The 141,266-nt window shown below is 40.3% G+C and overlaps 7 protein-coding genes across 9 annotated transcripts in view; 4 read left to right on the top strand and 3 right to left on the bottom strand.

The window, feature by feature from the left end:
• Nucleotides 1-4,122: 4,122 nt before the first annotated feature.
• Nucleotides 4,123-13,549, top strand: LOC137193502 (multidrug and toxin extrusion protein 1-like). Its single transcript, XM_067604719.1, has 16 exons — nt 4,123-4,314; nt 6,125-6,226; nt 6,390-6,458; nt 9,243-9,391; nt 9,489-9,531; nt 9,631-9,675; nt 9,766-9,863; nt 9,961-10,058; nt 10,283-10,464; nt 11,043-11,151; nt 11,705-11,780; nt 11,962-12,031; nt 12,112-12,244; nt 12,332-12,426; nt 13,128-13,191; nt 13,293-13,549. Exons 1-16 carry the CDS (start codon nt 4,123-4,125, stop codon nt 13,547-13,549), a joined length of 1,782 nt encoding a protein of 593 aa, XP_067460820.1.
• A 6,211-nt stretch (nt 13,550-19,760) lies between these two features.
• LOC137193501 (multidrug and toxin extrusion protein 1-like) lies at nt 19,761-29,566 on the top strand. Its single transcript, XM_067604717.1, has 16 exons — nt 19,761-19,952; nt 21,659-21,760; nt 21,919-21,987; nt 24,788-24,936; nt 25,030-25,072; nt 25,172-25,216; nt 25,307-25,404; nt 25,502-25,599; nt 25,834-26,015; nt 26,553-26,661; nt 27,214-27,289; nt 27,471-27,540; nt 27,621-27,753; nt 27,841-27,935; nt 28,633-28,696; nt 28,798-29,566. Exons 1-16 carry the CDS (start codon nt 19,761-19,763, stop codon nt 29,052-29,054), a joined length of 1,782 nt encoding a protein of 593 aa, XP_067460818.1. The 3' UTR covers nt 29,055-29,566.
• Nucleotides 29,567-30,406: 840 nt separating this feature from the next.
• On the top strand, nt 30,407-108,365 carry ece2a (endothelin converting enzyme 2a). The gene is made up of 4 exons (XM_067605685.1): nt 30,407-30,734; nt 32,639-32,801; nt 69,266-69,549; nt 107,144-108,365. The coding sequence occupies exons 2-4, from the start codon at nt 32,642-32,644 to the stop codon at nt 107,432-107,434; spliced, it is 735 nt and encodes a 244-aa protein (XP_067461786.1). The 5' UTR covers nt 30,407-30,734; nt 32,639-32,641; the 3' UTR covers nt 107,435-108,365.
• A 7,112-nt stretch (nt 108,366-115,477) lies between these two features.
• On the bottom strand, nt 115,478-118,585 carry camk2n1a (calcium/calmodulin-dependent protein kinase II inhibitor 1a). Its single transcript, XM_067605684.1, has 2 exons — nt 118,051-118,585; nt 115,478-117,328 (listed from the first exon to the last, which is right to left on the bottom strand). The coding sequence occupies exons 1-2, from the start codon at nt 118,217-118,219 to the stop codon at nt 117,258-117,260; spliced, it is 240 nt and encodes a 79-aa protein (XP_067461785.1). The 5' UTR covers nt 118,220-118,585; the 3' UTR covers nt 115,478-117,257.
• Nucleotides 118,586-126,623: 8,038 nt separating this feature from the next.
• mul2 (mitochondrial E3 ubiquitin protein ligase 2) lies at nt 126,624-131,448 on the bottom strand. The gene is made up of 6 exons (XM_067605682.1): nt 131,355-131,448; nt 129,406-129,559; nt 129,164-129,251; nt 128,918-129,038; nt 127,847-128,078; nt 126,624-127,702 (listed from the first exon to the last, which is right to left on the bottom strand). Exons 2-6 carry the CDS (start codon nt 129,520-129,522, stop codon nt 127,187-127,189), a joined length of 1,074 nt encoding a protein of 357 aa, XP_067461783.1. The 5' UTR covers nt 129,523-129,559; nt 131,355-131,448; the 3' UTR covers nt 126,624-127,186.
• Nucleotides 131,444-136,416, top strand: alg3 (ALG3 alpha-1,3- mannosyltransferase). The gene is made up of 9 exons (XM_067605683.1): nt 131,444-131,688; nt 132,785-132,884; nt 132,989-133,136; nt 133,683-133,843; nt 133,971-134,091; nt 134,211-134,416; nt 134,912-134,988; nt 135,163-135,307; nt 135,411-136,416. Exons 1-9 carry the CDS (start codon nt 131,463-131,465, stop codon nt 135,589-135,591), a joined length of 1,365 nt encoding a protein of 454 aa, XP_067461784.1. The 5' UTR covers nt 131,444-131,462; the 3' UTR covers nt 135,592-136,416.
• Nucleotides 136,417-136,432: 16 nt separating this feature from the next.
• The window catches only part of vwa5b2 (von Willebrand factor A domain containing 5B2), a 12,957-nt gene continuing 8,123 nt past the window's right edge, over nt 136,433-141,266 (bottom strand). For all 3 annotated transcript variants that reach the window (XM_067605679.1, XM_067605680.1, XM_067605677.1), the window contains exons 13-22: nt 141,106-141,266; nt 140,681-141,018; nt 139,958-140,195; nt 139,521-139,865; nt 139,275-139,412; nt 138,980-139,108; nt 138,852-138,902; nt 138,294-138,405; nt 137,785-137,908; nt 136,433-137,700 (exon numbers count right to left, since the gene is read on the bottom strand). The exon at nt 141,106-141,266 is cut by the window's right edge and continues 50 nt beyond it. In XM_067605679.1, the coding sequence (XP_067461780.1) occupies nt 136,948-137,700; nt 137,785-137,908; nt 138,294-138,405; nt 138,852-138,902; nt 138,980-139,108; nt 139,275-139,412; nt 139,521-139,865; nt 139,958-140,195; nt 140,681-141,018; nt 141,106-141,266 (2,389 nt within the window). In that variant the 3' untranslated portion in view covers nt 136,433-136,947. The remainder of the gene's footprint in view (nt 137,701-137,784; nt 137,909-138,293; nt 138,406-138,851; nt 138,903-138,979; nt 139,109-139,274; nt 139,413-139,520; nt 139,866-139,957; nt 140,196-140,680; nt 141,019-141,105) is intronic.

Raw genomic sequence — 141,266 nt, 5'->3', positions numbered from 1 at the left:
GCCTGGTCAACAGCAACCTGACAGAAAAGTAGAATATGAATATTAGACTCCTATAAGCATATTGTATCACTGAGCCACCAAGTGATCCTCAACATCATAGTGGTGTCTGTCTTTCAAGTGGAATTAGAAGTGGATAAAGAGACTCAGAAGTGCTCCGGTCCTTCTAAGATAACTGCTTGTTTGTCAATAAAAGCCTTACAAAGACTGCAATGGAGAAAAGCTCTTGGTGGCAAAATTACAGAGAATTATGGTTGATTACAGTTCAGTGAGTGTGAAATGAAGGGATATATTGTACATTAAGTTGACGTAGTGGCATTTGATGCACTGAAGGCATAAGAACTCTCCTCTGTGAGACGTTCTCAGAGAAGGAGGCAAGCTTAGCCTCTCACAGGGAAGCTGCAACACCACTTAGGAGGGTTTGACAGAAAAAGCAACTCTTGTTGATAAAGATGAACGAGGGCCTGCTGCCTGAAAATCCTTTTAACCAAAAGTTCAGGTTCTCTCTGCTGTTGTTCACACCAGAAGTTACTTCATCACTGTACTTCCAGTGATAGATAGTGAAGGCTTTGTAGTGTGAGCCAAACGGCGAGCTGCAGTTGACTTTTCAACAACAGAAAACGAAATAGGATAACCGTGGTTAGGTTATCAGTGAATTTGTGGTAGCAGGTTATGAGCATTTGCCAGGAAGTGAAAACCTTTGAAAATAATAATGTGACACTACCATCTGCTGGAGAGACATGACACTACTCTCCTGCACAGTGGAGTGTATATTTTAATGTAAATAAACTGTGGTTGTGTTTATTTCTTTTGCATTATGCATTATCTCCCAAAAAACAGAAATGTTTATGATTTTGCAGTGTGATTTCATTTGTACAACAACTAAGACCAACACTTTCTCTTCCTATACCCTTTAAAACCCCAACAGATAACTGCTACATTTCATCCCAGATCAAATGGAAGAGCAATACAGGAAATAACCAAAGTACAGTTGCTGAGAATTGTGTGTTGACATCAAGGATGGAGCAGCAATTTTAAAAGTATTGGGGCTCTAGGGGTGGGACATGAGCACTGCTACCCCCCGCCTTTGGCCCTCGTTCCAGTGAACAGACCCAAAGCTAATATCCAACTTTGTCTTTTCCTTTTATGATAATTTGTATACGTCTGAATTCAATTACTGTTCCTGTGAAATTTTTATCAGTAAGGTAAAGAAACATATCTCTGCTATTCTGCTACCCTAAAATACTTTGTGATTCTGATCTGACAATTAATTAATTTAAAACAGCTCTTTTCTCAATGAAAAGGGGAAAATTGCCAGGTATTGATGGTCTTTCAGATGAATTTTATATTAATTTTTGGGTCCTTATTCAGAACCCTGTATTTTGTATGTACAGAGAATGTATCGGTCGGAGAGAGATGATCACAACTATGAAACAAGGTATTATTTCCCTTATCCCAAAACTGGATAAAGATACTTAATTAATAAATAATTGGTGGCCTATTACTCCTCTAACTATTGATTATAAAATTTTGGCCATGACTTATGTGAACAGACTAAAGACAGGACTTAATCATATTGTTGCTGAAACACAGTCAGGTTTTATTAAAGGCTGGCATATTAGCAATAATATCAGATTTATCTAAGATTTGTTGGACTATGCAGACTCAGTACATTCAAAAGCTTCTTATTTTAGATTTTTACAAAGCCTTCGATACCATTGAACATAAGTTTCTTATAGAATGTCTTAAGTCATGTCATTTCTATATTAAAAAGGAAATAAGAATTTCACAACTAGCTGATGACACAACTCTTTTCTTAAAAGATACAGATCATTTGCTGAAAGATATTGATCTAGTTGTACAGTTTTCACTATCTTCAGGTTTGAAGCTCAGTGTATCTAAATGTGAGTTATTGCCCATATATGATTGTGAAGATACATTATTGGAAAATGTTCCTGTAAAGAACGCTGTTAAGTGTTTGGGCATTTATATAACTAAAAACCTTGTAGTCAGACAGCAACTGAACTTTGTTGCTAAATGTCTTTAACATCTGGCTTCAAAGAGACTTAATATACGGCAGGGTTCTTTTATCTAAGGCTGAGGGCCTCTCTCCCTTCGTTTATCCTTCCTTTTCTCTTTTTGTTAATGACCCCACGGCTAATGAAATGAACAATTTATTCTTTGACTTCATTTGGAAAAATAAAACTCACCAACTGGCAGTACTTTCTAACAGTAGGATGGAGAGAGGTCTTGATTGTCTTGTTCATTTCATCGATACTGTAAGCACTTTTGAAATTAAATGGCTAAAGAGTTGCCTGGCAAAGCCAAATTCTTTTTGTTTCTTCATCCCCAGCCATATTTTTGATAAAATTTTGTTTTAACATGTAATTACTCACCTAACAAACTCCCTGTTTCTTTATCTAAGTTTCATCAGCAATCACCTCTTGCCTGGAAGTTATGCTTCATCCACCGTTTTTCTCCTCATAAAACTTTCTCATGGAACAATGATAATATAACTATTAGGAATAAATCTCTTTTTTATCCCACGTGGTTCCAAAGAAATATTATCAACATTTTGTCTATTTTTGATTAACATGGCCTTATACTGCCCTACAATTAAACACAACTTTCCAATTCCTATTAAAGAATACAACTCAGTAATCAAAGTCATTCCTTCTCGATTAATCCATGTTATTAAGAGTCACTTATGTTTCGGAGGAGGGAGCATCCCAGATGCTCCATCTACATTGCTTTTGAATGGTATCAACATATATGACAGGAAATGTAATAATAAACATTTTTATCAAATTCTCAAAGTGAAAACAAAATCACTCCAAGAAGAAAATTTGATTGGAACTCACTTTTGGTAGAAATAAACTGGAAGAAACATTGCTTTAACCTAATAAATTTTGTATTCCTAACAAAGTCAGAGAGGCTCATTTCAAAATTTTGTGTTGTTTATTTGTTTGTGCCTGATATAATATGTACTTTTTTTGTTGAATAAAGTTTTATATAAAAAAACAACAACTTTTCCCTGGCCTGGCGGGTTGGTCAAATGGCTGTAATTGGCTGGATGGCTGTTAAATCAATCTAATTTGACTAACGGGTTTTCGTGTATGGGGAGCTCGTTTCATTTCATCAATGACCACCTCAGGAAAAAGTGGGGGGATGGAATTTCTGTGAAAGTGCAGCTGTCACAATACCTGATTGACATGGTCCTTTCTGACCAAAGAGTTGCCTTACAAGCTGGACAAGTCTTTTTAGTTTTGCAGTGTGATTAGCCAGCATGATGGGAACAGTATATTTGCAATAAAGTAAAAGATGTTGCTGTAGGTGAATAGGAACTGACATCTTTTTCAAACATGTAGAGCTGAAATACATTGAGGTACATTATCTTAAATTGTGCAGAGTACTGAAGAGAGTCATATAACAGCACAGGTATAGAAAAAGTACACCTCATTCATACAACTCACAACTCATTCATCAACCCATCAACATGAGTTTTGTCAATATTAAACATGTACTAAGTGTGAAAACCCTCTCAGTAAATTGGCAGCCATGATGATGATAATATGGTAAACAGAATATTGTTTTTGCATTAAGTTTGTTTTAGTTATATATTTATTTTTGTTCATTTCGGTTCTTGCATGAGGCCCATTGTTTTATCAATCACTTCCAGTTGAAAGTTTTGGTACTCTGATCACTGTTGATTGTACTGACTGACTGCACCCTGAAGTACAGCAATACATCACTACGGCAAGTTGAGAACTTCACCGAAGCTCAGCAAAACCACAGCAGTATCAGCATAAGTAGGACCTCAGTCAGAGAATACAATTAGATGAGATGTTGGACTAAAATATAACATGAGGAAGAACAGGTTATTTCATAAGTGTAGCCTACTACATGCACAATAATTTGGCTTCAGGTTTTTCATTGGATCAACTGAATTCTAAATAGGTTTCGGTAAAACTTTAGTGTGGCTGCAAGAGGGGGAGGAGAGCTCAGCTGGGCCGTCCCAGGTGAGAAGGCTGTTCAATTCAAAAGGTCACTAGAGAACTCAGCTGAGGAGATCTGAAGTGCAAAAAAAAAGGATTTCACCTCTCCTGTGTAAAAACCTTTTTAGATATGGAGGATTTAGGTCTAAAGTTTGTCCGTCAACATGGAATAAACAGACAGAGTCAAGCAGACCATGTGTCTGTTATTTACAAAGATACTTTATATACTTATGGTGCAAAGTGTCTGAAGCGCATCAAGGACTGGCTCCCAGTGGATTACAAGAATGAAATGATTCAACTTTTCAAACTAGCAGGACCTGTGGTAAGTAGATATTTAGACACACCTCATGAAAAATGCAGGGTTTATTTCTTCCTAGTCCTTATTATTCCACCTTTTTGTGTTGGTATGGTGTATCTTCCACTTACACTGGCAACTTACGACTGGTTTCTAATGAGCTTTTACGGCCTCTATTTACTGGAAAGGAGATATTGCATGTTTGAACTTTGTGTTGTCCCAAATCGGGACAACACAAAGTTTTTTTTGTCTTTTTGAGAAGTTGTCTAAACGAAATAGCTGATTTGAAGTGTTTAGTGAGGTTTTGCTGTGGCAGTTCATTCTCAAGTATGCAAATGTAAATGTACAGGAGACCGGGTATGGTTGTAACACTTTTTGCTTCAGCACCCAATTTTTGAGCTATAGGTCTCAAACTTTTATACAAAGTACCGACATCTGTTTACTACAAATGACATCAATTCAAACCTCTGCAAGAATATCACAGACCTTGTGAGTTGATGTCAAATACATGGTGTTCCTTTGTTACAACCTACCCCACTACCAGGTTATGTTGTAACACATGCTGGGGTAAGTTGGAACAATTAGACAAAAGAAGCAAAAAACAGAGGCCACACCATATGATATGCTTCAAAAAGAAGTTTATTGAAATAACAGAACAATCCAGAACAACGTCTCTCTCTCTCTGTGACTGACCATAACACAAATCCACTTTCTGTTTGACTACTAAACTAAACTTCCTTAACAGTATGTATGCTTAATGAACACTCTACTACACTGTTTCCACTCCCGCTGAAGTTGTTTCTGTCAATGACCTTTCCAAGGCTGTTGAAGAAATGTTCCACATTTGAGTGGTTAAAACTAGCTCATTGACAGGCTGGGGTTCTGCTTCATAAAGGCCCTGCCATCTGCTTCTCATCCCATGTTTGTGAGTGTTTGATGTTATATATTACTGCAAGTTGATATGCAAACTTTCTGACCTTAAAGAAAGTGGAAACCTGAGTGCATAGACACAACACGTTTTTAAATTTGTCTGGCAACTACACTAATATTCAATTCTACTCTGGTCTATAGGTCTGGTGCTTAAGTCAAATAGTCAGCCAACATTTCCTCCTGCACCTCATTGCTACTCCGGACCCTCGGTTTCTTAGCTTCTGCAGTGTCTTGCAGTATCTGCTCGGTGTTACATGGCAGATCCCATGTGCCTTCACAACTGATCTGACTTACTTGCGCTTTTTTGTGACCCCATCAGATGCTTTTTTGAAACATTGGCAGGCACACCCCTGTCAGTCTTTCTTTTCCAAAATGATTTAAATCAAGAACGTGTTCTTAGTTGTTGGGGATGGTTGTAACACTTTTTAAGGATGTGTTACAACCCAACCCCACCCCAGCTAGCCATTGTTTAGCTAGCTGTGTTAGCATAGTGGTTTGAAATTAGCAGGGGAAAGATGCACATTTTGCCTGAGAAACTGCAATTTAATCTGATATAAGACATATGATTTTATCTGCAATAGTATAAATACTAAACAAAACATAGTCTTGGTCAAAAATTTTTTTACTTTATTACCTCAAAATCATTTTTTTCTCTATAAAATCTGCATGCACCTGTTTCCAGCTTTGACAACCACCATGTGGGATTGGGGGGGAAGTAGGTAAACACTGATATGATAATATGACTCCTATCTTATCCCTAATTGGTAGAATTGGTGGCGTTACAACTCTCCTCATGTTACAACCATACCCGATCTCCCCTACATGTTTGTGTACCTACACAAACTCAGTTTCACTGTGATTTAATTCTCATTTATTAAGTTGAAGAGTTTTTTTTCTTGTATTCCAGTTCATTTCGCTGCTGATGATCTCTCTCATCGGTTTTGTCAGCACAGTGTTCAGTGGTCATCTGGGGGAAACTGAGCTTGCAGGCGTGGCATTAGCAGTAGCGGTGAGAAGACACAAACTGTTAGGAGTTGCAGCTACTTTTTAGCCCTTTTCTGTCACTTTTTGCTTCAACCCTGAACTCATGCACCTATCTGTGTTTTGTAATTCATCTGTCTATCTATTACAGCTTGAATCACAGTGACTTTGTGTTTTGTTTTTGGATGCAGGTTATTAACGTAACTGGTATTTCAGTTGGCACTGGATTGGCATCGGCCTGTGATACACTCATATCTCAGGTACAATCTTGGTCAGGGCTCATTTTTCAATCCAAGTCCAATCTATTATTGTTCTGTGCAGACAATATTCTTTTGTATTGTGTTTGTGCATGATCTCTAGGTGTGGTAGCTATTTAATTACAGTGATCATGTGCACACATCTCATCTGATAGCACAATATTTTCACTCTCAGTGATGCGATGTCAAGTTCATGCCTTGTCCTTTCCTCATCCGGACACATGAGAGATGTAAGATTTAATTCTTTCAGATTTAATTCAGCTCTATGTGCAGTGCACAGCAAACTTCAATATTAAGTAGAAAATAATCACAACATGACATAACACAATGTGCTGTCAACATAAAAATATATAGGCTACAGTATATGCCTACTTGTCAGACTAAGAAAACTGTCAGTGCTTTCCTGTGGAGGGGTCATCCCCAGCGTATTGCCCTTCTTTTATCCTCATCTCTGTTGCACAGCGGTCTGACAAACGGAGCTTTAACTGCATGGCAACTGACCAGGCACTGGAGCAAATGATCAACCGTGAGGGTGAGAGTGAAGATGGAATTGTTGGTCTCATGCTTAAGAAAGGGGCTCTCACAATATGGTTGATGACACGACATATGACAACAGAATATGTGGATGCCATGAAAGAGCTTTGTGGCTAAAATGTCCATGGCCCACAAACCCACCAAGAGCATGGATCCTCCAGAACCAGCCAGGATGAGACAGTCGTACAAAAGACCATGGAAATTGTGGAGGAAAACCAAAACCCCTTTGATCTGGATACACCTGTAGTGTTCCTGAAGAGCTTGTTAACATTGTCACTGGTTAAGTTGCCTCTGAAAAGGTGGCAAAATGTTTGTCCTGTTTCTTTGAAGATGCTCAACACCAGAGAAACCAGAGAAAAGAAAATGCTCAGTCACTTTGAAGAAAGTACCTGTATTGCAAAACAAGTCTGGACAGCATCAGATGTTCTTTTCAAGAGACTTCCAGCAGTGTCCATGTAGAACGTGTTGTCTCATGAGTTAGTTGCTCTACCACCTGCTTTGTTCTATGATGATGGCAGGATGAGAAGGTACCACTCACCTTATGTAATAGGACCATGTGCACACATCATAGATGACATGGTATTACTTCAGAGTGAATGAATTGGGGTTTCAAACTTTCAATGACCTTATGGAACGCGTTCTCAAAATAATCTTTTCACTGCTATTGGAAGAGGAAAAAATCAATTGTGTTGCCATGGTTTTTGACTGATATGACCACTCAAACTCCATCAAGCAACAAGACAAACAAAAACTTGGAGCAGTTGGAGATGCAGGACCAACACGTGAAATTACAGGAGGTATTTGACAAGCAGTGACAACAAGGCTAGCTTTCTGCTTTTGTTTGCAATTACATAACCAGCTCAGGTCCATGTAGACTCACTGAGGAACAGACGATCATCTTGGCCAGAAGTTTTAAAGATGTGGAAGAAACCAAAACCATTTGATATTTGATATTTGATCATGACAGCCTGGAGAGCCTAGTCGATTAATGAGTCATCAAGAAGAGGCCGACACCACATACCATCCACATCAAGAAGAGGCCGACACCACATACCATCCACCTTGCCAAGATATACACAGGAGTCATCATCAAGTGTGATGACACTGATGTTCTTGTGTTGCTCTTGCATTATGCAAGTTGCAGCATGTTTGGCTCAGCTTTGGTCCTAATGCACAAAGCCCATACAGGCAAAGAGAGGTTTGTGCCAATTAATACAATTTTTAAAAAGTTGTGGAAAACCTTGTGCCAATACCTTCCAGTTTGCCATGCATTGACGGTCTGTGATATGACGAGCAGTTTTTTCAAAATAGGAAAAACAACTGCTTTCACAAAACTTCAGAAGCACTTGGATGAGCTGAAAGGCCTAAGTCACTTTGGTTTGACAACAAATCTTGAGAAGTCATTGCCTATAGCCAGACGTTACGCACTCATCTTGTATGGCCACAAGAAGAAAGAGAGAGGGGATCAGTGTACCACTCTAGATGAGATGAGATATGTGCTGGCATCCACCTCAGACCTGCCTGCTTCTCATATGCCCCCAGCTGAAGATTCATTTAGGCAGCATCTACTAAGAGCCATGTACCAAACTGCCATTTGGTGCCACTGTCATCACAAAAAAACAGTGCTTTGGAGTCCTGTGGGGAAAGGCTGGAGGTTTACGGAAGGAGTCATGGAAACAACGATGTATGAAAAGGCAGCAGCACCACAAGGAGTGCGAGATCTAACACATCTCTGCTGCAAGGACAAACAATGCAGTCAACAGAAGAAATGTCCTTGTTTTTGCAGCTGGCTTGCCATGCACTGAATTCTGTGCCTGCGACTTTCTAGAGTGTCCGAACAGAATAGTGGATGAAGACATAGTTGTGCCCTAGAACTTAAAATGTTGGGTCACATGGTATATCTATACTGTATATAATTGATTATTCATTTGGTATCCATTCAATGAGAAATTTATTGAACCTGTTACAACACAGAATAACACATCTAAAAATATGTTCCAACATTTTCAAATAAAACTATTAAAAAAACAACAACAGCAAAATAGATGTTTATTTTTCACCTATGACAACATGTTGCATACAAATATTAAAATTAACAATTTTTAAAAAAATAAAAAACAAGTCGCTATATGAGGCAGACAGTCTGAGACGAGAGACAATGATCAATAATAATATCTATCTATCTATCTATCTATCTATCTATCTATCTATCTATCTATCTATCTATCTAAATCTGAATTATCTACTGTGTAGACGTATGGGAGTGGAAACCTCAAGCGTGTGGGAATCATTCTCCAAAGAGGTGTTTTGATTCTGCTCCTGGGCTGCTTTCCCTGCTGGGCAATCCTCATCAACACGGAGCCTATCCTACTCGCTGTCAAACAAAGCCCAGATGTCGCACGGTCAGCATCCTTTTCACTGACAGCAGTTTCACATGCTACCACACACACACACAGTGTACTAACACATACTTCTGCACTCCATGTTTGCTGTCCACAGAGTTTCGCAGCAGTATGTGAAGATCTTCATTCCTGCTCTGCCAGTAAGTTTAGTCTGCTCTGCATACTTTAACACACAACTATAATTTGTATTTTTTTAATTTTTTAATTTGCTTTACTCGTATTCACCTCCCTGTCTGCAGGCTGTCTTCATGTATCAGTTGCAGGGGAGGTATCTACAGAATCAGGTACAGTGCACATCTACAGAAACACAATGATAGCTGAAGAATTGTTCAATTACGCTGAACACTGAGTCCATGTTGTGCTTGAACTGGCAGGGTATTATCTGGCCTCAGGTGATAACTGGAGTCATTGGGAATGTTCTCAATGTAATTATCAACTACATCCTCCTCCACACGCTGGATCTGGGTGTTGTGTAAGTGTACCCACCACTATATGAGACTAAATTTTAGAAATGGAAACAGTCAGGTGCACCTGTGTCTTTTTTTATTCTGTTGTCTATTGACCCACAGTGGATCTGCAGCAGCGAATGCTATCTCACAGTCATCTCTGGCTGTCATCCTGTACATTTACATTCGCTGGACGGGGTTACACAAAGCGACATGGTATGGTGAGTTCTAACTTTTTCAGAAATGTCATCTGCTTGGATGATTAACTTTTAATCCTGTGCTGGGATAGCAGAACTGAAAACACTCCTTCCACAACATTTCAGCATCTTTGGAAAATGTTAAGTTACTGTATTTCTAGTACAGTCATAAATAGCTCTGGACTGTAGAGTTCAGAGTTAATTAGAAAACTAAATTTAGTCTTTGCTTGTTTAACTCTGTCTACTAGGTTGGTCGCTGGACTGTCTGCAGGAATGGGGTCTGTTCACACAGGTGGCCATTCCCAGCATGCTTATGATCTGTCTCGAGTGGTGGATGTTTGAAATGGGAGGATTCCTGGCTGGTGTGATCAGTGAGGTTGAGCTGGGAGCTCAGTCGGTTGTTTATCAGATAGTCTCTGTTACATTTACGGTAATGATGCAACATTTTTTATGTAATTTAGGCTCCATTTTTTGGTAGTTACGTGTTTATTGCTACATATGTTTTCAAACATTTCCTACTTTTTCTTTCATTTCTAAACTGTAGAACATCTTGAGTAGTGGTCATACAGCACTGTAAGTTTTGTGCTTCTACTACATGGATAACTAGATATTATAATGTGAAGTGTTGAGGAACTGCGCTGCAACTAATGATTATTTATATAAAACATCTGAAAACAGAGAAAAAAGTCTGTCACAGTTTCCTACAATCCAAGGTGGTGTCTTCAAATTTCCTGGTTTGTTAGACCAACTGTCCAAAACCCAAAGATACTCAATTTACTATCACTAAGAAAATCTGCAGATCCTCACAATGACTAGCTGGAACTGTGGGGAATGTTTGACATTTTTGCTTAAAAAATGAATGAAACAATTAATCGATTATCAAAATAGTTGCAGATTATTTTTCAGTTGATTGATTAATTTACTATTTGTTGCAGATGTAATCATGAACCATTGCCACATTTGTGGTTTGAAATTGTTAAAATGTCACACAATATTTTGTATCCACAGTTCCCAATGGGATTTTCAGTAGCTGCCAGTGTGCACGTTGGGAATGCTCTTGGTGCTGGAAATGTAGATCAGGCTGTTGCGTCTGGAAAGATCGCCATCATCTGTGCATGTAAGAACAAATGCGTCCATGCAGGCCACCTTCCACCCACAGAAAAACTACTTATTGCACAGTTAATGATTTTACTTGTCATGACAAGCACCACTCAGCTTGTATATTATCTTCTGTGGTGCTGGAGGAAGTGCTCCAATGTCTGAAAAAATAACCCAGATGAGGTCATCAGGGTAATTTCAGGGTAGTACAATTTGTTTTTAACACTGCTTTACAAACTGGAGGAGTGGAGGGAGGGTCTGATGAAAGACACATTATTGGTAGTGTAGAACCAAGTGTTTTTGAATATCTATTGTTATGATTTTGACCTTTAAATCTGTCTCTACCACTTCAGATTACATAGATGATATTAGATTAAACTTTGTTGTCATTGCAAAAAAAAGAAAGAATGTGAATTGAATATGCATAAAGAGGAGCAGATAAAACTGCAGGAAAGGATTCTATGTCCTCTTTAACAGATTAAAATCATCCATGTAAATGATGTATTTTTAAAATACATTTTGCTCAGATTTGTTAACAGCTGCTGTCTGTGTTCTTCCAACATTTGATCCAGTTGCAGTCTCGTGCTTTGTTGGAATTATTCTTGGATTATGTAAGGATGTGATTGGTTACATCTTTATAACTGAAAAGTGAGTATATTTGTGAATTCATAAAATCTTTTTCCAAGTCTCTGATGTAACTCGCAAATCAGTTTTAATGGCCAGTCAAATTGGGAGGAAATCAGCACATCAAACTTACAGTTCATAATCCTGTCCTACAATTCAAAATGTATTGTGGCAAAAAAAGTTAATCTTTGTTTGCATCTTTTAGAGAAATTGTTCAGCGGGTTGCTGATGTCATGATCATATATGTGTTCTTCAATCCCGCAGAAGCGATTGCGGTAAGTCATCTGTAGAATTATTATTATGTGGAAGCTAAGTACAGCAGACAGAGACTGATAGCTGTATTTGTTGTGTGCAGGGTGTCACAGGGGGCATTGTACGAGGAGCAGGGAAACCAAAAATTGGGGCCATCTGTAACGTGTTGGGATATTACTGCATCGGCTTTCCTGTTGGACTGTCCCTGATGTTTGCTGGCAAAATGGGCATCGTAGGTGAGGACAGACAAGCTAGTGACAATGCCATATAACTTTAAGGTCTTTTTTGAAGTAAGTTTGAGAGATTTTTCTTCTCTGTTGCAGGACTGTGGTTGGGGCTTTTCATTTGTGTCACTCTACAATCCATATTCTTTATCATTTTCCTGTGTAAACTAAATTGGAGAAAGGCCTCAGAAGAGGTGAGTGAGCACGCATTGAAATTTCATGAAAAATGAAAAATTTGCTACCATTTTACAGAGAGGGTAAGCATTAAAAAAAAACTATACCGTTGTCTTAGCGTTGACTCATATTTGACAGGAGTGCTATCACATTTTGTACCAAGTGCAATTCTTCCTAACCCTCATGATGTCATAAGGTTTATCTCAGCTTGGGTTTGGAGACACCAATTTCTTAACATGAAGCCTGCGTTACAAACTGCAGTGATGGAGTTTGAAAGATTTGGGCAACAACTTGCTTACGGTAAAAGTAGGATCCAGTGTTTTTTGGAGACTGACCCACAATCTACACTAAAAGTCTATGCCAACTGTGAGAAAATGTGAGGAATGTATGTTGTGTTTTCTAGAGGATAAAAAAAATCCCATATTGTCCATTTGTATTTGTTTTAATGACAAAGGTGCATGTCTACAATTTATACTTTGGAAATGGTTTGCAGCCAATAAAATAAACACAATTTGTAGTTAATGAGGCTAAAACTTGCAAAACCACCAGTATGAGAAACCTTGTACACAAACTTCCTGATCTTTTCTGCCCTCTACAGTCACAAGTGGGAAATGACACAATCATGTGTGCATTCATTTCAGTATATTAGTTCATGTCCCTTTAGCTGAACAGAATGTAATTGGTTTGATGTGCATTACAAGCACCTGTCATTATTTAACAGGCGCTGGTGAGAGCAGGAGTCCAGGCTGCAGAAAAGAAAGAAGTTTTAGAAATGAGAAACATGGGTAAATAAGTTCTCCCTTCATTTTTTTTTCTTTTCTTTGCATCCAGGAACTTCTCTGTGCTCAGTTTAGACACCTAACCCGTCTCTCCCCTCTCTGATCAGGACATGCCCTTTCTGCTTGGAGAGAGTCCCAAATAAACATCATTTCATCTAATCTGAGTTTTGAAGAGGGAAACTCAAACCTGCAGGTGCTCGGTCCAGGCCATGATGGGACAGCCAGTGCTCCAGTACCACAGCCTCTGTTGGTCAGGCAGCTGGTGTTGCGTCGTGGTCTGACGTTGCTGTTCATGGTTCTCATCCTTGTTGGTGGGATCTGCACCAGCGAGCTGCTCATCAAACTACTGAAAAAACCAATATAATATATATGATATACTACTGACTCCTGGCTGCAGTGTATCTGCAAGTGTCTGGTTACATAACGTGCGACATCATTTTGGCAACATAGCAGACAAAGTAGTAGGCCTGTGCTGAAAATAGACTGTATTAAAGTCTAACTTTGGATTTTTCTATTTAGAAAGTCATATTTTGTTTCTTTCTACAATAAAAATCTGCTTGAAATCTCGATCTACAGCTGCTCTTGTAGATTGAAGTTTACAATAACATTTCACTGTATGTTGTTTCCCTTAAATCCATCCTTAATATAAAAATCTATTCCAATTTTGGATCATAAACTATAATGGGACGACTATTTCCGTTGTCAACTGTTTTTCTGATTATTTTTTCCTCATTTTCACTTAATCTGTAAAATGTCAAACAGTCCAAAGGCCAAAGAAATTCAGTCCGTAATCCTTAATCAGTGAATCAACTAATTAATTCTAGGAATGCACCGATATGACTTTTTCAGTCCTGATACGATACCTGGGCTTTGGGTATCGGCTGATACCGAGTACCAATCCAATACCAATGTTTAATTAATAAGCTGTATGCCTCACTGTGTGGAAGAGACTGGGATCGTTCTTTTATGTGTAAGGCAACATCAGGCTTGACTTTGCTTTCCTAACTTTGTAAAACAAAATGTAAAAAATAAATACATAGAGATAAATGTACTGAATTATTATTTATTAAAACAATTCTATCTGATACCAGATCATCCTGTTGTCATTGATACCCAATCCAGCTATTTGACTTAGTATCCGACCGATATCCAATATCAGTATTGGTATTGGTGCATCTCTAATTAATTCAGCACTAAAATATGATTCCCAATACATTTTGTGCTCTTTATTTAGTAGCTCATGGTTGTAGCAGGAAATTTAAAGTGGATAGGCAAATACACCTGCCTAAAATGATAAAACAAGGTTTCCTGAATCTTTGAAATTGTTTTTAAAAAAACAAAACAAAACCAAAAAAAAAACAAAAAGGTGTAAGAAACTGTTTTGTTGCAGCTATTGGATCTAATTTAAAGTCTCCCTCTACTCAAAATTATCCTTTTGAATGATGTCTGTGCAGAGTTTCACAGTAATCTGTTAAAAGTGGAAATTTTCTCTGTGCTCATTAAAAATCAGATTTTTAGGGGTGGACCTATGAGCAGGATTTGTGACATCACATCCAGGTTGGACGTCAATCCTGGTCCAATATGCAACAAGTGTGATAAGAAAACTTGAAGCCTCCAGTGCACAAACACTGAGAATGGACTTCACGTGAAATAGGAGACATGTTGTGTCCAGCAGGAAAACTTTTGAAATGAAATATATTTGCATATTCACAGATTCTGAATGAGTGAGAAGGAGTAGATTTGATAATTATACTTTTTTTTGTGGAAAACCATATCAGACACATGTTATTGTTGCCCTTAGGTCCTCCTCTCCTCTCGGTGTATTGCAGATGATGTGTGCAGGGACAAACTCACAGTAATCCCACGTGTGCCTGTTCTGTTTGATCTGTTTGCTCATATAAGACCCTCCATGACATTCCTCGTTAGGGCCTCCAATATGTTTTCAGGCAGGATTGCGTGCTAATTTGCCCTGTGGAGAGGGGTACAAAGTGTTTGGCTTTGACAAATAGTCAAGTCTTTGTGACTGAGGTTTGCATTCAGTGACTTATGGCAGTCAAAATTGGTTTCATCAAACTATGACAGCAATCTCAAACTTAACCAAGTTTTAGTTGCATAAAATTAACAATTAGGCTATACCGTTCAAGACGATCAAGGTGGCACAACATAAATCTTAAGGATTGTTTTAGAACGCACTGGCAGTAGTGCTCCAACCTATTTTGCCGTCAAGATATAAGGACTTTTGATTTTCACTTCTGGCTCCAGGCACAGTCTCTGTTGGTAGCCAACACTTGGCTTACCCCAGTTAACCTTTCTGGCCCCCCCGTGTCTCAGCCCACTCTGTGCCTGGTCAACAGCAACCTGACACAAAAGTAGAATATGAATATTAGACTCCTATAAGCATATTGTATCACTGAGCCACCAAGTGATCCTCAACATCATAGTGGTGTCTGTCTTTCAAGTGGAATTAGAAGTGGATAAAGAGACTCAGAAGTGCTCCGGTCCTTCTAAGATAACTGCTTGTTTGTCAATAAAAGCCTTACAAAGACTGCAATGGAGAAAAGCTCTTGGTGGCAAAATTACAGAGAATTATGGTTGATTACAGTTCAGTGAGTGAGAAATGAAGGGATATATTGTACATTAAGTTGACGTAGTGGCATTTGATGCACTGAAGGCATAAGAACTCTCCTCTGTGAGACGTTCTCAGAGAAGGAGGCAAGCTTAGCCTCTCACAGGGAAGCTGCAACACCACTTAGGAGGGTTTGACAGAAAAAGCAACTCTTGTTGATAAAGATGAACGAGGGCCTGCTGCCTGAAAATCCTTTTAACCAAAAGTTCAGGTTCTCTCTGCTGTTGTTCACACCAGAAGTTACTTCATCACTGTACTTCCAGTGATAGATAGTGAAGGCTTTGTAGTGTGAGCCAAACGGCGAGCTGCAGTTGACTTTTCAACAACAGAAAACGAAATAGGATGACCGTGGTTAGGTTATCAGTGAATTTGTGGTAGCAGGTTATGAGCATTTGCCAGGAAGTGAAAACCTTTTAAAATAATAATGTGACACTACCATCTGCTGGAGAGACATGACACTACTCTCCTGCACAGTGGAGTGTATATTTTAATGTAAATAAACTGTGGTTGTGTTTATTTCTTTTGCATTATGCATTATCTCCCATAAAACAGAAATGTTTATGATTTTGCAGTGTGATTTCATTTGTACAACAACTAAGACCAACACTTTCTCTTCCTATACCCTTTAAAACCCCAACAGATAACTGCTACATTTCATCCCAGATCAAATGGAAGAGCAATACAGGAAATAACCAAAGTACAGTTGCTGAGAATTGTGTATTGACATCAAGGATGGAGCAGCAATTTTAAAAGTATTGGGGCTCTAGGGGTGGGACATGAGCACTGCTACCCCCTGCCTTTGGCCCTCGTTCCAGTGAACAGACCCAAAGCTAATATCCAACTTTGTCTTTTCCTTTTATGATAATTTGTATACGTCTGAATTCAATTACTGTTCCTGTGAAATTTTTATTAGTAAGGTAAAGAAACATATCTCTGCTATTCTGCTACCCTAAAATACTTTGTGATTCTGATCTGACAATTAATTAATTTAAAACAGCTCTTTTCTCAATGAAAAGGGGAAAATCAATGAAAGGTATTGATGGTCTTTCAGATGAATTTTATATTAATTTTTGGGTCCTTATTCAGAACCCTGTATTTTGTATGTACAGAGAATGTATCGGTCGGAGAGAGATGATCACAACTATGAAACAAGGTATTATTTCCCTTATCCCAAAACCGGATAAAGATACTTAATTAATAAATAATTGGTGGCCTATTACTCCTCTAACTATTGATTATAAAATTTTGGCCATGACTTATGTGAACAGACTAAAGACAGGACTTAATCATATTGTTGCTGAAACACAGTCAGGTTTTATTAAAGGCTGGCATATTAGCAATAATATCAGATTTATCTAAGATTTGTTGGACTATGCAGACTCAGTACATTCAAAAGCTTCTTATTTTAGATTTTTACAAAGCCTTTGATACCATTGAACATAAGTTTCTTATAGAATGTCTTAAGTTTGGGTCAGGAAAAACTTTTATAGAGCTATTGATATGTTTCATAAAGGAATCAATAGCTCTGTGATTAGTAACTTCAACACCTCCCATAGATTTGATATAAAATGCAGTGTTAGACAAGATTGCCCTATTTCATCCTTTCTATTTATTTTAGTTGTTGAACTATTATCCCAAAATATTGCACATGATCCAGATTTTAAAGGCATTTCTATATTTAATAAGGAAATAAGAATTTCACAACTAGCTGATGACACAACTCTTTTCCTAAAAGATACAGATCAGTTGCTGAAAGCTATTGATCTAGTTGTACAGTTTTCACTATCTTCAGGTTTGAAGCTCAGTGTATCTAAATGTGAGTTATTGCCCATATATGATTGTGAAGATACATTATTGGAAAATGTTCTTGTAAAGAACGCTGTTAAGTGTTTGGGCATTTATATAACTAAAAACCTTGTAGCCAGACAGCAACTGAACTTTGTTGCTAAATGTCTTTAACATCTGGCTTCAAAGAGACTTAATATTCGGCAGGGTTCTTTTATCTAAGGCTGAGGGCCTCTCTCCCTTCGTTTATCCATCCTTTTCTCTTTTTGTTAATGACCCCACGGCTAATGAAATGAACAATTTATTCCTTGACTTCAGTTGGAAAAATAAAACTCACCAACTGGCAGTACTTTCTAACAGTAGGATGGAGAGAGGTCTTGATTGTCTTGTTCATTTCATCGATACTGTACACACTTTTGAAATTAAATGGCTAAAGAGTTGCCTGGCAAAGCCAAATTCTTTTTGTTTCTTCATCCCCAGCCATATTTTTGATAAAATTTTGTTTTAACATGTAATTACTCACCTAACAAACTCCCTGTTTCTTTATCTAAGTTTCATCAGCAATCACCTCTTGCCTGGAAGTTATGCTTCATCCACCGTTTTTCTCCTCATAAAACTTTCTCATGGAACAATGATAATATAACTATTAGGAATAAATCTCTTTTTTATCCCAAGTGGTTCCAAAGAAATATTATCAACATTTTGTCTATTTTTGATTAACATGGCCTTATACTGTCCAACAATTAAACACAACTTTCCAATTCCTATTAAAGAATACAACTCAGTAATCAAAGTCATTCCTTCTCGATTAATCCATGTTATTAAGAGTCACTTATGTTTCGGAGGAGGGAGCATCCCAGATGCTCCATCTACATTGCTTTTGAATGGTATCAACATATATGACAGGAAATGTAATAATAAACATTTTTATCAAATTCTCAAAGTGAAAACAAAATCACTCCAAGAAGAAAATTTGATTGGAACTCACTTTTGGTAGAAATAAACTGGAAGAAACATTGCTTTAACCTAATAAATTTTTTATTCCTAACAAAGTCAGAGAGGCTCATTTCAAAATTTTGTGTTGTTTACTTGTTTGTGCCTGATATAATATGTACTTTTTTTGTTGAATAAAGTTTTAACAACTTTTCCCTGGCCTGGCGGGTTGGTCAAATGGCTGTGATTGGCTGGATGGCTGTTAAATCAATCTAACTTGACTAACGGGTTTTCGTGTATGGGGAGCTCGTTTCATTTCATCAATGACCACCTCAGGAAAAAGTGGGGGGATGGAATTTCTGTGAAAGTGCAGCTGTCACAATACCTGATTGACATGGTCCTTTCTGACCAAAGAGTTGCCTTACAAGCTGGACAAGTCTTTTTAGTTTTGCAGTGTGATTAGCCAGCATGATGGGAACAGTATATTTGCAATAAAGTAAAAGATGTTGCTGTAGGTGAATAGGAACTGACATCTTTTTCAAACATGTAGAGCTGAAATACATTGAGGTACATTATCTTAAATTGTGCAGAGTACTGAAGAGAGTCATATAACAGCACAGGTATAGAAAAAGTACACCTCATTCATACAACTCACAACTCATTCATCAACCCATCAACATGAGTTTTGTCAATATTAAACATGTACTAAGTGTGAAAACCCTCTCAGTAAATTGGCAGCCATGATGATGATAATATGGTAAACAGAATATTGTTTTTGCATTAAGTTTGTTTTAGTTATATATTTATTTTTGTTCATTTCGGTTCTTGCATGAGGCACATTGTTTTATCAATCACTTCCAGTTGAAAGTTTTGGTACTCTGATCACTGTTGATTGTACTGACTGACTGCACCCTGAAGTACAGCAATACATCACTACGGCAAGTTGAGAACTTCACCGAAGCTCAGCAAAACCACAGCAGTATCAGCATAAGTAGGACCTCAGTCAGAGAATAACATGAGGAAGAACAGGTTATTTCATAAGTGTAGCCTACTACATGCACGATAATTTGGCTTCAGGTTTTTCATTGCAAGAGGGGGAGGAGAGCTCAGCTGGGCCGTCCCAGGTGAGAAGGCTGTTCAATTCAAAAGGTCACTAGAGAACTCAGCTGAGGAGATCTGAAGTGCAAAAAAAAAAGGATTTCACCTCTCCTGTGTAAAAACCTTTTTAGATATGGAGGATTTAGGTCTAAAGTTTGTCCGTCAACATGGAATAAACAGACAGAGTCAAGCAGACCATGTGTCTGTTAAAGACAAAGATACTTTATATACTTATGGTGCAAAGTGTCTGAAGCGCATCAAGGACTGGCTCCCAGTGGATTACAAGAATGAAATGATTCAACTTTTCAAACTAGCAGGACCTGTGGTAAGTAGATATTTAGACACACCTCATGAAAAATGCAGGGTTTATTTCTTCCTAGTCCTTATTATTCCACCTTTTTGTGTTGGTATGGTGTATCTTCCACTTACACTGGCAACTTACAACTGGTTTCTAATGAGCTTTTACGGCCTCTATTTACTGGAAAGGAGATATTGCATGTTTGAACTTTGTGTTGTCCCAAATCGGGACAACACAAAGTTTTTTTTGTCTTTTTGAGAAGTTGTCTAAACGAAATAGCTGATTTGAAGTGTTTAGTGAGGTTTTGCTGTGGCAGTTCATTCTCAATTATGCAAATGTAAATGTACAGGAGACCGGGTATGGTTGTAACACTTTTTGCTTCAGCACCCAATTTTTGAGCTATAGGTCTCAAACTTTTATACAAAGTACCGACATCTGTTTACTACAAATGACATCAATTCAAACCTCTGCAAGAATATCACAGACCTTGTGAGTTGATGTCAAATACATGGTGTTCCTTTGTTACAACCCACCCCACTACCAGGTTATGTTGTAACACATGCTGGGGTAAGTTGGAACAATTAGACAAAAGAAGCAAAAACAGAGGCCACACCATATGATATGCTTCAAAAAGAAGTTTATTGAAATAACAGAACAATCCAGAACAACGTCTCTCTCTCTCTGTGACTGACCATAACACAAATCCACTTTCTGTTTGACTACTAAACTAAACTTCCTTAACAGTATGTATGCTTAATGAACACTCTACTACACTGTTTCCACTCCCGCTGTGAGTGTTTGATGTTATATATTACTGCAAGTTGATATGCAAACTTTCTGACCTTAAAAAAAGTGGAATAGAAAACCTGAGTGCATAGACACAACAAGTTTTTCAATTTGTTTGGCAACTACACTAATATTCAATTCTACTCTGGTCTATAGGTCTGGTGCTTAAGTCAAATAGTCAGCCAACATTTCCTCCTGCACCTCATTGCTACTCCGGTAACCTCCACTAGGAAGATCAGTGGACCCTCGGTTTCTTAGCTTCTGCAGTGTCTTGCAGTATCTGCTCGGTGTTACATGGCAGATCCCATGTGCCTTCACAACTGATCTGACTAACTTGCGCTTTTTTGTGACCCCATCAGATGCTTTTTTGAAACATTGGCAGGCACACCCCTGTCAGTCTTTCTTTTCCAAAATGATTTAAATCAAGAACATGTTCTTAGTTGTTGGGGATGGTTGTAACACTTTTTAAGGATGTGTTACAACCCAACCCCACCCCAGCCAGCCATTGTTTAGCTAGCTGTGTTAGCATAGTGGTTTGAAATTAGCAGGGGAAAGATGCACATTTTGCCTGAGAAACTGCAATTTAATCTGATATAAGACATATGATTTTATCTGCAATAGTATAAGTACTAAACAAAATATAGTCTTGGTCAAAAAAAAAAATACTTTACTACCTTAAAATCATTTTTTTCTCTATAAAATCTGCATGCACCTGTTTCCAGCTTTGACAACCACCATGTGGGATTGGGGGGGAAGTGGGTAAACACTGATATGATAATATGACTTCTATCTTTTCCCTAATTGGTAGAATTGGTGGCGTTACAACTCTCCTCATGTTGCAACCATACCCGATCTCCCCTACGTGTTTGTGTACCTACACAAACTCAGTTTCACTGTGATTTAATTCTCATTTATTAAGTTGAAGAGTTTTTTTTCTTGTATTCCAGTTCATTTCGCTGCTGATGATCTCTCTCATCGGTTTTGTCAGCATAATGTTCAGTGGTCATCTGGGGGAAACTGAGCTTGCAGGCGTGGCATTAGCAGTAGTGGTGAGAAAACAGAATTGCAGCTACTTTTTAGCCCTTTTCTGTCACTTTTTGCTTCAACCCTGAACTCATGCACCTATCTGTGTTTTGTAATTCATCTGTCTATCTATTACAGCTTGAATCACATTAATGGTGAGTTTGTGTTTTGTTTTTGGATGCAGGTTATTAACGTAACTGGTATTTCAGTTGGCACTGGATTGGCATCGGCCTGTGATACACTCATATCTCAGGTACAATCTTGGTCAGGGTTCATTTTTCAATCCAAGTCCTATCTATTATTGTTCTGTGCAGACAATATTCTTTTGTATTGTGTTTGTGCATTATCTCTAGGTCAAGTTCACGCCTTGTCCTTTCCTCATCCGGACACATGAGAGATGTGATCATATACAAAAAACCCCCAAGGGTTAGATGCTAATTTAACATACCAGAATTAAATCCCCCAACACTCCTTTCAGTGCTATGGATAGCGCCACTCGGCCAGATGTGCCTATACACTTAATGTCATTCTTGCAAGTCACTGTTTAATTCAGCTCTATGTGCAGTGCACAGCAAACTTCAATATTAAGTAGAAAATAATCACAACATGACATAACACAATGTGCTGTCAACATAACAATATATAGGCTACAGTATATGCCTACTTGTCAGACTAAGAAAACTGTCAGTGCTTTCCTGTGGAGGGGTCATCCCCAGCGTATTGCCCTTCTTTTATCCTCATCTCTGTTGCACAGCGGTCTGACAAACGGAGCTTTAACTGCATGGCAACTGACCAGGCACTGGAGCAAATGATCAACCGTGAGGGTGAGAGTGAAGATGGAATTGTTGGTCTCATGCTTAAGAAAGGGGCTCTCACAATATGGTTGATGATACGACATATGACAACAGAATATGTGGATGCCATGAAAGAGCTTTGTGGCTGAAATGTCCATGGCTCACAAACCCACCAAGAGCATGGATCCTCCAGAACCAGCCAGGATGAGACAGTCGAAAAAAGACCATGGAAATTGTGGAGGAAAACCAAAACCCCTTTGATCTGGATACACCTGTAGTGTTCCTGAAGAGCTTGATAACATTGTCACTGGTTAAGTTGCCTCTGAAAAGGTGGCAAAATGTTTGTCCTGTTTCTTTGAAGATGCTCAACACCAAAGCCAACTGTTCATAGAGCAGTGCCTTGCGAAGTACACAGGAACAAATAGTTTCTGGGAACCAGAGAAAAGAAGAAAGTACCTGTATTGCAAAACAAGTCTGGACAGCATCAGATGTTCTTTTCAAGAGACTTCCAGCAGTGTCCATGTAGAACATGTTGTCTCATGAGTTAGTTGCTCTACCACCTGCTTTGTTCTATGATGATGGCAGGATGAGAAGGTACCACTCACCTTATGTAATAGGACCATGTGCACACATCATAGATGACATGGTATTACTTCAGAGTGAATGAATTGGGGTTTCAAACTTTCAATGACCTTATGGAACGCGTTCTCAAAATAATCTTTTCACTGCTATTGGAAGAGGAAAAAATCAATTGTGTTGCCATGGTTTTTGACTGATATGACCACTCAAACTCCATCAAGCAACAAGACAAACAAAAACTTGGAGCAGTTGGAGATGCAGGACCAACACGTGAAATTACAGGAGGTATTTGACAAGCAGTGACAACAAGGCTACGCTTTCTGCTTTTGTTTGCAATTACATAACCAGCTCAGGTCCATGTAGACTCACTGAGGAACAGACGATCATCTTGGCCAGAAGTTTTAAAGATGCGGAAGAAACCAAAACCATTGAAAATGACAGCCTGGAGAGCCTAGTCGATTAATGAGTCATCAAGAAGAGACCGACACCACATACCATCCACCTTGCCAAGACATACACAGGAGTCATCATCAAGTGTGATGACACTGATGTTCTTGTGTTGCTCTTGCATTATGCAAGTTGCAGCATGTTTGGCTCAGCTTTGGTCCTAATGCACAAAGCCCATACAGGCAAAGAGAGGTTTGTGCCAATCAATACAATTTTTAAAAAGTTGTGGAAAACCTTGTGCCAATACCTTCCAGTTTGCCATGCATTGACGGTCTGTGATATGACGAGCAGTTTTTTCAAAATAGGAAAAACAACTGCTTTCACAAAACTTCAGAAGCACTTGGATGAGCTGAAAGGCCTAAGTCACTTTGGTTTGACAACAAATCTTGAGAAGTCATTGCCTATAGTCAGACGTTATGCACTCATCTTGTATGGCCACAAGAAGTGTACCACTCTGGATGAGATGAGATATGTGCTGGCATCCACCTCAGACCTGCCTGCTTCTCATATGCCCCCAGCTGAAGATTCATTTAGGCAGCATCTACTAAGAGCCATGTACCAAACTGCCATTTGGTGCCACTGTCATCACAAAAAAACAGTGCTTTGGAGTCCTGTGGGGAAAGGCTGGAGGTTTACGGAAGGAGTCATGGAAACAACGATGTATGAAAAGGCAGCAGCACCACAAGGAGTGCGAGATCTAACACATCTCTGCTGCAAGGACAAACAATGCAGTCAACAGAAGAAATGTCCTTGTTTTTGCAGCTGGCTTGCCATGCACTGAATTCTGTGCCTGCGACTTTCTAGAGTGTCCGAACAGAATAGTGGATGAAGACATAGTTGTGCCCTAGAACTTAAAATGTTGGGTCACATGGTATATCTATACTGTATATAATTGATTATTCATTTGGTATCCAGCATATGATTCAATGAGAAATTTATTGAACCTGTTACAACACAGAATAACACATCTAAAAATATGTTCCAACATTTTCAAATAAAACTATTAAAAAAACAACAACAGCAAAATAGATGTTTATTTTTCACCTATGACAACATGTTGCATACAAATATTAAAATTAACAATTTTTAAAAAAATAAAAAACAAGTCGCTATATGAGGCAGACAGTCTGAGACGAGAGACAATGATCAATAATAATATCTATCTATCTATCTATCTATCTATCTATCTATCTATCTATCTATCTATCTAAATCTGAATTATCTACTGTGTAGACGTATGGGAGTGGAAACCTCAAGCGTGTGGGAATCATTCTCCAAAGAGGTGTTTTGATTCTGCTCCTGGGCTGCTTTCCCTGCTGGGCAATCCTCATCAACACGGAGCCCATCCTACTCGCTGTCAAACAAAGCCCAGACGTCGCACGGTCAGCATCCTTTTCACTGACGGCAGTTTCACATGCTACCACACACACAGTGTACTAACACATACTTCTGCACTCCATGTTTGCTGTCCACAGAGTTTCGCAGCAGTATGTGAAGATCTTCATGCCTGCTCTGCCAGTAAGTTTAGTCTGCTCTGCATACTTTAACACACAACTATAATTTGTATTTTTTAAATTTTTTAATTTGCTTTACTCGTATTCACCTCCCTGTCTGCAGGCTGTCTTCATGTATCAGTTGCAGAGGAGGTATCTACAGAATCAGGTACAGTGCACATCTACAGAAACACAATGATAGCTGAAGAATTGTTCAATTACGCTGAACACTGAGTCCATGTTGTGCTTGAACTGGCAGGGTATTATCTGGCCTCAGGTGATAACTGGAGTCATTGGGAATGTTCTCAATGTAATTATCAACTACATCCTCCTCTACACGCTGGATCTGGGTGTTGTGTAAGTGTACCCACCACTATATGAGACTAAATTTTAGAAAGGGAAACAGTCAGGTGCACCTGTGTCTTTTTTTATTCTGTTGTCTATTGACCCACAGTGGATCTGCAGCAGCGAATGCTATCTCACAGTCATCTCTGGCTGTCATCCTGTACATTTACATTCGCTGGACGGGGTTACACAAAACGACATGGTATGGTGAGTTCTAACTTTTTCAGAAATGTCATCTGCTTGGATGATTAACTTTTAATCCTGTGCTGGGATAGCAGAACTGAAAACACTCCTTCCACAACATTTCAGCATCTTTGGAAAATGTTAAGTTACTGTATTTCTAGTACAGTCATAAATAGCTCTGGACTGTAGAGTTCAGAGTTAATCAGGAAACTAAATTTAGTCAAACATTTTCTTTGCTTGTTTAACTCTGTCTACTAGGTTGGTCGCTGGACTGTCTGCAGGAATGGGGTCTGTTCACACAGGTGGCCATTCCCAGCATGCTTATGATCTGTCTCGAGTGGTGGATGTTTGAAATGGGAGGATTCCTGGCTGGTGTGATCAGTGAGGTTGAGCTGGGAGCTCAGTCGGTTGTTTATCAGATAGTCTCTGTTACATTTACGGTAATGATGCAACATTTTTTATGTAATTTAGGCTCCATTTTTTGGTAGTTACGTGTTTATTGCTACATATGTTTTCAAACATTTCCTACTTTTTCTTTCATTTCTAAACTGTAGAACATCTTGAGTAGTGGTCATACAGCACTGTAAGTTTTGTGCTTCTACTACGTGGATAACTAGATATTATAATGTGAAATGTTGAGGAACTGCGCTGCAACTAATGATTATTTATATAAAACATCTGAAAACAGAGAAAAAAGTCTGTCACAGTTTCCTACAATCCAAGGTGGTGTCTTCAAATTTCCTGGTTTGTTAGACCAACTGTCCAAAACCCAAAGATACTCAATTTACTATCACTAAGAAAATCTGCAGATCCTCACAATGACTAGCTGGAACTGTGGGGAATGTTTGACATTTTTGCTTAAAAAATGAATGAAACAATTAATCAATTATCAAAATAGTTGCAGATGTAATCATGAATCATTGCCACATTTGTGGTTTGAAATTGTTAAAATGTCACACAATATTTTGTATCCACAGTTCCCAATGGGATTTTCAATAGCTGCCAGTGTGCACGTTGGGAATGCTCTTGGTGCTGGAAATGTAGATCAGGCTGTTGCGTCTGGAAAGATCGCCATCATCTGTGCATGTAAGAACAAATGCGTCCATGCAGGCCACCTTCCATCCACAGAAAAACTACTAATAGCACAGTTAATGATTTTACTTGTCATGACAAGCACCACTCAGCTTGTATATTATCTTCTGTGGTGCTGGAGGAAGTGCTCCAAAGTCTGAAAAAATAACCCAGATGATGTCATCAGGGTAATTTCAGGGTAGTACAATTTTTTTTAACACTGCTTTACAAACTGGAGGAGTGGAGGGAGGGTCTGATGAAAGACACATTATTGGTAGTGTAGAACCAAGTGTTTTTGAATATCTATTGTTATGATTTTGACCTTTAAATCTGTCTCTACCACTTCAGATTGCATAGATGATATTAAATTAAACTTTGTTGTCATTGCAAAAAAAAGAAAGAATGTGAATTGAATATGCATAAAGAGGAGCAGATAAAACTGCAGGAAAGGATTCTATGTCCTCTTTAACAGATTAAAGTCATCCATGTAAATGATGTATTTTTAAAATACATTTTGCTCAGATTTGTTAACAGCTGCCGTCTGTGTTCTTCCAACATTTGATCCAGTTGCAGTCTCGTGCTTTGTTGGAATTATTCTTGGATTATGTAAGGATGTGATTGGTTACATCTTTACAACTGAAAAGTGAGTATATTTGTGAATTCATAAAATCTTTTTCCAAGTCTCTGATGTAACTCGCAAATCAGTTTTAATGGCCAGTCAAGCTGGGAGGAAATCAGCACATCAAACTTACAGTTCATAATCCTGTCCTACAATTCAAAATGTATTGTGGCAAAAAAAGTTCATCTTTGTTTGCATCTTTTAGAGAAATTGTTCAGCGGGTTGCTGATGTCATGATCATATATGTGTTCCTCAATCCTGCAAAAGCGATTGCGGTAAGTCGTCTGTAGAATTATTATTATGTGGAAGCTAAGTACAGCAGACAGAGACTGATAGCTGTATTTGTTGTGTGCAGGGTGTCACAGGGGGCATTGTACGAGGAGCAGGGAAACCAAAAATTGGGGCCATCTGTACCGTGTTGGGATATTACTGCATCGGCTTTCCTGTTGGACTGTCCCTGATGTTTGCTGGCAAAATGGGCATCGTAGGTGAGGACAGACAAGCTAGTGACAATGCCATGTAACTTTAAGGTCTTTTTTGAAGTAAGTTTGAGAGATTTTTCTTCTCTGTTGCAGGACTGTGGTTGGGGCTTTTCATTTGTGTCACTCTACAATCCATATTCTTTATCATTTTCCTGTGTAAACTAAATTGGAGAAAGGCCTCAGAAGAGGTGAGTGAGCACGCATTGAAATTTCATGAAAAATGATTTGCTACCATTTTACAGAGAGGGTAAGCATTAAAAAAAAACTATACCGTTGTCTCAGCGTTGACTCATATTTGACAGGAGTGCTATCACATTTTGTACCAAGTGCAATTCTTCCTAACCCTCATGATGTCATAAGGTTTATCTCAGCTTGGGTTTGGAGACACCAATTTCTTAACATGAAGCCTGCGTTACAAACTGCAGTGATGGAGTTTGAAAGATTTGGGCAACAACTTGCTTACGGTAAAAGTAGGATCCAGTGTTTTTTGGAGACTGACCCACAATCTACACTAAAAGTCTATGCCAACTGTGAGAAAATGTGAGGAATGTATGTTGTGTTTTCTAGAGGATAAAAAAAATCCCATATTGTCCATTTGTATTTGTTTTAATGACAAAGGTGCATGTCTACAATTTATACTTTGGAAATGGTTTGCAGCCAATAAAATAAACACAATTTGTAGTTAATGAGGCTAAAACTTGCAAAACCACCAGTATGAGAAACCTTGTACACAAACTTCCTGATCTTTTCTGCCCTCTACAGTCACAAGTGGGAAATGACACAATCATGTGTGCATTCATTTCAGTATATTAGTTCAAGTCCCTGTAGCTGAACAGAATGTAATTGGTTTGATGTGCATTACAAGCACCTGTCATTATTTAACAGGCGCTGGTGAGAGCAGGAGTCCAGGCTGCAGAAAAGAAAGAAGTTTTAGAAATGAGAAACATGGGTAAATAAGTTCTCCCTTCAGTTTTTTTTCTTTTCTTTGCATCAAGGAACTTCTCTGTGCTCAGTTTAGACACCTAACCCGTCTCTCCCCTCTCTGATCAGGACATGCCCTTGCTGCTTGGAGAGAGACCCAGATAAACATCATTTCATCTAATCTGAGTTTTGAAGAGGGAAACTCAAACCTGCAGGTGCTCGGTCCAGGCCATGATGGGACAGCCAGTGCTCCAGTACCACAGCCTCTGTTGGTCAGGCAGCTGGTGTTGCGTCGTGGTCTGACGTTGCTGTTCATGGTTCTCATCCTTGTTGGTGGGATCTGCACCAGCGAGCTGCTCATCAAACTACTGAAAAAACCAATATAATATATATGATATACTACTGACTCCTGGCTGCAGTGTGTCTGCAAGTGTCTGGTTACATAACGTGCAACATCATTTTGGCAACATAGCAGACAAAGTAGTAGGCCTGTGCTGAAAATAGACTGTATTAAAGTCTAACTTTGGATTTTTCTATTTAGAAAGTCATATTTTGTTTCTTTCTACAATAAAAATCTGCTTGAAATCTCGATCTACAGCTGCTCTTGTAGATTGAAGTTTGACTTGTTTGAAAAAGCAATGTTGATTTAATAGTTACAGTGTCTTTTATACATACATAATGTAAAACATAAAACCTGTATTTTCATCAGTATTTTCCCTACAAGGCAAAATCTGTTTTGGTTCCATCATGTGAGGCAAGTTTGTAACGTACAAAACACATTGAAGTTCTGCCAATAGAAGCAGATACTTGTCCAGACTCATTGTTGACAAAACTGTGAATTTGACTTTCTTTTTAAACTTTTTTTTTTAACAATAACATTTCACTGTATGTTGTTTCCCTTAAATCCATCCTTAATATAAAAATCTATTCCATTTTTGGATCATAAACTATAATGGGACGACTATTTCCGTTGTCAACTGTTTTTCTGATTATTTTTTCTTCATTTTCACTTAATCTGTAAAATGTCAAACAGTCCAAAGGCCAAAGAAATTCAGTTAACAGTCTGTAATCCTTAATCAGTGAATCAACTAATTAATTCTAGGAATGCACCGATATGACTTTTTCAGTCCTGATACGATACCTGGGCTTTGGGTATCGGCTGATACTGAGTACCGATCCAATACCAATGTTTAATTAATAAGCTGTATGCCTCACTGTGTGGAAGAGAAAAAAAACAAAAAAAACAAAAAGGTGTAAGAAACTGTTTTGTTGCAGCTATTGGATCTAATTTAAAGTCTCCCTCTACTCAAAATTATCCTTTTGAATGATGTCTGTGCAGAGTTTCACAGTAATCTGTTAAAAGTGGAAATTTTCTCTGTGCTCACTAAAAATCAGATTTTTAGGGGTGGACCTATGAGCAGGATTTGTGACATCACATCCAGGTCGGATGTCAATCCTGGTCCAATATGCAACAAGTGTGATGTGAAAACTTGAAGCCTCCAGTGCACAAACACTGAGAATGGACTTCACGTGAAATAGGAGACATGTTGTGTCCAGCAGGAAAACTTTTGAAATGAAATATATTTGCATATTCACAGATTCTGAATGAGTGAGAAGGAGTAGATTTGATAATTATACTTTTTTTGTGGAAAACCATATCAGACACATGTTATTGTTCCAAGCTGGGTTTTTTGTCTGGAGGGAATCTTTAAAAGCCACTTGAGTCGTCGTTTTTCCAGGCTGTGCTTGAAAGCATCATGAGTATACTGCTCCGCCTTCGTTTGAACAGACTACAAGCACTAGAGAGCATTTAGGAAATATATGCCCCTTCAAATTGACCGTAAAATTACACTGAGCTTTTACACTGCGGTTCACCAGCTTTCCCATTAAGGTTTATCCTGTTGTAGATAAGTCTGCAGTACCTGTATGTGTACCCACAATGCCTGCTGCACCACAGCTTTAATGCAGTAAAACTACAACACGTGGATTTACAGTTGCGAGCTTTTTACTCACTGCAGAGTCTCAACAACACGTCTATGAGCCGCTGGCCTTAACGAGGTTAACTCGTAAGTATCGAAATGAAGAATATGTGATTTAAAGTTCATTCTGTGTCTGTGTTAGTGTGAAATGATTTGAACTAGCTGCGGAGAGGGGTCGTATCTAGAGGGTAACCCTAGATTACCCTAAACTTTCGCGATATGTGTGCGCGTTGTTTGTCATTGTACAAAATAATTATGTTTTATGATGTGATAACGCTGTGGTTAAGGTCTGGTTAGGTTTAGGTACAAAACACACATGGTTAGGGTAAGAGAGAGATCATGGTTAGAGTTAAAATGATCACTCTCGCGAGATCTCGCAAATCTGGGGTTATCATCTAGATACGGCCCCCTGCGAGAGTTTGGCAACATAAGTTATGTTCAACCCTGCACGTGCTGTGTTTACAAACTGGTATGTTTACTTAATAAAGCTGTATAAGGTGAGGGAGAGTCAGGAGCTCCTTACGACCCTAAAAATTCAGGGGTTTGTGTTTTGTGTTGAGTTGAGTTGATAAATGTATACATGGCCATCGCTTGTGCTGGCACGTAAGCATCAAAACATAGGGCCCACCTCAGGCATTAAAGGGTTAACCCATTTGTTCAGTTAGTTAACGGAATTATAACTTTATAACTCTGATCTTTCAGGAGAAAGAAATGTCAATGTCAGGTGGGTTTAAATTTACCAAAATATAACTTAAAGCAGCTGAGCGTTAGTTGTACCTACAGTTGTGAGCAGATGTACAACTGCCGACCGTCCCGGGTGACAGTGAACGCATCCTGTCAATTAGCGACGAAGTGAATCCAGAGAAATATTATGAACTTGAACAAATAACTATAAAATTGATGGTTGTGTTGTTGTGTGTAAAAGTAAAAATGCTAAACGAAACAAAAAGGAGTAGAATTTGTGGGAAACGTTTTCATATTATTTGCAAATGTTTTTATTCATAAACTAAAACTCCTTGAAACTAATCTGAAAATGATTTTCTTTTTCTTTGATTGTAATTCTCAAATGCAGTCTATGATATCCATTGCAAACAGCAAAAACAGTTAAGTTTTTTTGTGTGTGTGGATGTTTTAATAGCATTATTTTTCTTTGTAAACTCTGCGCTATATTGTTTTTAATCCATGCACTGAATTTTTATTCATTTATTCTTACATTTTTTTCCGGTTAATTTTTAAAAAAAATTAATTTGGTTTTGAGTATTTTGATATTACATATTTACTTTTGCATACTTTTTAGTACTGATGTAATGGTAATTAATTTATCACATAATAACTAAAGATGTTGTGTTTTGTTTATTGTTCCGTGAATGCTTCTACAAATATTATGTATATTTGAGGAATTAAAGCCTGTGAAAGAAAAAGCAAAAACATTTTTTAGAGAGATCAGTGAAAACAGAGATACCAAATCTAATCTGGCAAGAGGGGAAATTTGTTTTGCAGCCAGATGATCCCTTGAACACACAAGTATATAAAACATAATAAAATAAATAGAACAGTAGAACATACAGTACAAATGTGTACAAACACATTTTAAACCAACCAGCAAGATCACATAAAACATCATGCACATATATATCGATTGACACCACTTCATGGTAATGATGTGTAGTATCACCTGAAGCTATATGGGATTTTTGAATTGGAGAAAACCTGCATGCAGAATTCTGCAAAAATATGTAAATTGTACAGCATGCATGCAATTCTGGCAGCACCGACGACAAAAACAAGCGACCCAGCTTTAAAATGCCAGAAGAAAATCATAAAAAGGATTCCTCTGAGTCAGTTTATCCTGAGGCTCAGTGAATTAATATGTATATGTACTGTGATGGTTCCTGGATCAGAGCTTCTGAAAACATAATCACAGTGAAAGCAGTTTAAGTGTTAAATTCTGCTCTAACAATCATTTTTTGTCACATTTACATGTCACACAGAATATGGACCACCTGCCAGATGATAACTCAAGGTACAAAGATGTCGACTACTGGGACGAAAGATACAAGACAGAGCAGTGTTACGATTGGTTGGGCAGCTTCTCCAGATTCCAGCATCTTTTGGAAAAACACATCAAGAAAGAAGACTCCATTCTGATACTCGGTTAGTAGTTTTAAGTTGGCTGGTAGCCTCTTCTCTGTATCTTATCACCACATAATGCTGCATAAACAAAAACAGGACAAAGAGTTCATTATCCAGCCTCGAGTCCAGCTGGGGACTTTTGTTGCATGTAAGCCTTTTCTCTCTCTCTCTCTCTCTCTCGCCACCCATTTCCTGTCACCTCTTCACTGTCTGCTGTCGGCAAAAACGCCTGTCACTACTTATCATTATAACTGTCAGATCATCATCTTGGTTGTCAACGCTGTCGTTACTATTACTGCGTAGAATCATGATACCTGAGTTTTGGTGCCAATGCTTGAGTTTGATACCTGAGGAATTAAAACATGTTTTGTTTTTTGTTTTTTTTTAATAAAAACCCTTTTCATTTAACAAAAGAAATAGATGTGAAAGGTTTTCTAAACACAAACAGCCATTAATGTAAATGGCTCAATGGTGATTGAAATCAGGAACTATCTGATCAAAGACTATGAATCTGACCCGGTATTCACTGCTAACTTTCTCTCAGTTTGTGTTAGTCTGTGTTACAGGCACATTTCAGTCTGTACCAAAAATGTTCAATAACATCCCTACTCTTAAATTCTCTTTAATGAAATCCTCATAACTTTACTGAGGTACAAGATGTCACCAAGAAAAATCCTTCTGGCTTTGTGTGTTGTAGCGATGTTTCTATCACAGACTTATACTAAACATAGTGTATTCTTTCTGTGAATAATATAATAGAGAGTTTGTCATTTATTATTGATAGAATCAACACTTTGGCTTTTGAGTGAAGTGTTCACAAATGTCCACAAGATGTCACTGTTCCATTAAAAATAAATCCACTTCTCTTGCACTCTCACACTACCTGCAGTACCTGGTTTGATGGCCCTGCAGCTTGTGTAAAACATGCTGCAAAAACATTTGAAGTATGTACAAGGTGTTCTGACTGCTGAACATAGAGTCTGTCTGTATGGGATCTGAGGCTGAGTAAATTATAAAACAGTGTTGTCACTAGAAGCACAAATTCTTCAATGCTACCTCTTTGGTTGCTACTTGTTTTAAGTCTGAATTGACCAGTTTATCATTTGCATTTTCAATCAGTAGCATAGTGCGCAGTGATAGACCTTTGCATTACAAACAGCCCTTGAAGTGGTTCTTCATTTGATTGTTTTATTATGTTAGTCGTGATCAAATCACAAAGCTGCACACTTTGAGGTAGTACCATATTTGACAAAGACTAATTTGGACAATTATAAAGTTGTAAACAAGTTGTGTTAATGATTTGTTATCTTGTTTATCATTAGACAGAATAGTACGCTGAAATGTCTGCTGTGAAGGCTCTTGTTTTTAGACTGTTATACCTCCACAGAAGCCTAGAGGGCTATGGTGGTCTACTTCTTTTTCTCATGCGAACCTTGTTTATGCATGCACAGTGTGTGTGTGTGTGTGTGTGTCAGGGGGTTTGTTAAATTTGTGTCAGGGAGTGACAGGAGCTTTCTGCTGTGTGTGTCAGTGTGTGGGGGTAAAAAAAAGGGGGGGGGGGGGCGGACTTGCAAGGTTGTCAGAAGTTGGATATTCTTTGCTCGACAAAAAACTCTCTGCTACTGTCTAATTCCTGCACGACTACAATGCCAGTATACATCCAACTTCATTACACCTAGAGGTCTTTCTCTTAACGTGGATGACAATGGTCCGGTGTCCTGCCTGCTTCGAATCACATCCCTGAGTGAGGATATTGACTGACAGGGGGGCATACACATAGTATGCAGCCTCACTTTTTCAGTGTGCGTCATAGGCACACTTACAGCAGAGGTGTGAGTGGGCTCTGGAGTCTGATATATGAAATATCCTCCCTGCATTATACTGCAGCAGGCAACACCAGGGCAGACCACTTCCTGCACGTTGATTTATACCCAAAGGAGAGCCATTATATTGCTTGAGAGCTCTCATCTCGGAGGGCATCTCTCTCTCTCTCTCTCTCTCTCTACTCACCAAATCATGGAATCGCACGTTTCTGTCACCAGCACGTGTTGTGGACTTCTTTAACAACACACAGATAGGGATATATAGGGCTATATAGGGAAGCCTACTGTAAAGACGTGTGAACCCTCACGTGTTGTAGACATGAAGAGCTCTTAAAAGCACTTAAATATCATCACGCTTGGACAAACGCCTGCCACGGTCGCACACATTTCCCGGCTACTCTCACTTGTCAAGTCTGTAAATCCAGAGAGACTATTGGCTCGTATAAAATGACACAATGAATTACTGTCACCACAGGGCGACCAGGGCATAACTTGGCAGGGAGATGGGAGAGGAGGGAAGACGTAAAGAGAGATTTGAGGCGCCACGGTGCTGTTGGTGTGTGTGATGAGTGGATAAAGGGGAAAGGAGATGGAAGGGAGGTAAATAACTAATCAGGTTTGGGCTTCTCCATTGTCTCAGATGGAGGTCATTTCCATTATGATCATCTGTACAGCACAGAGAGGAAGAGAGAGAGGGGAGGGAGGGAAGCGTGGATGAGGAGAACCAGAACACTTTGCTGCATGCTGATGACAGTTTCATTTTCTTTCTCCTATCTCAGTTTGTTTCTACGGTTTCGTATAGTGTGTGCTTTCTCCCCACAACACTTGTTTCCTCTGTGCTTTTCTAATGTCTGGAGAGGCTGGCTTCCCCCATCACCCAGTTTTCCCTCCCCACCTTCTTACTAACCTAGTTCTGCCTTCAGATATTATTCTTTCTTTGTCATGATCTCCCACTCAGCAGCATTAGTCCTCTCATCCAGACTGAAGTTACACACAGTCGCCTCTTACTGTGGATTTGCAATAATCTGAAATCAAACTAGATAATGCAAGCATGCATGATCAAACATTAGTGTCATCCCAACGGTATGAAGGATTTAATCAATAGAGATGGGTGAACTGTATAGTAGTGGCACCATATGATCATAGTTGTACTTCTTTAAAAGACAAGTCTGGTGATCTGGTCTATATTTAGGGAGTCTTGAAAAACTTCTTTCACCTCCTGTCATCTTTGTGATATTCTATATTTTTCTTATTCCATGAAAAGATTTAATGTTCCCCTATTACAATGAATATTGGCACTGTAGTTTATTTTTAGTCAAACACACCATCCTGCTGTAAATACTCACTAGCAGATCAACACTGTGGTGGAAAATGAAAATGGTTCCCAACATACGAGGGGGGGGGGGCACAGAATTTCATTAGTACCTTTCTAATCCTCTTGGAAGTGCTCTCCTCTCCTCTCCTTGAGATATGATACACTCATCTCAGAGTTTCTTCCATTCCTGGAAACATTTCATGTTGTCACCGTGTCCAGAGCCTCCTGCGCTTCTTCCTGGATCTCTTCCGCGGTGGCAAAGCTTCTCCTTTTCAGTCCCAATTTTAGTTTCACTAAGTTAGGTTGTAGACATAAGTTACATAGCGGCAAATCCGATAACTACACGCTACTCACATGGTAATGATGGCCTCTTGACGCTGGACATCCTTTATGAAAAAAGTATGCATTTGTGACCTGTTTTGAAAGATTTACATCTTCAGTTGGAAAAAACAGGGTTGGTGCTGAGTGCCATAGACACACATTTCCTTTTAAGTAAAAAATACTTCACTAGATAATGTAATATTTCACTAAACTTTACTTATAACAATCATAACTAAGCAGCATTGTACCTGTTGTCACTTCATCTTGTAGTGTAGTTCTTGTCCTTTACAATTAACCCTCTTTTATGTTCTCAGTTTTTCAGTTTTTCAACATCACACTATTTACATTCACAAAAAGTAAAAAGACAAACTTGGTAAGAGTATTTTTACGAGGATCAGTTTTCTAAAGGAGATTCAATATTGATCGTTCTGTCTCCTGTGATAAGGTGGTAAAGTCATACACAACAGATGAATAAAAATATCCTTTTCAGAAGCTGCACTGCCCACTCAGACACCCACTTCAACCACAGAGACATGAGGTCAGCCTTGTTTCAGCTTTAAAATCATTCATCATGATGAACTGAAAGCTGACTTTGGTTCTTACCTACAGATTAAAGTACTGTAACATGTTGAATAATGATATCGATAACCAGAAGTAAACATGCACATGCACTGGACATTAACAAAAAAACAGAACTATCATTAATATCCCTATTATATAATATTATTTTTAAGGCACTGTGTGTCTAATAAGGCTCCATAATGTGACATAACTGCTCTTTACTGGCCGGGCTGGCTGCATGGTAAGATAAAGGCTTGGGGTGGTGTGTGTCACAGCATTGCGTCAAGCAGTCTCTGACCCTCCACCTGACCTGTATGTGTGTTCACAACATTACCGAGCATTAGCAATGATCAGCTCGCACACGGTCCAGTTCCCGCCTGCCACACAGCCACAGCTCCTTCTTTTATGGTCTGCTCCAGGCTGCTGCCAATGATGTAATGACCCCACGTCTCTCCGTGGTCAGCGCTCATGCCTCGTTCCCCAAGGCGATGGGGTGATGATGTAATGGCTCTATTTTCCTGCAGTGTGTAGGGTTGAGATGTGTGTGTGTGTGTGTGTATGTGTGTGTGTGTGTGTGTGTGTCAGGTATCCCGGGGGTATCTATCTGCCTTCTACGTTCTTTACATCTCACCATCAGTGCACCTGAGATCATGATACAAAATTTCCACAGACAGATGAAGGACATCTACCTTTCATTGACCACAGGGCTGCTAAAATATGTGCTGATATTGCTGTAATAGTAGAATTTTCATCTGAAGTGCTTGGTCATAAATAAAGGGAAATGGCTGGAATTACTGAAGCTTTCTCAGAAAAAGACACATGCAGAAACACATGCATATTTTCAGATTTTTACTTTCTCATGAACAACTGATCATCTTGTTTATTGGTTTTGTTAACTTTTGGTGAAGTTATGGTTCGCTGCTCAGGGGTAGACTAACCTGTACAGGCTGTCTATTGGTTTGTGTGTGTATGTGAGTGTGTGTGTCTGTGTATGGATGTTAATGTTGGTCTGTCTGTGTGTCTGTCAACTGTCTGAACATCAACTATTCAATGGGTTGCCATGAAATGTTGCTAAAACTAAACTAAAATGCATGATGCCCAGAGGATGAACCCTAATGACTTTGGTGAACACGTGACTTTTTATGCCTCCACGCTTGTGACAGCCGTGGCTGAAGGCGTTATGTTTTTTGGTTGTCCGCCGGGAAATTTGGCACAAATGTCCACTTGGACTCAAGGATGAACTGATAAGAATTTGGTGGTCAAAGGTCAAGGTCACTGACCTCACATAACACGTTTTTGGTCATAACCCAAGAAACTTAATACCTTTTTATCAAATTCCTTCAAAGTCCTCACTACAAATATTATGAGTCTGGACAGACATGGATGTAAACTGCAACTTGACCGGCTGGCAGAAGCATACAACTGCAAGGCGGTATTTCTATTTTTTTATCATTCATTTTTTATTGAAAGATCAAGAATTCAACAGGTAAAATCAATAATCATAACTGTTTTCTTTGAAATATGACAACATTCTTCTCAAATGTTAAGACGCTGCTTTTCCTTTTCTTTTATGATAGAAAACTGAATATTTTTGAGTGAGAAGGTTCATTCTTGACCTTGGAAATAGTTTAATGAAACAATCTTAACTCAAGGAAGACTTACTAGCTTTTTCCAGGCCTTTTAACTGTATCTCATGGTCTTCAGCAGCAGAAGGAAACTTCATCTGCTCATGATGACTGTGAGATGTAGTTGAAAGTTCCAGAAAAGCTAGTAAGTAAGAGTTACAATTGTTTTGTCAACATGAATTTCTTAGGGTTTTGGAATGTTTTTGGAGAAAACTAGCAATTTGAGGAAGTCATCTTGGCTATATTGTGATTGGTGGTATTCTGACATTTTATAGACCAAACATTTACTCGATTAATCAAGAAAATAATCGGCAGATTAATTGATGAATAAAATAACTGTCAGTTGCAGCCCTATATGCATCTACAGTTATAGACTTAAGGGGAATGTTTAACCCTCCCTAAATGTCCTGCATTGCTCCCTCTTTTGAGCTCACCCACTGACATCATCAGCCTGCCACTTCCTGGGTTCCTTCATCTCCTGAGGGTGATGTAAGCAGTGTTTATTGGCGAAGGAATAGCAAAGGACAGTCATCAGTGTGACTGTTGAGTCAGCTGTTGTAACCATGTATGGCCCCAGTATCTTGACTACAATGACATTATGTGTTTTATAAAGAACATTACTACACGCTGGCAACAATTTAACCCCTCTAACGTCTTCCCTCCATCACCCTCTCTGTCAGCTCGCCCCGTCATGCTTGTGCTTCTTTCTCTCCCTCCATCATGTCATTCTATCACCTCACTTCCACCATTTCCTCCTTGCTGTCTCACCTCTCCTTTTCTTCATTATCTATTGCCTCACTTGTGCCTCTCCTGCCCTCTCCCTTTGCCTGCTTGTCAGTATTTGGTATTAAAGACCACCTGGGTGCCCGGAGCCAGTCCAGTTATATATAGCTGGAGCAGAGGTGTTTAGTAGCTGCACTTTTCACTAGCTGTTGGAGGGCTAATATGTTGAGCTACGGCTCATTCAGAAATTGGCATCTCATTAGAGAAGTGCACATTTCTAGAGTAGCTGTCGGTCATGTCTGCTGTTCGATCTTTGTTGTATACTGTAACGTTTCATGCCATTTTTCAACGTGAGAAAAACTCTTGTAGACAGCTGTGTAAAGCTGTGAGTAAAATCTTTCTACACCTGCTGGATGGTTTTGCAGGTCAGATATGCAGTTTCATGTTTGTGTGCTTGTGTATAATGAGATAAAGTTTACCCACGTAAATAAGAGTCTATTGGTTGTGTGTAAATCTGTGCAGGACATGTCAAGCAAGAGGATTTGATTTCACTGTTTACAGGGAGATCTTAGGTGATGATCCTCTCACGTCCCCTTTTTTTCCGCAGTGTTAGAAATGTACACACACACACACACACACAGATACAGAATGCTGATGGGATGGAAAGTCACTGGCAACACGGAGAGGATAGGGAGCGAGTGAGAGAGATTTGCAGTCAGGAGATACGTCTTAGCAGCTGTCAGAAGATCCACCTGATATCAGATCCACTGTTGCTCATGGGAGTTTCAACCCTCCTTTCTAAACTTGAGTTTCACCATTTTTCCATGTAACCTTTCCCTCGTCCCCCCCCCCGCCCCCATCTCTCCCCCTTCAACTCCACACTTTCCCTGTCCATTTTATCTTCACTTATCCTCCCCTCTATTTTCACCTTCCCTTTCTTCCTTCCTTCATGCCTCTCACTCTTCGCACAGACAAGCACACACATGCACACACTTCCTCCCCGCACTCGGAATAACAACAGCAGTGAGGTTGTGAGGTACAGGCAGCTTTCAGAGGAATAATAGAACCGAGAGACAGGCCTCGGCCATTTCACGCTTGCCCTTCCTCTTATTGATTGCAGCCCTTCCTTCCTGTGGCGGCTGAAGGCGGAGCACGTCTGATCAGATAGGCTTGTATCATCTCTGTCCTCCCCCCTGTCACTGCCCTACTTTGTGCTGGCAGCTTATTCACGGTGGTGTTTAAGGAATCTGTTGGTTTTATGTATTTAACAGTGGCCTAATTCTGCTGTGATTGTGAACGGTCAGATAAACAGATAAGTTTACATGTTAATCAGACTGATGTCATGGTCCTGCATTGACAATACAGTAGGGTTTGGATGTATTGTTCAGCTGCTAGTCAAAACAAAAAGCAACGAGGAGGTAGTGATGTTGTGTAGTGTTGTTTTTTGGATAAAACCGTTTTGTCAGAGCAAGGTAATGCAGTGATAAATGGAGCTGCTCAACAAACAGAGGTAATAGAGGTTGTTTTGTCTGCAGTGTCCTCTGGCCTCAACTAGAGGGAAATTAGCCACACACACACACATATATATGTATACTGTCCATGCACACACAAGTCTGTACATCACCGCACAAACTGCCTTCACCTAGATGTGCTGAAACATCTGCAGCAAATGCAAAACTGCAGCAGACGAGGTGTGTTGTGTGAATGGATGGTGGGTTGAATGAATGAATGGCTGAAGGAGTGAATGACTGAATGAAAGAAGAACATAGGAGGTGGAGGAGGGTGTAGTTTGAGGCACACGGATGCATCCCCCCCCCCCCCCCCCCCCCCCCCCCCCTTGCTCACTGCCTCTTCCCTACCCTCCCCTCTTCTCAGCATCCGGATTGGCTGTTTTTCGGTTTTCAGGGAGCCCTCACCATGCAGCAGTCAGTAAGTCAGTAGGGGCAATCCTCCTTGCATCCCGCCTTCTCCTCCTCTTCGCTCTCCCCTCCCTTCCCCTCCACTTTTTGCCGCTGTAAGGAGTGGTGCTGTTTATGAATGAGCCTCAGAGCCGCAGAATGTGAATGAAGAATAAGAGGGGGAGCGAGCAGATAGGGGTTCAGGCTGAATGAAATGCACCAAAAACAGGGAGGAAAAATGGTGGAAGGGATGCTGAATGAAAATCACAATGGTGGGAGGGGAGTGAAGGAGGGGAGAGGAGGAGATGGTGGTGTGGTGGTGGGGGGGCGATAGAAATGAAGAGGATGGGAAATTTTATTGGAGAGATAGCCGTGCTCCAATTGCTGTGTCCCTTTAGAGCTATCACTCTGTGTGTGTGTGTGTGTGTGTGTGTGTGTGTGTGTGTGTGTGTGTGCGTGTGTGTGTGTGTGTGTGTGTGTGTGTGTGTGTGTGTGTGTGATAATGTCCACCCTCATAGGTATGCAGATCAGGGAGGATGTTAGGAAGGAGGATGCCGGGACCAGTGGCTGCTTTGCCAATGGGAATCTCCACTACCTAACACACACACATACGCGCACACATACACAGCGCTTCTCTGCAAGCTGGTGCTCCGTGCTTTGAATAATAACGGGGTTACCCGGGCAACCAGGCTAGGATGATCGATGGGCCTGGCCCTGATAAACAGAGCACAGAGCGAGAGCGCTTGTGTGTGTCTGTGTGTCACAGGGTTTCTGATGTCGCAGTGGGAGTTTCTTTGTTCTGGGACAATTAGAAGATATCTTATTATCAAATCTCTTCCGACCTGTGATTGTGTGTGTGTGTGTGTGTGTGTGTGTATGTGTGTGTGTGTGTACGTAGACTGCACACAGGCTCACAGGATGTGTGTGTTTGTGTTAGCAGCAGTGGAGGTGTGTGGATGTTTGTGTGTGGACGTGAAGCTTTTTCTTTTTCCTTTTTTTTTTCAAGCGAATGACTCCCTTTCTCAATGACACTGAACGCCCTTGGTGAAAGGGCTTGTGGGGGCGGACTGTGGGGGTGACCACACAACATCACACACACTACCCTGACTCATTCACTTACGGTAATAATACGGCCATTGGAAGGGGAGAGGCGGCGTGGCTGTTACTCACTCCCACACAGAGTGCAAATTATACAGCTAGCCAATGAGTCCGGCTGGCTACTTGATTTGATTAAATGCTTGCTGCATACAGTGATGTTTTTTTTTTTACAGGTACTGTTATTGTGAGGTTAAGCCAGTGTGTTGGAAAACATTAAAGAGGTTGGGTGAAGAACAAAGATGTAAAAGATGTGACGGTAGTAAAGAGTGTAGTCAGGAGAGGAGCTTTAGTGAACACATACTGTAAGAAGAGATATGCATAGAAAACACAATCTAACTGATCTAACTTCTAACTTCAGAAAGTAAATGTGGCATGAGCAGTTTGTGGGGATGTTTTAAATGACACCTCTGTGTTTGTCAGCACATCATAAACAGTGAAAAAACATTAGCCTACACCGTGGACCGTGGAATTATTATTTTAATTTATAAGAAATTGCTATGTATTTCCCACTGGAACATACTGTAAGTACAAAATACGAACGATCGAGTGTCACAATATCTAATAAGTTATTCATGAACTTGTTAGGGCTACTTTAAAGGGTCAGTTCACACAAAATGACAAAGAAAGACATTATATCACTTATCTAGCCATTTAGAATACTTTTGGTTTTATTTGGCACAGTTTTGAGATAGAACAGGGAGGAGTACACTCTACACTTCCTTAATATTAAAAATCCTTGAAGGTGTTACCAGAATGCTACTAGAATTCACATATTAGGCAAGTGCTCACAAATTTACCTCTTACATTTCACTTTTTAGTAAATGATTGGCAATAGTCCATTATACACAGGGACATTTCTTTAAAAAATGTATAAAATGATTAATTGATTATCAAAATAGTTGCTGATTAATCATCTGTTGATCAACTAATTGTTGCGGCTCTAGAGTTTTGTTTTCAGTGCTTACAGCATTGCATTTCAAATTTTAACAACCACATCACTTTCCAGAAATAATGTCCCCATTAAGTGGTTTTAATTTGACTATTTGAAAGCTCCAGTCCACATCTGAGTGCACATTATCTTTTCTCCCCAACCAGTCCACATACAGCATTGCAGCCAGGCGTGAGTGCCTGCAGATGCGTTTGGAGTGTCAGTGGGTGTTGCTGTGGGTGTGTGTGTGTGTACGAACTGAAACATGAAGGCCTCTCACGTCAACAACCATATATAATACACTTAAAAAAACTGGTACATTAAACTGCATTGGTACAGCATGTGTGAGTGAATTATCTTCATATAGGCTTTCATGAACCTGAAAGTCAATTTGTTTTATGCTACAAGCACAAGATCCTAACAAATCTGTGTGTGTGTGTCTGTTGAGGCGAGTGAATATATTGGTGATTTGAATTCACACAGCCACCTCTATTTGCACTGCACCCTCCTGCATCACATTACCCTCCCTCCCCTCTCTCTCACCTCTTCTCCCTTCCTCCCTGTCCCTGGCAGAGAGGAGGAGGAGGAGGAGGAGGAAGAAGGAAGAGTGGCTGGTGAGAGTTGCATCTGCAGCCAAAGTCGGCTCTCAAGAGCTGAAGTGTCATCCTGTAGCTCGCTGTGCATTTCTCACAAAGACATTATGTCGACCTCAAAGAAGGGTCGTGTAAGTGCATTTGGAGTCGCACTGCTCATAGGTCATGAATACCAAGAGACAAGCTTCCCTTGCTGTGACAATTGCTGCACAAAAAGTCACTTTCCATTGGCCTTTTGTACAGTTGAATCTGTGATTCCAGCGACAGGCTTTGTCCTAAACAATCAACGTGTTAGATGTGAAAATAACAGCTATTACTCTGTGTAAAGACTTGAAGAAGCTTTGAGAGAGTGACCTGATTTCATGGTGCTCATACAGGGTTGAACAAATGACTAAATGAGCAATACAGATGCAGGATGCAGGGACACTGGAGCACTTATGGACCTGCTGTTAAGCCAAGAGTGACATAGCCTGAGGCACTTCAGTTATGTTTGAACCTGATCAAAATGATCCACTTCAATCATCGATGACTTGAGTATAAAACAGCATATTTTTCCCTTCCTCAATTAGATAATTGGCAAAGATTGGGCAAAATGAGGACACACTTGGATCCAATTGCTCAGCCTATTCAGTCATGGATGCATGTGTGTAAATATGTAGTGCAGCATGAATACAAATTCACCCCTGATCACATAGGACTAGTAAACTGTACATAACTAACTTTGTGCATATAGCAGAATAAACCTTCCAGCCACAGTTTAACAACCTGTGTCCAAGGTTCTGAAAACTGTACTAATCTAATACTGCACACTAATGAACACATATGCAAATGACCAACATTTAGACATTAAATTATACTGTTAACTTAATGTGTAGAACTGTGCAGATGCAGTGCTTTTATCTAAAGGATTTTGTGCCTGTTTGTGTCAGAGAGGGAGAGGGAGAGCAGGGAAAGCCCTGTCAGCGAGGTAATGGCACTCTGTGTGCGTCATTGATGTCCCAGTGCATTTAGCTCTCTGCAATGACGCACTGTTGCTGCAAGCCTGCGGTAGTAAGGAAGAGTTATGTACTTCAATCACCTGTGAAGAGGTGTGATGCTGTGCATATTTTGGGGTCTGGATATGAATCTCCAATAGAATGAAGCTCTACAGCAGCAGACACAGATTGACTGGTTTCAGTTAATTTACAGAGTGTACATTGAGATGTAAACAGTGTACTGAATGGACCAATGCCCAGTTTAAATCCACTATCCGAGGCATGCTCATTTTGAAGTCTTCTTTATATGTGCTCTGCTGCTGCACTGTGTGGCCGATATAGTAAACATCAAACACAATACAACTGTGTCCTAATTTCATACCACATACTCTACTATTTCTTAACAGTTTGTACTTCATGCTAAGAAATTGCTTAGAAGAAATTAACAGAAAATGGCACAACATGCACCAAAGGATTTCAATCAAGTAGTGACTTCAGAATGCTACTGCCATTAACCTCCGAGGAGAAAGAAAATGGTTTCTCCAAATACTTAAAGCAGCTATAATCAATAGTTTTACATTAATGATGGATCACATGACTATGTGTATGTAAAAGTTATCACTCATAGTGACAAACCGACAGAGAATTATAACTCAACTCTACAGTCCCGCTCAACTCTGCTGAGCATTTTAGTGTCTTTCAGCTCAGTGTTTTGGTTTTATAGCCTCCAACTTTACTGTTTTTGGTACACTCATCAGTTTTGACAAAAAAAGCCCAAAAAACCTCTGATGAACCTACTTTACACTACTTTCTTAGCACCAAACAGTAGACACACAAAGTTGGTGACTAGTTGAACATTGTGGAGCATTTAGCTGGTTAAGAGCCACATATTTCCTTCAGGATTTAGTCAATACTAAACAGAGCTAAAAGGAAGAGTAAATATTGGCCTTACTTTCATCAGGTGGGCACATACATCACTCTGAATTAATGCTATTGTTGCTCTGTATCAGCTGAATCCCTAAAAAATGGACAAATTTGCCATATTAACTTAAAAGGTGATTACAATGTTTACAGCTTGTTTGCACAGCCCCCCAAGTGTCCAAAAATCTGTTAAAGCACATTAATACTTCATTTTTAGTTTTTCAACATGTTCCCTGGAGCTTTCTCACCACTCATGAATTTTCTTCAGCTGTGAGTTGCTCCTCTATGTCCTACGTGAAGTGGCTTTGGCATTCACAGCATTTTTAAAATGTCATACTGTAGCAGGAAAGCGCACAGGTGTAACCAATACATTAATCATGACTGCATTAACATTGCACTTGCGTATCTTCCGTGTTATGCCTCCAAATCCCCTCGTCATCCTCCCCTCTAAGACCATTTCTGCGGCAAAGTCATTAAATACACTGATGTTTTTTTTTTGTTTGTTTGTTTGCGTGTGTATGTGTATGTGTGTCCAATAGGATTTTTAGGCGAGTGCTGGCTTTGTATGAGGCACTCTTACGTAATGCTGGTTGTAATGCTGCAGGCACAGACTAACAGACCTGCACCTCCACCTCTGCATCTTTATGTCAGCCTGCATTTCTGTGTGTCTCTTACAGCCTGACTGTCTGTGGATCTGTCTCTCTACATCCTAGTCTGTGTTACAGTATGTGCTTGAATATCCATCGACATATCTGCTAACGTTTTTGTCTGTCTGTCTTTGTGAGTCTCCGTTTGTCTGTCTCGTTGCACTGTTTGTGGACCTAACTCAGTCCAAGTCTTCAATCTTTGCTTTATTTTCTGGCTGTCTGTACATCTTCTCTCTCCATCTCTCACTTCTGATATAGCGTGCATAACAGAGTTAGTTCAGCTTGGTTGTGATATTCTTATGTAATACTCCATTTGCCTTTGCACTCTCCCCTGTTTCAAAGAAACACACACATACATCAGGGATGCACAGTTCTGAATAAAAAGGGAATCACTATTTTATTCATGTAGAATTTAGATTACCGTTTCCTCTCTCAATTTTTAACAGAAACCAGGTTTTAATAAAATGACTGCCTCTGTAATCTCTGTGGGTTTATGGGAGCTTGTCTGGTATGATGACACGCCGTTTAAGGTTCCTTTTTATGTTTGTATAGATTGACAGCAGGGATTTTCTGGTTATATTTTTGTGGTTTTCATAGTACATATTCTATTATGTGGTGACTTTTCAGGTGGTTGTATACTGTAAATTGTGGCGATGTGCAGTTTTGCAACAATCTCACACACACAGCATAGTCTTGTTGAACCAACTCAGGAACGGGAGGAGCGCTTGGTTCAAAGCAAAGGACCTCCCTGCTAATTCAAGTACTGCAGGATCACTGTCATGTAAGAATGAAATTTCATAATAACATTAAGGTAGGAATCACAATTGGCATTTTTCTATGATTAATTGTGCAGCCCTTACACACAAATTCAGGAGACACACATTTGATCATTCGTCCTACGATCTCCAACATGAGGAGTCAGAGAGGAATCTACGTCCTGCTGTATTGAATGCATCCAACCCCTGACCAATGAGTCTGTAAATGTTGATATGAGATACTACTTCAGTGTTACTGTATAGCCTAGCCAGAAGTGTCTTTGAGCTGCTATAATCCAATAAACAGATAAAATGTTACATTTCTTGTTGAACATGACAATGGTCAAGCAAACAGACCTGGTCGCAGTTACATGAGCCAAAGTTTTGCTCACTGAAATCCGAATGATGATTCCTAGAGAAGAGTTTGCATGGTTTAAATGCTCTGCAGGCAGTGCTGTGGCACTGTTATTGGTTTCATGCTGTGGTTTCTATTGATTAAACTGTTTTAATTACTCCTACAGTTATTAAGAAAAACTTCCGGATTCCTAGAACCTATTTAACGTTATGTTGTTGGCATGCACAGATGTAATAGTAGGTAATTGGAAGTAGATTTTTTCAAACTGATAAAAATGAGTGAATTTCCTTCAAAGTCACCCGGTTATTAAATTTACATGAGCCTTTATGTACTGATTGAACTCTTATTATTAGTGGAATAAAAGGCTCCATGTAAATGCAGCAATGCACTGACCTGCAACCCATGCCATGCTTGATAAGAATCCATGAACGAGTAGCAATGAAACTAATCCCTCGAGAACGATTACTCTCAGTGCTTCTCTGCATTGTCTGTATATATTACTGTGGCTATTGGTGCTTGGATGAACTGACCAGAAAGCAAAATGAGGGCGTTCAGTGAGACAATTTAAAGAATAGGAAGGAAGGAAGGGCGAAAGGAGGTATGTGTGTGTGTGAGAGAGAGATTGAATTGATTGGTGGTTAGAAGCGAATCAGTACTCTGGCTCGCTGAAAGCCACCTGTCCCCCCAGTTTCATCACTGCACATCACTGACTTCAACTGGCCTGAGCCTCCTCTGCTCCCTGTGCCGCCGGGCCTGCGGTGCCCTGTTGTTGCAATCATTACCAGAAAAGGCTGTGCAATAATTAGTATATAATTGCAAAAATAAAATGATTTCACATTAATTGATAATAAAAATATTCATTAGTTACTGCCCTGTGTAATGCAAAGTTAATAAACACATACTGTGATAGGAGATTTTATCCTTATGGCCCACCACTTTAATTGGATGTCCGAGTCACAGAGAACACATAAACAAAAGCTAGTAACTGGAGCTTGAAGTATTGACATTTCCCTGTTAGAGTGGAACATAATAATCGAAGCAGACGTGGAACGGTGCTCACGCTGTCTGTCATGGTCAAAGTGCATTGAGCTTTCAGCTTTACATGCCATTTATCGTGCTTTCCAGCTATCTCACAAAAAGCATTCACTGCAAAAAGAAGCAAGAAGAAGAATGTTAACACATCACTACTTGGCTGCTGTTAAATTACTCTGTTAATTGTGTCTGTGTTTAAGCATTACAGGGTAGTTACTTAAAAGGTACTTTGAGGAGGAGTCTCAGGTTTGGATAGAGGATTATTGTGTCCAGTGGTGCTAGGATTAACTAACACCATTAGAGCATAACAAACAACTGTGTGTATGCATGGCCTATATTAGCCTGTACAGGGAATCAGAGAGCAGATGGGTCTGCCACGGTTTGTAATGCTCTGTTCACTTAACTTGAGAACCGGGGCCTTGCATAGCCCCTGCCACACACACACACACACACACACACACACACACACACACACAAACACACGCACACAAATGAAGAAACCAAGAGCAACAAACCCACGAAGTTTGAGTCCAATGATCTGTTTATTGCAACACTCTCTGTCGAGACAATTCCTCCCGTCCACACAGTATTAAATCATGTTGGAATCAGTGAGAGTACTGACAGACAAACCCAAACCACCATTGCAGAGTCAGTTCCTCTGCCTGTTGCCATGGCTACCTCCTCCCCAAGACAATATTTATTTAAAAACATAATGTTATGCATTAATTTAACTGTTGAGCTCTAATAGAAAGGTGGTGTTCTTGTTTCTGTGTGTGAGATTAATGAGTGGGAGAGACAACAAGTACCACACAATACAGTATGTCATATACTGTACAGTGTGTGAGCGTTGTAGTGACTCCACTGGGAGATGAAGGGCTTTACATATCACTTTATAATATCAGCTCTGTTCACTAAGCCCTGTAAGTTACTTTTGCTAAACCAAGGTCCTTGATTGCAGACAGAAACGGACAAAAACAGGTTTCAAGCCAGTGACAACGAAATGACGAAATGAAAACTGTCACTTGCAGATTTTGCTAGCAGAAGCGAGCTAGCTAATTAGGGTAACATTAGCGGGATCAGTTTGTTGTCTACCTCTGGCTGACCTCTAAATGTTTCCAGCTGACTCATTTTTAAAAGTGATTCTTGTCAAAGGGGTCTTAAATATGTACTTGATCTCAGCACACATGATATCGTGTGGAAATACTGAAGCTAAATCCAAAGCAAAAAGTCAGCAGCTGTGTAACATTAAATAGGGAAACAGCTTTGTTCTAACATTACTCTGTTTGGCTGCTTAGCTTATGTGCTTGTTCATATTTTCACTTTTATCATTAAAAGAAGTCTGTTTAGCAAATGTAATGCTATTTCAGGGATCATTGGATGTGGTTGCTGGGACGTAATCGTCCATAAAAGATAGATTCACAATTTTTCAAGCTTCTTAAAACAATAGTAAAGTATGTACATTGAAACAGATTTTGCTCGCTGTAATCATCCCTCCTGTTCATACTGACCATTAGAAGATCCCCTCCTAATGCGCTTACAATGTTAGTGATGGCGGACAAAATCCACAATCCTCGTTTTGAGCATAAATATATGTGAAATTTTATCTGAAGATAATATGAGGCTTCAGCCGTCTGAGTTAGTCGAATAAAGTTAGTAAAAAAAAATCCCTTTTTGTGTCTTGATGGACAGTGTTTTACTGTTAATCTGCATTGGAAGGATTGTAACAAAAATTTGGCATTAAAAAAAGTAGATAGATATTATATTTATTTGACTAATTTGGACAGCTGAAGCTTCATATTAGCTTCAAATAAACTTTTAAATACATTTATGTGCAGAAGGAGAGCTGTGGACTTTGCCCCCCATAACTTACACTGAAAGTGTATTATGAATTTCTTAATGGTCAGTATGAACTGGAGGAATGATCACAGCAAGAAAAACGTGTCAATGTCTGACTATTGTTTTAGTAGAGACTTGAAAAATTATGAACTTATCCTTCAAAGTCAATAAAAAGCAGGACAGAGCTGCTAACTTCATCCTTTGACTTGTACACCCATAAAGTAATGTAGTTAGTAAATGATGTGTTTCTTAGTCTTGTAAGTAACAATGGGTTACTTAGAGGTAGGCAGTTATAATTATAATTCAGGTCTGGTCATGCTAATGATCACATCTTATGTTAGAGCTCTAACTGCCATCAGATTAACAGACAGTTTAATTGATTGCTTACATGTTGGTTTTGTGATTTTTAGTCAAGAAACAGCTGTAAAAAAAAAAAAAAAACAGGCAAAACCCTCCAAACTCTTTGAATGCAGAGTATGGCTTTTACTACAGCACACAGCTTCGGCATGTGGAGAAAGCTTGACAGGCCTGCCGTGCCTAGTTACGGTTGCTAAGCTACGATTGGACAGTCACTGTTAAGGGAAGGGGGTTAGCGAACTGTCAGTTTACCTGCTAATGGGTTCACGAAAAAGAGGGGAAAAAAAAAGAAAGACAGAAACGAAGGAAGGAAGATTGGGAGAAAAGAGAGAGTTGAGCTGCAGATTTTCACAAATCCCACTGTTGGGAGACTTTCCAGACCTTGTGTTCCCATGCAGATTAAATCCAGCACACACACACACACACACACACACACACACACACACACACACACACACACACAGAGTACACATATTTAAACTATGTCACCCATCACACATAAACCCGAGCCGGCTGAGAGTGCGACGCATGCTGTCACGCTCTCCTTCAGGTCGGCTGTGTGTCCATACTTGTCCCAGCTGATGAGGTTTCCACAGTCCCTGTAACAAGACATAGCTCTTAGTTTAAAGAGCACAAGTCCCATTTGCCTGCTGTGCTGTGCATAATGCTCGGATAATAAATGCGGTTAATGTCACAGTATGCTGCTTATGAAGCTGATGAGTGCTCAGTCCATGACTATTTGATGATGAGAGAATCTGAGTGTCTCTGGTTTTTACACTGCGCAGTTACACTTTTGAAACACTGACACATCCACGGCGTCATCTCTCGTCTTTTGAGTCTTTGTTTTTCTAATTTTTCTCAGTATTCCTCATTCATGTAGATGATTTACTCTTGTGTGTGTAATCTTGCTGTGTACGTTTCTGTTCCTTTCTTTTTTAAGTTATGAGTAAAATGTCTTGCTTTTCACTTTCCTTCAACTGCTTTTTGACTCTTTCTCCTTTGCACTCTCTGCTGCTGCCTTCTCTTTTTTTTCTTCCTTTAAGAGGCTCCTCACGACTCATGGCAACTACTCTCACACCTCGCATCTCATGTCCTTTTCTTCCTCCTGTGCATGCTTTGGTCTGTTTCTATACCCGTCTACATGTATGTCTTTCTGTCTCTTCCTTTAGCACACAGTCTTTATGCTCTTTATCCCTGGCACCGACCTCTCCTCTGGAGTCTGTATCTCAGGTTACATAACACATAGATAGAGGTGGAGGGGAGGAGGGTGGTGGAAGTAAGGAAGAGGGGATGGAGGAGGGGAGGAAGATACACTGCTACTCTACTGAGAAGCCTGATGTTGGCATCTGTCTGAGCAATTGATGCTTGACATGACACAATCAGGGTCTTTTGAAAATTATAAACTGATCTGTGTGTGTATCTTCAGACTTTGTGGTTATTTGCATTTTATCAACACACTTGTTTTTTATGTAGGTGTTCAGATAATCTTCTCCTCCTCATAAGGCATGTTGTGTTTGTGTAAGCGTGTAGCCTTTGCCGTGAGTCTGGCTCATTTTCATCTTCAGGAGCAGACATCTGGACTGCTCGTCCTCTCCTCCCCCTTCTCCTCCTCCCTCTCTCATCCCCTCATCATCTCATCTCTATCATGATTACACTTTGCCTCGTTGACCTGCGATGATGTAACTACTTTTTGGCAGCAGACTTTGCCCTCACCCAGCATTATATTCTGCATCTTTCTGAGAACTGCCCCCCTCTCCGTCTCTGCCTCGCTCTCTGACCATTTTTAAGGACTTAATCTTGTTCCTAATGCATTTCAATGGCGGTGAGGGGAGGAGTGAACGAGATTGAAGGGGGGAGAGAATTCAGGAATGTTCCCAGATGATTTGGTGCTCCAGCTATGTAACTAAAAGACTTAAAAAAAGAAGAGTGGTGAGAAGTTGTGTGGAATCTGAATGTTGCTCCTGTTAATAAGAAAAGAGATGATGGCTAATTGCATTTAGCCGCTACCACAGCTTCTGTGTCACTTGCTATTGATTGCTATAGATAAGGATGAAATAAAATTAAATAACCCCACTCCCCTTTCCATTTTTTTCATTTATTATATTCAGAGGTAGAATTTAGATGTTGACAGTCACTCAACATGAAAACATATGTCAGACTCTCACTAATTTGGTATTACAGTGTCCCCCAGCTGAAGCAAACTCTGGATTTGTGTGGAATCACTTGTCGCTCATTGCGACTTCTTACCAAATGCGGCGTTTATTCTTACTTTGTCATCCAGGTATGTTTGGTGACGTAGGAATTGGAGTTGCAACGATTAGTCAATTTACAGAAAATTAATCGGCAACTACATTTTTCAAGCAAAAATGCCAAATGGTCACTGGTTCAAGGCTCTCAAATTTGAGAATTTGTCGCTTTTGTTGGTATTTTGGGGTTTAGGACTGTTGGTTTTACAAAATAAGACATTTGATGATGTCACTGTGGACTCCAGGATATTGCGTTGGGTATTTTTCACAATTTTCTGATGTTATAGACCAACTGATAAATCGATTAATTGTGATAAATTGTGAAAGTAATCACTAGTTAATTGTTGGTTGCAGTAGTAGCAATAGGCATTTGTTGACTTTGAGCATGTTCGTTCTGTCCCGACCTGTAGATTTAATCAAAAATGTTATTTATCATGTGTGTAAATTGTCTCAGAAGCTGGCAGATGTATAATCTTAATATTAATAGAAAGCAGGGTACTTTTTTTTACTGAGATTTGATTTATGGTAACATTATGATATATTGTACCTTAAATGTTTTTTAGTAATCCAATTTTCTAAACTTACTTAACTATTCTAGCTAAGTGAAATCAATACTTGATTTATCAATTTTGTGTATTTAATCAAAAAATATTATTTGATTCTACTTTTGATTCGCCCAATCCTGTATAGATGTTTCATTTTACTTGACTATCAAGGATGTAATCACAAGATTGTCATAGTCCTACAGTAAGTACCACTGTGAGTGAAGATCAGTGTATGATTGACAGTTTAAGAGACAGTTTGCAGGACGCTGTAATTGCTGTAGAAGTGGAATATCACAAATGAGATCTGAGATGTATCTTGACACTAATCTTAAAAACTGGTCTCCAAGTCGCCCATTAATTAAGCATGAATTATACATGATGCACCAAATGTTCAATTTATACTTGACAGTGACACCATTTATCCCAAAATGGAACAAAGGTGTATATACAGTACTTTGGGAAACTGTTACTGAATGTTAAACTTTAATTTTGGACCTTTTATATTTGATATACGACTATTTGATATAATTATGATATAGTGTATACTATATACTCCAATTAGTTTGTAATTTTATCACCTTTTTATTCACTGCAACGTCACAAAGAAACACACACATTGCTTTGTGAACACCTTCCCTGTCACCACTGTAATCCTACTCCCCAGCAGTCTCAACCTTAACATGACACAGTTCCTGGAGTGGTGTGAGCTCTGTCACAGATCAACCTCCTGGGCCAGGAAATGAGGTCCCATGTCATCAGAGGACTCTCAGTGTGTTGACCTCCACACAGGGACACAGCAGGATGACATCACCCTCTGCTCTGCTCACACATGCTGGCTCGGTTTACTGTTTAGTTTTTGAATCTGATTGTCATTGACTGCTAGACAGCTCTTGGCCTTGGCAACTCATAGTCTTTGCACACATATTCATGAATGACTGTTTGATTGCAGAGAGAAGATTGGCTGTTCAGCTGTTCGCCCACGAATGCTGATTTTAATCTGCATCCATTTGTGTGTGTGTGTGTGTGTGTGTTTGCACTTGCACATGTGTGAGTGTATTTGTATTACAGGCTTGTTGAGGGCAGGATGGGACTGAAGATGAAGGACTGCTGTTATGCTCTATTATGAAGGAGACTGGTTATTATAAAGCAAAGCTCTTTCATTTACGGACTTTTCAGGGCCAGTCTGAGCATTCATGTTTGTACTTAAGTGAAAAGTACTGTGTGACATACAGATGTAAAAAATGTTCAACATTGGCAGACAAAGTATGAAAAAGTATAACTCATACTCCAGGGATGGTAGTGTCTGTCCACCACTTTGGTTCAGACTGAAATATTTCTACAAATATTGGATGAACTACCATGAAAGTTAAGTACAGACGTTAATGGACTCATAATGACTTTGGTGATCTCTGACTGTTCATGGTTTTAGGCCTAATACCTGCAAATCTAGTGACATTCCCATCAGCCTCAGCTGTACTTGGTGTTTAGTACTAATTAGCAAATGTTAGCGTGCTGACGAACAAAACTTAGATGGTGAACATGGTTAACACTGTACCTGCTAAACACCACCATGTTAGCATTATTGTGAACAGCCTCACGGAGCAGGTAGCATGGCTGTAGACGCTTAATATCGTTAATGTTTTATGGCCCCCTGGTTGCCTGGAACCTTTAGCGGCTCTTTAGGCCCCTTTGCATGCTTCTTACGCTGGGCTCCACAAACATGTTCACCCACAAACCTCCTCAAGTGTGTAACTGGAACCAGCATGCAGACCCAGCAGATGCCTCTCACACTCTGAAACATCATGGTTTCTGTCCACTGTTCCTTGTCGATGATTGGGTTGTTCGTCTGTTGGACCCTTGACCCAATCACCTCCTCTTCAGTCTCCATCCAAAACATACAGTTATCAGATGACCAAGTATTTTTAAAGACAAGAAGAACAAAAAAGCAAGTAGGAAACAAGCAAACATGCTGTACCACAGTGACATACAGCCACTGTAAAAGTTCCTGCCTTCTCCTACAGTGGCCTTCATGTATGCTCGCTGTAGATTTGTCCACCGCACCTACCAGTGTTGGAGAGCAATGGCAACTTCTGCTCGGACAAGTGTATGACTCGGCGTGTATGTACACAATAATTGTTGCAGGCAGTGTGCACAGACCCGCAGAGGAGATCGTATGTAGGTTTCTGCAGGGAGCATGCTGAGAGCTTTTATTGACTTCTGCATCAACGTGGAGTAGTTGCGGGTATCTTTTGTCTAGAAATGTTCAAATTTGTGCACACCCTGCACAGGTTTCATACAGTTTAAGCAAAATAAAGACATAATTATTTTCATTTGGGTAGTTTTCTAGCTAGTATCTTGGCTATTACATTCAACTAATAAAAGGTGAGTTTCCGTTTGATTATTTAGCAATGGCTTGCAGTTAGCATTAGCTCTGCTCCTCAGGTTCACTTCAGGCACTTTCCCCTCCGGGATTATTTTCCTGTCTCGGTCGCGTTGCCATCACTCTCGCACCGCTTAGCCTTCTGGTAGAAAATATAAGGTCTTAGCATTACTGTCAGTTGCCTTAGAGAGTTGGATTTGTTTTCTGTGTTTCTGACAGAGAACCTGCTGTGGTTGGTCAACACCACCTATTGGTAGATTCACTTGACTCAATCCAGAAAATCCCATATTGTTTAATTTAAACAGATTAGCAGTGACGTGCACACACACACAGACACGCTCTGTTCAGTGAGTGTATCCTTATAGCTGTCCTCTTTTCAAAACAGTAACGTTGTGTGTGTGTGCACTGTGCACAGTAACATTAAATGTTAGCCTATGCATATAATATCAATCTAGATAATGTCACATATCTGGATTTCATACCAAGATCAATGTTGTTGAATCATTACAGCTAAATATTAGCAACCTGAATCAGCTGTATATTGAATCACTCCCTCATGAATTCATGATTATATTATGTAACTTTAAACAAATAAACATATTTATTTGTTGCATTTTCTTTTCCAAAGTTAGGACAGCAAAGTCAAGCCTGATGTTGCCTTACACATAAAAGAACGATCCCAGTCTCTTCCACTCAGTGAGGCATACAGCTTATTAATTAAACGCTGGTATCGGATCAGTTCTTGGTATCGGCTGATACACAAAGCAGGTATTGGTATTGGGACTGAAAAAGTCAGATCGGTGCATCCCTACCAGTAACACAACATGTTGGAATATAGTGGTAGAAATATTGTCTGTATATGTGGTGTGCATATACATATGTCTGTTATTGCATCACTTCTGTTTCAGCTGCTGTATTTCTCGTACTCATGTGCCCATGTGTGATTCAGATGTCTGTTTTCTGGTATTTTAGTAGGGATAATGTACCTCTTTATCAGCTCATGTTCAATGGTTCAGCAAATATTTCATAGCCTGAAAACAGTGGAGCCCCTCTTGCAACCTGCTGTCTATCTGGGCTGTGAGTGTGTGTTGATGCCTGTGTATGTATGTGTGTGTGTGTGTGTGTGTGTGTGTGTGTGTGAGTGAGAGAGTCAGGCAGTGGTAGCAGTGGGTCCAGGATCGGTGCCAGGCTCTTAGCCTTAGCTTGGCAGTGCCTTATCAGCACTCTCAAACAAGAGTGTGTGTTTGTGTGTGTGTGTGTGTGTTGAGACTTGGGACCTGTGCTGGCTCTCTCATGAAGTATGCAGTTGGAGTCAACGCTGCAGCAGAGATGCCTAATAGAGAAAGCAAGAGAGAGTTAGAGAAAGACTCTGAATACGTCATACCAGCGGCTCACTTCCAGCCTCTCTTCTCCCCTCTTTATCATTGCAATTACTTCTTTTCATGCTCGTCTATCTCAGCCTGCCCTTCTTCCGCATCTCTTCCCTTTCACTCTCTACCCCACCCACTAAATTCCTCCGCTCTTATCCTCATTCATAGCCCCAGCCATTCACATCCCTCGCTCTCCCAAATTTGAAAGTCATTCATACCTCTCTCAATCCCCTGCAGCCTGGAACACAGAAAGAGTTGTTCAGAGTGTCAGCAGCCCTCCTCTCACTGCAGGTAGCCTCAGAGCATCATGGATATTACCACAGTGACATTCACCACTTCCCTTGCAGTTCCTGTTCCTATGACCATATAAGTACTTCCTCTGTGCTGTGTGAGTGACATCACAGTGTTGGTCTGAGTTGAGCAGTTGCTGGAGGCACCAGTGAAAGGTCAGACATCCCCCTCCCCTTGTTGGGAGATACCAACCACATAACTTCCATGTCACTCACACACAGTCTGACTTCTCCTCATGTCCTCCTTCTCACCTCCTCCACTTCTTGTTTCTTGCTTTTTTCTCATGGACAAAGAACACCCAGTTCCTGCCAAACAGGAAGTGGTCCAGATTCAGATTCAGTGAGAACAGACCATTGTGTGTGTTTTCAGTGTGTATATCTCATGCTGCACATTCCGGTCCGGTCCAGTCCAGTTCTCAGTCACTGGAGCAGCAGATGCTTGCAAGACGACCTTCCTTTCTCCATCCTCTCTTAAAAAAATTGGAAGATATGAAGACAAAAACTGAATCACAAAATATAACCAAATAGTTTCCTTATGAAGTGTCAGACAAGCTGGTATACTGGATGAATCAAAGTGTGTGTGTGTCTGTCAAAGAGAGATGGAGAGTTGAAAACCAGAGGAGAGGATGAAGCATGCAGCATTAATCACCATCTTGATCCACCAGTCTGTCTCAGAGGCTGACTCACTCTCCGTTAGCAACTTCACTGCTATCAGCGGCTCACTGGTGGCCCGAAAAAAGACCGCAGCCACCATATCATGTCAGTACAAACTACAGTAACTATTTTGGAGCTGAAGCACAGTCAGAAAATCTACAATTCTGAAAAGACTGAACCTTTTTTTTTTTTGGATCGTATGTAGGGCAATGTGGAATCTGCACAAAGCTGCCATTGTGTTTTGAAGTACTATTTCCACACACATACATTTGTTTTGATATGTTTTGTTGTTGCATCATAAATTGTTAACACCTGCACCATTTCAGTGTAGAGGCAGACAGCAGGTGTAGCCATTTAGCTAGCTGACACAGATGTTAATAGGCTATCAATGAATGTCATTTAACGACTTAGTTTATGCACTGCCACACTGTATAAACAAGAGAGGTTACGTTTAATGCAGTTAAAACATGAACATAAAATGTTTGTTTTTTTAGTTAAATTTGTATTCATGGAAACTGACTGACAAGCCTATCAAAGTTGGTATTCACTGGCAGGTTGATCAAGAGCCCAGTATCCTCTTACTGCCAACCAGTTAGTATGGGATTGCGTGGACACAGTGTGACCATGTCGTTATGAAGTTTGGATTTGGGTTTATGGTTTGCCTCCATTTTTGGCATGTATTAGAGCCAGAAAATCCTAACTTTAAGGAGTCATACTATAACTACATTTAATAGTAGTGTGTATATATTAATTTAACCAATGATTTTAACCAATTTAACCAATGTGATTTATTCTTTATTAGGCTACAACTTACATTTATTATTAACAATATCTTAACAAGCAAATAATTATTCCGTTGATTTCTGCAGCTATGATGACGATTGACAAATATTTTCAGCTGTAGGTTCTAATTGCATGAGTCGCCCAAACTATAAAAAGATGATTATGCTTTATACAAATGTATCTTGCGTGATACTATGTAAACCACTATTAATACAAGTTTCATTAATACAAGAAATGCAATTTAAATCAGAATTGGTTAGAAAAATCACTGTTAGACATTTTCTTCAAATCATTCTGCTTGTACAGTCTACTTTTTAGTTGATAAAGAAATCTGTATTCCAGCAAAACCATTTCATGATAATGTGCAGCACATCCATCTAGAATCAAGTCAAAGATTATACAAACTAAATGTGATGCTGAATGATTGAGGGGGGCTCAGAGTGTTTCGTGACACTGTGTGAGCTCTTGTCAGAGGACACAGAATTTCTAGCAGCGCCGCTGATTCAGACCTCAGAAACGGATCAGACTATGACACAATGACACTGCAGAGAGACATGCCATTTCCTCCTGCAGGGATCAATATGCTTGGTCAGCCATAAAGCTCCCACACTGGGCCTGCCCTCATCTGTAAAACTGGATCCATACTGCATAATCACACCAAGGTCAGACAACAGAGCCATTTACATATAGACGCAGGCACCTTGAACTGACAAACTCGCCTGCCAACCAGGCAGAAAATTAACCAGTCAAGTTTGAGCCACTGTGTGTGTGTGTGTGTCTGTGTGTGTGTGTGTTTAAAACTTCAGAATACCTGTGCTTTTTCGGCCATTTCATCTTGTCACAGACGTGGTCTTGGTAGGTGGCTAATTGAAAATGCCTACTGCTGTTACCTTCTCTTTCCCCTCTACACAATATCGTGTGTGTGCGTGTCTGTGTGCGCGTGTTTATTTGTGTGTTTGTGTTCTTGTTCACAGCGTGTGTCAGACTATCCACCAACATTCACACTCACCGGGAACACAGATTTTGCCAAGTTTTGGCCTCATTTATATCTTACCTCAAACTAATGTAGAAAAGCCCACACAGTTTTTCCTGAGAGGCTTTCTGACAGGACAAAGTCATTGTAACATCTCTCTTATTATGCTGGTTATCATGAAATCACCTTCAGAGTGTTATGTCATACACTTAGTCTCCCTGACTTTGCCTAATCAGTACTGTTATCATGCGCTGTGTTTTCCTGCTGAGGCAGTCTGCACCAAATCCTTGTTACACGCAGCTACAAGGAAGTATCTGACAGTGACGGTAATGTCTCTGAGTCGTCTTCCTGAGCTTCATAAAGTGTGTTACTGTAGTGGGGAACGTTTGGGGTGTGAAAGAAAAAAGAGCTGCTTTTTTCTCTAACTTGATGTTTACTGTATGTGTGTACAGCGTTAAGACACAGTACAGGTGAGGTGGATTGATCACAGATTAAAGGGAGCCGAAAAATGATTCCTGTAAACTTAATTGAGCATGCTTCAGTTTTTTGCTGAATCACGACCTTCCTCTCTGCTGCTACACCACCACCACCAGCGACTGACTGACAGGTTAAAACGCTGCCAGTAAAGGAGAACAAACAGTACAGGAGGAGTGTGGTGTTACACACAAAAACACACACAGGAACATACTTTCTTGCTAGAACAGCCTGACGGAAAAATAAATATTGGTACGTCTGTAACTGACTCAGCGTGGCTTTAATGAATATCAAGTGAGAGGGGAAAGCTGTTGACAGACACAGCTGTTAATGCAAGTGTGCAAGCAAACAGACCCGGACACGCTTCTCCAGGGCTCTGCGACTCATGTTGGTAGTATGACCCGAATAGAGCTGTAGATTTTTTTCCACTGAAGTGATTAGACAGCAGGTTATTGAAACTGATTGAGGGAGCTGGTAATGGGTTTGACCTTGGGGTGAAATACCAGTTTATTTTCATAATGTGCGCCCCTCTCGTGCCAAATTTATCATACAGTTGGAATACTTGTGCTGCATCCTACCATGAGAAACTGCAAGCATGGTGCTGGCGATTTTCCATATGATGGGTGTGGCACGGTGAAAAGTTACAGTTACCTCAGTGATGTGTTGGAGGTTTGGTCTTCATCCAGACTGTAGCGAGAGACTAATTAAGCTACAGACATACAGACATGAGACAAATTACAGAAAAACCTGATTAAGTGGAGAAGGTTATTGAATGCAAATGACCAGAAGTTGGAGCACTTCCAAGGCTTAGATGGGAATGAAACTCTCTTGGTTGATTCATCACTGCAAAATATGAGCAACTGTGTTAGAAAATATCTGGTTCTTTGATTTAAAAAGTCAGAGTTACAACCCTTTGTATATAAAAACATAAGAAGAAAAGTTAACTACAACTCCCAAGATGCATTTCAGTAAGAAATGTCCAGTCCATAAGCCTAAAATTCTTTTACATGTGCAACTATCATTGAGCGGAAGCTAAAGATTATGCTGTGTGGGACATTTTTGGATGAGTTCAGCGACTATGGCAAAGTGCTTCGTCCACAGCTGCAGAGACAAAGTGTTTTGAATTTGCATCAGCTCTGCTTTTGCTCGTCCGACTGACGGCTGAGGATCATGGGTACGGTAGTATTTTGATCCACCCGCCATGCCAAACTGACAGAAAAAAAACATGATTTCTCAGAAACAAAGTTGAAATAATTGAAACACACAGCGATGACAAAAACCAATAGTATTGTTACATTATCTTGGAGACTCCCATGTTTCTATGTTTAGGGACATTGAGGATGTCATTCAACGAAAAGTTACAGAGGGGGAGAGACTTCGAGAACCAGCATCTCCTCAGACTTCACATTTCTATGAGAGGTGACAGAATGGTTTGGTGAGTAAGAAGAATATGTGAATCATATGCTATGACAGATCTATGACCAGATCTTAACTCAATAGATTACCTGCAGAAGGTTTTGGTGTGAGATATAGAATCAACGCTGTTCTGGCAGCACAACACCTTACTGAGACACTTCATGTATGTTTTTTTCCTTAGTTTGTCATCCATCTGTATTTGTGACTAAGGATGCCAGGATATTGTGATGAGTGTACTTTGATATGCAGCGTGGGGTATTGATGGATCTAAGAGAGTTTTGTGCAGCCACTTCAGTGGGATGAAAACTGGGAGTGAGAGAGATGAGCACAATAGCCACTAGACGTGCTGTATAAATAGTTAATTGTGATCGCAGTTACTGATCTGCTTTTTTCATTGTATCATTATTTATCATTGTAAGGGAGATCATTTGTTGTCATTGTTCCTGGAATTACAACGGCTCACAACATCATCCTCAACAAGGACCTGATCTGCAGTGACACACCTGACTCATGCTGTGAGTGTGTGTGTGTATGTGTGTGTGTGTGTGTGTGTGTGTGCCCCTGCTAGTTCTTCAGTTACACAGCAAGGGCAGATCAAATTGCATCATTTGGGCTCTGTACAACACACTCCTTCTGTCAGTTTCTCTCTCTCTCTCCTACTCATGTCACCCCTTTGCTCCTAGCTCGCCCACTTAGTCTGACAGCTGCCCACCCTTCATGGATAGAGCACTTTTTAGTGCTCTATTACTTACGATGGATAGAGCACTTTTTAGTGCTCTATCCATCGTACTTGATGTCCAGACTTTCACCACAGCACAGTAGTTTTTTTTCCGGCATTCGTTTGACCCTGCTGAGGACAGAGAGAGGTGCAACGCAGACAGTTTTGCAGCTTCCACAGTTGAGCGTTTTGTTTTGTTTTTTCTTTTTTTGTTAAGCAGAGGGTGAAGCATAAAGCACTCAGCTTTCCTTTTACAAAAAAAATTATGTGCAGCAAATGCTTGACTCGTGGTATTGTATGAAATCTGGCAGAGAAGGTAACAAGGCATAAATAGTGTTATAAAGAGGGTGGTGGGTGGCTTTCAATAACTGTTAGTTCTGGCTAAAAAGAGAGAAAAGATGGCTCTCTCTTCCCGTTGCTATTTACTAAGCCCCCGTTCCTGGTGCCTGTTGGTGTTTTGGATCCGAGAGAAGCTTTAGGCTCGATGCCACAACAAAGAGGCAGATTCATACAATGGAGTCCTTCCAAAAGTCCTCCATCACTCACACACACACATACACATATATACACACAGGCTCACACTCCATCAAACAGTCACACTGTCACGGGCACACGCTTAATTATTCAGTCACTAATTATCTCGTATACCCGGTTATGTAACTGAGGTTGCTTTGTGAGTGGAGGGGGGGAGAAGAGACTCGTGAGGAGAAGTTGCCGGAAGAGTCGAGCTTTTGAGAGAATTTCATTTGGCCTCACTGCTGATGCAACTTCACCAGAGCATCTGAAACTGCTTGAAAAACATAAAAATAGAGAATATCTTTATCTGGTGTAAAATGGTGACAGAGAGGGAAAACGCACACTGAAACACACAGCGGCTTGTGTATTTAAATATACCTTCATCTTAAGTGGATGCTGGTCGATGATGTATGTACGAAATGTGATAGAGAAAGACATTGAGATTAGGAGAAAGGATTTAGGTGTATATCGAGTGAGAGATTCTCAGCTCCATGGAGACGAGGCTGGTTTCTCTCCTTCCTTTTCTCCTTCAACTCCCCTTTTCTCTCCCTTATCTTGCTCTAGTATTGTGTCGATTCTCCTGTCTGTCTTTTTTCCCCTCTTTTTTTTGGCCACATTTGCTCTGTCTCAAATGATTTTTCCACTTCTTTCATTGCTTTCTTTGACTCACCATTTCTTTTTGAACTCTTTTCCTTTTCATGACTCCTCTTCCATCCTCACTGTTATTTTTGTTACCCCATGTGTGTCCTCTCTCCTCTGGTAGCTCATCTTCTTCTGTTCTTTCTACCTCTATCTGCTGTACTCTCCTCTCTTCCTGAGTCTTCTCCACTCTCATTCCTCCGTCTCTGTGTTAAGATGAATAAGCTGCACAAAATTATGCATTTTTAATAGGAAACTCAGCTGAAAGTTTTTAAACAGATCAATAAAGGGGTCAGTATGCTTCAAACGAAGAGCTTCAAATAAACCCCACTCTTCAGCTTTCTGATTTCAGAGGTGGGAGCCGCGTCCAACAATTTTGGTAACTTCCAACAATCTAACAACAATCTGACAAACACTGTCACTTCATGCAGTGGTTGGCCAGGTGTACAGGGTGGGAAAGTGAGCTCTCAAGCTCTCTTTTTTTTCCTATCACAAGTTGTGATAGGAAATGTGAAATGTGTGTTATCTCCATTTATCCAATGCATCATGGCTCAGTCATTTTTTATTACGCCAGGCTTTTTGTCTTGTCTTTGATTGTGGTCATTTGGAACTGCTTTATATACCTTTTGGTTTCTCTACTTTGCTTTAAGATGTGGTCGGCCCATTTAAGCACACTGCAGACTTCAGATACTATAGGTCAAATAGATTTTAAAATAGGTAATTTGTGTGTGTTTGTGTAAATGTCAACAAACAGTTATGCCTAATTAATCAGATAACGGGACCATAACTTAGAGGGAAAATAACAAGATGTAATTGGTTAAAACAAGGCCCAGCGTGATACTGTCTACTGTCATCATTGTCATGGTGCGCACACACAAACACAGACACACGTGCAGGCTTCTTGTGACCTGACATAACCACTCAAAGTCAGACTTTATCACACTTTATGCACAAAACTGCATCAACAGCCGTGGAAAAATTCTTCAGTTTCTCTTGGAAGAAACATGATGGGCTGCTTTGGGCTTGACTGATGTTTTTATTGGAGTTGCTGCCATTTTTGTAGCAGCTTGATAGAAATAAACTTACTTAAAGTCACATTTTCTTTTTTTTTTAAAGGTTAACACACAAGTCAACACATTCAACCATACAAACATATACTTACTTACATCCACATCATTAATGCGTGTAAACACACAAACAAACCCGTCTCCACTCGGGCGCTTTTCATTTGTTGACATTTACAGTTGTTGCAGCTGAACTTTGTGAAGCGTCACCGTGGCATCAGTTTACCTCGGGCTAGCCCGGAGCTCGCAGGGTGAGCGGGGGCAGCGAGCTCGCTGTTGTTGCTAGAGCACATCACCTTTCATCAGCACTGGCCACAGTCCCCATCCTTGATGTGTCTAAATCAATCTGGGATGCTAATACATGCCCTACATGCCTCTGACATCATGGAGTTTCCACTGCTGGGTCTGGCTCTCCTCAGAGATAGCAGCTTTGATATTTCACCCCACTGGCACTCTCACAGGGGTTCCCCACCCACCACCCCTCCTGACCATATATGGACTCTAGAGAGTCGCTGTCTATGCGGAAGGAGGTCATTTGATAGCTCAAAGGTCAAATCTGCAACAGTTAATGTCGAGTAAGAGTCAAGAAACTGAACTGGAAATGAATGGAATGACTATAAAGGAAGCTTTAATCTTACTTGGCGTTTCTGGTGTGCAGATGGGCTGGTGTTGCATTGCAAATTGGGATGCGATTATGTGGTTTTGGACACATTTTTGAACACAGTATGGATATCCAGATATTCTGAGCAGCAGTCTCTTAATGGAAATTAAGATTATGCAAGCATTTCATTTCATGATCAGTTTTGTCTTACATTCACTAACGCACCCTCTCCAGTAATACAACTGCATACTCTTGTGCTATAAATGAGGCAAACACTATGTAGAAGTGTTGAATGGCATTATTCATTGTAGAAGGCAGGTGTCAATTATACTTTTAAAAGAGTTCTGCTATTTGCAAAACTGTCTTTTCTATTTTCATCTTTGTATGACATAAACTTTATGGATTGAATTAAGAACTAACTCTTCAGTGTCAGGAAAATACTTGCTTTTTTCCCTGGTGTTTGGTAGGCTGACCATGTGCAAACAGCAGATGCCATGATATTCCAGTGGATTATCTCAGAGGTTTCCTTTCCTGCGGGGTAAGAAGTCTCCCCACTGTGAGAGTCACATGTTGAGGTTTTTCTTGAATATCAAAGGGTTTGTCAGGTCAGTCATGCAACTTGATACCATTGTTGGATCAAGCATCTCTCAGACAGCAGAAAGGAACCACATCCATGTTTGGCCAACATTCCTCTCTGCATTAGCAGCTCATCGTCTTCTTTTCCTATTTAAAAAAAAAAAAATTATGCAGAATTTCCTGTGTAAATGGACACAGAGAAACAACACTTTACTGATGATTTATGTTCACTGCAGTTTGTTTTTGCTGAGTGCAGTAAGTAAATAACTTATATAGCACCTTTATAGAGCAGATACGTCACAAAGTGCTTCACAGATGAAATACAGCATAAACATGCAAACAGACACAAAACACAATAAAACAAAAATTATTAGAAAATGGAAAAATTACACAGAGGCAAGTCTGAACAAATGAGTCTTGAGCTGCTTTGTAAAGGTGTCCACAGTGTCCACAGTGTCCACAGATCTTAAGTCCAAAGGGAGAGAGTTCCAAAGTTTAGGAGCCACAACCCCAAAGCAAAGTCAAAGCACAGTCTCATTTAATTTTAAGCCTAGATCAAGGAACAACCAGCAAACCCTGATCAGAGGACCTTAGTAGATCTCTAATGTAAACAGGTGCATGACCATGCAGAGCTCTATAGGTGATCACCAGAACTTTGAATTGGCTTCTGAATTTGATGGGGAGCCAGTGAAGAGCAATCAGAATTGGTGTCACATGTGACCTTTTGGAGGACCTGGTCAAGAGTTTAGCAGCAGCTTGTCGGACCACTTGTAAACGATCCAGGGATGTTTTGTTGAGGCAGGTGAAAAGAGAGTTACATTAGTTAAGACAGGATGATATAAAAGCATGAATTAACATTTCTATCTCTGCTTGAGACATAATGGGGCCTCAGTTTTGCAATGTCTCTCAGCTGGAAAAAACAAGAGCAAATCAGACAGTTGACATGTTGGTCCAGAGTCAGAGCCTGGTCCATACTGACACCTAGATTTCTTATGATGGATTTAACCAACGAGGCAACAGACCCAAGACCATCCCTTATCCTAGGGACAAGACTAGGAGGGGCAGAGTGGTATGATACTTTTTAAGACCGGGTCTCAAATTTTCCATCACACACACACACACAAACACACGCACACTCACACAGCCAGCAGAAGGAGGTGATATGACACCTCTAACTTTAGTCTGCCGCTCTGGATAATCCAGTTAGGATGTGCTCTCTGGCTATCAGGAGGTTTTTAGCTTCCTCTGCTTCCAGCTGGAGGAAAAAAAACAGACTCCAGGCTCCAGACTGGCCTGGAGTGGTCTGGTATCCTGAATAAACATCAGTCACATAAACACACATGGTTCATACACCCTGGGATCTCCCCACACACATGCAAACACGAAGCACACTCTGTCTGCTTTGGAGTTGCAGCAATGTAGGCCTATTTCTTTGTCTGTGTCTGTGTGCGTGTGTGTGTGTGTGTGTGTGTGTGTGTGTATAAAGATCAGAGGTTGTGGGGGGCACCACCTGATGTCACAGAGACAAAATGGGAGTAGTGTCTTTGATGACAGCCTGGCAACTATAATTATCGTGACAACCCCTAGGAATGAGCCGTCATGTGACACCCCTTCCTCGGAGCCGAGTGCATGGAAAAAGAAAACACACACACATAGCTGTGTCAGCGGGGAGAGCCCTTTGGAAACAATGTCTGGCGTGCTTGGGGATTTGAGAGAGGAGTGCAGCAGTGATTTAACCCACTCTGCAGAGCACCAAACGTGGGCATGAAATGAGACCGCAGACCCTCATTTTTGACCATAAACTGACCAGTGATGCCACCATTTTTCATGATGTCTCTGACCTTTTTTTTAAGATGGAAGGAATCTCCAATGTTCCACAGACTCACAGCTTGTTTGTCGAGTTGCCTCCCCCTCCACACAACATGTATTTCCAAAGCTGCAGCTTGTTTTTGGCACCTATAACGGGAGCTTAAAGTTATCTAAAATAACCTGTTGAGCCTGTGTAATTCAACTCTGATGCATTCTCTCATATTCCAGCCATCCATAAAGAAAGTGCTCAACTATTTGAGTGTGACAAGCAGCACTGACATATTTTCTCCCTTGTTTTGAAGCCAACGTTACTGGGAGAGCCATCAGGGGACAGCACAGCTCCAGCCCTCTGATGTCCGACACACACACACACACACACACACTTGCATTCACAAGCAGCTAAAACACTCTGATATCACTGGTGGAGTGTATTTAGGAAAATGGGAGTCTACTACTTTGTTTGGCACATGGTTTTCTTTCTCCACAATGTTTTTATGTATCTGTGGCTACGCTTCCTACTCTCCTTGTCACGTTTCTGTCCTTTTCGAACAGCTGTTGCCTTTCAGTTGTTGGATGTATGTCTGTATGTGAGAATTTATGCCTGCTATGATTGTGCAACACAAGTTTTATTCAGCATGAACTGCACACATGCACACAACCAAAATACACACGCATACACACATACATGGAGCTTTTGGAGGCTGGTAATTATGGAAGCAGTAAGGTGATAACAAGCGCCAGCCACACATTTGCAGCAGAGGTGTCAATGCCAACGTGCTGCCGGAAGTCACAGCCCCACCTATCACATGCTCTCCTTCCCCAGGCAGATACTGTACCATTAAACACAAATGTACATGCACACACGCTAACTTTAATAAGTACAAGATAAAATGACCATTTCTTGCGCTAACGTACATGATCTTGACTTTGTGCCTCAACATGGTGCATATGTCTTCCTCCTCCTCTTTCCCTCTTTTTTTTTTTTTGCCTGTCGGCCTCCTCCTCCTCCGCCCACTCCTCCTCTTCCATCTTCACGATCTATGAGTCATCTGATCCTAAAGGTGAGATGCTGCATTCAGTAGATTATTTTCATCTTGTCTTGCTACATGAGAGGCTGTCTTCACTTTTCTTTTGTCCTCTTTTATTTCACGGCCAGGCTATCGTCCATCTGTCACCCAGTGACAAGCTACAAGTTGAAACCTTGTTGCTCATGACAAATTTTTTTGCAGTCTAACGCTATGTGGGAATAGGCTGCACCGGCTGAACACACTTTATATGAGCCCCGTGTTGTCCTCTGGAGTGGCAGGTTTTGCATCTCTGCTTGGTGCTCATGATTGAACCGCAGCTTGATCAAATAGAGACTGTGTGTGTGCGTGCTGGTCTCTGTCTCATCAATCACAGGAGGTGGCCCCAGTCATGGCAGTCTTTGTCATGTTAGCAACTAGCTGTTTAATCCCATGTTGTAGCTATATTGATTACACCATCTCTTACTCATACCAAAAACATATTGGGGATTTGAATCATGAGAGACATATTGGACTTAGTCTCCCCTTCTCTGTTCTTGTTTCCTCATTTCCTCTTCTCCTGTTTTCTCTCCTAACTTGCCTCCTGTCCTTTCCTGTTCTAGCATCAACTCACTCTTCTTTGTCTCTTCTTTCTTTTCCTCCAGGTTGTGGAAACAGCAGTATGAGTGGTGACATGTACAGTGCTGGCTACCGCTCCATCACCAACATAGATTACTCCTCAGTGTGCATCAGTGCTATGAGTGCCAGACACAGCGACTGCCCAGGTATGACCTGGCATCAGATGGACGTCCGCCAGCTCTCCTTCCCCAATGAGTCCTTTGATGTCATCCTAGAGAAGGCTACGCTGGATGCCATAATGGTGGAAGAGAAAACCCCCTGGGAGGTGTCCCCTGAGACCGCTGGTTTCATTCACAAGGCTCTCACAGAGGTACTGTTACAAATCTGTGTATCTTCACTCTGGTTAAATAACAGGGATTTGAGATCCTTGTATTTACTGGAAATTGTCACCAGAATTTCCTTTTCCTGGGAGAAATACCTTCAGGAACTGTGGAGTTTTAGAACATGTGTGCATGTTTGCGCTACAATGCAACTGTAACTGAAGTGGATCAACTTTACAGCTGCAGCAGTTTATTTCGAATTAGCTTTCATGCTACAATGGCAGCTGAAAGTTCAGCTGGTAACAAAGTAGAGTACCAGATCTGTAAATGAAAACTACGCAGGTGGTGGAGTGCAGAGTAGCATTCAACAGATGTGCATAAAACCGCCCAAACATCCAACAGCAGTGATCCCCTGCCTCAAACCACTGAAATAACTCACAACTGGTTGCATGCGACAGATTTTCTCTGCCTGCCGCTGCACACAGTAATGAGCTAATAAACTAAGTTTAGCACTGAAAACATGGTCATACGCTCCCGTGTAAATCCTCAGATGTTACAAAACTGGTAAGAAGATATGCTGAGCATGATTAGCATTGTGTTTTCTTTCACCTCACAGATGTTGTACTTTAAGATGAATTGTGTTTTGTTTTTTTTTTAACCAAAAATATGACCTAACAAATATAAAATATAAGAAAATGAAAATTATCCATGTATTATATTATAATTTGTTGTTCTGTATAAAATCAAACTTCATTTATAGTGAGAAATCCTGTTTATTATGGGCAAAGAGTGATGTATTTCAGGAAAATAATAATTATAGAATCAAGGGAAAACATTCAACCCTAATCTTCACCTAACTCTACCTCACCTTTTTATATACAATATTTTACATTATATATCTTCATTGGTCTAAAACCTATCAGTCCAGTAACTTAAATTCAGGTCTGTGATTAGGTTTAGATGGATGGGGACCCTTAAGGACTGTCCACACCAAGAACTATAACAATAACTATAACCATAACGATGTGAGAATCCACACTTATGAATAAAATTCTGTAATCAGTGGCGCCAAGCATGCACTGCGCGCTCCACCAGAAGGGTATGGGTTCACAGGTGGGTGGTGATTCAATGTGTTGCTCAGAAGTATTTTGGGACTCTAGTTGCTGTGATTTTCCTGTATTTACAGACCAAACTGCACTGACGGATGGTAGCAGACACTGAAGCGCGATGCTCAAAGGCACATAGACGACTAGCTTTTATTGCGCTGTGGTAGGAACACACGGTATGAGCACAGATCTGGGGCCTAAAAGGGTCGTTAACTTTGTCATTTTTTTACATTATAATGGAGAACAAAGTTCCGGCAACATTGTATAATAAAGAGAGACAAACCTATCTAAAGAAATCACCTCTGGGTGTCAATCTGGGCCAGTGTGTCAGTCCGTGGTGAGAAAGGAGAAAACCCACATTAAAATAGATTGATATAAATAAAGTCATCAGTCAGTTTCCAGATTGATATTTATATATTTAAGATGATATATGCAGGTCTTGGAGTTTTACTGGAAATGTCAGGCTTGATGGAGACCTTGTCATGCTGTATGGTTTCGGGGATGGAGTTTGCTGTCAGTGTTTCTATTGTTCATCGAATCGCTCTGAAAGTGATGCCAATGATATCATTCACCACTGTCGTTGTCGTTATAGTTGTGGTGTGGACTCCGCCATCCACTTGAGTTAGAATGATTTTTAAAACTTAAATATTTATAGTTATCGTTAGTTCTTGGTGTTTACGGCCCTTAAGGATATAGCACCCAATTCCTAAAGAACCTGCAGTAAACTCAACCCAGTTTTGTTCAGTTTCAAACATATGTAGGTGACAATAATTCCATTAGCTGGAAGCATTGTCTCCAATATGTCTCAAGCCCTTGTAGAGCAATCATATCTGTTGCTGTGTCCTCCGAACATAGTTCTGTACAGTCTTTGCAACAATCTCTGGTTAAAAACAAAAAGTTTGGTTCCTAACATGTCACATACAGCATTACCTTATAAACATTTATATGGTACAGGATTTGGAAGATGTTTTTCTTTTGCATTTATTTTCTTGTACGGTAGTAATACACATAACAAAAAAAAACACTTGAAATATATACTGTATACTGTAGATTGCTCCAATTTCACTGATCTGTCCTCTACCTGTCATTACTGTACAAGCCAGAAGAGTCTCTACACGCCTATAGCATGATGATTTGAATGCATTACAATAGGAGTTTATCTGTAAATGACTTCTTCCTGACGGTGAAATGGGTAATAGTGGCACTTTACATTTCCACTCCATCTCAACAGCCCATCGGTTGACTTGCATGACGTTGAGTGCCCTTCAGCTGCTGACTGCGGCACTAACCACCGCTGTGTCAATGTGACAATGACAATGTTTTGGCCATTAGCCATGCTTGACCTTGACACACTAAGACAAGAGAACACCACTGTCAACTGAAGTACAGTAAGTGACTCCCAAGCTATGAATGGGGAAGAATTACTCATGATGCACTCCTGCTGCATTTGGAGCATTGATGAATTACTTACAATCCAAAGTTTAGTTTGTAATTACAGGTGTAGTCCAGGCATTTTGCTAACTCCAATACACAGACTGAATATATAATTACAGTAAATGCAACAGTGGAAAAGGTCAGAACGTGTGAATCATTTTAATGGAAGCATCTAGAGAGGACTAAGTGCATCTAATATTAATGCAAATTTATACAGAAAATATGAAGGCCCTTTTTAAAATCGTACATAACTGAAAATGCAATGGTACATCTCGGTTGAATATTCCACTAAAATTTTCAATCAGTAGGCTACCAGCCTCATGTTTATTATGATGATGACGATTTAGATTTGGCATCCAGTAATGAAGTAAATGAGTGCTGAAACAATTTGTTTTGATTATAGATGAATTCTTTTATCATTTCTCAGCAAAAATCTCCAGAATTAGCTGGTTCTCATTTCTAAAATGTGATGATTTGCTGCTTTTCTCAATTTTTTATAATTGCAAGTTGAATATCTTTGGATTTTGACCTGTAAGGTGGACAAAATGAGCGATTTGAAGATGTCACCGAGAATCTGGGAAATTGTGGTAGCATTTTTTTACTATTTTCTTACATTTTAGAGACAAAGCAATCATCTTTCAATTGAAAAATAATCGAGAGATTAAAGGTACCTTGTTGAGTTTTTGACCACTAGTAGCACTGTAGAGAAAAGTTTTTATGACTGGTTTCCGTTTTGTTTTTCTCATGCATGTGCACATGTGACGCCATACGCATTCCTGCCGCAGGAATAATGTCATTCCACTGATGGACGCTTTGTGGAAGTAACGCACAAAGAAATGTAGCAATGTGCCCGCAAAGGCATTGAAGAAGACTGCAAGCTAGCAACGAAGAACGTAAACAATGTATAATTTCTATGTTTTCAAAAAGCTGCTTTTCAATTGTTTTTATGAGGAAGGAAATACATTCAAGTCATTTGTTGTACCTCAGGGATACACATGATGCATTTTGGTCAGTAAAACTAAATGTAAACATAACTTTTGTTTGTTTTCAAGAAATCTCCACAGGGTACCTTTAATGAATCATGAAAAATTGTTCTTTGTAGTCCTATAATCAATATCATTTCTATTACTGATGCATCACTGTGTAGTCAAATAGATTTCCTTTTGATGATACATTGCATGTATTTATGATTTCATTCTCACCATCACTGAAGATGAGGCCTGAAAAGAAAATATCCTATTTAAAGTATTGTTTAATCTCCTCTAAAAACTCAGGTTTTAATGCTATAAACTTAGTAAACAAAGGCATAAACTGTGCATCATACTGGCCAAGTTTTAAGGACAAAAGCAACACACACACATGCAAAAAACAGTAGACCTGGGTGTCTTTCTCTACCAGACGGAAGTATTAAAGAAGGATCACTTTGTTTGGGGGACAGATGGGAGGATTTGACTTCCCTTCAGAAGAAGTGAAGCTGAGCTCAAAAAGCAGGCCTGTTTGAAAGCCATTACAGTAAGAGAGTCGAGTTCCTTCTCACTCGTTGTCACCTGCTTCCCTTCACACCATCTCTTCTTCTCACTTCTTCCTCTCACTCACTTTTCCCCTCATTTCCACTTTCGTTTCTCTCACCTGCTCCATGCTTGAGGCTATGCGGAGATGATAATGTGTGATTGTGTTTGTGTGTTCTTTGTGACTGCTTGTGTTGTGCAGATACTGGTATGTATGCGTGTGTGATCGCAGAGATGTCAGTAGTCTTCTGCGCTGGTGTATTTTTGCTCTCTCACTGTGGCTTGTACGGGTACAGCAGTCACGATTCCAGTATATGTATGTGTGTGTTTTGCAGGAATGTGGGAGGTGGGATCAGAGCCTACTTTCATTTCTTACTAAAACATTTTCACAAATTGAAAAAGGTGGACAGACGGAAAGAGATAACAAAAGAGAAAGAAAGGTGTGAACAGCTCGGGAGATGCAGGAAAATGGCTTGAGTGGAGGAGAGAGTGATGAGAAGGGAGGAGATCCCTGAAGACACATCTTTTGTTAAACTCACACACAAGGAAGGAGGGATGGAGGAGAAAATGAGAAAGAGGTGGGTGAGGGAAATGGGGAAAGTGCATGACAGCGAAGAGGAAAGAAAAAAGAGAAGGAGACAGAAAACGAGACTGACAGAAAGCTAATGAGCAGTGCGCTGGTGTGAGACTGATGGAAAGAATGTAGCAAAGGAAGGGAAGAAAAACAAAGAGGGGAGAGGGAAGAGAAAAGATAGAGCATGCTTTAATCTAAAATCTGCTTTTCCTAACAGAATCCTAACCTGCTTAAAAAAAACAAAAAACAAAACAAAGAAATGTACTTGTGACAATCAATGACACTTCATGTCAATAGATTTTTATTACACGAGCATGATGATAAATGATGCACAAATGTATTTAAGTATGCCAAGATAATAAGGTTCAAAGGCAACAACCTACATATAGATCCAAAAGATTGAATGCACCATAAAATTCAGCAGAAATCAGAGCTGAAAAACATCTTAACACAGTCACCACTCGTCTCTATCAAGGACACACATGCTGTTTATAGAATCATGGTACAATAGGTGTAACAACAAATACAGTTTTATTTTTGTTGCTAACATGCGCGCACACACACACACACACACACACAGAAAAAAAATCTCACAGTAGAGGCCGTGGTGCACTGAGTTGTGAAATTTATTTCACAGCCTGACACGCTCTTTGAATCACTCTTACTGTTGCTATGGAGACTCTTTAGTTGGATATCATCTCAGACTAACACTTTTAATTGCTAACCTTTAGTCCCGCAGGGATTAAAGTTCTCCGTTGCTACGATAGATTTCCGTCATTTGATGTCTATAGAGGCCATTTATGAGATCAGTTTAGATCTGAGGAGACAAGTGAGAGAGAGAGATATAACTTCCCATTCATTCTCTATCTTGTTTGTGGACTTCAATGTTGTAAAAAAAAAAAAAAAAAAAAAAGCCACCAAACAGATGTTCTTCTCAAATTGTCACACTCACTGGCCAATGAGATTGTTTACAGACCAGCGTGGAATATCTAAACACAGAGCGTCGCTCAACTTTAGCAAATATTTCTGGGTTATAGTTCAGATCAAACATCGGAACTCCACATTACGGAATAACAACGGTAAGATTCAAATTGTTGTTGAATGTTTAATCAGTGAAAATGAGTTAACATAAACTGTAGACAGATAGATCTTCGATAACTAATTAGCTCTGCATTTTTTTTCTTAAATGACCAAGAGCATTTGTATCAAATTGGCTCTACTTTGTCACGCATCCTCGCTGGTAGAGCTGGCGTAGGCCACTGAAAGCAATGCGCCATTGATCATTGTAATCTAGCCAGCAAACCACGTAGCCTGTGTAAAGTTAAGGTTTCGCCTACCTGACGTCTTGGTCATTGAAATGGCTATAGACAACTTTATAGGTTACATGTAACAGCCTCTGTGGTAACAGCCTATCCTCTGATTATAATAGCCCTTCCTCTCATGTAGCCATGCTTTGGCAAATTTAAGTAGGGCCTGCAGAGTAGTATCATTGTTTCATGTCTTGAAAATTAGCCTTCCCTTTATTTTTACCCTCAAATAGGTATCAGGTGTAGCCAAACTTCAGGCAGATGGTTTCACTGCCAAAAAGCAGAAAATGTGAAAAGCTCTAGAGACATTTTTTTTTCAATTGCACTTATTGTTCTTTAATGCTGGTGCTGTTTATCTGATGTTGTTTTTTTCTGTTAAGTGATAAGAAGCTCACTTAAGACAAAACATTGTTTTGTTTGGTGTTACAATAAGATAAATAAAAACATACTGACGGGTGACAAATTAAATGAAAAACCGGTACAGGCATGAATGCTTGACCCCTACAGTGAGGGGGTCTGGTGGCTCTGTTATGCTGTGGGGGGCATTTTGCTGGCATGGTTGGGGTCCACTTGTCCCCTTAGAGGGAAGGGTCACTGCAAATCACTACAAAGTTGTTCTGAGTGATCATCTTTATCCTATGATGAAACATTTCTATCCTGATGGGAGTGGTCTCTTCCAGGATGACAATTTTTTTTTTGATGATGAAAGCTTTATATTTTAATTACACTGTATATGTAAAGCTCAGCAAGGGGCAAGAGTTGAAAATTAGCAATAGCTATAACCTCTGTGTGCAGCACATCAGTTTCATGCTCTGTATCGGAACTATATTAAATTGCATCATCCCTATCAAATAAAATAAATAAATGCCAACGTTACCCGTTGCATGCAGCACTAGCTGCTCCATTGTTATTACACTCAGTTGATACAAGGGAATGGTTAGAAATACAAACATGTGCAGGGAACAGGTTTCATTACACCAAGAAGACCTGTTAAAACTAGATTTCTGAGAAGAAATGAGAGAATTTGAGGTGAGATATTTACTGTTGTTGTTGTATACTATATATGACATGTTTTCATTTGCTCTCATGACCCTTGAGCACCTGAAGCAGACCTTTTGGTCGGTTGGTTCATAAAAAGTGCCCAGAGATGGCTTCAGGCACTCCACTGGGCTAATGTATTGGAAAACATATAACTGTGAACCCACCCATCCATAATGGAAGAGAGACTCCTGTCATTACATCATCTTGAGCTGGTTTAATGCAGAAAGAGAGAGAGAGACGTTCGTTGACATTGATTGGTTGTCCCTGACTCCTGCTGTGGAGTGTTCTCCCCTGCTCCATTACCGGGAAGCTTGGAAGCCTGCCGGGAAGACGACCCCAGGGGAACATTCATATTGAGACACACACATAGATGGCATAGCATTCATGCTCACGCACACACACACACACACACACACACACACACACCAGCTTAGGTTTATTCATCAGAGTTTGTGAATCGTGTGTGTGTCTTTTTGTCTGCGTTTGTGTCTGTGTTCCCATGTTGGTATGTTTTCATTGCTGTTTGAACCTTTTGTGCCATGGATAAAGTGGATTACACCAATCCACTTTATTCTCTCTCTTTTCACACTCTCTCCCTCGCTCGCTCTTTCTATCTCACCTCCTTCTGTCCTGTTAAAGGTGAAGTTTAAAAAATCCTTAAAGAACAAAGTGCAGTTTAGAGGTTTTCACTCAACCTCTGACATTTTTAACATTGACTCAGTCCAATCTGGACTTTTAGTTTCAGTTTAATTCAGGTTTTAGTATATCTGTAAATGTAGGGCTCCATTTTGGTGAATACATTCATGCCTACCTCTGGATGGATTGTAATAACTTTGGTGATCAACTGACTTTTCATCAAGAGGCGACATCAGGTCTTACTTTGGTTAGCTGTACTCAGTAGCAAATCCTAGCATGCTAACAAGCTAAACTACTACAGTTAATATGGTAAATACATGTTAACTGTAGTGCATTGTCATTGAGAGCATGTTAGCATGCTGACATTAGCATTTAGTGCGTCGTTTACTCAATAAAGTTGATGCCTGGCGCATCGCATACAGATGCTAAAGGCTTCCTTGTGCGTCGGTATCAGACACCAAGGGGCGAGACAGAGCATCGGTATTTGACACCCTGGGATGATGTTGATATTGCACCTTTAATCTGTTTTGATTTAATTATAGCCCAACTGATACTGGATTTTCAGAAATGTAAAATAATCATGTTGGCCATTATTTGTTTGCATGAACTCATAACGTGAACAAAGGTTTTCGGCAAGAATCTCTTAAATCCTTGAACGGGACACTTTACAGTTGAGGAATAAATTTGTCTCTGATGACAAACTACGTAAAGGTGACACTGTTTCTAAGTGACCCCAAACATATCTTTGGTATTTCTGTACTGCAGTTTCTTGTTACTAGTTGGCAAACATACACGCTAATACCAATATATCAGTGACAAACTAATATCAGCGGATAATATTGGACATACCAATGTATCATCTCTTTACTTGCGATACTCTGATTGGATAGAACTTTATTTGGATTGTATATGTCTATAAAAGTATAGGAAGGAAGACGCCGTCAATCCCAGCAGCCAAAGTGATGCAGTCAGTGAATCAGTAAACTTTAAAACCTGACTAATGTTGAAAGCTGAAGTATATTTTATACATCAGTGCATGTGTGTCCGAGGTTATTTTTATAAGCCATTCCCTCCCTCCTCTGTGAGTTTATGTGTGTGCGCATATACATGCTGTTTAATTGTGTATACTTCTGTGTGTGTGCATCCCCAACTGCAGATTTATGCATGTGTGGCTGTGAACTCATGTTGTTGTGTGTGTATTCCCGTGCATGCATGCTTTTGTGTATATATATTGTGTGTGTGTGTGTGTGTGTGTGTGTGTGTGTGTGTGTGTGTGTGTGAGGGTGCTTGCCCAATGAGCCCCCTCTCCTCTCAAGCTCCAGCTGGGGAAAAGTAGAGCAGTGGAGCACACGTGATGGTGAGGGAGCGTGGGTGATTGCAACTCTGGTTGCGCATGTGTAGGAACTTGACGATAGGATCAAAGACAGGGTGTGCGAGTGCATTTGTGTATGCTTTCAGAGCATCTTTTAATTTTTTAATTTTTTTATTTTTTACATGCACGTTTACTCCTTGTGATGTTTGTGTGTTCAAGCTCCTCTATATGATCTTACAAAATGTAGATGTGTGTGTATGTGTGTGCATGCACTGCATCTACATGTGTCTTTACATGTGTTTTTTTTTTTTTTCTTTTTTCTATATGCATATATGCATATGTGTGTGTGTATGTGTGTCAGGGGATGGACTGCTGAGCCGAGGCCTCCCAGCTCTCTAGAGATTTTCCACACAGCTCTGCTTCTGGCATGATTCTCTGCATGTGCTCAGTCACTCTTCCCCACTCACATTGGCTAACGGCTGACCACACACACACACACACACAACCACCATAGTAATGCATACATGTGTGTATAATATATTTATTATACACATATTGTCATATTTAGTGTGTATCATAGACCCTTAGATTAGTTGTTCAACAAGTGTGTGTGGAGTAATGTCACTGTGTGTTGGTGTTCTCCCAGTAGTATCTGAAAAATCAAGTTGTTCGCTTTTGCAGGTCTGCTTCCTTTTTTTGGCTGGTGTGAAATGATGTCTGTTTTTAAAAGGCATTCGTGAATAAGTCATTTTTATTTCTCTCTTGTTAATGAAGACTTTAGTGAGGAAAAATGGATTTGCGAGGAAAACTGATGCACTCATGATCTCAGGATATCTGCAGAGCATCAAAATGTAGTATTTGAAAAAAGGTTTTCTCACTCTACTATTATTACTACTATTTGTCTACATATTCTCTCTTGTCTTCTAGTCCTCTCCACACTCGTGCTCGCTCTGTCTTTCTATGGATACTGTTGTTAATCCAGCGTTAAGGTTTGTCCCAGCTGTGAACAGGGATGCCCCCGCAGCCAGACGCAATCCCTCTGTTCCCTTTTACACACATACCCCCTCCCGTCCCCCCCCCCCGCTTGCAATCCCTCTTGCTGACTGTCACTCCATTAATCACACACACACACACACACAAACACACATGGTTTCAAGTTTACAAGACTGTCCACACGAATATAACGTGTCCAGTAATGTCCTGACATGGGTTGGCAGATGCAACTGTGTTAAACATGAGTCACTGCTAAATCTCGTAAATGTGACTGCATGCTTTAATGCACACATCTCATGCGTTAATACACACTTCATGCACTCACACACACACATTTAGTGCATAGACGTGCACACACTTCTCTGTTGTGTCGTCTGTGCACCTGATTGGAGTATTATAGATTTTCTCCCTCTTTTCACAACACATACAATAGAATCTGTGACCAGGAGAGAGATTATAATCTACAGGGACTGCCCTTAAATAGTGTGTGTGTGTGTGTGTGCGTGTGTGTAACCAATAACCAGAGAGAGAGATTGAGAACATGATGTTACACTACATATGTGCACAGTACTGAGGGATATAGTTTAAAGGAGAATTAGACGGCAACAACACGACCCACACAGTAGCAGAACTGAGGAGGAAAGTGAGGTAAATGATGGTCGAATATACTTTAATATGAATCAAAAGGACTTATTTCCATATGATATGAGAAAGAAATATTAACACAAAGTAAGAAAAACTTAAAAATTTACTTGACAGAAAGCCATAAACACTGAACACACGACATTCGTGTACCTGCGCCGTCGCAAGGGGCAAGCCCAAATCAAGTAAACATGTGACATGCGCACACGCACTCACACAGAAACACGCACACACACACAGAATGTCCTGCCCATGGCTCACCGTTGCCTAGACGACCAGTATCGACTACAGAGCACTGTTCCTATGGAAACAACGGATGCCTAAAGGAGGAAGATCATTAATTGGAATAAGAGAATATAGGAGAGAGGGATGAGGAAGACTAGAGACAAGGGACAGGGAAAGAGACGGAGAGGAGGATAATGAGGAGAGAAAGTGGAGATGAGCAAAGGTGTGGTCAGAAGACCTGCAAAAGACAAACCTCGTACATTAGGAAACAAAGTATTATGAGGATATATCAGTGTTTTTACTGTATCAATTTATCCTTTTAGTGTATCTTCTTTCCACTAATTGTCGCTGTCCATACAGTAGGACTGTGCATTTGTTTACCCAGGTGTCATAAGATAAGCACAACTTGGCAAGTAGTGCCTAAAAAGTGGGAAATCTATATTTAGAGTGTATGTGTGGAAAATTAATGTCGGCCACAGTAAAGTAGAGTGGAGTACAACCCTTGAAAAAGGTTAGTAGACTACACAAACCTCCCAGGATTGTGGGTGACTGTGTGTTCAAGGATATTTTTATTATATCTTATCACTGTTAGTTCATGCACTCCACTTTGTACAGTACAACACTAGAGCCTCAAAAATATCAGTGAGTGAATCAGCTCCTATCTGACACCAGACTAATGAAAATTGAACATTTTAGGCTTCTAAAGGTACGAGTTGTCATGCCAAGTGTTCCTTGTCTGCCACTGTAGTTTCTGTTCTGGTCCAGGAGGTAGTCTGGAAAAAGGGAAAAATGAGGCACATAAGGAAAGATGTTGGGAATGTTTCAGGTGAACTGCATCTCTGTTTAGCCTTTCTCCAACATTCCTGCTTTATTATTCCTGAGTTTAAGTAGCGCTGAAGTCACGGTGTCACACACAGACATGCACATCTGTTTCCATTTCTGTTTCTATTTTACAGACAGACAGTCTTAACAAAAGCTGCCCACACTGTAAACCTTTAGGTTTGTTCATTTATATTCTTTATACAGGGCACACTGTTTCTTTGTTTGGCTGCAGTATCTGGAAGCTTCTTCAACGGATGCGCTCTCCCTCTCCCTCTCTGCCTCCGTCCGTATCTTCCCTCTCTTTTGTTCTTCGATCACAGAGTGTTAGAATGCAGGAGAATCGATACAGACACTTTTCTCTCATTAAGGCCTTTCAAAGTCAGAGCGGAGAGAGGGAGGGAGGAAGGGGGGGGACGTAAACTGCAATGCTTCGTGTTTATCTTTTACTGTTAAAGTTATCATTCCAGCTGGGGACAGTTGAGGAGGTCAAGTCCACACCGCTGTAAAATCTGCCTACTGTTCAGTATGTGCTGCCTTACATGCGTCATTGTCTGGCTGCGACCAGTTTAATCTGCAATATCAGCATGCAGGGTGTTATGCACTATCTTTGTCTCTAATTACACATTATGGAGAATGTATTCTGTCGTGCATTGTACATTAAAAGATCAAGGACTGAAACAAACATGCAGGCTTATGTTCATGAGAGTGCTATTAGTGCAGAGTGGATAGTAGAGGCAGCGTTGAGGGGAGGTCAGGGAAAACTCTTATCCAGTGGGAAGAAAAATGTCACTCTGACATAACAGGGTCGACCTGTCACAGACCTGGATTTTTTTTCTGTACATCATCAGAATCTGAGAGGCATCGTTGTGCATGTATGAGAAAGCATATGTCTGTTTGTGTGTCTGTGCATCAGCATGTGTTCATGCATGTGTTTGCAGGGCCAAGCATTCGCGTGTGTTTGTGTGTACGAGGTGTTTCTGGATAGATAACCCAGCCAACTGACCCAGCCAACTGTGAAATCAGCCTCCCTGCACACAGCAGATCAATCAAGCCTGCAGTTGGGTCACTTTCTGTCCTCTACTGCACTCTGTATTTTCACTGTCCACTGAAAGCTGGTCCAGGTCGATGACTGAGCCTTGTGATCTTCTATCCACCGGCACTCTAGTACCACAGCGGACATATCGAAGACTCGTAAGAAACAGCTTTTCTCTGTTGGCAGAGGCTCACACAACATAAAGCTACTTCCATCTCAAGTGACCAAAATGACCTCCTCACTTTTGAGCTAATGGACAGAGTAGACAGCTAAGGTAACAGCTATTTGCTGCTTAACAGAGTGGATGAAGCAGGAAGAGGGCACTGATTTGGACTCTCGAGGCTTGACCCTCTCGCCAGAAATAGACCTGTTTCCTGCAGGTACAAATAGATCATGTAACTCATGACAAGACCGTGGAGAAAGCCCCTGCAGACTCTGATATCCAAGTTGTTACATGTCCCACTGGTTTCCAACAATTATAATTAAAGGGGATAGTTCGTATTTTTGAAGTGGGGTTATATGAGGTACTTATCCATAGTCGGTGTATTACCTGCAGTAGATTTGAGTCAGCATGCTCCCAGTTTGGAGAAATAGACAAGAATACTGACACGGAAGCTAAGCAATGTACTGCTGTGGATGGGGCCAGCAGAAAAATGTAATGTGCGTAAATGTAATGTAAAATCTACTGCAGAGAATACACTGACTATGGATAAGTACCTCATACAACCTTACTTCAAAAATACAAACTATCCCTTTAAGTCACGACTGTTCCTGGTATCACATATTGTTATACCTTGTTATACAAGGATGTTGTTTTTCTCAACATAGTTGAATAATGTTTCCTTTAGGTTTTTGTTTGGTTGTGGAGGTGGAGTTAATTTTGATCCACATTTCATTCAAGGGCGCCAGGATCACTTTCAGTAGGTGTTGCAGAGGATTTTTGGGGATATTTAATCCACAAAATGTGTACATTCAGGCTGTAATTGCAGTGTGTTTTATTTTATTCTAAAGTTTCTGGGTGGAGTGGCAGTTTTCCAGCTGTGGAGGGTTTCAAATGATATTATAGCATGACGTGTTTAGAGACAGACAGGCTCCATTAGTCCAGGGGCCATACACAAAGAATCTTATCTTACCATTAAGACTCCTCCAAAATGGTGCTAAAAGTAGCTACGAGTTTCCTCTTAAGACCTTTTCTGACTGGATTATAGTCAGTGAGCAGGTCAGAAATATACTGGGGAGCCAAACCATGCTTTAGTGCTTTAAAGGCTTAAAGTAGAATTTTTAAGTTGTTTCTGTTTTGCACTGGGAGCCAATGAAGTCATTTAAGTACTGGAGTAATGTGTTGCTTTTTCTGGCTTCTGTATTCTGAATGAGTTGAGAATCCAGCAAAGAGAGCCTTACAGTAATCTAATCTGGTTGAGATTAATGCATAAACCATCCTCACGGAGTCAACTTGAGATTTAAATCCTCAAATCTAGACAGATTTCAATATTTTAGGTATTTTATACACCACGTCACAGATTTCGTTCATGAAACAAAGTAAAATATTGACCTATCAAGTAGATTTTATCTGTTACACAGGGTCTGTTTTTGCTTGGAGAGCTTTTGTCTCTACAGCATGAAATTCACTTCTAAAGGTGTCTCTAGTTTGTGGTTGTAATGTTTTATTAGGCTGTGATTATCCTAGAGGTTACAATAGGTCATTTTATACAGTGAGGTTTCAAAAATGGTCTCACTACAATGAAATGGCTATTATGGGGACTAAAATCATCACACATGAATACAGTTGAGATCATTGAATCCACAAGAGTCTCAGCTTTCCATTCATACCAAATGTATGCAATTCCAAGACTGTTTAGTGACCCCTGTATGCAGATACACCAAATACACCATTTTTAGAATAGGCGGAAAAAACATTTATACTGCATGCAAAAAACTGTATGGTTTTTGCCCAAAACTGCATGGGATTAGCATAAAGTGGGCATCTCTGTAAAGGTCAGACTCGTGGATAACCATAGAACCCATTTTCATTCAGATATCTTGAGGTTAGAGGTCAAGGGACCCTTTTGAAAATGGCCATGCCAGTTTTTCACTTGCCAAAATTTAGCCTAACTTGGGGTATTATTTAGCCCCCTTCCCGACAAGCTAGCATGACATGACATGGTTGGTACCAATGGGTTCCTTAGGTCACCTAGGTTCATATTATACCAGTATCTTCACTGTAGCTTCAAAACTGAGGCCACTACAGCCACTGAAAGACAGTAATATCACCCGCGGACACTGACGTCCTTAGGGAGTGGAAGAGGTTAATGACAGCAGCTGTGCAATTGGCTTTATTGACATTTAATATGAGTGATCACAGAGAAAGTTAGAAGCAACAAAAGGTTGTCATATTCAGTTACAGACAAAACGCATCTGTCACCACATCTAAACAAGCTGAAAACATGTACTTGTGCTTTACATGTACAAAAAAATGTTGGCAGGAAAACTCTAAATGACATTATAAATGTGGCTGCTGAAGAACAGACACTCTGCCTCTGAAATGTTTCCAGTGAACATTGAAGTCCCGACAGAGCCGTCCTCTAGACTGCCTCTAACTTCTCTCAGACCTAAGAGCTACTTTTATCGCCAAAGTCCTAAAAACAAATCATAAAGTTAAGACTTGCATGCCCCTTAGTTTGAGGAGTTTGTCCTAACTCTGCCTCTTTGGAGCTACTTTTGTGAATATGGCCCCTAAACTCGTGCTAGGTACTAGCTCATAGGATCATGAATTATGACCTTTAGTGTACTTTCTACCAATGAATCTACATCTCAACAGATTGCATCTGAATATATGCACAACCTAAAGCTGTGCAATCTGCTCCAGGGAACAGGGGCACTTGGTTGTGCACGCCTACTTTAATACCTTAAGAGAAGTGGTAATGGGAAGATGAGGCCAAATGACACCCATGATCATATTTTGTTCACCTTTGCTGTATCTAGGCCAGACAGGAAAAGCTGCTGATGTAGTTTTGTGTCACCTAAATGTGTTGACAGAAACTCTGGCAGAGTGTGTCACTGATTTCTGCTCCTTTAGGCCCAATAATCTGACCTGAACCCTTTAACATCTAAACACTGCCTGCTTACCGATGATGGGATTGTTACTAAATTAAGGGCAGCACTTGGTTAACCTTACCACATGCCTGATGATTATTTTTTTTAAACTGTTCTTTTCGTTATTGGATTAAAATTACAAGACTACGTGAGTGTCAGTGTGTTCAACTTCTCTCCTCGGCTCACAGCTCATCCCCAGGTGTCTCGCTGTATATCTTTTCATTTTCATCTCATTTATTGAGGATAAATCCATCATCTCTCCTTCTTTTGAAGCCTTCTATCACCTCCCATTCGCCTTTAATCTTATCCATCTCCCCCCTCTGTCTTCTCATTCTCCCATCCCCCTCACCATCGCTGCATGGCACATACCCTCCACTCCAGGCCAAAACATGCTGCCAGATGTGCAGGGATCCCGCTGCTGAACAGCTGGCCGCTACTGCTGGAGACACACACACACACACACACACACACACACACACACACACACGCAAACACACATGCACTTGCATGGACACACAATAAAACATCACAATAGACATAGATAAACGTGTTCAGGCACACACACATGACACAGATGTAACCCTGTGCCCTCCAGTGTCACTGCTCCAGATGTGTAGACAGTTGTTTGCTGTACGTCCTCGCGTTTCTTTTGCATTGAAAGGACTCTGATCTCAGGAGCTTGTCTTTGAGTCAGGCAGTGCAGCGTCGCATTAAACTGCTTCTTGACAACCTCCAGATAATTATACATTTATTTAACTGACACCTCCTAGCACGGTAGCTGCCAGCGGCTGTCAGCAGGCTTTTGGCAGACACTGTACTTCACACACACATATTGTATATTTGGAAAAAATGCCATTATGGTTTCTGTGTGCCAACAGTGAACAAATGCATAAATGAAGTCCAAGAAATATAGTAATGTCTGCTATCATCAACAGCCTTCATTTGAACAAAGAAAAGTGATGTATCTGTATATGTCATTCAAATTACTTTGGTATTAATTGTACGTTTTACTTTATTGTAGTTCAAGGCTTCATTAACTCTTCTGAATGTCTCCTTGTACAGATGGTTGGCTTACATTTTTACAACAAGAAATTACATCACTTTAATGATTGCTTGTCACTACTTTATGAAGAGAACTTTTGCCACTATGGACATTTATAAAAATATAAAATCACACTGTCATCAAATCACAAAGGTCGAGATAAATAGATCAGTTTGCTACAAACTGATCACAGATGTTTAGTGTTACTCAGGTTTTTGAATGCTGTTTCGGGGTTACTATAGTTGTGGGTTTCATTGGACAGAAGCTGAGTTGTGTAATACTCCCAATCAGTTAATTAAATCGCCTCCTTCTGCACCGTCAGACTGAAGTCATCGCATGAAGTCATTGCAAACGTTTTATACAGTCTTCTACAAAAAAAAAACCCAGTAATGCCTGAGGCAGTTTGTGACAATTCATAGAGCACATATGCCTCCTTTCCTTTTTCCTCTCCGGGTTTGACCAAGACCAACAGAGTGATAAGTCTTCTATGGTGAAACAGCCACGCTGATCACATCAATGTCTGGAGAATCTCACAGTTAGCAAACTTCAGTTGTTCTAAATCAGGACCTCCAGTATTTGGTGCAAATAATTCAGGACAAATAAGGCTACAACTGTTATTTCAATGTCAGATTTTTCAGGTTATATCTACGGGCTGTAAACGTTAATTAGGCTGTTTCTGCTTTCTCAGGCAGCAAAAGGTGATTACAGATCGAAATTGAATCTGAGATGTAGTCATTCTTAACTTTAGTTACTCACAAATATTGATCGATAAACCTACTGTAATGAGATTTGAAAAGGAAACATTAGATAACAGTCCTCACAGTATTGTTGGTGTAACATTAAATATGTATGTGTTGCTCCAAATTTAATGAATAGCAACTGTGTCATAATGAAATCGGCAGCATTAAGTGTTTTTTGGGGGGTTTGCATGCTTTTGCTTCATGTGTATAAAGTTAATTACTCGCTTCCTGTTTGCACATATTTCCTATCAGCTTTGTTTATCTTTCAAACACTTGTGTTTGTGTAGCAGCCATAATGTAGAAAGTCGGACTGAACTCTGTGGTGCAGTTTGTCGGAGCAATCAAGTGAATAAGCCCGAGTCTGTGTGAATATGTGTGCATCTGAAAATGTGTGTGTGTGTGTGTGTGTGTGTGCATACATCCATCTGTCCTATAGTGCTCCCTGCCAGTTGCTGCCCATATTGTCTGTCAGTGACTGTAGTACACAACATGCTCCAAGGCTCTCTCTGTGACAGCAGTTAAATAGACTAACCCAGCAGGCTGCAGTCCAACTTCAGCCAGGGAAAGATTAGAGAGCTGAGATGGAGATGAGGAGGGGGTGGGTGGTTGTGCGCGAGGAGACATTACAGGAAATCAAATATAGTCCAAAGGCTGGTCAGCCTGTAATTTCTGGGAAACAGCTTTTTGTGCGGACATCTGCAAATGAGTGTGTTATAGTCTTTGGATTTACCTGCCGGCAGCCGGGGCTGCTGCGTTATTTTCTCAGTAACAAACAAATTAAGTTGTTTGCCACTTTCTTCTCTTACTCATATTATTTGTGACTGTCTGTGTTTCTGTTTGAATGACCAGTGGCTGTTCTCTTGAAAAAGGTGATTTTATATAACCTCCCGCAGTGAACTGACACTTGATTCACACATCGAAACATGCAAGCACACACACACACACATGCACAAAAACTCTTGTCCTTTTCTTACGAGGCCTCATTTTTATTCCCTCTGCTGACCTTAAACTGTCAGCACTGCATGCACAACACCACATCTACACTAATCATAATTCTCACCGACACCCTCAGTCCTTAAATATTCCCATGAACAAATACGTCGGGTTAAAATATCCTTTCTCTGAATAATAAAACTCAAATTGGTCCTCACAAAGATAGAAAGACTAGAAAACACACAGAGTGTAACTCAGTTTGGCTGTAGTGCCAGCCATCAGCCATTACATTTCTTATGTAATGTTTGCTGTACACGGCCATCAGATGAGTGAGATGAATGTCAATGAGGCCGATCCCTCCTTTTCTCCAGTGTTCATGATCATCTTCGTTATCACACACTCAAATGCCCAAAATCCCACACTTAATACAGCCCTAAACAGCCTGCACCACTCAGAGAATGTAGTTTAGAGTCACTTAAGTTTTGATGACAAGTGCATTGTACAGTATTAATGCTTGGATAGTACTTGAGGTGTATGCTTGAACCACTTTTGAGCCCCTCTTCATTAGATTCTTTCCATTTCTTCATATTTTCTCTCCCCCTGTTTTTTTTTCACTTCCCTCCCTTCTATCCTCACCTCCCTCTGCCTCTCCGGCAACAAAATCTCCACCACCCTAACTCCTGAGTCTGTTCCAGGGCCTGTTTCCATAGCAACAAGTTACCATGGAAACTAGGTGACAGTGCAGTGCATCCCATCCTCCTAGTGCCGGCAAGAGGTGTTCGAGAAGGGAAAGTTGTTTTTTTTTTGGTCTGTCTGTCTGTCTCTGTTTACCGAAATCGAGATGAAACAGTGGATTTTTTTTTTTCTTTAAAACATTTTACATCCACAGAGAAACTCTATTCTTTTTGTATAATATGTTGATAAATTGCATTCATGCAATTTTTGAATAAGCTTTAGCAGAGTATCTCAGTCATCTTAAACAGTCTCCATCTATTAAGAGGCTTTGGATGAATAAATCTTCATGTTTAGGTTGTGTTTAAATCAAACACCTTGAACATACATCCTAAAGCTTGATTAAAACAGTTATTGGCAACATAATTTAGGTTTGTTGCTTGACGACCTATCTGAAACTCAAATATCTGACTTCATATACTGACCCACTTGGAGGATATGAATGTGTTTGTGTATAATCTGTGATATTTTCATTTTTTTCCCCCCTCTGTCTCTCTCTCCCATCCTATGAAATCTTCAATTCTACATCCCTTTGAGCCTTTGCATTGTGTACAGAGAGATATCCAAGGGCTCGAAATAACTGTACCACTTTCCAAATGATGCAATTATACAGAAACAGCAAAAAACGGACCCAGCTTTTATGTCGTTTCAAATTTAGAAATAGACGAGAAGAAAGAGATAACAGCAGAACGCTCAGAAGACAAAGCTACTCACGTGTAAAGAGAGGGAGGGAGAGGGCTGTTTTTGCTGTCTTACATGTTCAGAGCAGTTAAAACACCGAAGAGTGCCTCCACTTGCTGAAAGCCCCTTCAGGACCGCTTGTATGTGGTCAGTTCGTTCTGACCTGTACAATATGGATATGAATATGTGGCACATTTTGGAACAGCTCAGCAGTTTGAGCGTGCCTGTCTGTCTGTTGTGGGTTTTATTTGTAGCCAGATTGTTGCTCCAGTACTTAATTATGAAAAACAACAGCCTGGGGGCACGTTGAATTTTCACAAAACAATCACAGCTTCTTGAATCCAAGTGCTCATCCAGCACCCGATGAGATGGAGAGAGTGAGGAAAGAATGACAGATAAGCAGAGTACAGACAAACAGAAGGTGTGACAGAGTGATGGAGCGACTGTGTTACGCCTGCTGCTGAGGTGGTATGAGTCGCCGCTACTACCAAAATCATGTTTTTACATTGCTGTATTTAGATGTACTATCTTGCAAAATTATGCACACCAATGTGCACAAATGAGTCACCTGAATATGCAGCTCAACACATGTCAGAACTGCACAAATATCCTGCATAAGACATAGTATAGCATGAAAAGTTTATCTTATTTTTCCCAATTAAAGCTGTACTTAATTTAAGAATCTGAGGGGAGCTAAGTGGGCGAGCTTCTGCCCACTCTAATGCTGTAGCCGACCTGGTTTGGGGTGCGTGATTAGACGCTGTTGTTGCAGTCTAAAAGCTGCATATTCTGCCTGCAGGATCGACTGCTGCCACAAAAATAGCTCACAAATAATAGCAACAGTTCACCAGTACTTAGCACGAGTCAGGACACTATTGAGTGTCTGTTGAATTGGATGTAACATTTTATGGTTGGACAAAGCAGCTCACAGCAGTGAGCATTTGATTGTTTACCAAGGTTATTTACTGGATGGGCCAGAAACACTCAAAAGAATTAGGTGGATTTTGTTTTTCGAGGCATTTTTAGACACTCAGCTTGTCGGCTGCTGATGATTTTTAGAGTTGTTTCAGGCTTTGATGTGCAGGGTTACACTCTCGAGCTTTGATGCCGGTGGCAAGATGCAAAGGGATTTGTTCAGTCCCCTTTGGGATTAGCTCAGGGAAAAGCACTCTTGATGTTGTTTGTCATTACTGTCCATAGAAATCAGGCTAACATGCAACTGTGAAGATATGCAGTCAGCTGTACTAAAACCATATATGACAACATGATGCTCACATTGTTCTCCTAAAGAATCTGACTGATGGTTTCGTTTTAGCCCATTTACTATAAATGATGTACGCTTTATGTTAATGCTGTTTCTCAAACTGTAATATAACTCATTAATTGTTTCGTTTTTCAGACAGCCTACAATTTCCATTTATATTAGTTAAATATTAACCTCAAGTACAGAAAGAACAGAAGAGTTGTTTTTATACTCTTATGATGTTGGGTGTCTATATTAAATATGGTCAAAGTTCCAAAACTTGAAGTGAACATATGTTAAAATGCTCCCTGAAAGTCAAAAAGCCAGAGTTTCAGCTCACTCTGAATACTTTGTTTGAAAGGTCACCTCTGCTTCCTCCTCGTGATGACATCAGATTGTTCATGCATGCACACAAACGTCTGTATGTTCTGTAGTCTTTGTTGCAAAGGTTGTTCCAGGGGTTGCTCATGTTCTCAGTCTTGAATATGCACAAATGTATTTGAGAAGTTTCTTTTTCGAGTAAAGAACGAGAAAAAGAAGTGAAATCTTACTTGTATTGTTTGTTTGCGTAGCCTCATGACCAGCCGAAAGTTGCCAAGCGGCAGCTTCCAGGAGCTGACCAATCAGAACACAGTGGGCTCATTGGGAGGGGGGCATTAAAGAGATAGGAGCTCAAATAGCCTGTTTCAGATGGAGGCTGACCTGAGAGGCTGCATAAAGGACCAGTATAAGACATATAAGGAGCTTTTTGAACTGTAAATTATGCAAAGATATTCCAGTAGAGCCCCAGAATATAAATATAGAAACGTGCATGATATGTCCCCTTTAACTAACATTTGCAAAACTGAAAACCAAAACATCTTTTGAAGGTGTCTGCAAACTGCTAATTTCAAGATAAGCTGTCACACAAAAAATAAGGTGCACCACACACATTGTGTGGTGACACATCATTTGACACTTGTAGTACACACTGGATGACCAGACGGACAGAAGTAGTCAATGGACGGTATTAGAGATGGGAACTAATGCAATATAATCTTTGTGGGAGTTTTGACTCACGTCATACTCTGAGTTAAGTGTCCGCACCTGTACAAAATCAGAATACAATAACTTGTTCTTATAAACTTTGCACACCTAAGTTAAATCAACCAACATTTGGGATCGGCTAACTTTTTTCATCTCGCACCGTCAGTCCTGATGCTGCTGTACAACAGTCGAGGAATTCCTCTGACTGTTAAATGTGGATTAAAGCCTCATTGCTGGTGACTCAGTCTCACTCCAGTCACTTCAACATCAACTCCTACAGTTACTGCTACTCTACTCACTGTGGGAGTCCAGTCCAACAAGGTGGAAGTAAGAAAACACTTAAGAGCCACAACAGCCCAGCAGTCTGTCAGTCGATCAGTGTAGGAAATCCACCCCACTCTGCCATGCTCCACCAACTTCATCCACCTATCTAGCCTTCTTGGCATGATATGAATAATCATCCCAGACTTCTTTAATGACACCAGCACAGTGTGATTTGTACTGAAGCTGCCTGCAGTCCCCTGAACTGTTAGAACTTTGGGTTGTACTGTATGGTTTGACATTGCCAGGAGAGCTATCAGTATGAGGTGTCAGAACGGAGCCAACTCTCTTTTGGAGTCTCCCACCCTCCAGGAATTGTTGTTTGCCTCGGGGCAGACTCTGTTCGCTGACTCCCTCATTGGCCACATGCCAGGTACAGTACATCTCACTACAACAGCACTATTGACAGAGAGTATCTGTTAATTGGCTTTTGCATTGTGGTTTTTTTTTTTGGTGTTAGTCTCTCTTGCGTGTGAGCCAATGTTAAAATATTGTGTGTGTGTGTGTGGTGTAGTTGTGCTCTGAGTTAGTGTTATGACCTGCTATAGGGCACATTATATCTTAAAGTTCAACTTAAATCACATTTAATTATCTCTGTTTGCAGTCAAAAATAATAATGTAATAATGTATTTATAATAGTTTTGTATTATTAGAATGAAGAAAAAAGGTCTTTGGGGAGATGTCATAAATGCTTCTTTTTGTCTCAGCTGGCTGGAGGTGGGAGGGTGGGGGTGTTTCGGAGGCTTGTTTGATTGACATTAGCTGGCAGGCTACCGGTGTTACACTGCACAGAACAGAAACAAAGTAAACAAACTGTTGTAGCTACAAGTCATGGACAGACGATGTGTTGTTAACAGGGATTTTGAAGAGCAATGACCAAACCAGCATCTAACGGGACTGAAGTGACATTTTTGCAGGTAACATTCTCTTTAATGTGCTGCAGATGAGCAGCTAATTAGCCTAGCCTCCTGACTTACGTTAGTGGTAGACTTTTCCCCAGTGAATGTTTGTTTGGTGGCTCATTCAACAAGCTAAGGTGCAGGACAAGGTGTGTGTTCATGTTTATAAGTTAGATAAGAACAAGAGTAATGTGGGTTGTTGTTCAGAGTCTGTGGCTCCTGTGTTTTGTAGCAGGATGCTGTCAGGCTTGGTGTGACCGTGTGCTCTGCCTATGATCAAACTCCACATTATTGCTGTATGCAAGATTTGATTTGCTGTATTGAAATAAGGACTCCAGCTTACGGTGGGTTGCAGAACAATCAAAATTAAAAATCGAAATTATGTAGAACTAGGGGGCACCATCACGGTAACAGATTTAATAGAGGTCTCAAGTAGAAACACCCGTGTGGGTGCAATGCGAAGTAACTTTTAAGATGAAATTGGTGGCCTTTCTCTTCAGCTCCACTTATTCCTCCATCACTTAAGTTTCACTCATTCAACCACCATTTTCTGCTTCTCTCTCTCTCTCTCTCTCTCTCTCTCTCTCTCTCTCTCTCTCTCTCTCTCTCTCTCTCTCTCTCTCCCTCTCTCCCTCCGTAGTCATCACAGCTTTAATGTGGATCCAGTAGCTCCTCTCCTCCCTCACACACAGTATAGTCACACTACACTGGGCTCGAACCCATCACTTGTTCCCCTGAGTCTGCAGCTATGACTGCTTGACTGTGAAGGCTCTAACACTCGCCTGGTCTTCTTACTGTATAATGAGACAGTAGCTGCGTAGTTAAAGAACAGTTTTATGATCTGGTATTTAATGAGTCTTGGTGTGGCTTTGTGTGAAGAGCTGCTAGCTCTAGAATAAGCTAATTTTTATAATTTTGTAAGTTGTAACAGTAAAAAAAAAAGCACTGCTGTCTTCACTGCATTGAGGGATTATTGCAGTTTCAGGGACAATATTAAGATTGAAAGACAACCTGAGACTTATTCCAGATTGTTGCACAGTTTGGGATGTTAGGACATATTCTCTGATATCTTTAAATTTAAACAGTTGAATGCACTTTTTTTCCTTAAATGACCAGTGACTTGAGTGTTTTAGGTTATTCACTATAAATGATGAATATTTTACATAACTGCTGACCACCTTGCAAACTATATTATAGTGTTTTAGACTTTACAGGCAATCACTGTTTTCCATTTATTTTAGTGCAGCTAAAACAGTGCAGCTAAAACATTTGTGAACTGGAGTTCACAAATGTGATAATATTACTAAATGCCTGCATTAATTTTGTCAAAGTTACATTATTGTTATGAGGTAACTCATCGGAGACTTTTAAAACCAGTCTGCCATTTCAACTGCATTATCATGCAACAGTAAAGGTTGATTATTTTTGTTTTAATGCTAAATTACCTAAATTATACTTATTGATCAAAATTTATCAAGTTCTCATTGCTGTAAATGCCAACTTCTGAAAAATAGTCACAGATAAATCACAAATAGTCCCTGTAAATATGACCAACTCCTGTCATGTAGTTTGTGTTACACAGCAAGTCATCAAGCACCGAAACATTGATATTTCTTAAAGTTTAGTTTACAGAACACTGCACGGGTCACTGCCTTTATCATTCTGTTATGAACAGAGCCTGTGGTACAGTAAGTCCCGAATGACTCCATGCTGTTCAAAGAAAAGCTTGACACTAATTGGCTCCTTCTGTCTTCTAGCACACACAGGTCCTGGCCACAGAAATATGCACTGTTAAAAATATTTGGGGCTTTGCTTAAAACATTTAGGGATTAAGTTCCCAAAAAGGACTCAAATGGCTCAGATTACTCAGATGGCTGATGTTACATTACTTCTGAATGGAGGACTGTCCACAGGCTCTTTACTCTTAACAGGACTGATGAGGCAGCAACAAATTTAAGTGCAGTCATTGTGAGAACATTCAGATAGTGACAAAAGTTAGCATCACTTTTTTGCTTTAGGAAAAATTAACTTAGGCTGCAGATATATTTTATGTATATCAACAGCTCAAAGACATGAGCAGACTCCCAAACTTCAAGAATAAATTAAATTAAGTTGTTTCGGGGTTTTTTTTTCTATATATCTTTTTTTCAGGTTGTTATGGAAACTGGCCTGCCTACGTCCACAGCATTCCTGTGCTGTGCACTAGTGTTTTCTACTTCTCCTTTTTACTAAAATCCCTCACTGTAAATGTGTGTTACTGTTATCCAGAACAACTCGTATACAGCAAACAAACTGACACTAAAGAACCGTCTGTCTACACTCTTTTCTCATCTTGAGGATTCATGTTGTGGTCTGTGAGGTTTGAAAAGAAATCAGTACAGTGCGTGAACCAGTGAAGGACAGAGTAAATGCACCAGTGTCCTCTAGAAAAACATGATAAATTGACCCATTACTGTTATTTCTCTGACAAGCACCATGTTAAATGAATTGGTTTTCCTCAGCGGGCTCATTGGATCTGAGTCAACCTTTGCTCCTCCGCTCTCTCCCCTCTTCAGAGGGAAACTGAGAAAGGTAAAGACAGTTGAGACAAATGAGTAAATGGGTCTCTCTATAATACCAAGCTGGATCAAAAGCTCCTAGATGATTTTTTTGATTAGTTGAGTCAGAGAGGGAAAGCAAAGAAGACGCACTTGTGCTTTTGTGTAAGATGAGTCACTGGGAGGTCTCTAGTGGGTTGAGACCTGTGGGGGGACAGCCTTTAAGGGCCTGGAACATTGGTCGATACATTTTCTATCACCAAGTGACACTGAAGTGGCTGGGAAAGATGGAAAACCGAATCTTGTTTTATAAAGTTGTCAAACAGATGAACAAGAATGTTCAATTTGAAAAGATGTTTACAGGTCAAAAATGTATTATTTTCCCATGTTCAAATGATAACTTGAATGTGAAAACATGAATAGTTTTAATTTTATTGAAGAAGTGCCAGCTTTAAAGGAAACACTGGGTGCCATTATAATCAATACTACAATGAGGGTTGGACATTTCTTGTAATGTTTACTGATGTTGAAAACAAAGTTATGTAGGCAAAAAAGCTGAAGAGAGACTAATATAGGTCATCAAGCACCATCAGAGTAACCGTTAATTGTTTGTTCAGAGCTTCCTCAGAAATATTGAAGTGATACAGGTGCCGATATTGTGTAATATCACATTTTATATCTTTCCTGTGCTACTGGCCTACTGAATGAGCTGGACTGTGTTAGTGTGCTGCTGGAACCTCCACCGGGCTAGTCCTGTCCCCCCTTCCCCGTCCCGCGGGAGACCCTTTCAGCAGCCAGGCACACTGGCCCATTTTACTTCTCTGCTTCTCTTGCTGTGTCTCCCTGCTTCTCCAGCTGCTGCCAAACTCTTTATCTCTGGCTCGCCAATAAAAAGGACAGAAAGGCACTTCAAATTATAAGACCTAATTGAGGTAGTTGTTTCTGTTTTGGCTCTTGATATCTCTCTCTGTCGATTGATGTGCTAAAATACTTTAATTTATGTCCAGAGAAGAAGGAGAAGATGTGTGACAGTTTATGGCTATAGCAGCCTAATGCATTAGCAGCTGTTTAGATAGTAAGCTGTAAGTGTTGCTAAAAAGAGAATGGCTACAATAAACTAATTACCCAGCCGCTGCTGATGCAAGTCTACCCACAAGAACTTAATGGATAATTACATATAAGTGCAAGTGAGGGCTTGATAAGTGTAAAAGTGTCCCGGGCTTTAAAAGGTAGCTCTCAGATTTAGAGACTGAGAAAACAGAGGCTCAGAGTGAAAGAAAGGGAGTGAGCCAGAAAGAGGGAAACACCCTCCCTCCTTCTACGCTGCCTGCTTCTAAGCCAAACGTGTCACTGTATCAGCCGCTCACGTTTTGCTCTAGTTTCTCTGCGGTTCATATTCCTCTGAGTTTTAACGATTTGTTGAACCGCTCTGAAAAGCAGATGAGTTTATTAATTACACATTCGCTGACTCCGTGCCTTCCCAACCAAGTTTTTCACAAAGTCTGCATCATTTTTTCATCATACTGCATCAAGAATAGCAAAAATTGCTTGATTCATTTTGCTTTTTTTTTTTTTTTTTTGCATACATATTAAGAGAAGTCTTTACAGAGTTAAACACAAGTAAATGCTCACACACACACACATACACACACATACACGCACATGCACGCTGGGGAGTATAGTCATGAAAGGCAGTGCAGGGATGCTGGGAGCGTGACAGTGGGCGGGTGTGGGTGTGTGAAGTGTGTCTGTGTCTTTCTCCGCTGGTATGAAAAGTAGTTCAGTAGTTAAAGCAAACCTCTGCCTGGTCCCCAATGGAAAGGGAAAGGCAGAGAGGGTGAGGAGGCAGTGAGAGGGAGTGGGAGAGATAAAGAAGAAAGGAGAGATAAAAGCCAGAGACGGTTATTTTTGATGAAAAGGGGAAGAAAGGGAGGTTTTAATTTTAGCTTGGCGTGCCAGATTGCCACGAGGGGAGAATGTGGTGGCTGAATGCAAAGATGCTGATCGGTTTGACAGAGGTCCACGCACTTGCACGGGCACACAACACACACACACACACACACACTGATATTACTTCTAACAGCATGGGTACAATTTTGAAAATTTGCCTTAAGACTAGAGTTTCCCTCATTTTAAGGGAAATGACCAAGCCAAAGCTTTCAGTTTTCTTCGAGCTGCGCTTTGTAAACACATCCGCAGTGACCCAGTTTGGAGCTGCATTTATTGTTGAAAAATAGTCATTCCTTTTCTTCACTCAACTTTTATGTTCACCTAAAGTCAGCCCACTAATTAGGCTGCTGAGAAAGACTTTTCTGACACTTCTCGGCAGAGTGAAAGAGCCGCAAATCCCGGTGAAATGTTGTATTTCCACTGTAAATATTCAGTGTAGTTTTGTGTTGTTTGAGCCATTTTGCACATCAGCATTATTCAGACTTTCTGGTGTTCTCCTCACCTAATGAAGGCACAAGTTTCGCTGTTCCGCTGCCTGGTGTTTTTGTTTTGAGAGGTGTCCCGTTCTGACCTACATACGTTACCGTGACCAGTGCTAAACTTTAGTCTCCATGGCAACGTGCAGTGCGAGAGGGAGGGATGCGCCTACTTGAAAGGCTGGATGTTGTTGTCTTCCTACGGCAGCCCAAGCCTTCACAGCACACATTGCAGACAAGCTCACACAGCTTGCACTCAGATTTACATCAGAATAAATATACGGGAAGATGATTAGAAATCTCCATTTTGAATCAGTGTCAGCTTTTTAGCAATGCAGAGATCACAATTTATATGTACACGCACACACACACATACAAGCAATATTTTTGTCTCAGCAAAGCAAGGGTGCATAGATGTTGAGGGAGCAGAGAGAAAAAGGAGGGAAGGTCTCTGATGTATAATTTATCCATGCAGTGGGTGGGCGGAGGAGATGGGGTGTGAGCTGGGTGAGGAGAGGGGAGGACAGGAGGGTAGCGGAGAGGAAATTTGGGGGAGGAAAGGTGGGTGGGCAGAATGGAGGAGGCAGGGGTTGGGAGGGTGGAGGGGCAATCCAACACTGTGCTCCTCTCACGTTTCCCCTGTTATCCATCACTGTGCCAAGTACTGCAAGTCTTCCAAAGGGAATGTGGGTCTGTATAAATTAACGTGTGATCAAAATGATGTATGTTTATGGTGTTGTTTTGTTCTTGTGCATAATGGTGTACATAGACTTATCAAAACCTGCTATTATATGAAATCAATTTTGGAATGAATTCCAGTTTTTGTGTCACTTTTTCACATTTCCCTTGATCCTGAGGAAGACGCTTTGCTTGTGCAGCAACAGCCCAGTCGCTCAGGCAGATTCATACTTGTGCACGCACAAAATCAAGCGTCTTCGGGGCAGATGGTGCCTTGTAGCATTTGCACATTTGGCTCTTCGAAGGAAGAAGCTTGGAGAAAAAAGAAGAGAAGAGATAAAACAGGGATGGAGGGATGAAGCAAACAAAGCAGGCTGTTGCGCCCCTGGAGGGAAGAGCAGAAGAGCAGATCTGCTTTGTAAGGAGACCGACGTTGAGACCTCATTCTCTCACCCCCCTCCCCTCCTATCTTTAGTCTCTCTCTCCTCCGTCCTTCCCGCCACGTTCCCCTTACCCACTCTCTTGTTTCCTCGAGACGTTTACACGTTTTTGCCATCCACATGCCTGGCTGCAGGCTATGGGTGAGGTAAAATGAAAAGGAAGAGAGGCAGTGGATTTCAAAATGCACGTTCCTTCAGGGAAGGTGGGGGTCTGCGGAGCTACATGAGACCAGTAAACAACCACAGAGAGGATGGGAGGGAAATTATAAAGTATGATATGAAAATATGACCTAAATAAAAAGTGCACCTCCTCCCTGCTTTTCACTCTGTCCCAGTTCAAGTATGTGTGTGTCCGTGCACGACTGAGAGCTGTATGGACATACCTACCTTCCCATGCGTGTCCGTTTACGTGCACAAGTGTGCGTGCATGTATGTTTTGTCTGTATGTGTGAGTGTGTGCACAGTATCTCTAAAGGAGACAGTAGCTTTTTGTCCGTACAGGTCTGCTGTCCAGAGATAGTACTCTGTTGTTGTCTCTACCCACTGATCAGCTCTGCCTAACCCACAGAGGGAAAAGTGCATGCAAACACACACACACACACACACACACACACACTCAGAGGATCCACCTCTGCTTGCCCCATACCACAGCCTCCTTCATCTGTTCAGAACAGACAAACAAAGACATTGAAAACTTTTTAGTAGCTGTCCTTTTCACAAAGTTTTGGATAGAGGACATTTAATGCCAGGATCAGACTACACAATATTTTGTCTCTTTCTTTGTTTAAGGTGTTAGATTAGGTCATCCTCGTGAATTTGTCGTCATGTGACTTGGCTGACAGACATGGCAGACCAAATCCTGGACTCCGAGAAGTGTATCATGGGTAACATTGTTCCTCCTGACTTGACATTGTGAAGTGTACCAGATGCTTTGTCTTTCACAGTGACACTACACGGGATAAAACGAACTATTGTCGCACCAACACTGATTTTCACATTCATTGAGTTAGGCCGTTATTGGGTTTATATTGTGGTGTCTGATCACAGCAAGTTTTTATTTGATGCGTTGGGCGCTTCAGGATTTTATCATTACAAAAGGTTTCTTTTGGTTTCTTCAAATTGAATGTAATTTGTTTTCTGCCATAGCCTTTGTGGCTTTTGTAACTAAATTGCAGCTTTGCAGCATCCATTTTGGGATCATCCTGGCGCGGCTCAACTCAACATCTCCACAGTTGCTCCCTGGTATCTCTCAAGTGTGTTCTATCAGTGGCTAATAATAAGTCAGACCCCCCCCCGTGCAGTTCCCCTTATCTAAACAATTCAATCTACCAAATTAAAGAAGACTTATCATAAAATAACCATAAGGAAGTATTATGTAATTGTGGATGAAGTTTGCTTATAACAAACACGGAGAAGCAAGATAAAGCAGTGAGTCAAACGGTTTCACAGTTTCTCCTGCTTAGATAATTCCTCATGTATAGTTTTTTATTTTGAACATTTCAACCCTAAACTGTCTAAGATGTGGACAGCCATCACAAATCATCTGACATATTGGTTTTGTTGCAAGAGAATTGATAAGGATGTCAGTGAGTGTGTTCACTGCCTCAGGAGCCGCAGACATACCTTTTCAATCTCAGATGAACCCCGATTATGTAACCTTAAGGTCCTGCAGAGTGAAATCACAGTGGCAGATGTGGCCACACGCCATCCTGTCCTCATCTGACCACCACAGAGAATCAGTTATCTCATGTACAGTATCTTTAGGCAAACCAGAGCTCAGAGAAGAAGGAATGAATGGAGATAACAAAGGATGAGCTGTTATATTGTGGCTCAGTGAGGACAGGAAGACAAAGCAGTGAATGGGAGAAATTGAGGATACACACCTGGAGGAAGAGAGGCTACAGAGTAGATGAAATGTCATTCTCCTTGGATCGACAGCTTATCTTCTCACAGACTAATGCGGAAAGGTCAGGCAGGGACCTGAATTGACATATACAAAGTTAATATTTCAAAGGTTTAGACAAGTTCATCTGTTTCTCCCAATACAGAGATTGTTTGGGCCATGTCTACCAAACAAAGTCTTATCTGCGTGATCACAAAAGGGCTAGACAATGTTCTGATAATTCGCAGAAAAGCCACATGGAGAAAGGTAAAATTAAAACTTTAGATAAGTGGTTCCCAACAGAGTTTATGTAACCGGAGTAAGCCTGGAATGAACTTCTATGGTAGTGCAATTTATGTTTTGTTTTTTTTAATGTTGTTTTTTATTTTTTTATTTTATGTAATAAAATTAAATTGAAGGGTAGCAAAGTAGTTAGCATCATTTCCTCACAGCAAGAAGGTCCTGAGTTTGAATCCACTGGCAGGTGGAATAGATGGATGGACATAAACTGAATAGGTGTGAAGTTGTTCTATGTGTGGAGGATGACCTGATGTCTGAGGGAGATTTGGGAACCACTGCTTTAGATGTTTTTTTAGCTGCACCTAAAGCCAAAAATGCATATGCAGCTTGTCATAATGTGGCATCATCACTTCGATTTGTTGAGTGAAATTAAACATTTTCAGTGTGGTCAGTGTAGCATTTCTGTTGAGCACAATAAATTGGAAGCTGTATGAGAAGGGAGAATACTGATCATCCATACTAGGACCCAGGTTCAAACCCCTGTGTCACCAGTTCATTCACCCTGTGGAGGTGTCTTTGAACACTGACAGTCACTGAATGCTTACCTCCAGGGACACCAATGTGTATCTGACATAGCCCTGCTGCTGTATCTCACTGTGGAGAGAAATCAGGGAAGAAAGATTTAGCAATAGCATAATTCTGGCTGAATATCAGTATTATGATTGATGTTACAATGTTGGAAAACATCTTAAAATGTTTATGGGATTACCTGGGATTTCTCATGGGGAATTTAACTCAGATCTCATATTACCTCTTTGTTGTACTACACTCAAGACAGGTCACTCAAGACAGACACAAGCTTCTACCACCACACTGAATAATTCAGGAGGGACCATGATGCTGTGTGTGTGTGCGTGTGTGTGTGTGTGTGTGTGTGTGTGTGTGTGTGTGTGTGTGTGTGTGTCTGAGAAAACCATGTTGTGCATGTGGAGTGTGCATGTTGGGGAATCGTTTCAGTAGAGAGTCAGTGTGTGAAGATGGGCGCTAACAGAGTGGTTTCCTCTCTTCTCTTGGAGAAGCCCTGTGGCCCACTTAGGATCAGCTTACAGATTGTCTGACTGCGAGTGGATGGGCTGAAAACTGACTCGGTGTTTTAGGGATGCTGCTTCCTTACTCCAGTGTTTCGATGTAACATTCAGTGAGTGAGCCCTCAGCCACCTGTTGCTTCAGAAGATAACCACATGAAACACTGTGTGTGTCTTATGTCTAGATGTACTGCAGCATATCTGTATGTCCTGATGAATGACCTCTGTATTTTTTAACTAATACACTCGTTCATCTGTAGAACTGTGAGCACCACATCACATCTGAACAGACCTGCCACTGTTGAGCCTTTATCTTAATAATACCACTACTCTGACGCGTGGGTGGATGATTTACAGTACATAACTGTCGGAGTTGTTGTGGTTGTGCACGTGTTGTTATACATACAGAATGTGTATAAATATGAATCACCATACTCAATGCATCATCTTCCTCTTCTAAGGATTTCCTGTATATACACTCATACCCATGCTGAGTGTAAGAATCTGGGTCAGTAATGTATCCTGCAAAGACGTACAGTGGGAGGGAGTAATACGATGTGTGATTATGTGTAAAATGGTCCAAAACATCACTGAATTTATTTATCGTTCAAGCTGTCCTCTAGCTGCCAACAAAGCTATCAAGCAAGTCACGGTTATAGCTGACTTGTTTACTATACAGTAGTTCAGTGTCGTCTTGGGTTGCAGTGACGTCAGTCCTCCATTCACCTGTGACATAAGGCTCTGGAGTTACACGGCAGAGGCACAGGGTGTGCACCCATACGTCTCAGTGCCATGAATAATGTCTGAAGGGGTGAAGTCAGGATGTTGACTCATTCATTAAAGTCTCTGGAGGGCTCCACCTGAACTTCAACTTTCGGTTCCAGTAATCTGACTGGTGAGGAAACTGATGGTTCTGTTGGGGGTTTTTTCAGGTAAAAGGCAATATGTTCCCCTTTATCATAGTTGCTGTGTTTCAAACCTGCATTAGCCAATATTTTTGATATTAACATAACACTCAGCACAGAAATCATAGAGAATGAACATCTGTCTCTGTGTAGCCTCTTTTAGCTCATTGTTTTGATTTTACAGTCCACATATTTACTGGGGAGTGGTTCAGTGGTTCAACCTCAACTGTTTCAAGCACAGAATCTCTGATAAACCCCCTGTTCACTATCTGCACAGCGCTAAATGGCTGGCAGACAAAATTAGCAAGTGGCTGCTGGACAATGTAAAAAAACACCTTAAGACAAACATTTTTCCCAAGAAATGGTTTAGACCAAACCAGAAGTAAAGGGAGAGTGAACACTGGGTGTACACCATTCATCAGGTGGCCAGAAACATGATTCCAAATTAATAATAATGTTGCTCCATGTCTGCTTGATGTGAAAGTAGACAAAATGTTTGCCACGACAACTGTACAAGCCGGTGATATGTGGTGACTGTAGATGTCAGTTTGTTTTGATGGTTTTCTGCTCCATAGTGAACAAAAATTGATTATTGCAGCTTTAAGGAATGCTGTCATATTTTGAGAAAGATTACGCTTCTTTGCAGTCTTACCCAGTGACTGATAAGAAGAATATCAAATTAATCAACTAGAGAGAGCGGTCTTCTACTTGTTTAGGCTACTTCAGCACAAACACTCGAGGTAAGGCAACAGTTAGCGTAGCTCTGTCAAAAGCAAATCAATATGCCTTTCAGCAACAGCAACACACTGTTTTATACAGTATAAATGTTGTATCTTGTGTAATTAATAGTGTGGTCTAACAGCACACTGACTGAAAGTCCCATGTAGCACAGGGCAGTTGCCTGCAAACATATTGTGGACTGAATCTCTATACTGGACACAATATCTTCAATATTTTTGGAAATATGCTGTCTCAGATGTGGAGTGTTCCTTTTAAAATAACTGATCTGCAAATGTACTTCTGCACTCATTATTACAAATGCATAAGCAACATGTTGCCCTGAAGAGGTACAGTATTGGCCATTACATTTCTCCCCGATGATTGTGTGTTTTCACACAGCATCCAAGTCCAGAGATTCTGGTTGAGGAACATTTAAGAAGGCAAGGTTTTGAAAAAATATGTAATCCAATGCCTCTACTTTGACCTCTCTGCCATTTTTTATCATATCCTTCCTAAACTACATCCCCCTACCCTCCTTGCTTTATTATCTGTGCATTATGTTGCTAATTTTACCCCATATGGAAGGACCCATCCACCCTTCCTCTCGCTTTTTCTCCGTGTCACAGTGGAGAGTGAATAATTCATGTTCGGGCTGCTTGCTGGTGGAGATGAATCATGTTAGAAGAGCAGGATACACGTGCTCATCTCAGAGCGACTCTTCTCTCCGAGGACCCCAGTACAGTATAGGGGGGAGCCACAGTGCTCTGCCACAGCTTACTGTAGCGACCACAACTACTCTGTCCTGGCTGCATGACAGTACCATCCCAGCTTTCATGACAGTCACACGTGAGCCTGCGCCAGCTCCTATATGCTTTCAAATCCCAGGCATGGAGCCATCCACAGAGACCATGCAAAAACCTCTCACTATACATCCATGTACTGTGTGTATATACAGTATATGACGTAGGACTTCATGAATTAGCTGAGCAAAATGGTATTATAAATGTTATGAAGATTTTGTCACTTCTGTATGTCTCTGCAACAGTTTTTTGTTTGTATGTTGATGTTTATAGTTGGTTAACTGATGCCGTAAAACATTTGATGTCCATGTAGTGTTGATTTGTCATTTTAATTAAACTTACAGTTCTCCTACAAGCTTTTTCCAGAGCTAACATACTAATGATCCTTATAAGTGGATGGCTTAATATTTTAAATGTTTTATATTTTCCATAATTGAACATGAAGCATGTCCTATGAAGCAAAGACCAACAAGTCCAAGTATTAAACTTTGTTTTTCAGGTCCTAAGTAAGTCATCACAGAATTAGGGACAGTTACAATGTTGGGCTACCTTATTGCTAGCCACTAATGACAGATAGCTAAACAGGCCAACTGTGGTTCATGTATGTTTGAAAAGTAGTCAACACTAGCTTGTAGCTTATGTTAGCTAAAGCCACAGCTGGCAGAGAACATCATTAGCCTGAACTTACTGTTCCTTGTGAAGCCTCAAATGTCAAAAGAAGTTGGTGAGTTTTTGCACACCAAGCACGCCATGCTTGAGTTAGTTAGTTGGTGACAAAAGGATTCAAAGTTTATCTGTTGTCATTCTCCTGACAACAGACTTGTGTTATAAAAGTCCACACTCTTATCACATCATAGAGCTGCAACTAATGATTATTTTCATTATCGATTAATCTGTTGATCAATCAATCAATTAGTTGTTTGGTCTATATAATGTCAGAAAATGGTGAAAAATGTCAATCATTGTTTCCTAAAGCCCAAGGTGACATCTTCAAATGTCTTGTTGTGTCCTCAACCCAAAAATAATTAATTTACTGTCGCAGAGGACTAAAGAAACCAGAAAATATTCATATCTAAGAAGCTGGAATCAGAGAATTTGGACTTTTTTTTTCTTAAAAAATGACTTAAAATGATTAATCAGTTATCAAAATAGTTTGTCATTGATTGAATAGTTGGCAACTAATTAATTAATCAACTAATCGTTGCAGCTCTATGAGATTATTTTTTAATCATTTGGTGTCAAGGATATCAAGTCATCTCAAGTCAATACACTAAAATCCAAGTAAAGTCACATCTCAGGTGTTTTGAATTCGGTCAAGTTTCAAGTATTTTTTGATTTTGTCAAGTCTAGAGATATCAGATTCATGATTTGAGTCTGACACAAATCCATGTCATTTGACTCAAGTCCACACCTCTGAAAATGAGCTATTAGCAGGTTTATATCAACTTGTTCCATTAGATCTACTGTATGCCTGTAATCACACTCTAGCAATGTATTGTGACAATGTGTTGACTCCAGCGACATGCTTGTTGTATCAAAGGGTCAAAAAGTTTTTTGCTCACTGCTCAGTTCTGCAGATTCTGTCTCTTCACTCCCACACACACTTCTGTCTCTGGAGAACCTCCCAGCATGTCTAGCTAAATGTGTCTGTGCATGCCTGTGTTTGTTTCACTTCTCCTCTCTGGTGTGTCCGTGTGTCTACTCCTGTTTGCTTGAGCCCTGCACACATGTATCTCACATGAAGCATCAACACACTAGAATGTTGATGGACCCCCAGAACAACAATTATTCATATGGAGGGAGCCTCATCGTTTTCGTGCTGTCACACCATGTTATCAGACTGCATGGCTGAACAGACAGCACTGCGGACTGAAAAGCTTGGTGGCTTAAGGTCTGCTCCATCTGACAGCGATGCAATGCATATGTGCCTGTTTGTAGAGATGCAGATTTGAGGGATTTAGGTTTTTTGACAGATGTATACAAATGACCAGCTATGACGTAGATGGAATTTAATCCAAAGGTATTTCATGAAAAAGCACTGTTTTTTGTAACTCGACTTGGATTTAGTATAGAAGATTGCTTCTCCCACAAAACAGCCAATCCGAAGGGAAAACTATGATTTATCACAACTTTTTCTTTGGCTATGATGCTCACCTAAGAAACTGCTGATTTCTCATAACAGATGGGGCAAAGAAGAGTGGTCAGCCTGTTATACAGGTTTTAAATAAACCCCTAGATTAGTCTTAGTCTGCTCTACCAAATCTTAATAATAATCATCTGACTGCTGGTGCTTGTTGCCCTGTTGAGCCTGTTCTTAGCATTGTTACCACATCTCAACAATTAACTCCATAAGAACAATGTTATTATACAGGAAATTTGCATTTTGTGAATTTTGTTGTATTCCCAAAATATAGCTAAATATAACTGATTATGGATGGGAATCTAATGATGCTTACAGTCTCATTTTTCAACGATTTTGGCTTCTCAGGTTTCCGGTAATGATTGTGTTTGCAGGCATTGTAATGGTATGGGTCCTGGGTAATGTTTTCTAATACCCTTCTTCTTCTCTTTTGTTGTTCTTCTCGCAGATTAGCCGCTGCTTGAAACCTGGAGGATTGTTTGTCTCCGTTACCTTCGCCCAGCCCTTCTTCAGGAAACGACTCTACGCTCGCACCGAGTACAACTGGTCTATCAAACAGTACAGTTATGGTGAAGGCTTTGAATATTTTGTGTATGTATTGACCAAAGGAGAGGAGCTGAGCCCAGAAGATGCAGCCCTGGAAAAGAAGCTACTGGAGGACAGTAGATCCCCACCTCCAAGAATCACCACAACACAGAAGGATGATAAGGAAGACTTCCTGTCTAATATTGACTTGTAGGCTGAGGCATTGATGGCAAAACTATGTTTTACCCAGCATTTTATACATATAGTATGATTAAGAAAAACAAAGAAGACTTTACCAGAACTGCAGTTATTTTGTAATGTGTTTTTAATTTTGTACTGGTTCATGTGATCATATGGACATCAGTGTTGAATAATTGTTGTGGAATTATTTTACACTGGATTTAGGTGTGGAGGTAACATCGAATAAGGGTGGGAAATATGGATAACATTTTGTATTACAGTAGAATTATTTTTACAACAGCACCATATACTGTATCTTGACAGAGCAGTCCAACCAAAGAGGGATTTTTTTCCATATAGGATTGTCTCATTTGAGGGGCCCGACCCCTCAGTTGGTAGCCACTAGGTTGGTGTATCCTAATATTTTATCAAGTGCAAGAAGGCAACACAATTTAAGGAAAAGCTGCCGGCACACCAAATTTGGTGTAAAATGTAATGTGTTAAATACAGCTACAAGGTTTTAACAACACATTTTTATAATGTCTGACCCTTGATGTCAAAGGGATGTCAAAATGTTACAGCTGTACTAAAAACCTTATAAGAAATTTGATTCAGAAACAATTTGTTGATGTGATAACTGGATGGGAATGTCTGTTTTATCCAATATTGCCATAAAGGAGTTCTGCTCATTAATTTGCAGTGTTGCATCCAGTGGCCTAATACAACCACAGATATTTACAATCCATGTTGTCATATCTTCCACCATGGACATTGTTATGAAACGTTTTATATAGATTGTTTTAAATGTTTATCGTTTTATAGATTATACAGTCTCAATGTTTTCTGATGGCCAATTTGATGATTTGTAGTTGGGTCATGACGTTCTTTCTGTGCTGCTGTCAGCTTCTGTTCTTGTTAAGTTCATGATAGAAACTTTTATCAGTCATAAACCAATTATACATTAACTGTTCTGTCTCCACATCCTCAGTGTTATGCAATTTGCAAAACAAACCAGCATGTCTAGACAGTGTACATAACAGCAACGCTGGCCTGCATGTATAGTCAGTGTTAAAGTCTAATAATATGTCAATCAGAGTCTCCCCTTCTGTTGGGGTTGTCTGTATCTGTCCCATGTCTGCTTTAGATTCCAGACAAAAGCTGCTAATGGAGGTATGCTGTGTTTGACAGAACTGCCAAGCACGCTGACGCTGCGTGTGTCCACATACACATGTACATACACAGGAGTAACAGCTAACCCTGCGTGTTATTTGTTGAGGAAACGAGATGAGTCTTTGGTGCTGTGCTCTCTGCTGCTTAAATATAGACCAGAAAGGGAGAGAGATTCAGGCGTGCAGACAGGCAGGAAGGCTGGTGACTGGAGGGGGGACCACATTAATAAAGTAGAAATCATTTATTTTTAATTCTCCACTGAGATCTAATTACCGCCTATTTTTAAGACTTGGAAAAAAAGGTGTGTGATTTTTCAGATGGCTCTTCTTTCTTCTTCATGATTTTTCTGCTGGTGTGACATGGTAGTTTGTTTAACTTTGATGCTGACAAAACAATCTCAACACATCTATGTAGTAGCTGTTGTGGAGCCATCAATAATTTCCTGCTATCTTCCTGAGCAGATGGAGTTTGCTCAGTTGTCATGGAATTGACTGTTGCTAAGCCCACCCTTAGTTACTGTTGTTATGCTTTTCAGTCTTTCCGTTCCTGTACAGTTTACAATGTTAACAGTGGCAAATACCTCTCAACATTGAAATGTTTTAAACAGCCACATGTCCTTGATTTCAGACAGAATTAAGACAAAAGCAGGTGTCTAGCTGGCAAATAGTGATTTTGTTGGCTGAAATAACAACTGCCTAGGTCAGTGGTTCTCAAACTTTTTCATGTCAAGGACCCCTAAACTGACACACATTAGACCACAGACCCCATCTAAGATTTTTGCTTTTAGATGTTTTATTACATAAAGTGTATCAAACCCATGACCAAAATAGTAATACATTCTGTCATTGTGTTACTTATGGAAGAAATTATAGTGAAACTCAATTATCCCCCTTTTTGCTGGGGACCACCTGGAACCCCCTCAAGGACCCCTGGGGGTCTCCAGACGCCACTTTGAGAACCACTGGTCTAGGTAGCTAACATTACCTTTATGAGTTGGTTGAAAAGTCTGTCTCCTGCTGACTTTTTCATGTTTCATTCTTTTGTCATGACTTGTTTTAAAATAAGAAACTTGTAAAAGGGGCTCATGCACATGATGGTTACGCACATAATGCACACAATTTAATCCAATACTTACACTTATGTTCTTATGCTTTTCTTGGAAAGGTAAGATAAAAGAGACACCACCCTCCACAATCTTTAAATGCTGAGTATCTCTTTTACTATTTCCCTGTTGACCACTTCAACATGTGGACAAATGCAAAGCTTGACAGGCCCGCTACACCTTGTTATAGTTGCTAAGCAATGGTTGGACAATCACTGTTATGGGAAGCGATAGCAAACGGTCAACTGCAGATGTTCAAATTACATTTTTCTGAGCATGTTAATGAGCATGTTGGCTTCAAAGTTGAGATTGAAAGTTTATTCTTAACTTTGGAACAGTAGTTGACAAAACGATTTCACCAAAAGGTCCACTTAGTAGCTTCTCTTGAGCTTTCAGTTGAGTGGTAACTGGGTAAACTCCCATCTGCTGAGGAATATAAAAAGCTACTAAATAAACCTTGTAGTGAAACTGTTGTTGTCAACTGTTGTTTTCAAGGTCAAAAATTTAATTTCTATCTCAAAATTCACAATCATTGATTTGGTTCCACTTGAGTTCACATGCTCTGTGATTGGAAGGAATAAAATCTTCTGAATTTTAGTCTTTTTGAGTCCTTTATGTTTAAAATGCACTTCCTAAAAACTAAAAAATGATGTGACATTACTACAGTCTTACTTACTAAAATTATATAGGCCTATTTTCATGTTATGCACACACACATATTAAGATGCATCATTGTAAGACAGTAATGGCCTCAATCTCACCCACTTCCTATCTTCCAGCACACAGATGCATTGTCTCTGTGTAAACCCCATTGGAGAGTTTGGCTATTATCTGGTTTCCATGGTGACGAAATGGGTGCAATTCCCTGACCATCCGAATAGGAGGATTTTTAAAAAATAAAAAATAAAAAAAAACTGCCTGGCACCTATTCGGCCTGGCAGGCTGGATGACAGGAAAGTGCTTATGTAAGTCTTAAGTGGCAGTTGGATTGATATTGACAATAGAGGCTCAGGGGGGGCAGGTCAGCCACACTGCAGCACTGGGACATCAAAATATTCGATGGATTCATCTGTCAGTGTGGATGGATGGATGTGTTGCAACATGCAGAGTTAAGGTTTTCTGCTGTATTTTTCCTCAAGTGCAATTTACAACACTTTTTTTCTCACTTGGACTTAGTCTTACTTCAATATCTCTTCTGTCAATATATGAATATACTAAATATCAGCACTTCTCAAGTTAGTTTTCTCTGCTCCTTCTGTTAGACTGACTGATGTGTAATGGCAGAGGACCCGACAGTGAGATTTAACTTGACTGGACTTAAGTTACATAACCATAGAAGAGCAGGTCACAGCCCTCACGCAGGAGAATTTTAGCCATCATTTTCTCCTAAACACAAAACCTTTTCTGTGATTTTTTTTTTTCTTGTTTCTTCAGCTGATCACATGTATTATCTATGTGTCTGAGGTTATGATTTAATATGGAGTGTTTTGTATTTATGTGTGTGTGAGAGAAATAGAAGAGCCAGAATTTTTTTCTCTCTCCTGCTGCTAATTGTCCTCCATGCTCTGTTGCCCAAGGGCAGCAACAACACTAATCTACTGCATGCTCAATGCCTTTCTCTCTCTTTTGTCTCTCTGTCTGTCTCTCCCTTTCACTCTCTCAATCACTCTTCTTCTCACCACGCCGCCCTCTCTGTCTGCATCGATTGGCTTGAGTGCTTTGTGTGTGTGTGTGTGTGTTATGTGAGGGCTCATGCAAGTCAAAAGGTCTACTGCATGCTTTAACCAAACATCTCTGGGTTTTCTCTGCCAGGTTGTCTGTTTGTGTTTAAACTGAATCACGACACAACAGCACTACAGCCTGTTTGTATCCCGTTGAACTGAATGTTTACTGCAGCTGCAATTCACAGCTTCTTTAGTGATTCTTAAAGGTTCAATTCTGGTTTCATACGACCGTGCTCCTATTTTTATACCTCCACGTCGGCGACAGCTGTGGCCAAATGCATTATGTTTTTGGGTTGTCTGTCCGTCCATTCAATTCTCATGAACACAATATCTCAGGAACTCCTTGAGAGAATTTCTTCAAATTTGAGGTGGTATTTTGGTATTTCTATTTTTTTTATTTTTTCCATCATTCCTAGTGGTAATAATAATGTTGCACTACTAAGCAAATTAATCACTGAGATCTGGGAATAGACGAGCAGTTAGTTAGCTTAGGTTAGTCAAACTTATTTAGAAAAGAAAACAAATCCAAACTGTCCATTGTAAACATCCCTAAAATGAGAGATTCAAGGGTCAGGTGATCAACTGAGACAGGCTAGTTTTTGGTAGCCTTGCTAGCTTATCTACTTGTACTGTAAGAAGGTCATCAGTGTAGAAGAACGTAACACTACTACTGTCTGTGAAAATTTTGTAAAACTCTACAGCAAAGGGAAAATGCAGTCTTGCCAATCAACTCGCTTTGTTTCTTTATTTATTCATCTCCATTTAGTTCCATAAAATCCTCCATAAACTATGAACGCACACATAGTTTTCTGTGTAATGAGGTTTTATTACCAACATTTAAAGCACACTCACTTTTTTTACTCCAAATGTTTTGATTTCGAGAGAATGAAAAACATATTTCTTATTACACACACATCATGATCATATTTTTTTCTAATAATTGCCCTTTTTAAATACTTTTTATCCTCTCAGGTTTCCAAAAATTAGTCAGATTAAACAATTTGAGAAGGGAAACAGCTTGTAATAAACTGGAATTTCCCAAACACAACCCTTGTAACCAGTCGTTATTGACTTGTGTAGATAAGATGGGGGGAACCACCGATGGAAACCAATCTACATTAGATGCAGTGTAGACAGAGAGAGTGCACTGTTGCTGCTATCAACAGCACTCTATATATCTTCCCATCTTCCCTGGGGCAGTATAATGGCAGAATATACTGTGTGGCAGGCTTATGTAACTGCAGGAGGAATATTAATGGACGTCCACTCAGGATGGGGTGAAAGTGGAATCATATCGAAGCTCTCTGTCCAAACTGAGCACACGCTCAGTTAGAGCCTAAAACTGAGAGTTGCTTTTGGCTGTGTGTGAGATAACAGCTGAGGGTACAATGGCACTCAACATGTACAGAGGTCTATCTGTGCTGCTGCTTTAGCATTGTGTTTGTCATGCACACACAAACGTCTGCATGTTTGTCATGCTTGTATTTCCAGTGTCCAGTGGGAAGGCATCTACAGCATGTATGTGTTGACCCCAACATGGCCTGCACTCTCGGCCCATCTGCCAGGTCAACACACAGGAGCCGCAAAGATCCTGGGTTATTTCCACTGCTCCAACTAACAGTCAAATAACCTCTGACCCTCAAAGCTAAAATATGATGACTGAATTTAAGCCTCATTAGAGAGTAGGAGCTCATTAGTTGCTGCCTTAGATGTCCCACTTTACAACTCAAAGGATAAATCTGGCATTGTATTATCTTTTCATTATTATCAACAAATCCTATTAAAAGACCAAACCAACAATAATTTTATTCCACTAAAAGGAATCGTCTGTTGCCAGAGCCTGATGTACCAATGGGTGACACATAAAGGAAAAACCTGAATACATGAATGGAGAAATATGACAAATGCAGACACTTTCAGACAGGAAGGCTTAGATGAGGATGAATAATGGTGTGAATCATATGCTATGGCCTTTGCAGTCACCAGATCTACACCCAACTGAGCTCCACCTTCATCAAAACACCAAACGAGGGAATGTCTTTTTAGAAAAATGATGTTCATCACCACAGAAGAGTTCAGAGACGAGGAGAATCTATGAATCTACTGACGTATCACCTATCATTTGCCAGTGTAATTTTTTTTTTACATAACTCTTCAAACTGGCAAAGAAGTGGTACCACACAACTGTGCTCTTGAGCATTCTCAGTGAGGTCAATCTGCCATGAAGTTACTCTTCAGAGAGCAGTGGAATGTGTTTGAGATAGAGCCTAACCAATTTTGAGGCGGACAATCAATATTTTAGAGTTTAAAAATGTCATTTTCATTTTCCAATTTTCACTTTTTTACATAAGCACAACACAACAATTTTGATAGAGATCTTCTCTTAATGTTGTTATTAAAGAACTGTACTGAGAGGGACATTTTACAGTTGAAAAATTAACTTGTCAGTTCTCTCAGTGTAATGGAGATGCTGTTTGTAAAGTACCTCAAACCTCTCTGGCATTTCTGAACTGTGATTTCATGTTACTTATCAGCCAACTTACAGTATATGCAGAAACAATATATCTGCAATAAGCTAATATCTACTGATGCAACAGTTTTTTGTGTATTTTTAATGTTTTTTGGATGACAATGGCACACAGACACTTTGGCTACACAGACAATACTGATCTGTGGGATAAAGTCATTGTTGGTTTTCATTTCTTTGGGGAATTGGTTGATAAAAAGGAGAAGAAACCCAAAAATCAGTTTTATCTTTTAAGCCTATTGTCTCTCAAATAGTACAGACATATTCAGGTTTAAAATATTTGGAGGATTTTGCAACCTCAAAAGTGCATAAAACTTATATAACACTCAAAGGAGACCAATAGTGCCACACTATTAGTAGCAGGACTTTAGTGAATTACTCCAAAAGCCACATGTCCACAGTCACACTCATGACAGAGAGAGGGAGGTGTGTGGTAGTGCTGACACAATAAAACATCTGCCCAAATATGTCAATCCGGTTCCGGCTTTCCGGGGCTGCCCATTACTGTGAAATGTGTAATTGTCCATGAATTCAGACAGCTGCACACACACACACACACACACATATACACACACGACATCAACAACAACGTGATCAATAGCACTATGTGTTCATTCAGTGCAGTGCTGATGTTATCAAGACAGTCAATAATCTCACTGATGGGAATGTGGTTGCTTACGCTGATGACGCTTTGTTTATGTTCTCTTATTAGAGTGAAGTGCAATTCAGAGTGAGGATCAGTGTTCATGTATCGTTGTCAGAACATGTAGCTTTTTATAGACACTTCCTCATACTGTACTGTAGATGTTTGTTTTCCAAATAATGAACAAATGAGAGAGAACAATCTGTCACTACTGCAGCAGAATTTACAGGAACATTCGTAGCATAATTACAAGTCGTTTTTCTGAGTTATACAGGCTGTACAGTATCTACAGGTCTCTAGAAGAGAGGTGATATCAGCTGACACAATTTCCTGACTGACATGTTTGCAGTACAGTATTCTTCACCTTTTCTTCCAACTGACTGGTTCACCTAATTTCATAGATTTAGGTTTTTCTTGTAGCATCAACTGCAGCGAGTGTTCACATGCCTGTTTTAGACTTTGCGTGAGAGCCGCTGTACTTACTGTAAGACCAGAATTTGATGGATCATGTGGCAAGTTGTGGCTCCCCAGGGGTCTGTGGTTTAATGGATTCACCAGTCTAGGCCAGCACAGAGCTGTTACACAGCTTAACAGATGTATCACTGTTCTTTCCCCACTCTTTAATTAAGGATCAGTATTTACTGTCACTGAGGTGAAGGCTGTGGAAGAGTAGTCCAGCCAAAGCTACACAGAAATACATAGGACGCCCTTGGCTTTCCAGTGCTGCAACCATGTGTTGTGTTTCTTCAAAAGATCTTAAGTTTATGTTTCATAGTTAATGTGTTGAAGTCATGTGCTCTTATGTTTCAATCAGAAAACAACTCAGAGCCACTCTGATGTTGGACTATTGTTTGTCATTTTCCACTTAATACTTAGTAAGAGTGTCTTGGGACAAAAGCCAAGGAATCACATTTCCATTTTCTTTCACCATTTATTAATTCACCAAATACAGTGAAAATGGCATCATAATATACAATGACTCATTCTTAGAATGTCATGACATTTTTGTTGCTTTTTTGCTTCATAAAACGATGTTTCGTTATTGAAAATATTAAGGTTTCATGCACAACAAACCATATCCAGTTTCTTTAAAATAATGGTACAAAATAAACAAAATTAAAAAACAAAAACTGTAATGTCCAAAATCGGTCAAATAACAACGTGTTATTTGAGGATACTCGTAAACAGTGCAATATACTCTAAAACTGCCATTTTCTAACAAATTCATCAACGAAGCTCAAGTCACAGTATACGATTTCTTAATAATAGTTTAACATTGATGTGTGCAAAAACCCCAGACACATTCAGTTAGTCTTTAAAAAACGTCCAACCTCTGATATAGAATGAGACCAGTCGACCAAAATCTTAGATTCGCCTCTATGAAGCCTAGTCTCATTCTGTATATCCTCTCTGAAGTAGAAATATTTTTGTTGATGAATTGTAAGACGATTGACTAGCATATCATTTAAATAACAAATATTTAGATATAAAAATACAAATATGACTTTTGTTAAAAAGAAGCGTGCCAGGGTAAGAGTGGTGGCACCTGTGTTGGCACCGGAGTGAAAGTTCATGCAAATAGATGGAGAAAAACTTTAATTTATAGAAGACGAAAACACGAATAATCGCAAAAAATGAAAATACCCAAATTATAGAAAGAACATTTTTCCCATCAATTTCATGACTATTATTTTAAACATTTACTATAATCTCCACATCTCCGCTGGCTTCTGTAGATATTAGAGCATTGGAAAATGCAAAACAAAAGAAAAAGAGAGGGGGGAAAAATAAGATATGTGCAGGTGTAAATCAGCTACATGAAGGCGCCAACCTGCACCTTTAACCACTGATGGGTAATAATGCAAGAAGAAGAATGTAACCTGTGGTTCAGTTGGCCTAAATGCTGTTTAAAGTGTAGGGCCAAGACAAATAGGGTTCTACTACAGAAAAATATTAACATTGCACCGTCCTCGGATATATGTTTTTACATACAATGGGTCTCCTCTATTCAGTTGACTCTAGAGTTTGGTTGGTCTGTCTTTAAAAAGCGATAGCAGCAACAGGAATGCATTGGACCAGTGCTGAAAGGACAGCTCCCTTGAATGCACCGTCGCTGACTGAATCAACAAAGCAAAGCCTACGGAAAGGGGGAAGGAGGAGGAGGAGTAGGAGGAGAGGGGATGGGAGGAGGTGGGGGGGGGGGGTGTCTGAAAGCTTAGCCTACCTACTGTACAACTTATTGAAATAGGGCTGGGATTTAGCTTCAGCCTCCAGTTGCAGTATTTTGTTGCTTACAGCGCTTTTGGAAAGGAAAAAAGAGAGATGGGCGTGAAGTAATGACAAGTTCATCCATCAATAAAGTCAGCAGAGGTTGAGATACAGAGCAGTGTCCGCCATCTCAACATCTTGCTGCGCAGCAGTAGTTAAAATCGGGATTCGTTTGGAGAATTGCCAGCAATCCCATGATAAATCTTGGTCTTTTCCAGAGTCTCTCTCTCTTTCTTCCTTTATACTTCTTTCTTCAGCCTTCTCCATTTTCCCCCCATTCTTTGCCTTTTCATCTTTTCATCATCCACAGCCTCGCTTCGTGCCGTTTTCGTTTTCTCCCGCAATCCTCGAACATGCACAGCCGACAAGTGCTTCAAATCGGTGATCATTAAATTAAAAAGTCTGCAAGGCATCGTTCATATTTTAAACGCCAGGTGAAGACTTGTCTGTCATCCCCTTCAGGACCTCGTCTATTCGGTCGTCCTCGATGACCACTGTGGAGAGAAAAAAAAAAGGGGGGGGGGGATGTTTACTGAAGCCATAACAGCTCAGATACACGATGAGATTTCTATAACATCCCTATAGGAGCTTATTGAGGGATTCACCACATTTCAATGATGTCCCATAATTGACTCTTATTCATGGCCTGCAGTAGAAAGGGGGTATGGCGCACTTCATAACCAAAGAAAGTGAGGGAAGTCTGTGGCGCGGTTGCAGGTGAATAAATTAATAAATATTTAAAAGAAAAAACACAAATGCAAATGCTCAACCTCTGCGTGCGCGCACTTGGTGAAAACAACACATTTCCCGGTAATGGCGACGAGCCAGGCTTTCTCCTTTACAGTATGTTTAACCCTCATGTTTGACGGGTGCAGCACGGGGTGTGTCCTTGCATGAAGATAATTTCTCGTGCATGCATGTAAACAGATTAAATGTCATTGATAACCACAGAGCCATGTGATAAATAAGTATATTAATCCTGTGGTGCATTTTCAAAGCAACAAATAGCTAGAATATTCTAGAGACGACACAATAAATCAAAAGAGAATCAATAGATTACAATAAAATCATTGAAATCACTACTAAGAGAGTATTCAAGTTCCTGGATACCTTGCAGGCTTATACTATTTCTATATTTTGGGGCAGTTTGCGTCACATAAACATTTCTGGTCATGTATGAATTATAGTGAGGATTCTTTGTTTAACCATCCTTTACCTCGCTTGGCTCTGCCGATCTGTCCAAGCTTTGGGGGTCTTTTCGCCTGCGACGCAGCGAAAAAGGCGCTTGTGTCCTGCAGTCCGCAGCTAAAGGACATCTGACTGACCTCGCTGTCCGCCCCGTAGCCGCTCATTTTCCCCTCGTTGTATGGCAGCACCTCGGACATTGTGGCACGAAGGAGTTTAGAGTATCACCAGCGTGTGAAGGTTTAGAAAAAAAGTAGATAAAAGTTTTCCTCAGTGGCTATATCTTCAATACAGCCGTAGATCCCGTTTTGTGCGCAGGTTGCAGTGGTTGGTGTTTCTCCTGCTGGGATCCTTCTCAGAATATATAACTCGGGGTACAGCGTCTAAAGTCCGGGAACTGGTGTTAGTCTCTCTGTGGTCTCTGGATGCGTTGCAGCTGCAAGGAGAGAGCGTGTGTGTGTGTGTGTTTGTATGTGTGTGTGAGGGAGAGAGAGAGAGAGTTGTGTTCGCCTGTGCTGCTGGCTGATGTCTGGTGAGGGAAGTGGGAGATCCCGGGATCATAAAGGAAACCCAGGCAGAACGGTGAAGTCATCCATCCGGGTTTGAGGCGCGAGCTTGTGTGTGTGTGTGTGTGTGTGTGTGTGTGTGTGTGTGTGTGTGTGTGTGTGTGTGTGTGGCAGGGGACTCCGAGTGGTAGAGGAGCAAGAGTGACATCAACAGGCGAGGGATGTAATTGCTTTAGTGGAGGAGGATGTGTTGTTTCAAAACTCACATTGAAGCAGCTCTGAGGCTTGAAGATGTAGACTTTTACTTCAGTATATAAAACCAAAACTCAAATACTGTGTCTGATAAAATGAATGTATACCTCTGCATTATATATTCACATAATATATAGCACATAATAATCATATTACAGGGTGCAATTTCCTTCCATAATTCACTGTAGGATCATTAAGATTGCTTCTTTTGGCAGCAAGTGTCATAAACAGGCATTTCTTTGCATTGTAGCACAGTATCCTGACATGTACAGACTATAACTGAAAGCGTCTGACACAAAGACTGCATTTATGATCTATTTTTAAAGAAAGGACATGAAAAGATAAAATAAGATGATGCTGATAAGATAACACTTAAATTATCTCACGCAGGGAAATTAAAGGGACCTTCTTCTGATCATGCACACACAATAAAAGTCAATTTACTGCTACTCATCCTGTGAAAACAGTTGTACAGTATAATGTCTTTTGTGGCTCTGGTGGAGCTGTGTCCAGTCTGAGAAAATAACCCTGATGATGTCATCAGGGTGCGTAACAAACTGGGGTATAGAGTGATGAAAGATGCGGGAGTTTACCAAGGAGGAAGAATCTAACAAAAAATGCAATTCAGTGCATTATGGGAAATGCAGGATCCAGGGGTTTTTTTTAAGGGCTTGACCCAAAACTCATGAATAAGAGAAGTAATCCAAAAAAACTGGAAACCCTAAAATACTAATAAGTCTATACGTTATGAGCATCTACTATGTACAATAAGAAACACAAAAATGAACATAACAGATTTTACATGATGTAATTATACTACATAAACTTCCTATAAGAAATACAAAAGATTAACAGAAATATACATTTATATGTTGGATCATTTCAGCACCATGGACAGCACCATGATTTCTACATTAGCTACAATTTAAATTACGTCATTCTTCACGGCTTTCTTTTTGTCACAGCTTGTGTTACAGTCTGTCTACACAGCATATGGTGTCTCATAAAAAGCTAAAATAATGAACTGACAGAAAGCCTATTATTGGACCAAACCTGTTTTAACAACTCGGGCCAGCTGACCTGTCTATAAACATGTAACAACCTTTCCATTGAAGCCCTCTGCTTTAGCAGCCAGTCTGCATAGCTGACCGGTGAAAGTGACCAGCTGACAGACTTGAGATCAGTGGCGTTGGAAAGGTTCTTGAATTTCCTGCGGGGATAAGACAAGGAGCGGCTGCAGAGTCAAAGCAAGTTCCTGCCTGTTGGCTGGCTGTGAGATCTGGCACGAAGTGTGGCCCATATACACCCCTCTGTAAAACATGTTTCTGAGTCCAGAGAGCATTCCTGTTAGAAAACATGGAGCCAACATCTTTAAAGGTATAGAAACAACCCAAATGTCTATTTCCACAATCTACACAACAATCTAACCAAAGAATTTAACCAAGATTCCCATCTTGGTTAAATTGTTTGGTTAGATTGTCTTTGGTTAAATTTGATCAGAAAACTGCTACTAATTAGTTTCTCTCTAATGGGATTTTTTTTATATTTGATGAAACATATATCTACGCTCAGCTCACATGGCTTTCAAATTCCATAACTTATAAGGCTACATAATGCACCAGAGATTGTAAATCTGCCACTGTATCCCAGTGTAATTCCCCAGGGATGACACACAAAGCTCCTTCTGCCCAATAAACTGCAACCTCCAGCTGTCAACAAGCAGAGCAGTCGATTCGTGCAGCAGGGTTCAAGCAACGGCCAGGGATTTCACATGTTGTCATCAGTCAGCGATGGAGTTTGAGGCTGTGGGGGGAAAATCCGACCTGCTGCCCCCACATGGTACCAGGTGCTTCCTCATGCTTGCTATTTAGGGCAAAAACATGCATGTGTTTTACCAACTGGGCCCCTTCTTTTTCTCAGTGCACTGCCTCCCTGCATGCTTTCATCACTCGTACATAATGTTGAAGCGAGCATGCTTAAGTGCAATGACTCCTCATTTGTTCTGTCTCTATTTAGTTCAATTGATCTTTCTCAGTCCACATGCTGTGATCTCTCCTCCTCCGTCTCCCTCTCTTTCTCTTTCTCCCTCTCTGCCTCTTTAGCGGGCAGCAGATCTTTAATGATCAGGCTCACTCAATCAGTCCCATCATCTCTGACAAGGGCACCCACCCTTAAGAAATGTGTGTGTGTGCATATGTGTGTGTGCTCTTGAAGCACTGCCTCCAATTACAAATGAATCAACGTGCTGAGTCACTCACCCCCCTCCCCATCTCTCCCCCTCGAGCAGACCAAGCACCACTGAACTTACACACACAAACATCGTATATACACACTATGTTCCTCCTTCAGGAACACTAGCTGAGGAAAAACACCAATAACAAGGCCAGAGCTCAGAACAAGGATCAGTTCACTAGTATCAGCTCTCAGGATTTGTGTGTGTGAGCAGGTATATATTTCAGGGAAGCTAAAAATGTAAGTGAGCGGAAAAGGAGAAAGAGGAGACACACTATCTGCACTCATGGACCAAATGAAAATACTGTGTGTGTGTGTGTGTGTGTGTGTGTGTGTGTGTGTGTGTGTGTGTGTGTGTGTACACATTTTTCTATCCTAATTGGGACTATTTCTGGTATAAACAGTGACCTTCTTGGGACTCATGGGGACCAAAGCCCAGTCCTAATGCAGCAAAACATAATTTCTGAGGTCCTGGTTAGGCTGTACAAAATGAATGGAGTTAATGCAAGGTCCTAACAAGGATAGCTCCACAAACGTGTGTGTGTGTGTGTGTGTGTGTGTGTGTGTGTGTGTGTATGTGTGTGTGTGTGTGTGTGTGTGTACACATTTTTCTATCCTTATTGGGACTATTTCTGGTATAAACCATGACCTTCTTGGGACCAATAGTCCTCATGGGGACCAAAGCCCAGTCCTAATGCAGCAAACCGTAATTTCTGAGGTCCTGGTTAGGCTGTACAAAATGAATGGAGTTAATGCAAGGTCCTAACAAGGATAGCTCCACAAACGTGTGTGTGTGTGTGTGTGTGTGTGTGTGTGTGTGTGTGTGTGTGTGTGTGTGTGTATCTGCTCTCCTCGTCATGAAGATGGATGCTGTTTGTTTTTCAGCATAAACATCCTCCAAAAGACTGTGGGAACATTGGCAGAGCTCCTGCCCTTGGATCAGTGAGCACACAGATGAGATAGAAATGCTCACAGCTGTAGTCTGCAGCATACTGAAGCTACACAGATGCAGCTGTGCGCTCCGCCTTCAGCACCTCGTCCACAGGGGAGGCCAAAGCTGTGATCAAAGGTGTATGTTTCATGTTGTTAAGTAGCATACTGGTTAAAGTTTGTGGAGCAGGTATAATAGCAGCATTTCTTTATTTATTGTACTCAGAATACAGAGCAGATATGTAGATATATGTAGATGTAGATATGTAGCAGATGGTATTAAAGAGTTGCTTCCCCCCACAAAACTATTTTCTCACTTACCTCCTATATAGTGCAGTGATTCCCAAACTTTTTAAATTTCTGACCTCTTAAAATAAAACAATGTCCACTTGCTATCCCTTGACTGCTGTTGCAGTTGTGCACTAAGCAATATTTTTAGTGTGGCTCTATGGATGGTAATGTCAGCCAGTCGACCACTTTGGTCCAGACTGAAATATGTTAACAACTATGGGATGGATTTAAATTTTGTACAGTTATGCATGATCCCCAGAGGATGAATCCTAGTGACTTTGGGGATCTCCTGATTTTACATCTACCCCCACCATGACGTTGACATTTGTGTTTAAGTGAGATACAACAACCTTTTGGTTGGATTGCCATGAAATTTGACATTCATATTCCCCACATGATGAAGTGAGTCAACTTTTTGGCAATTCCTGAGCTTTTCAGCTTTTTCTTTTTAGCTTGATCAGGTCAAAAAATTTATTTCTCCAAAACTCTGGGTTATGATCAAATATCTACAAAATGAATGGCATTCCCATCAGCCTCTGCTGTTCTTTGCGGTCAGTCCTAATTAGCCGATATTAGCATGCTAACATGCTAAACTAAGACTGTGAACATGGAAAACCTTATCTGCTCTATACATCAGCATGTTAGCACCGTAATTGTAACATGCTAGTGAGCTGCAGTCTTGTCAGTGTGTGACCCTTGAAAACAAAACATCTACCTGTGACCTCTCATCTCTGGTTGCCGTTTCGACTAATTCAACCAATGAGTGATTTTTTCTTTTTTTAATTTAAACTGTACTAATGATACTGATATTTTCTATATTAACAATGGCTAAAGTTGCTATGTTTAATGTGAAATGTGTTGCTTGCACTGACAAACCCACCAAGAGTAATTAACTGACTCAGCTTCCTGAGGAGCATTTTAGTGTTTTTCAGCTCATTGTTTTGGTTTTATGATTTTACTGTTTTGGTTCCCTTTCACCTCTCACATCAACCTCGTTTTCAGTTGCAGCGAGCAGCTGTTTTCATGAATGAACAGGAATGAATGCAGGATTTAAAAATGTTTTGATATGTAAGTTTTTACTGGTTTTGTCTGCATGGTATCTAGTCATGCAGATAACTGCTTGGTTTTTTGTCCTAGTTTTGAGATGCTTGCACTCCAATACAATGTCTAGTGAATTTCATTTGTGATGCTCAAAGCACTACAAAACAACATTTTTAAAAATTCAGCAGCAACATTTTTGCAGAAATACTCAACAGACCACACGGTCTTGAAAGTACTGAACTTGAAAGTACTGAAAGAAGTAGTCCCTATGAAAACTGTATGTTCTGTGGATTATCCAGAGCAACAAGGACACTGATTCTGGAAAGAAAAATGTAATTTTTCAAAGCTATGGGCACCACAATCGAAATTCCATTCACTTCCATTGTGTTGGGATGGTGACAGAAATCTCAGAGACTCATATGTCAGAATCTAAGCAGATGAAACCAGATAAGTGAGGAAATATGTTTTGTTGTTTTTTGTTTGTTTATTTTTTGCAATTTGGGGATGTATGCTCATGTATCGGTTGATTTCCAATGAGTACAAAGTGGGGTAGTAAGTTCTTCTTCATCCATTGGAAATTTGTTATTTGTGCATTCAGAACCCTGTGAGCTGTGCTGTGAGCGCTGTAAAAACATTGCGATCTGCACAAACTGATAGGCCAAATTGAAAAATCTTTGTATCTGACCAGTGTAAATTTCTCTATGATAGCATCGCTGTCTCCCTTTCCTAAGGGAGGGACCACTTGGTTTGTTGACGAGTGGAGAAGCGCTGCAGTCACACTACTGTTCGAAAGTAGGTCACTTATCCCACGTTTCACTGCATGCCCAAAGCAGATGGGTGACAGCGGTAATTGGCATCAGGGACTATAGCATGCTGTGGTGGCTCTCTCTCCTGAGATACCGCATCTCTACCTTTCCTCTGTGAAAGTGTCTGCTAATGCTGCCAAAGTTAAAAAAGACACCTCCTCACACCCCTTCCTGTCAGAAACACAAGCACATAAGGTCATGGTGTGTCAGGAATTCAAAGATTTATTGAGACTTGTACTGCAGAACTGGAGCTATTCCATTTCCAGTTTACACCCCATTGTTTGCTAAATACAGCATTTGGCTTCATCTGCTTTGGTTTGACTGTAATCTGACAAACCTTTATGAATCTAAGACACACAAATGGTTGAAAGTAATTAAGTACATTTACTGAAAAACTGCATTTGTACAGGTACTTGTACAGTACTTTTCACATGATTTTTTATTTTCATTTTATGATACTTTATATTTCTACTCCACTCATTTCAGAGGGAATAATGTACTTTTTAACTCCACATTTATTTGACAACTAGGCCTACTTGTTATTTTTCAAAATCTGACATTTAAATTCAAGATCTACAGATTTACAGATTAAAATTTTACATTAAAAAACATATGTTAAACTCATAAAATACATGTGTTGCATTGTTAAAGATTAAACAGCCATTTTGGCTTGTGTCTGGTTGAGGCCCTTTGCCATGCTTGAGATGTTTATGAGTTGTTAGCATCTGCAACCAGCCCTCAAAACTTCTCAGATGGTTTCATTTTTAAATGTCTGAGATCCAACGGGAGTAAAATTATCCAATATTTAACAAAAAAGCAAAGATTACACAAAAGTGACCCATTGGAGGAGGCCTGTCCGATAGGTTGAGAACTACTGGACTAAACTACCTCACTGTGTATAAAGTAGTTAAAACAAGCTCCACCTTGACCAGCTCCAACAGTGAAATGCTGTGTAAAGGATTTGAGTATCCCATCAGGATAATATCATATTATGTAGCACAAAAAAACCACAGTGACATGTTAATAATTCCGTTCAATGTGACTTCATAATGTTATTTAGAAGGTATTAAAATTCATTATAATCTCTGACCAAGCTAATGCTGCCATTAAATCCCTGCATTTTAAACCAGTGCCCCTAATAAGTAAAGTTTGAGCCAACTTAACCACTACTGTCTGCACCCTCACCATCACAAATCAAGGTCTACACCCGTGAAGCACAGCCCATTAGAGAATAATCATATCATCCAAATTGTTTGTCAGCTATCAGAGTGGATTAAACAGGATTTCACAGCCTACATTAATTGCATGTGACTTGGAAAGCATCCATTGGAGTCACAGTCAGCCAGAACAGTTTGCACCTCACTCTCTCTTGCGAAGAAAGATGGACACCTAGTGGTAGCAGCACCAATGTGTTTTCATAATTCAGATAGGCTTAAATGACTGTTCTGAAGCTTTGATCTGATCTATTTTCTAAAAGTAATCATGGCAATGAACACAGGCATTGAGGACAGAGGGAAAAGTCATTACTTATTTATATTTCAGAGCTTTTATCTCTATATGAACTGTGCATACATAACAGAAAATCTATACAGATTTTAGTCTCATTTTCATAGCATTCAATCTCCCCAGAGAGTATTCCTATCACTCTTTTGCTCTAATGCCTTTTTATCCATTCAATTATTCAACATGAACAAATCAAATACCATAGTTTCTTCCATGCCCTGAGAGGTATGGGGGTGCTTCAGTAAGTCTGTTCCCTGAGAGCCACAGCTGCTGTTCTGCCGTGAGAGCTCATGAAGAATTTGTCAAAGTGAACCCTTATGACCGCTGAGGAAGATTTATGGGATCCTGTGTCGCCCACCTGCTCCTTTTTCACCCCCACTCAGGCCTGATGCTGCACTCTTCACCTTGCCCGCCTCCCCAAACCCATACACACACGCCTATTAGTTTTCTTTTTCCTGTGATACTGCTGAAAGAAAAAATATATATATGTATATATATATATGTGTGTGTGTGTGGAGGTGGCTTTTCATCTATCTGCCATTCTCTACATCTTGTCATCACTTGTTAGAAATGACAGAAATAGTAAGCTTGATGACTCACTACACCCAAGTCTTTTCAGACACCAGGTGCTGTCAACAAGCATTTGTGCCTATGGAAAAAAGAAAAAAGAAAAAAGCCATCATGAATTCATCTCATCTTGAGAATCCTGTGAAACACGTGTATCTATTCAGACTTGAACTACTTTCCTAATGTTTAAAAGGGAGCAGCAACCATTTGATGTAACAGCTGTTGTTCAGAAGTCTGTGGATCATTCAGAGACGCAGGCGGGCAGTACGCCACGTCTTGAAATACATATAAGATGATCTGTACATCCGGAATGAACGTAATACAGTATTACATGTTACTACCCCACAGATCTGTATCCCAAGACGTAATTAAGTTTTATTATCACTCCATTACTCAAATAACTTTGGAAAGTGGTTGAAGGAACAGCAGGAACCATTAGAGTGGACAGTATGAAATAAAATACACCACACAAAATGTTTAATGACTGATATTTTATTGAATGAATTGAACAAACCATCATTCTACACAGTCTCACCTGTCTATAATGTGCCTTAACACTAAAGCAGCTGGATTTCCCTCTAAATATCTTGCCACTGAAAGTGTCTTTATTTCAATAACTTCCAGTGACTCAAATATGTAACTGAAACTAGCTGAAACAAGTTCCTTATGACCAGACTTAAGTTATTCGGATACACTATATAATCACTGTGGGATAGCAGCACTCATATAAATTAACAGAGTAAGGCACAGAATAAACATGTAGGAAAATAAACATCTCTATTGCATAAATTTACACCCCTTCTTTCCAATTACTTTGTTTTTTTTTTTGTTATAAAATTTGTCATTTTCCCATATAAAAGTACTCAGTGAACAAAGGGTTTACACAGTATTTTAATATTTCACATTTTGTCAATAAGTACAGTACAGTATGTTCCTCAAAGAAAAAAGTCATCTTTGCCCTCAGACCTTTAAGGTGTAAAGCTGGAACAGTTTGTATGGTGGTTAAGCTCCACTGAGGTCATATGTTCATACAGGTGCTTCAGGCGATGTAGAGAGGCAATACTCTGTTGATGGGCTGTCTGCATATGGGGCACAGGCGTTGTGGAAGGGCCTGGTAGCAGCTGTGGCAGCAGCATACATGTCCACAGTCCAACAGAATACAGTTACGTGGCTGACTGAGGCAAATCAAACAGGCATTCTCTATGTGTTCCTCATCCTCATCCAGAGGGTCCTCGAGGCCCCCTGCTGCATTACGTGTTCTCGGGGCTTCGGCCTGCCGTCTCTCAAATTCTCTCCTCTCTTGCTCCCGCTGCCAGTGAAGTTTTCGGTGTTTGTAGTACCGTCGACCGACCCAGAGGAGAGCCGCTGCTCCTGCTAAAGACAAGACAACAGCCAGTACCTTCCACGTCACAGCTGTGCTCTCCAGCTCTCCTCGCAGGGTGTCAAAGTCTGTGATGCTCAAGAAGTACTTTGATCCATTAGAAGGGGGTTGAAGTTTCAGGGTGCCGTCTGTGTCCAGCACCAGCTCACCTACACCTGTGAGAACTGTACCCACCTGGAAAAAGAGAGATTGGGATCAGTTTATGTTTATATTTGCCGTAGTTGTTAGCAAAAAAATGCTTATGCTTCGTCAACTGAATATGAATTAATTATTGTGTTATAAAATTTAGCAGAGTTAGTATCTCATCTAAGAACTGACTTTGAGCATTTCCTCGGTCTCCAGTTGCCCTTTAAGCTTCTCCCCACTGAGGAATTGTCCTACGATGTCGCCCAAGCCATAATTAACCTGGTGGAACTTCTCATGGGTGATTTCCATCTGCACTCCAGAGGCCTGCAGAGGGCACATGACTTTGATTGCAGTCTCATCTGATCCCACTAACACAAAGGGCACTGAATTCACTCTTTGATGCAAGAGTCGCTCACTGTCCGTCCTGCAACAGAAAGAGAGAGGAACAATAGGTCTTTACACATATGATGATACAGACGACAAATATCAAATAAACTGGAGGTTCGGGTTTACCTCATTATGGCAAATGCATGTATAACCTCAGATTAGGCTACAAGAGAGTTTGCATTACAAATTGGGGCTGTATAGTTAAAAAGGTGTTTACCAGTCAATAAAGGATCTAATGCTACAGTCATGTTGTAAGGGAGTTACTGTAATTAGCAGTTTCTGACTTGTCAGAAGTCACATCAAGTTGTAGTTATGACTGAGAATCTCGTACATTTCTGAAAGTTCCAATATATCCGACTTGCCTAAAAAGGCAAACAAATATGAATGCCTTTTGAAGCACCTTTATGTCAGCCACAGTGCTTCATTCAAGGTAATTCATCCCAAATTTAATGAATTTAGTGTTATATTGTAAAATCAAGTATTCTTGATTCAAGCAACTCAATTTTGACAATCGTTTTTAAAATCTATCTCTTGCGAGTCCCTGAACTTTATGGAAGTGTTAACTAAGTCGCAGTTACTTTTTGAGTCATAAAATGCAGAAAGTGCACAGTGTGTGGAAATTGTCTAGGCATATTTTACACACTATGAATGGGAATGATAAAAGTATGATTTTACCAGTTTTTGTCTGATTTTGATTTGTTGTTACATGCAGTTATATGCATATAGGTACATATGTTCATCTGACAGCCAGTAGCTCCTCTGTCCTCACTGAAAAGCTCAGTATGACAACCATCTTGACATAAGGGTAAAAAAATGTAAAGATGCCACAAAACAAAACATTTCTGCACTGCATTATTGTCTTGACATAGTGCTCACCAAGTGCGTGAAAGGCCGTTCCACACCAGCCTGTGTTCCCTCAAACTGAATTTCTGCAACACTCCGACAGTTTCTTTTTGGAAGTGACTGTTCAGAGACTCCCCTACTGGTTGCACAGCACCTATATATACAAACATACACACACACAGTAATGGAGAATAAAAGGTAAGATCAGAGTACACATTTTTCAGTGAACAAATATGGATCAGCACTTGTCTGCGTCAGAAACAGTGAAACCCTGATTACCTTCAATGACAGCATACTGTAGACACACTCCTGGAGTTACTTTCAAAACGTCTTTGAGTTTTCCATCTATATTGAAGTGTGGAGCATCCTGACAACACAAGAAAGACACCATATTCATATGGTGCAGTATTCATAATGTAGAGGACATGCTTAAACAGCATGAAAAACAAAATGAACATTTGCAAAATATTACAATATAAAGTTATATAAGTTATGTTAATAACACATAACCCACAACTAACATTAAGTGTATCTGCTGTCGTCCGGCTCTTCCTGTACAGATAGTAGCAGATGCCTGAGAAGGCAAAGCTGGCCCCAAGACACACCGCCTCGGAAACCTTCACAGTAAATCCATCCATTCCCTCTGGATCTCCTGTTACAGCCCTGCAATCAGACCTATAGTGTAGAAGGCAAACATATGAAATGTAATAACGTCAATACATCCGACAGTGTGTTGTGTCACTATGAAACAAAAGGTTCAAGACTTAACCATGACACATAGGACAGTCTCAAAAGATAATATGCCTTCTTATTGACTGGACCAGCCGTATAACCGCGGCTGTCTGTGGCTGAGTGAGTGATGAAGTTACACCATTGGTCTGCTGGCCGAGTGTTAGAGTTTTGCTATTGGCCGTTGCTCTTTCAAAATGAATCGGCGCGAGATGATGGAAGCAGAAGACAGCAGCATGACGCAGAGTGACTGTGTTTCCTGCTCTGAGCTCTGACGCTCTCAGCTCTGGTTTTAAGTGCAGCAAAGTTGGCTAAACTCCTGTTTAAACGGACGCGTACCAGCGTCTCTACCGTCTCCTCCTCTACCTTCCAGTGTGATCGACTCTCCGGCTGACAGTGCTGTCAGCAGCCAGCAGGAGAGACGCTCCGTGCTGCATTTGGATTTTATAACTGAACTAATACCAGGACACAAGCTTTTTATTTCTTGGACGTTTTCACATCACAAACGATGAACAACAGCATTAAAACATGAGTCTTGAAGGTAATATATGAGACTCATGTAGGCAGTTATAACAGTTTAATGTGGGGCTGCTGCGCTTGATTTGAGTGTAACTGCAGTAATCAGGTGGAGATAAGCCTCCGGAATTTGCACCCAAAATGCTGTCGAAGCTTTCGTTCTTTCATTTATAATTTCCACCGCAGCCTCCATGATCATCAACTGGGAAAGAGACAGAAAAATGGTGCATAGAGGCATGAGGAAGAGTGGACAGCACCCCAAATAACAATCACTCTGACAAAACAATCAATATAGAGTAAAAAACGAGAGCGTCCACATCTGCAGAGTGAGACAGATGAAAGAGAAGGGGGGTTAACAGATAGGTAATTAGAATAGTTATAATTAGAATTAAAATAAGTTCTCTTTCAAATCAAATATCCCAAGATATGAGAGGAAAGTATTGTTCTTGCAACTGCATTTATAACGTTTTTTTTACTCAAACGTAGCTTTAGATTTCATATGATATCTTACTTCAGTACACTTTACCAGCAAATATTACTGGGATCACTACAGAAAATTGCAGATGAACAATTGATATCCGGGAATTCACAATTTGGCCACAATTTCACACATTGACCATGCACGGTCCAGCCAAATACTGTAACGTTGCTAGGTTTTGACCTTGTCTTGTTTGTGTTTGCAAAGCCTTGCCAATCTCAAAATACACATTTGGCCATAGAGAAGTTGGCCGTTACTTGTAAGTTATACATAGAAATAAAATACATAAACAAGCCCAAAAGAAAGACACAAACACGAGAGCAACTCTTAACCACTATGACAGTTTGCATTAGGTAACATTATTAAATGTGAATAACTGCAAACTTGTAACTATTATACTGCAAACTGCAAACCTGTAACATTATAACTTAGCATTTAAGTTCGTGGACAAATAATGATAATACTATCTTTGTTATTTGTGCCATGGGTAACGTGCTAAACAGGTAGCGGTTAAGAATACATGATGCGTGCCACTTGTGTCACAATGTCTTTCACTAAGATTTTTTAAATATTGGTTAACTAAAGTTGGTTGCTAGCTAGCTAACGTTGCTAGGGCCAGCAGTGACCTCTACTAAACGTTTTTTTAAAGCTAACGTTAGCTAACCATATAATAAACCAATATTAATGTATAAAAGTATAAATGTATTAATCGTCAACTACAAACGATAACAAACATGTTTTATTTACCTGTCAGAGAGGAGAAATCTCAAGTTGACATTATTCGGCTGAAGTACTGTTCATGTCACGTGACGTAAGCGATGAATATTTTTGTCACGTGACGAAACACAACGGCGCATGTCCGTTGAGGCCTCTTTCCACGTCGCTGACGCCGCAGAGATGGCAGGAGGAGTGTTGCGGAGAAAACCTCCTGGTCCCTCGTCTCCTCTGTGGGGGACGCTTCATACACTGTGGCAGGACAAACATTTGGTCCTGTTCAAGACGGAATACACGTTACTGGTCGTTTCAGTGTTGTGGTTGCTGGAAATCGGGATCAATGTGTGGGTCATACAGAAAGTAGCGTGTAAGTAGCTGCGTGGCTAGTTAGCATGCTACAGTGCTTCATCATTTTTCTGAACGCCTTTGAACGCTAAATAGCTAGCGTTAGCAAACCCGCTTAATTTAGGCAGCCACCTGTCAAAGGAATTTACTGCCCTTGTATGACACACAGTCGTTCGTTCATTCATAATTTTCAGCAACTGTTAGTCCTAATGTTTTATGCAGCTAAAGGTTTGATGTTTACTAACGTTACTGTAAATCTTCAGAGGCAGGATAGTAACTTCTCACTATAACATCACCGAAACTATTTCAGGCATTGTATGTAATCTGTCATTGGTTATTTTAATCCTTCATCTAATTCAGGGCTGTAGCAGGTACTAATCTTAATTTCACTATGAATTAGTCTATTTATACGATTAATCAATAAAATCCTGAAAGAGATGAAAAAAAGTCCAAGGGGAAGTTTTGAACTTTGTTTGTCCAACCAACCGTCCAAAACCCAAAGATTCAAGTTACGGTACGATGACGATATACAAACGAGAAAATCCATAAAACACAACAAAAAGTTGAGTTTGGGGGTTTTGAGTGTTAAGAGTTCGTTTTATGAAAACATTGTCAACTTTGTGAGAATATGTAATGGGCTTTTCTCCTTGTTATGCATAGAAAATGATCAGGAGACTTAAAAAAAAACTGATTTGAACGCTGATCAGAGCTGCTACAGACGATTATTTTCATTAAAGATTAATGTGTTAATTATTTTCTCAATTAATTAATTAATCATTTGGTCAGTAAAATGTCAGAAAATGGTGAAAAATATTGTTGCAATGGCTTGGTTTGTCCACAACATAAAGATATTCAATTTACTGTCATAGAAGACTAAAGAAACCAAAAAATACTCACATTTGAAAAGTTGGAATTTGGATTTTTTTTTCATAAAAATGACTCAAAAGGATTAATCGATTATCAAAATAGTTTACAATTAAATAGTTGACAGCTAATTGATTAATCGACTAATCATTGCAGCTCTAAAATTGATAATAAAATAGTAACAGTGCTGAGAGTGAAATTTCCAAGGTAACTTCCCACCATGCACGATGATTTATTTATGTCCTGTACCGCAGACACTGAGATAGACTGGAAAGCCTACATGGATGAAGTGGAGGGAGTCATCAACGGTACCTATGATTACACCCAGCTTAAAGGAGACACAGGCCCCTTGGTGTGAGTTTCAAAGGCCTGCAGTTGCTGTAGGTCTCTCCATACAGTGTTTACATACAGTTTTTAGTGCAAGAACTGCAGGATAAATTAGTACCTTTTTGTTGCAGGTATCCGGCTGGCTTTGTCTACATCTTCACAGCTCTATACTACATCACCAGTCATGGGGTGAACATCCGTCTGGGCCAGTACCTTTTTGCTGTTTTCTACCTCATCACACTGCTGTTGGTCTTCAGAATATACTACCGCACTAAGAAGGTCAGTTTGTGGTTGTATGAGATGCCTCATTTAGTACACAACATTATAAATTAGCAACAATACACCACCAATCTGCAGTTTTGTTATTAGTTCTCATGTAGCTAGTTAAGTCAAAGTCAAACTTTATTATATCCCAATATCACAAAGTATGTCTCAAAGAGCTGTACATATAATAAAACAGTAATGAGCAACATTAGCAAATATATAAAAATGTGTAACAGTGAGATAAACTGCATAAAAAGCATTATAAACTATATATGTATATATATATATATATATATATATATATATAGTTTACTATATTTTAAATATTTAAAAATATATAAAAGAAAAATGTGAAGTAAATGAGAAATATAAAAAGAACAATACACAATATGCACATGAGACTCCTGAATATAATTTTGTGTGTGTGTGTGTGTATACATATATATATATATATATATATATATATATATACTTAGATATATTTATGTACATAATATGCTGTTTGGTAGTGATTGACTTGTTAACATCCCAAGAAGCATAATTTCTCTGTAATGTTTCCAGGTTCCTCCCTATGTGTTCTTCTTCGTGTGTTGTGCCTCCTATCGGATCCACTCCATCTTTGTGTTGCGTCTCTTTAATGATCCAGTTGCCATGATGCTGCTGTTTGCGGCTGTCAACCTCTTCATGGATGGATACTGGACACTGGGCTGTGGCCTTTACAGGCAAGTGTTGACTGGAATATGTATGCTGATGTCAAATGTTTCTTGTAAATCTTTATGCCATATCACTGTTCATATTAATTATCTGTGACATGATGAAATAACAATTCAATCTTCCTCTCTCTGACAGTTTAGCAGTGTCTGTGAAAATGAACGTGCTTCTTTTTGCACCTGGGCTACTTTTCCTCCTCCTGTCTGAGTTTGGTCTCATCAGGACAATCCCGAAACTTTCTCTGTGTGCGGGCATACAGGTAAATATTCCCTACAACATCTAATCAGGCACAGGTTTTACTGGCATACAAAAATATTTTGGAGCATTGTTCCTTATTTCCAAACTTCATCTCTAAATTCGTCTGTCTTGATATCACAGCTTCTGCTGGGTCTCCCTTTCCTCCTGGAGAATCCCATTGGTTATGTGAGTCGGGCCTTTGATCTTGGACGTCAGTTTATGTTCAAGTGGACAGTCAACTGGCGCTTCCTACCAGAATGGCTCTTCTTAAACCGCTACTTCCACTTGCTCCTGCTGTCAGCCCACCTGCTCACCCTGCTGCTCTTTGCCCTCCGCCGATGGAAAAGGTGAGACAGACTTTGGCTGTGTTAAGGTCGCTGTTGACATTATAGTTGGAGATGAGCTGGAATTAATCTGCGGTTGAAATTGTGCCAGTTTTTGTTCTACCACACCACATGATAGATAATGAACCCTGGTGCAGGATTTTCAGATATTTAGATGAAATGTAACAACAACAACTTGGGCTGTTGCAAGTGGATATTCAAAAAGTACTTATCATATAAATTGTTGCTACAATTTCAAGGTACTCTTTATCAGTGAGCAAAGGGCAAATTTCACTTAACCATCCCATCAAGTATAATTTATATCAGTATTTTAATTGGCACTAAGCCAGTGAAGTGCTTAATCACAAAAAGTGATGCGAGGGACATTTATATATGTAATGAATAGCAGTTTTCACAAAGGAAAGTGTTAACATGTGCTACGTTGTTTACATTTTAGTCATTTAGCTTGAAGTAATGATTTTTAAAAATGAAATGTGACTATTTTTTTTCTATTTTTAGACCTGGAGAAAACATCCTTGAAATCCTCAAGGAACCGAGCAAGAGGAAAATTCCTGCTCAGAAAAACACTGTGGATCATATCCTTCTGATCCGCTTGAATCTATAACAGACATTGGTCTGAACAGTTATAGTTACTGCTTGGTGTCAAATATAAATTAGCTAAATATGTCTGCAGGATATTTGTCAGGGACTAAATGAATAATGTTGCAGGTATCCTCTGGCTTTCATGTGAGACCTTAACGGACAATCACAGATTGTGCTGACTCTGTTTACCTCTAACTTCATTGGCATGTGCTTCAGTCGTTCGTTGCACTACCAATTTTACGTCTGGTACTTCCACACGCTGCCTTACCTGCTCTGGAGTGGGGGAGTTAAAAAGCTGGCCCACCTGCTCAGGTAAGAGGAAAGCTGAGTGCTAAACTGAAAGTTACACTTTTAAATTAGTTTTAAACCAGATCAATCACATATTAATGCTGTATTGTTTTATCTTTGTATTCAGGGTTCTGATCCTTGGTCTTATCGAGCTTTCATGGAACACCTACCCCTCTACTAACAGCAGCTCAGCCGCCCTCCATGTCTGTCACCTCATCATTCTCCTCTGTTTGTGGCTGGCTCCGCCCCTGCCTTCAGCGCCAGCTGAAACACAAAAAGACGCACCTGCCAAGGACAAACGCCAGTGAGCCACAGCCTGAGTGGGCTGTATATCGTATTCGGTCTAATCGGCTGCCAAACAGCCTCCATCCTCCTCTCTTTGATCCCCACAACACCGGCACAGAGGGAGGTCACTGGGATAGACTGTCGTTAAATGAATAAAAGGAGCCATTTGATGCTTCTCATCTCAGCTCAGTGCTTAAAGTGAAGGAAGCTAGCGTGTGGGTGAACACCTACATGATGAAATGGCATGTCCCTTACAGTTGAAGAGATGAAAAGAGAAAGGAAATATGGATTCTCAGGTCATTCGTTTTCAAATACATAATAGGAAGAGTGGAGTACAGTGCTGAGAGGACATTGTGAATGTTATACAGTGTTGACAGAATTTGTTACATTGGCTTTATTTCTACTTATGTTAAAACTGCACTCTGCCCATGATTCATCTGGCCAAAGTTCTCCTTGTTCGATATCTTGATATTATCCAAAACTGTCATACACTGGCGTACAAATGATGATGTACTTTACATTAAGAAAGCAGTATACTGATGAATGTCTTTAATATCCCAAAGTTTTAGATTAATTATGTATCGGAGAGAAGCTTGTGGCATTTCCACTTTCCACAGTAGATACAGTGTTCTCCAGTACAAGGCCAAAACTCTCTTCCACAAACAAGTTAAACTAAGCTGTAGACAATCATAGCTACTTGTCTGTCCGGTTTGTTATGTAATTGATTCATCCTCTGTTCTGAGTGGCTCACACCACTCATCAGCACATAAGTAGATTTAATGTGAAAAATATGCAGTTCACTGAAACTGCGAACGTGTGACGTTTTATATTAAACAGATGCCACTTAACCTTGATGTGTTTCTTCTTCTTCTTGCATGCATATCACAACAAATAGCTGAATTCCAACATTATAGTTTATTTTCCCGCACAATATTTCCATTATTTAAAGTAATTTTTCATTAGTTTATCAAATAATCATCAAAATCATCCTTATTTGACACTGACTGTGATTACACATTTGGCAAAGTAAGACATAATACTTGCTACAAGCTAAAATCTAGACTACAAAAAGCCCATTCAGCTGGTCAAGGCATTCTTGTGATTGCATAAAACATATTTATTATAAAAAGGCCACTTGGTCTATGTCATGTAAAGGGTATTCCTGTCACGTAAATATAAAGTCTTAGATCAAAGATTTTGTAATGTGCAACTTAATATTAGAATGAACTTGGCACTGGGTTATGGTATTAGTTGACCCTGCAGATAAAATACAGGATTTACTTTTCCATGTAAAGGTGTTGCTTCTTTGGAGTCACTATCATTAGTAACAAGTCAATATGCTAATCAGATCTGGCTCAGTTTCCTCAGAGATGATTGTCTCACATATTATTGGGGTTATAGCACAGCATGTTTAGTTTGATGTTCTCATCCCAGTGGCGCAGCAGCAGGAACAGCTGTCTGGCAGCTCCCTTCAGCCCTGCTAGGTCCACTCCCTCGGGCAGCTCCTGACAGCGCAGCCAGAAGTCTGCTTTTGCTGCCACCAGCTCCCACTCCATGAAGTATCCGGCACAACGGTGCTCGAGCCAGGCTAGAGCCACAGCTGTGGCCCAGCTTGAGCCCTCCAGGTCCTCTTGAGCCAACTGGCTGCTCCCCTGCAGGTCAGCAGGCTCTGCCAAAGAGCTTTCACATACATCTGTCTCTGATCCGCGACCGCTATCAGCCTGGCCGTGGCTCTGGCTCTGAGAGTGGCCAACAGATAGCTCCAGGGAACCTTCCTCGGAGCTGGGGAGATCAGGGGGTGAGGTGACGGGGTCTCGGTCAGAGAGGTGCCTTCGGCGAAGCCTAGGTTCCAGCATCAAGGGAGTGTCATCTGGAGTGTGGTGAAAAGGAGGTGCAGTTGGTTTGGCGAGAGAGCAGGAAGAAGGAGAAAAGGTAACATGGTGAATAGTGGGAGGTTTGGCAGAGGAGGATAAAGTTGGAGCGCTGGGAGATGTGCAGCGGAAGGGTGGACTGAGGCTGCGGCGGTGGAGGCTGTAGGGTGAAGCCCTCTTCAGGCGGTCCAAGGAGATCTGGACACAGTCGGAGTAGATCTCTGTCAGAAGAAAAGCTCCTGACGCCAGCTGCAGGCGCACCTGAGGAGACACCGTGGACATGTGAATTAATTAATGCATGCTTGCTAGATTAGAGCATATGTTGCCAGTGTCTTCACAGCTCACCAGGGGCAGGTAGTCTAGAGCTTCAGTTTCAGGTTGTTTCTCAGTCTCTGCAGACAGACAGTGGGACTTGAGAGGAACCTGCTTTCCGGATGAAATAGAGGACCTGAGTCTGCCAAGTGGGAACCTGGAATATATTCAAAGGGTTTTGGAGGGGATTTGAATAAATATATATCTGGGTGTAGGCCAAATTGGTGCCAATATTGCTTTTCATACAAAAAATTATTCAAATTAAATAATAAATCAGGAGAACAGTATTGAAAATGATGAACACAAAATGAAACTATTCTACTGGGGTATGATGGACACATACTAATTCTGCTAATTGGCATTGCAATGGCCTAATAGGACCCCCATTTTTTGCAGGTTTTTAGTGGTTATTTAGTCACTTAAAGGTTTAAGACCTTTTCTGTTATGTGTTTTAAGTTTTTGGCTATTCACATTATTATGTCAAATTTACTGTTTGACTGTAATGTTTGACTGAGAACATTCTTTTAATGTGTAAGTCTCACCTGGTGCCAAAGAAGCTCTCCATCGACTTGCTCTCTATAGATCGCTGTGATCTAGTGCATGCGGGGCCTGTTATTGCTGGAGCTGTAGCAGAGTAAGTGCTGCCCCCCATACCTGAGACAGCAGTGTGGAATAAAACATCAAACAGTATTGTTTCATCAGCACAGGGTTGAGTGAGGTTTCCTAACTGTTTAAAGCCTCAGTTTACCCAAATTACAAAAAATAATACTTTTGTTACACACCTCGCTGCAAACAGTTTTCAGTGGAACTGCTTTTGAAGAGAAATGATTGAAAGTGTTTTATGTGGATTATTCAGAGTACCAATAGAGGTGAGGAAGAAATTATGTTTGGGGTTTTTTGTAATTTGGGTGAACAGACCCTTTAAAAACTACCTCAGATTTTGTTTATTATCAAGTCAGAGGAGAGCAGTTCTGCTTTTTTTCTCCTTCCATACATACTCACCTTGAGTTATGAACCGTCTGTCTGGTCAGAAGCTGCTAACCTTGAGACTACACTGACACTAGAGTGTTTTCACTGAGCGAGTTGACAGCAGTACTTACTAGAGTCCCAGGATGTAAGGCTACAGGGTGAGGCAGGAGTGTCATCTCTGTCTGAGAGATACAAAGATTGTTGATGACCTAAAGTCTTGACAAGAGAAATGGGTGTTGGCATTATTCATTCTGTCTACCTGTAGAGTTCCAGGTGTCCTCGATCTCTTCACTGTCTCTACTTGTGCGCCGTCTGCCCAGACCTACAGAATAGGTCCTCTGCCTGCGGCTACCTGACTGGGAGCTCCGCCTGTTCCCCAAATGTATCCCTACACACACACATACACACAGCATATATACAGAAAAAGTTGTATTCAAGTAACCTGATCCACATAAGTTTACCCATGCTTTATATGAAATCAAATCTGTGTTTTTCCATGTAATTTTGACTATGAATGCTACAGTATGTGTGGTGTTGGTCAATGTTATGAACACCTGTATTTTGGGCGTCCATGCCCTCTGGCAAGCCTTTGTTGGTGTTGCTGTCAGTAGTAGTGAAGGCCGTGTACATACAGATGATGTTACAATGCTTGCTGGTCTGGATAGCCTTCATACGGTATCGCTTAGCTGAACCTAAGAAACCATAAAAAAAAACATCAAGCAAATGGTAAGAGGTATACAGTATGTATATTGCTTAAGATAACTGTTAAATCAATCATGTTTGAAGCAGGTAAACCTCACCATGTCCAATATCAGTCTCCTTCTCTGCCATTTTCTCAAAGTCTCTTATAACTGAGCGAGCAGTCAGCTGGTGAATGATCTCCTCCCATGATTCCCCTCCTCCTCCTCCAACTTCCCCCCCTCCTCCACATCCTTCAGCCACTGTTGTCTCCTGGCCCTCAGGGATCCAAAGGTGCTCCAGGTCCACAGTGACCTCCCAGGATACAGGTCTGCCACTCAGCAGGCCGTGAATGAGGGAGCGGCACTGAGCTGGTGGGGCATTCTCAGGGGGAATGGCAGTGAAGAGATACTCTGGGTCTGTGAAGCTGTCCCAATCCAGTGGAGAGGCAGGGAACAGGAGTCCATCTGATGGTCAGATTAAGAAAGAGAGGGGCAGATATTGGATGAAGGGGAAAAAAAGGACAGATAGTACTGCTTTTCTCAACACTATAGCTCACTGGAGTCGGTTAGGCTTCTGCAAGACAGGGTCCCTCTTGATGGGGGCTTCGTCTCCCCATCGCTTTCATCCAGCCTTCCTCCCAGTGCTTGGTCAAAGGAGACTCTCTCCAGAGCTCTTCTCAGGCGATGCATCTCCAGCTCGCCCTGGGGGGAAGAGAAACTCCGTGCTGCCATGGTTGAACGGGCCAGCGCTTTTTGTCTCCTACGAGACTCCTCACCTCCATCCAGACGCCCACTCTGGTTGTATGAGAAGGAAACAAAAGGTAGTCTAGGCAGACAAAGAGCAAACAACATCTGTGAACATTTGTCATATTTTGTGATATCCAGGAGTTACTGTTTAAGGAACTTTTGAAATTTTCTTTCACAGTGTACCCTTAACCTGGCTCATCAGGTATGGTTTCAGAACACTTTTCAACAACCCTCAATACTTATAGTCCAGTAAGAGCAAGACAGCTAGAGGTTGCACCCCTTTCTCAGAAAAACCAATATGTCTTATAGTCTTGTCTATTTGTGGACAGATTGGTATCTTTCATTTTTCTACAATAGATTTCTCCCGGTGTGATTGTTGAAACTTGTTACAAAGTAGCGGAAAGAGAAAAAAACAGACTGATGAAAACATTTTTTGCTATGAAACTATTGTAGCTGTGCTAGGGGACATCTTTTCATGTCATGTTATAGCAGTCTGTCAGACATCTGCTGGAATGTAGGAATGTTACCATTACCTTTTTCACCCCATTACCAGGGGCTTCAACTGAGAGGTTTTGCTGCCATGCTGAGTCTGCCCAGCGAGACAGGGATGATCTCTGTTCTGGAAGGGGCATCTTCTCAAGGCCTTGGGGTAAAGATCCTGTATCCAGCACTGAACCAGAGGAGTGCGGGTCAGGCAGAAAGGCCCTGTCTGCAGAGTCAGAGTTGGACGAGGCGTGTATGTGCGAGTGGGACTGTGTTTGTAGACTCCGCTCACTACTGAGGGAGCAGCGAGTGAGGACGTACTGCTCCTGGATGTAAGAGCTCTCCTGGATCCTCCTCCTCACATCACTGGACCAGTCTAGCTCCACACCTAGAGTGGACAAACACCAAGTGTTAATCACTGTGACATGAGGGGTTCAGGAGGCTAATGTAAGTTTTCCATTAATGTCTGACTGACCTGGGCTGGTGCCAGGGTCTGTGTCTCTGGCACAGGAGAACTCAGAGGAGATTTCTCGGGAGATCTCCCTCAGTGCCTCCTCCAAGTCAGCACCATCTGCACATGTCACCACCGGCATTAGCTCAGAGGCAGGAGGTGGTGAAAGCTCATCATTTGACTGG

Source organism: Thunnus thynnus, chromosome 12, assembly GCF_963924715.1.
Source record: "Thunnus thynnus chromosome 12, fThuThy2.1, whole genome shotgun sequence".
Taxonomy (NCBI): domain Eukaryota; kingdom Metazoa; phylum Chordata; class Actinopteri; order Scombriformes; family Scombridae; genus Thunnus; species Thunnus thynnus.
The sequence above is the reverse complement of the archived record's forward strand: the minus strand, read 5'-3'. Positions and strand labels throughout refer to the sequence as shown.

Excerpts from the sequence above, each read along its gene's own strand:
- LOC137193501 (XM_067604717.1), top strand. The coding sequence starts at position 19,761 with ATGGAGGATTTAGGTCTAAAGTTTGTCCGTCAACATGGAATAAACAGA. Across the intron at positions 26,662-27,213 it reads GATCGCCATCATCTGTGCAT|TTGCAGTCTCGTGCTTTGTT; the intron begins GTAAGAACAAAT and ends CATTTGATCCAG. Across the intron at positions 27,290-27,470 it reads TACATCTTTACAACTGAAAA|AGAAATTGTTCAGCGGGTTG; the intron begins GTGAGTATATTT and ends TGCATCTTTTAG.
- mul2 (XM_067605682.1), bottom strand. The coding sequence starts at position 129,522 with ATGGATGGATTTACTGTGAAGGTTTCCGAGGCGGTGTGTCTTGGGGCC. Across the intron at positions 129,039-129,163 it reads ACAGTATGCTGTCATTGAAG|GTGCTGTGCAACCAGTAGGG; the intron begins GTAATCAGGGTT and ends TTGTATATATAG. Across the intron at positions 128,079-128,917 it reads AACGGCCTTTCACGCACTTG|GACGGACAGTGAGCGACTCT; the intron begins GTGAGCACTATG and ends TTTCTGTTGCAG.
- LOC137193502 (XM_067604719.1), top strand. The coding sequence starts at position 4,123 with ATGGAGGATTTAGGTCTAAAGTTTGTCCGTCAACATGGAATAAACAGA. Across the intron at positions 6,227-6,389 it reads GCGTGGCATTAGCAGTAGCG|GTTATTAACGTAACTGGTAT; the intron begins GTGAGAAGACAC and ends TTTTGGATGCAG. Across the intron at positions 6,459-9,242 it reads GTGATACACTCATATCTCAG|ACGTATGGGAGTGGAAACCT; the intron begins GTACAATCTTGG and ends TCTACTGTGTAG.
- ece2a (XM_067605685.1), top strand. The coding sequence starts at position 32,642 with ATGGACCACCTGCCAGATGATAACTCAAGGTACAAAGATGTCGACTAC. Across the intron at positions 32,802-69,265 it reads AGACTCCATTCTGATACTCG|GTTGTGGAAACAGCAGTATG; the intron begins GTTAGTAGTTTT and ends CTTTTCCTCCAG. Across the intron at positions 69,550-107,143 it reads TTCACAAGGCTCTCACAGAG|ATTAGCCGCTGCTTGAAACC; the intron begins GTACTGTTACAA and ends TTCTTCTCGCAG.
- camk2n1a (XM_067605684.1), bottom strand. The coding sequence starts at position 118,219 with ATGTCCGAGGTGCTGCCATACAACGAGGGGAAAATGAGCGGCTACGGG. Across the intron at positions 117,329-118,050 it reads GATCGGCAGAGCCAAGCGAG|TGGTCATCGAGGACGACCGA; the intron begins GTAAAGGATGGT and ends TTCTCTCCACAG.
- alg3 (XM_067605683.1), top strand. The coding sequence starts at position 131,463 with ATGTCCGTTGAGGCCTCTTTCCACGTCGCTGACGCCGCAGAGATGGCA. Across the intron at positions 133,844-133,970 it reads CTGGGCTGTGGCCTTTACAG|TTTAGCAGTGTCTGTGAAAA; the intron begins GCAAGTGTTGAC and ends TCTCTCTGACAG. Across the intron at positions 134,417-134,911 it reads GCCCTCCGCCGATGGAAAAG|ACCTGGAGAAAACATCCTTG; the intron begins GTGAGACAGACT and ends TTCTATTTTTAG.